We start from the raw sequence: 130,091 nt of genomic DNA on the forward strand, positions 1-130,091 counted from the left end.
ATATAACCCAGTGTCTTCCTCTTAGTCCTATACTCTTTCTACCACCAGGATGTTGGAGCCAACCAGAATTTCACAAGAGATTCCCAGCAATGCTCCCCATCCCTTCTTTCCTTCTTCATACATATACACTCACTCTGAAAAAGAAAGGGAGTGGTGGTGTCAGTGATGGTATGTGATAAGGAAAGAACTCTGGCCTCAGAAACAGTCTTGGTTTTTCATCTGGTTTTACTACGTATTTGTATTTCTGAGCTTTAGCGTCTTCATCTGCAAAGTGGGCATAAACTGTTACTAAATTATAATAAGCTGCCTTATAAGATTATTCTGAGGGTTAATAATAACCTATATAAAGTGCCTGGCATATAGTAGGTGCTCAATAAGTCATAGCTTTTATTAAATGCTTACAAAAATATATTAAAGTAACAACCTACATGCCATAAAAAACCTTTACTCTTTGAGGAATGCACAGTTGACAGTACTGACATTTTCATAATAAGTTAGTACTTTTATGTGTAAATGAAAGTTATACACCCTCCCACATACAGCCGTCTGTTAAAAAAAAAACCCATCTTTATTGAATGAACAACTGGCGAACATAAGCCAACTCCACACAAATCAATATTCTCTCTACCTCCCACTGTTTCACTTAGATGCTTAAAATAATTCTTACGTCTTTAGACAAAATCTGCTTACTTTTTTTCGTTTGTTTTTGTTTTAATATTTATTTATTTATTTGGCTGTGCCGGGTCTCAGTTGCGGCATGCCGGATCTTTAGTTGTGGCATGCGGGATCTTTTTTAGTTGTAGCATGCGAGCTCTTAGTTGTGGCATGCAGGATCTAGTTCCCTGACCAGGGATTGAATCCAGGCCGCCTGCATTGGGAGCACGGAGTCTTAACCACTGGACCACCAGGTTAAGTCCCAGAATCTGCTTACTTTCAAACTGCCTAAAATGAAACATGAACTAGAAACACTGTATTTTTAAAAGTACCATAGCCCCTGGAGTATGAGGCAATCCAAATGAGCGCACAGCTCTGTCTGCCACATCCTCTGCAAAAGTGATGGGACCCTGGGTGTGGTAATTAACCAAGGCTCATCCCCACTGATAAAAATAACTGTTTAATACTTCATAGTGAACAACAGGTTTTCATATACTATATAATTTTAAATGTTCTTAAGAAACTAAAAAGAAGATGCTATGCCCTCCCTATGGCAACAAAAGCAGGGTTAGGGAAGACTATCCAGACATATTGGCTCACTGGAGGACTAAATTTACATTACAGCTGTATTAGTTTGCTAGAGCTGCTGTAGTGATGTACCACAAAATGAGTGGCTTAGAACAACAGGAATTTATCGTCTCACAGTTCTGGAGGCCAGAAGTCTGAAATCAAAGTGTTGGCAGGGCCATTCTCCCTCTGAAGGCACTAGGGAAGGATCTGTTCCAGGCCACTCTCCTAGCTTCGAGTAGGTCCTTGGTTTGTGGCAGCATAACTCCAATCTTCACATGGCCTTCTCTCTGTGTGTGGGTCTGTGTTGCATCCAAATTTCCCCCTTTTTAAGATACCAGTCATTGGATTTGGTTCCCTAATGACCTCATGTTAATTTGATCATCTGCAAAGACCTTATTTCCAAATAAGGTCACATTCACAGGTACTAGGGCTTATGTGAATTTTAGAGGTACACAACTCAATCTATAACAACCACCTCAAAGGTGGTTGTAGTGAGCAGCAGATTCTAAAGAAGAGCATTTTATAGAGGGAAAAATAGAACATATAAAGGTTAAGAGACAGATTGTGAACTCTGTGAGGGCTGAGATATGTGTCTCTTTCTCCCTTGTATCTGCAGCACTTCGAACAGTGCCAGTTTCATTCAGTAAGTGATTGTTGAATGAATATAAGGTCATTGCATGTCTAAGGAATGGCATGGCCTTAAGTTCATTGTCCCCAGACAGGTAGGCAAAGGCCCTATTACGAAGAGCCCTGCAAACTACACTAAGTGTAAGAAACTAGGGCTGACATGTTGACGATATTAAGGAATTCCACGGATGCCTGGCACCCGCCCTGCCAGTTACTCCTCTTCCCGAGAGCACGTGCAAGGGTGCCACGCCTCGAGGGCCGCAAGAACAAGGGCGCCAGCTCTACACACTCCAAAGTAGAGTTGGGTTCTCCAGCTAAAGCTGGGTGGAAGCACATGGTTTGGGCTCCAAGTCTACGTGGAGCCTCCTACTTTGCTCTTTCCAACCTATCCTGCCCTCACTCCCCGCCCGGCTGCCCCGCCGACTCCTGGAAAACACTGGGCTACCTCCAGGGCTCCGTGAACCCCGCGGCAGGAATCCCGGAGCGCACTCCAGCCCCCGGCCCCGCCCTCCTTCCCACTGGAACGCAGCGAGAGCGCAAGCGCGCCTTCCACAGCAGAGCGCGCGCTCGCGAGCTCCCCGCATACCCGTGCTCATCCGGGTCTCGGTGAACCTCAGCCAATGGTGGACGTTCACGGCCCTCGAGGGCGGGGCTAAGCCTTCCCTCACATGGGGCCTCTGCTCACAGTGGGCGCTTCCAGGCAACACCAACCAGTCAGCCGAGAAAAGGGGCAGAGGCAGAATGTCTAGCGTCTGGGCGAGGATCGACGGTTTTGAGATGGAGCAGCTGTCGCCCCGTAGAAGCGACTGAAGTGCAAGCAGATTCCCCAGTCAGAGCCGCTGTAGTAAACACACTTCAGAAACGTGAGGTGCCGGTGGTCACGTGGGGAGTGCCCCCTCCAATGAGGAGCCGAGGGCGGGGCCGAGGCCGCTGACGCGGCGGTGGCGGCGGAGTCACCCGGCCAGCCTCGGGACCGGTCACCGGCCGCCAACCGTCTAGCGGCCTCGACCACCGCCTCCGTGCTCCGTCCTCACTCCTCTTTCCCGGGCCGAGAGGCAGCGTGGCCGACAGTGGCTGAATTCTCTCTCATACCTGTCGGCGGCTCGCCTCAGGCGGGCCGTCTGCTCCTCGGGGGCCGCCTCGGTGGGGCTAGGTTTCCGTGACGAACCTCCTGGGGCTGCCCGCGCCCGCTCGGGCCGTCGTGTCGGCTCGGTGTTGTGGAACTTGCTCACCCTCCGGCGGTCCGGGGCCCTCGAAGTTATGCATCTCGTCCAGGAGGTGGCGGCGGGTGCCGGCTCCTAAAGGCGTCACACCCGGACTCCGCTGACTGGGCAACCTCCATTCATCTTCCAGCTGCGCCGCCAGCGCCCTCTCCCTCTCCCTCTCCGGTCCCCTCCTCGGACTCATTTTTTCCTTCCCTCCCCTCTGCCGCCCTTTCCTCACTCCTTGGGTGGGGCGATTCTCCTGCGGCCGGAGGTGTCGGTTATGAGCCGGACCCCCCTGCCCTGAATTTCTCCGCGGAGGAGCTCGGCGGCGCCCCGCCACCCGCCGCGTCCCCGGGATGGGGGTGAATGCTGTGCACTGGTTCCGAAAGGGGCTTCGGCTTCACGACAACCCCGCCCTGAAGGAGTGTATTCAGGGCGCCGACACCATCCGCTGCGTCTACATCCTCGACCCCTGGTTCGCCGGCTCCTCCAATGTTGGCATCAACAGGTGGCGGTGAGTCAAAATCCCGTGGGAAATTGGTTTCGCTGTTAGATGAATCAAGACTTCACATGCGATCGGCCAGACCTGAGAATTTAGACCTGGCACCGGCTTGCCTATGCTGTTTTAATTACTGCAGGTGCTTTAAGTATTAAATAGAACGGATTTAATAGTCCTCTGGCCAGAGAGTGCTGTGCTGGCAGCCTGGAACACCTTGTCCTTAAGGTGTGAGTTGCGTGTCTCTGCGCTAATGGGAACTCTTCCCCTGGATTTATGGAATGCTTAGTGCTGGAGTTAAAGAAACACCCTTCCAGTTCTCAGTGGCCCGTGGGTTGATTTCCTTGGCCTCTTTGTGGCGTTTGAAGGGATTGCGGTTTTAAATGTTTACGTTTGTGTGTGTCTAGTTAACTCATAGTATGGAGAAAATCATTCATTCAGTAAAGTCGCCTCCAAATCCGGTTTTCTTCCACCATGAGGTTGCCACAGGCAAAGCAAGGGAAACATTTCTCTTTGCTCGGATCTCCCTCTCCACTCCTCCTTGTGGTTGACTAGACAAGCACAGTTTTTCTTTCTAGGCAATGTATAATCCTTCTAGGATTCAGAGCACTGGAAGAAATCTTAGAGAAGCTTTATGATCTTTTCCTGAAACGCCAGGCTAGAGGATTGTTAGGCCCCCTGGTGGAAATGAAACCGTTCTTTCAACAGATTATTGATCACCTACTGTATACCAGGCACTGCTTTAAACACTAGGGATACGGTAGTGAATGAAACAGATAGAACTTCTTGTCCTTTTCAAGCACGTGTCCCAGAAAGCATGTAGTATTTAGTGATGATAAAAGATTTGCAGAAATAGAGATAAAAGGGATGAAAAATACAAGGGGTTGGGGTTGGAGTAGCAGTTTAAAATACGGTGATAGGGAAAAACTCAGAGAAAGTGACAGTTGAGCAAGATGATGAAGCAAGTAATGGATTACAGATATCTAGGGAAAAGCATTCCAGGGAGAAGGAACAGTAAGAGAAAAGGGCCTGAGGTGGAAATATGCTTAACCTTTGGAAGGAACAGCAGAAGAAACCAATATGGCTGGAGCAGAATAAGTGAGAGGAAAAGTAGTAGATGAGGTCAGAGATGTAATAGGGCCAGACTGAGTAGAGCTTTATAGGCAGTTGTCACGATTTGGGCTTTTACTCACAGCAAAGTGGGAATAATTGTAGGATTATGAACAGAGAAGTGATGTGATTTGACGTTGAGTTTTAAAAAAAGTTCTCTGGCTGCGGTTCTGAGAACAGACTCAAATTGTGGGATGGAGGTGGACAAAAAGCAGTAAGACCAGTTAGGAGTCCATTGCCTTCATCCAGGTAAGATATGATAATGACTTGGATCATAGTAATTGTGGTGAACGTGGTGACAAGTAGTCAAGTGCTGAGTATATTTTGAAGGCCGGATTCACAGAATTTATTGACAGATTGCATATATGGCGTGAGAAAAAGAGAAGGAATTAGGAATGATTTCAAAATTTGACTTGAGAAACTAGAAGGATGGAACTGCTCTTTGCTAAGTGGTCAGTTGAAGAAGCCATTGAGAGGGTGATTTGAGTTTTCTTTTGAACTTGGTTAAGTTTGAAATGTTTATTACACATCCAGGTAGAGATAGCAGATAGGTAGTTGGATATATCTGGAGTTAAGGACAGAAATCCAGGCAGGAGGTATAAATTAGAGAGTCATCACTTTATAGGTAACTTTTAAAGCCATTTATTAATCCATTCAGTCATTGAACAGATATATAGCATGCATCTACTACATGTCAGACACTTTTAGGTGCAGGGCATTCAGTATAAACAAAATAGCTAAAAAATCCCTATCTTGTTGGAGCACATTCTGGTAGAGCCATGAGACTATATGAGAACATTAAGAAAATGACTGTAGATAGAAAAGAGAGGCAGTCCAAGAACTGAGCCTCGGGTGCTCAAATGTGTTGAAATTGTGGATCTGTGGAAGAACCAGCATAGGAGTTTGAGAAGGAACATCTAGGAAGATAAGAAAACCCAGAAGAGTATGGTGTCTTGGAAGCCAAGCAAAGAAGGAGAGAGAGTGTTTCAAAGAAAGTGTTTTACCTTTGTCAAGTTGCTGGTCAAGTGAGATGAGGACTGAAAATTAAAAATCATATTTAGCATTTTGAGATCATTCATAATCATGACTAAAGTGGTTTCAGTAGTGTCAGAGACAAAAGCCTTTTGGGAATGGCTTGAGAGAGGCTGAGAGAAGATGGGAGACAACTCATATAGATAGCTCTTTTAAGAAGTTTTCCTCTAGGGGGATCAGAGAAATGGTGTAGTTCCTGGAGGAGAACATGAAGTCAAGAGAGGATTTTTTTTTTTTTAAGATGGGAGAAATTACAGCATGTTTGTGTACTGATGGGAATGATATAGCAACTCTATATAAAATACTTTCCTTAGCAGAATTGGTGTCAAAGTTGATTCTGGAAAAAGATAATAAATGTTATATATTTTAATCTATTAATATCTTAACAATATAGTAATGATTCCCTCTTCATAAGATTGTTAGGAGGATTAAATTAGTTTAAAAATGTTAAATGCTTAAAATGTGAGTGGTAGTAGTAAGTGCTTATTTGCTATTTGCTCTTAAATTGGAAGTCCTAGGTAAATAATATCTAGTTAAATGCCTACAGTCAGTTTCTTCTAGAGTACTTTATAAATTTAGAAAATCTAGACTATAAAATTCTGTAGATTAGGGGTTATATATTGCTTTACTTTGTACATCCAACAACTCACATTGTTAAATAATGAGTGAAATAAAACTCGTAAGCATAATAGGAATACTCCCATATTTTCCTTTTTAAAAAAGATTTTTTTTAACTACTAAATATTGCCCTAGATGAGTAACAGATAAAGATGTAAATAATGAAGAGAGACAGACTGTTTTCTTCCACTGAAGTCTGTTATAAAAAGGAGGGACAGATTTTATTTAATTTGTTCTCATAGCACCAAATACAGTGCTTTTCATATAGTAGTAACTCAGTTACTGTTTGTTAATGAAATGACTTCCAGGAGTCAATAATTTTATGTTTAAACAACTTTATTAATTTACTCATTGACCATAGAATAAGGTGCAAATTCCTTAGCTTGGCATTCAGGCTGTCTTGTGGGTTTCTGTCTTCTTTCCTTTGTGCCATTTCCTTTAATCAACAGTGTTTCCTAGATTTTTGGATTTAACAGAAAAACAAATTTTTAAAAATTTATTTTGCCTAAGTAAGTTAACAGAATTACCTTTTGATGTTGCCATCATTTCATTTAAAGCAACTAGAGAAAGAAGAACAAACAAAACCCAAAGTTAGCAGAAGGGATGAAATCATAAAGATCAGAGCAGAAATAAATGAAATAGAGACTAAGAAAACAGTAGAAAAGATCAATGAAAGTAAAAGCTGGTTCTTTGAAAAGATAAACAAAATTAATGAACCTTTAGCCAGACTCATCAAGGAAAAAAAAGGGAGAGAGCCCAAATCAATAAAATTAGAAATGAAAAAGGAGAAGTTACAATGGACACCACAGAAATACAGAGGACCATAAGAGACTACTACAAGCAACTACATGCCAATAAAATGGACAACCTAGAAGAAATGAACAAATTCTTAGTAAGGTGCAATCTCCTAAGACTGAACCAGGAAGAAATAGAAAATATGAACAGACCAATTACAAGTACTGAAATTCAATCGGTGATTAAATAACTCCCAACAAACAAAAGTCCAGGACCAGATGGCTTCACAGGTGAATTCTACCAAACATTTAGAGAAGAGTTAACACCTGTCTTTCTGAAACTATTCCAAAAAACTGCAGAGGAAGGAACACTTCCAAACTCATTCTATGAGGCCACCATCACCCTAATACCAAAATCAGAAAAAGATACCACAAAAAAAAGGAAATTACAGGCCAATATCACTGATGAACATAGATGCAAAAGTCCTCAACAAAATACTAGCAAACTGAATCCAGTCATACATTAAAAAGATCATACACCATGATCAAGTGGGATTTATCCCAAGGATGCATAGATTTTTCAGTATCCACAAATCAATCAATATGATACACCACATCAACAAATTGAATAATAAAAGCCATATGATCATCTCTGTAGATGCAGAAAAAGCTTTTTTTTTTTTTTTTTTTTTATTTATGGCTGTGTTGGGTCTTCGTTTCTGTGCGAGGGCTTTCTCTAGTTGTGGCAAGTGGAGGCCACTCTTCATCGCGGTGCGCGGGCCTCTCACTATCGCGGCCTCTCTTGTTGCGGAGCACAGGCTGCAGACGCGCAGGCTCAGTAATTGTGGCTCACGGGCCCAGCCGCTCCGCGGCATGTGGGATCTTCCCAGACCAGGGGTCGAACCCGTGTCCCCTGCATTGGCAGACAGATTCTCAACCACTGCGCCACCAGGGAAGCCCAGAAAAAGCTTTTGATAAAATTCAACATCCATTTATGATAAAAACTCTCCAGAAAGTGGGCATAGAGGGAACATACCTCAACATACTAAAGGCCGTATATGACAAACCCACAGCTAACATAATCAATGGTGAAAAGCTGAAAACATTTCCTCTAAGATTAGGAACAAGTCAAGGATGTCCACTCTTGCCACTTTTATTCAACGTGGTTTTGGAAGTCCTAGCCACAGCGATCAGAGGAGAAAAAAGAAATAAAAGGGAGCCAAATTGGAGCAGAATAAGTAAAACTGTCACTGTTTGTGGATGACATGATACTATACATAGAAAATCTTGAAGATACCACCAGAAAAATACTAGAGCTTATCAATGAATTTGGTAAAGTTGCAGGATACAAAATTAATGCACAGAAATATGTTGCATTTCTATACAGTAACAAAGATCAGAAAGAGAAATTAAGGAAACAATTGAATTCACCATCACATCAAAAAGAATAAAATACCTAGGAATAAATTGACCTAAGGAGGCAAAAGACCTGTACTCCAAAAACTGTAAGGCCCTGATGAAAGAAATTGAAGATGACACAAACAGATGGAAAGATATACTGTGTTCTTGGATTGGAAGAATCAATATTGTCAAAATGACTCTACTACCCAAGTCACTCTACAGATCAAATTACCAATGGCATTTTTCACAGAACTAGAACAAAAAAATTTTTAAATTCGTATGGAAACATAAAAGACTGTGAATAGCCAAAGCAATCTTGAGAAAGAAAAATGGAGCTGGAGGAATCATGCTCCCTGACTTCAGACTATACCACAAAGCGACTAATCAAAACAGTATGGTACTGGCACAAAAACAGAAGTATAGATCAATGGAACAGGATAGAAAGCCCAGAAATAAACCCACACACCTATGGTCAATTACTCTACAATAAAGGAGGCAGTAATGTGCAATGGAGAAAAGACAGTCTCTTCAGTAACTGGTGCTGAGAAGACAGGACAGCTACATGTAAAAGAATGAAATTAGAACATTCTTTAACACCATACCCAAAAATAAACTCAAAATGCATGAAAGACCTAAATGTAAAATTGGATATTATAAAACTCTGAGAGGAAAACAAAGCAGAACACTCTTTGACATAAATCGCAGTAATATCTTTTTGGATGTGACTCCCAGAGTAATGGAAATAAAAACAAAAATAAACAAATGGGACCTAATTAAACTTAAAAGCTTTTGCACAGCAAAGGAAACCATAAACAAAACAAAAAGACAATCTACAGAATGGGAGAAAATATTTGCAAATGATGTGACTGACAGGGAATTTATCTCTAAAATATACAAACAGCTCATACAGCTCAATATCAAAAAAAAAACAACCCAATCAAAAAATGGGCAGAAGATCTAAATAGACATTTCTCCAAAGAAGGCATACAGATGGCCAAAAGGCACATGAAAAGATGCTCATCATTGCTAGTTATTAGATAAATGCAAATCAAAACTACAATGAGGTATCACCTCACACCAGTCAGAATGGCCATCATCAAAAATTCTACAAACAATAAAGGCCGGAGAGAGTGTGGAGAAAAGGGAACCCTCCTACACTATTGGTGGGAATGTAAATTGGTACAGCCACTATGGAGAACGTATGGAGGTTCCTCAAAAAACTAAAGATAGAGCTACCATATGATCCTGCAATCCCACTCCTGGACATATATCTGGAGAAAACCATAATTCGAAAAGATACATGCATCCCAGTGTCCGTAGCAGCACTATTTACAATAGCCAAGACCTGGAAACAACCTTTATGTCCATTGACAGATGAATGGATAAAGAAGATGTGACACACACACACACACACACACACACACACACACACACACAGGAATATTACTCAGCCATAAAAAGAATGAAATAATGACATTTGCAGCAACATGGGTGGGTGGACCTAGAGATTATCATGCTAAGTGAAGTAAGCCCGGCAAAGACAAATATCATATGATATCACTTATATGTGGAATCTAAAAAAAAAAATTATACAAATGAGCTTATATACAAAACAGAAATAGACCCACACACATAGAAAACAAACTTATGGTTACCAAAGGGGAAGGGGGGAGGATAAATTAGGAGTTTAGGATTAACATATATATACTACTATATATAAGATAGATAACCAACAAGGACCTACTATATGGCACAGAGAACTATACTCATTATTTTGTAATAACCTATAAGGGAAAAGAATCTGAAAAAGAACATATATACGTGTGTGTATATATACACAAACACACATATATATAGTTATAACTGAATCACTTTGCTGTATGCCTGAAACTAACACAACATTGTAAATCAACTATACTTCAATTTAAAAAAAAGGGTGCTCTGCTATTTACAATAGCCAAGACATGGAAACAATGTAAATTTCCATCAACAGATGAATGGACAAAGAAGATGTGGTACACACACACACACACACACACACACACACACACACTCTGGAATATTACTCAGCCATAAAAAAGAATGAAATAATGCCACTTGCAGCTACATGGATGGACCTAGAGGTTATCCTACAAAGCAAAGTAAGTCAGAAAGAGAAAGACAAATAACATATGATATCATTTGTATGTGGAAGCTAAAATATGATACAAATGAACTTATTTACAAGAGAGAAACAGACTCACAGACATAGAGAACAGACTTGTGGTTGCCAAGGTGGAGGGGGTTGCAGGAGAGGGTTGGATTGGGAGTTTGGGACTAGCAGGTACCAACTACTATATATAAAATAAAGAAGAAGGTCCTACTGTATAGCACAGGGAACAATATTGAATATCCTGTAATAAATCATAATGAAAAAAATATGAAAAATAATATATATGTAACTGAATCACTTTGCTGTGCACCAGAAACTAACACAACATTGTGAATCGAATATACTTCAGTTTTTTAAAAAGGGGTGCTTTAACATTAAAAAAAAGTTTGAAGCAACACAAATTGTTTTGTAACAATAAAAGACAGTTCTTTGATTTGAATAAATTAAGCTTTATGAAAATTCACTTTGCCCCATTTGATCTCAGACCAATGAAAACTTTATCGTGAATTTGTCATCTTGGATTTGAGTGATTTATAATATTTCAATTCCTTCCTTCACTTATTTCTTGTTGAAGTTATGTGACACAAAAACTGATATGTGAATGTCCATAGAGTTACTATTATTCATAATAACCAAAAGGTAGAAACAACCCAAATGTCCATCTGTTGATGAATGGCTAAACAAAATATGATATATCTGTACAATGGAATATTATTCAGTCATAAAAAGGGGTACTGATACATGCTACAACATGGATGGACATGAAAACATTATGCTAAGTGAAGAAGCCAGTCACAGTATCCCACATGCTTTTTGATTATATTTATATGAAATGTCCGCAACGGGTAAGTATGTAGAGATAGAAAGTAGATTACTGGCTTCTTCGGTCTGGTGGGGGAGGGGTTGTGGGAGTTGAGCTAAGGGGCATGGGGTTTCTTTTTGAGGTGATGAAAATGTTCTAGAAGGTGATGGTTGCACAACTTTGTGAATATACTAAAAACCATCGAATTGTACATGTTGAAAAATAAACAAAACCCCAGAACCCTACTCACCTCTTTAAGGCCCAGTCCAAATGACACCGTTTCCAATATACCTTTCTTTATCATCTTGTCTGGTTGATGAACAGTCTTGTGAGCTCTTATATCATTTTTTGATACTGCTTATATCATCCTTAGTAATTACTTCTTTCATTTGTAAATATTGATATAGTTCTCATATATTCATTTCTCCCCTGTTTAACAGATTACACCTCTTCTTCCTAAAGAGAAGATACCATTCATTTTTTTTTTTTTTAATTAATTAATTTATTTATTTTTGTCTGTATTGGGTCTTCGGTTCGTGCGAGGGCTTTCTCCAGTTGCGGCAAGCGGGGGCCACTCTTCATCGCGGTGCGGGGACCGCTCTTCATCGCGGTGCGCGGGCCTTTCTCCATCGCGGCCCCTCCCGTTGCGGGGCACAGGCTCCAGACGCGCAGGCTCAGCAATTGTGGCTCACGGGCCCAGCTGCTCCGTGGCATGTGGGATCTTCCCAGACCAGGGCTCGAACCCGTGTCCCCTGCATTAGCAGGCAGATTCTCAACCACTGCGCCACCAGGGAAGCCCGATACCATTCATTTAATCAGAGTTTATTTGGGGTTCATATTCATGGCAGGCACTATTCTTGGTACTGGGGATACAACAATAAATAAACAGAAAAAGTCCCTGCCTTGAGAAGCTTCTAGTATAGGAGGAAAAACAGACAATAAAACAAACATGTCAGGTGGTGGTAATTGTAATGGAGAGAAATAAAGCAGAATGTGAGAACAGAGACCTAAATGGAGGAGAAAAAAGCTATGGAAATATCTGGGGGAAGAGCCCTGTGTATTCTTCACAATGTCTAGCATCATGTCTTGTACAAAGTAGGCATTTGGTAATTATCTTTTAAATTTTATTTGTTAAGTCTAGGATTTGGGAGAGGGGCAGTTACTTCCCTTAACTTAGATGCTAACGTGTAACAAACTCATAATTTGGAAAAATAATTTTTAATGAACAGATTACTTTTGATATTTAAACTTAAACATGTTTATTACACAGTTGATGCTGTCACATGAGAGTCTCTTAATTTTCAGTAACCGGATCTATAAATGTATCCACATCCTTACTTATTCTTTCCTTCTACTGTATGACTTCAGTGAAAGAGATATTGCTTACACTATTCAAAACCAGTATCTTTTCTCCATTGTATATTCTTGCCTCCTTTGTTGTAAATCGATTGACCGTAAGTGTCTGGGTTTATTTCTGGGCTTTCTATTCTGTTCCATTGATCTGTGTGTCTGTTTTGTGCCAGTACCATATTGTGTTGATTACTATAGCTTTGTAGTATCATCTGAAGTCAGGAAGCATGATTCCTCTAGCTCTGTTCTTTCTCAAGATTTGGCTTTTCAGGGTCATTTGTGTTTCCACACAAATCTTAAAATTATTTGTTCTAGTTCTGTGAAAAATGCCATTGGTATTTTGATAGAGGTTGCATTGAATTTGTAGAGTGCCTTGGGTAGTATGGTCATTTTAACAGTATTGATTCTTCCAATCCAAGAACACAGTATATCTTTCCACCTGTTTGCGTCATCTTGAATTTCTTCCATCAGTATCTTATAGTTTTTGGAGTACAGGCCTTTTGCCTCCTTAGGTAGGTTTATTCCTAGGTATTTTATTCGTTTTGATGTGATGGTAAATTCCATTGTTTCTTTAATTTCTCTTTCTGATCTTTCTGTATTAGTGTATAGAAATGCAACAGATTTCTGTGTGTTAATTTTGTATCCTGCAACTTTACCAGATTCATTGATGAGCTCTAGTAGTTTTCTGGTGGTGTCTTTAGGATTTTCTAATTTGAAAAGATACATGCATCCCAATGTTCATAGCAGCATTGTTTACAATTGCCAAAATATGGAAGCAACCTAAGTGTCCATCAACAGCTGAATGGATAAAAATGGATAAAGAAGATGTGGTGTGTGGTGTATGTATATGTATGTGTATACACACACACACACACACACACACACACACACACAATGAAATACTATACAGCCATAAAAAAGAATGAAAATTTGCTGTTTCCAGCAACATGGAGAAACTTGGAGGGTATTATGTTAAGTGAAATAAGTCAGACAGAGAAAGACAAATACTGTATGATATCAGTTATATATGGAATCTAAAAAATACAACAAACTAGTGAATATAACAAAAAAGAAACAGACTCACAGACATAGAGAACAAACTAGTGGTAACCAGTGGGAAGGGGGAGAGGGATAATAGAGGGGTGGGGGAGTGGGTGGTAAAAACTGTTGGGTGTAAGATATGCTGCAAGGATGCATTGTACAACATGAAGAATATAGCCAATATTTTGTAATAATTGTAAATGGAGTGTAACCTTTAAAAATTGTATAAAGTAAAATAAAATAAATGCCTTTAAAAATCCCAGTATCTTCATCTGTACTCTATTTTATAAACTTTGTTAGCTTTATTGAGGTATAATTGACAAATTGAAATTGTATATATTTAAGCTGTAAGATAGATGTTTTGATATATGTATTCATTGTGAAGCTCATTTTTGATTATTCACTTGCACCTTTTCTTTAACGCCGTCCTCTTTTTAAGTTGCTTCCAATCAATATTTAAACATGCTTAAAACCAAATTCTATAAACAAACAACAACAAAAAACCAAACAGGAACAAAACCTACCCTTGACATTCCCCTCCTGAAACTATGTTTCTCAGTTCCTTTATAGCCACACTTCCTGAACAAGATGTCTAAATACTGACTGACTTCATTTCTTTATCTTCTACTCACCCTTGAACCCACTCCAAACTTGGTTTCACCGGCCCCCCCCTTCTCCACCAAAACTGTTTTCATCCAAAGGATACTTTAAAACTTTTCATTCCTGGACTTTTTACTGTTTGACACATTTGAGTACACCTTCCTCTTCTTCCCTCTGCTTTGGTTAGAGGACTCTCCTATGTTTGTTTTTCTGCCAGAGCTATTAGTGTTCCTTGACTTCTCTTTTTCTGTTCAACCCTTAAATGCCCCTTAAGTCTGTAATCTCCACCCTCTTTTCCTCATTCCTAGGTAATCTCTCTTCATAAAGTCAGTTACCAATCTATATGCCCAGAATTCACAAATTAGTATTTGCAGCCCAGATCTCTCACCTGACCCCCAGATATGTGTCCACTATATATAGATTCCCTCCATATTTGAATGTATTATATTACCTTAAACTCAATTTGTTCAAAACAGAGTTCATCTTTTCCCTTACCTCTTTCACAAAAACAAACAAAAAACTCCAAACTGACTTTTCTTGTGTTTCTTATCATAAATAATACTGCCATTTGCCCAGTTGCTCACAGAGTTTACATATTAGGTTGTTAATTGTGTATTCATTTATTCTACAAATAAATGTGTGTCCCTACTGTGTGCCAATCACTTTGCTAATTTCTGTGGGTAAAATGGTAGTCAACAGCTAAATTCTCTGTCCTCAGGGAGTTTACAATGTAGAGAGAGATTTATTCAGAATTAAGTAATCATGGAAGTACATTCTTCTATCTCCATTGCCACTTTAGCCCATACCACTATCCTTTTTGTGTAGATTTTTCGTAGTTTACAAATCATTGTTCCCCTTGCCTTCCTCTAATTCATCCTTTACACAACAACCAGAGTCATCTTTTAAAATTGTTAATCTGATCATGTCCTTTGCTATTTTAAAATCCTTCAATGACATTTATTTATCCTTACGTAAGGGTTCAAAAAGCCATAGCATGGTTTAAAATCTCTGTGTAATATGGTCTTCTGCTTCTTTTCCCAGCCTCCAGGGATTGCCTCACTGAGGCATTTGAACTAAACATTGAAGTATGAGATGGATCTTAATAAACAGAGAAAAAAGGGAAGGGGATTCCAGCCAGAGGGAAGAAAATTCCAGACTGAGGAAATAACGTGAGGGAAGGCACTGTATTCTGATACTGGCAAGGAGGTTGATGTAACCGAATCATATCATGCATAAAAAGATAGGCGGTGTTGTTTAGCACTCTTGGTTCAGTGCTTTAGATGGTTGCCTGACTAAGACGAGCTTAAGCAGAAAGACAGTTTATTGGCAAGTGTAATTGAACAATCCAAGGGAAATTGGCTTCAGACATGGGTTAATGCTAGGGCTCAGAAGGGCCAAATTCTCTTTGCATCTCCAAACTTCACTTATTCTGCACTGGGTTTTCAGACAGGCTGTCCTCTGGTGGTAAAATATAGCAATAACAATAGCAGGTATATAGTAAAAAGCATTTGCTTCTGACCCAGAAGTATCAGCGAAAGTCTGTGGCATTTCAGTGGCTCTGTTTGGGCCAATTCTGAACCAGTCATTATGAACCTGATTGTCTGAGCTGGAGTTGTTTGCCTCATGGGTGGAATCAGCTTGACTGGACCGAAGTAACTGAAGTAGAATAAGTAGGAAGTAGGTGGATGTCCTAAAACAACAGATGCCTATTATATAAGAACTTGGATCAGAAAGTGGGACCAAGTCAGAAAAACTTTGACCCCTGTTAGGGAACTATAACTTTGGCATCTGAGTGAATGATAGAGAAAAGAGACAATATAGCAGTGTGAAGCTTTATCAACAGTTCAGTTGAAAGATAATATAGACTTGAATTAGGGAAATGGCTGTGAGGAAGGGGAGGGACGCAAGAGAGTAATTGTAGAGGTGCGATGGATAGTTCAGGTGACTGTAAAAGGCAGTTACGTAGAGGAGGGTGAGGGAGAGAGTAAAATGTAAGATTCTCATGCTTTATGCCTCTTTGACAATTAGACATTAACTAAGTTAGGGATAGATCATATTTAGATGATGACAAGAGTGAGTTTAGTTTAGGTCATGATGAATATGAGGTGCTGCTAAGATATCAGCATGGGAAATGGAGAAAATAGAAGTTCAAGTTCGGGGAGTATAGACATTAGAGCTGTGGATATGGGAGTAATTCCTATAAATTTAATACGGGAAGCATGACTGATGATATTAGATAGAATAAGACCCATCAATACCTTGGAGAATACTGTATTTAAGATGAATAGGAAGTGGTGAAGGAGACTGAAGAGAATCAGTCAGAGAGAAAGGGAGTCAGGAAACCAAAGGTGGCAAGAATTTTCCTTCATTGTGCTAAAGAAGGCAGGTTAGGATGAGTTTTGACAGTTACGCAGGAAAAATTTGTCAAGGACTTGGAAATGGGCAGAAGAAATTGCTGCGTATCTGAATGCTGGGCATTGGACCCTCCAGAACCTAGAGGACCCTCCAGGAATTATATTATTTTGATTTAGAGATATATATTTTTGTCCTTGATTGACTAGACTGTTTTACAACTCTGCAAAAAGGCGGCAAACGTTTCGTTTTGGAGAACTGGTAACAGAACAGATGTTTCCTGCCTATACTAATGCAATTATTCCTGTTCATGCCATGCAAATGAATTTTATAGACTGGGCAATATAAATCTCTGAATGTCAGATTCTCATTTGAACCAGTTTTAACATCTTACTAGTTCCTTCATTCATTAATGAGTTAAATAAAATCTTTGCCATATATTCATTTCACATTTGTATGAGAGTCGTGATTTAACCATTTTATAAATTATACTTTAACTGTTACAAAGGCCTTTGGTAAACTTTGGGAAAGCAGCTTCAATGTAGTTGTAAGGACAGAAATCAGATTGTATAGGGTGTTACAGAAAGTGTGTGTGCGTGTGTGTGTGGCTGGTGTAGGGGAGGAGGGTGATGATTGAGGGAATGGTGAAGAGAGTTTTTATGGGAGAGGTAAGACATAAGCTGGATGTACAGGTTCTGGACAGGCTGAGGAAAAGTGAATTTTGGGTAGATCAACAGACTTGTAGTCCAGACAGGATGACAAATAGAAAATAAAATATATAGATAAGGTGAGGCCCGAATGTGTAGTCCTTTTAATGACAGCCTGAAGTGAGTTTAGAACATATGACTGTCCTAAAACCTAGATACTAATCCCTGCTTTCCTATTCAGTAGCAATTGGGCTGACTTTGGGTAAGTCACTCCTCCTTCATTTTATTCATTCAGTAAATGTTCATTAAGAGATTGTTATCTGCCAGGCACTTTGCAAGGCACAAAGATGAAGGTCATAGTTTCTGCCCATAAAGAAACTTTCACACCACTCAAGGACAAATAATTAGAATATAGGATGTTAAATAGGACTTCTGTAGGGGCTTCCCTGGTGGCGCAGTGTTTGAGAATCTGCCTGCCAATGCAGGGGACACAGGTTCGAGCCCTGGTCTGGGAAGATCCCACATGCCACGGAGCGACTAGGCCTGTGAGCCACAATTGCTGAGCCTGCGCGACTGGAGCCTGTGCTCCGCAACAAGAGAGGCCGCGACGGTGAGAGGCCCGTGCACCGCTATGAAGAGTGGCCCCCACTTGCCACAACTAGAGAAAGCCCTTGCACAGAAACAAAGATCCGACAGAGCCATAAATAAATAAATAAATAAATTAATTAATTTAAAAAAATAGGACTGAGACGAGCCCGCGCCCGCGCCGCTCAGAGCTTTTATTGTACTTGGAGGAATGAGAAAAGTCACTAAATGTGTGATTTAAAAAAATATCCGGAGGAGGGAGAGAAGATGGCGGAAGAGTAAGACGCGGATATCACATTCCTTCCCACAGATACAGTAGAAATACACCTACACGTGGAACTGCTCCTACAGAACACCCAGTGAACGCTGGCAGAAAACGTCCGACCTCCAAAAAGGCAAGAAACTCCCCCCGTACTTGGGTAGGGCAAAAGAAAAAAGAAATAACAGAGACAAAAGAATAGGGACGGCACCTGCACCAGTGGGAGGGAGCCGTGAAGGAGGAAAGGTTTCCACGCACTAGGAGCCCCTTCGCGGGCGGAGACTGCGGGGGGCGGAGGGGGGAAGCTTCAGAGCCACGGAGGAGAGCGCAGCCACAGAGGTGCGGAGGGCAAAGCGGAGAGGTTCCCGCACAGAGGCTCGGCGCCGAGCAGCACTCACCAGCCCGAGAGGCTTGTCTGCTTAGCCGCCGGGGCGGGCGGGGCTGGGAGCTGAGGCTCGGGCTTCGGTCGGATCGCAGGGAGAGGACTGGGGCTGGCAGCGTGAACACAGCCTGAAGGGGTTAGCGCACCACAGCTAGCCCGGAGGGAGTCCGGGGAAAAAGTCTGCAGCTGCCGAAGAGGCAAGAGACTTTTTCTTGCCTCTTTGATTCGCGGCGGGCAAGGAGAGGGGATTCAGAGCGCCGCCTAAACGAACTCCAGAGAAGGGCGCGAGCCGCGGCTATCAGCGCGGATCCCACAGCAACAGGGGCGCAGAGGGAAAATCGGAGAGACTCCCGCACAGAGGCTCGGCGCTGAGCGGCGCTCACCAGCCCGAGAGGCTTGTCTGCTCCCCCGCCGGGGCGGGCAGGGCTGGGAGCTGAGGCTCGGGCTGCGGTCGGATTGCAGGGAGAGGACTGGGGCTGGCGGCGTGAACACAGCCTGAAGGGGTTGGCGCACCACAGCTAGCCGGGAGGGAGACCGGGAAAAGGTCTGCCGCTGCCCAAGAGGCAAGAGACTTTTTCTTGCCTCCTTGTTGCGCTGCGCGCAAGGAGAGGGGATTCAGAGTGCCGCCTAAACGAGCTCCAGAGAAGGGCGCGAGCCACGGCGATCAGCGCGGACCCCAGAGACGGGCGTGAGACGCTGGGGCTGCTGCTGCCGCCTCCAAAAAGCCTGTGTGTGAGCACAGGTCACTCTCCACACCTCCCGTCCCGGGAGCCTGTGCAGCCCGCCACTGCCGGGGTCCCGGGATCCGGGGACAACATCCCCGGGAGAACGCACTGCGCGCCTCGAGCTGGTGCAACGTCACGCCGGCCTCGGCCGCCGCAGGCTCGCCCCGCCTCCTCCGTACCGCTCCCTCCCCGCGGCCTGGGTGAGCCAGAGCCCCCGAAGCAGCTGCTCCTTTAACCCCGTCCTGTCTGGGCGGGGAACAGACGCCCTCAGGCGACCTACACGCAGAGGCGGGTCCAAATCCAAAGCTGAACCCCAGGAGCTGTGCGAACAGGGAAGAGAAGGGGAAATCTCTCCCAGCAGCCTCAGAAGCAGCGGATTAAAGCTCCACAAACAACTGGATGTGCCTGCATCTGCTGAATACCTGAATAGACAACGAATCATCCCAAATTCAGGAGGTGGACTCTGGGAGCAGGAGATATTAGTTTTTCCCCTTTTCCTTTTTTTTGTGAGTGTATATGTATATGCTTCTGGGTGAGATTTTGTCTGTATAGCTTTGCTTTACAATAGCTTTATTTTACTTCACTATATTATAGCCTCTTTCTTTCTTTCTTTCTACTTTTTCTCCCTTTTACTCTGAGCCGTGTGGACGAAAGGCTCTTGGTGCTCCAGCCAGGCATCAGGGCCGTGCCTCTGAGGTGGGAGAGCCAACTTCAGAACACTGGTCCACAAGAGACCTCCCAGCTCCACGTAATACCAAACGGCAAAAATCTCCCAGAGATCTCCATCTCAACATCAAGACCCAGCTTCACTCAACGACCAGCAAGCTACAGTGCTGGACATCCTATGCCAAACAACTAGCTAGACAGGAACACAACCCCATCCATTGGCAGAGAGGCTGCCTAAAATCATAATAAGGCCACAGACACCACAAAATACACCACCAGACGTGGACGTGCCCACCAGAAAGACAAGATCTAGCCTCATCCACCAGAACTCAGGCACTAGTTCCCTCCACCAGGAAGCCTACACAACCCACTGAACCAACCTTAGCCGCTGGGGACAGATACCAAAAACAACGGGAACTACGAACCTGCAGCCTGTGAAAAGGAGACCCCAAACACAGTAAGATAGGCAAAATGAGACGACAGAAAAACACACAGCAGATGAAGGAGCAGGCTCAAAACACACTGGACTTAACAAATGAAGAGGAAATAGGTAGTCTACCTGAAAAAGAATTCAGAATAATGATAGTAAGGATGATCCAAAATCTTGGAAATAGAATAGACAAAATGCAAGAAACATTTAACAAGGATGTAGAAGAACTAAAGAGGAACCAAGCAATGATGAAAAACACAATAAATGAAATTAAAAATACTCTAGATGGGATCAATAGTAGAATAACTGAGGCAGAAGAAAGGATAAGTGACCTGGAAGATAAAATGGTGGAAATAACTACTACAGAGCAGGATAAAGAAAAAAGAATGAAAAGAACTGAGGACAGTCTCAGGGACCTCTGGGACAACATTAAACGTGCCAACATTCGAATTATAGGGGTACCAGAAGAAGAAGAGAAAAAGAAAGGGACTGAGAAAATTTTTGAAGAGATTATAGTTGAAAACTTCCCTAATATGGGAAAGGAAATAGTTAATCAAGTCCTGGAAGCACAGAGAGTCCCATACAGGATAAACCCAAGGAGGAACACGCCAAGACACATATTAATCAAACTGTCAAAAATTAAATATAAGGAAAACATATTAAAGGCAGCAAGGGAAAAAAAACAAATAACACACAAGGGAATCCCCATAAGGTTAACATCTGATCTCTCAGCAGAAACTTTGCAAGCCAGAAGGGAGTGGCAGGATATACTTAAAGTCATGAAGGAGAAAAACCTACAACCAAGATTACTCTACCCAGCAAGGATCTCATTCAGATTCGATGGAGAAATTAAAACCTTTACAGACAAGCAAAAGCTGAGAGAGTTCAGCACCACCAAACCAGCTTTACAACAAATGCTAAAGGAAATTCTCTAGGCAAGAAACACAAGAGAAGGAAAACACCTACAATAACAAACCCAATACATTTAAGAAAATGGGAATAGGAACATACATATCGATAATTACCTTGAATGTAAATGGATTAAATGCTCCCACCAAAAGACACAGGCTGGCTGAATGGATACAAAAACAAGACCCATATATATGCTGTCTACAAGAGACCCACTTCAGACCTAGGGACACATACAGACTGAAAGTGAGGGGATGGAAAAAGATATTCCATGCAAATGGAAATCAAAAGAAAGCTGGAGTAGCAATTCTCATATCAGACAAAATAGACTTTAAAATAAAGACTATTACAAGAGACAAAGAAGGACACTATATAATGATCAAGGGATCGATCCAAGAGGAAGGTATAACAATTGTAAATATTTATGCACCCAACATAGGAGCACCTCAATACATAAGGCAAATACTAACAGCCATGAAAGGGGAAATTGACAGCAACACAATCATAGTAGGGGACTTTAACACCCCACTTTCACCAATGGACAGATCATCCAAAATGAAAATAAATAAGGAAACACAAGCTTTAAATGATACATTAAACAATATGGACTTAATTGATATTTATAGGACATTCCACCCAAAAACAACAGAATACACATTTTTCTCAAGTGCTCATGGAACATTCTCCAGGATAGATCATATCTTGGGTCACAAATCAAGCCTTGGTAAATTTAAGAAAATTGAAATCGTATCAAGTATCTTTTCCGACCACAATGCTATGAGACTAGATATCAATTACAGGAAAAGATCTGTAAAAAATACAAACACATGGAGGCTACACAATACATTACTTAATAACGAAGTGATTACTGAAGAAATCAAAGGGGAAATCAAAAAATACCTAGAAACAAATGACAATGGAGACACGACGACCCAAAACCTATGGGACACAGCAAAAGCAGTGCTAAGAGGGAAGTTTATAGCAATACAAGCCTACCTCAAGAAACAGGAAACATCTCGAATAAACAACCTAACCTTGCACCTAAAGCAATTAGAGAAAGAAGAACAAAAAAACCCCAAAGCCAGCAGAAGGAAAGAAATTATAAAGATCAGGTCAGAAATAAATGAAAAAGAAATGAAGGAAACAATAGCAAAAATCAATGAAACTAAAAGCTGGTTCTTTGAGAAGATAAACAAAATTGATAAACCATTAGCCAGACTCATCAAGAGAAAAAGGGAGAAGACTCAGATCAATAGAATTAGAAATGAAAAAGGAGAAGTAACCACTGACACTGCAGAAATACAAAAGATCATGAGAGATTACTACAAGCAACTATATGCCAATAAAATGGACAACCTGGAAGAAATGGACAGATTCTTAGAAATGCACAAACTGCCGAGACTGAACCAGGAAGAAATAGAAAATATGAACAGACCAATCACAAGTACTGAAATTGAAACTGTGATTAAAAACCTTCCAACAAACAAAAGCCCAGGACCAGATGGCTTCACAGGCGAATTCTATCAAACATTTAGAGAAGAGCTAACACCTATCCTTCTCAAACTCTTCCAAAATATTGCAGAGGGAGGAACACTCCCAAACTCATTCTACGAGGCCACCATCACCCTGATACCAAAACCAGACAAAGATGTCACAAAGAAAGAAAACTACAGGCCAATATCACTGATGAACATAGATGCAAAAGTCCTCAACAAAATACTAGCAAACAGAATCCAACAGCACATTAAAAGGATCATACACCATGATCAAGTGGGGTTTATCCCAGGAATGCAAGGATTCTTCAATATACGCAAATCAATCAATGTGATACACCATATTAACAAATTGAAGGAGAAAAACCATATGATCATCTCAATAGATGCAGAGAAAGCTTTCGACAAAATTCAACACCCATTTATGATAAAAGCCCTGCAGAAAGTAGGCATAGAGGGAACTTTCCTCAACATAATAAAGGCCATATATGACAAACCCACAGCCAACATTGTCCTCAATGGTGAAAAACTGAAACCATTTCCACTAAGATCAGGAACAAGACAAGGTTGCCCACTCTCACCACTATTATTCAACATAGTTCTGGAAGTCCTAGCCACAGCAATCAGAGAAGACAAAGAAATAAAAGGAATCCAAATCGGAAAAGAAGAAGTAAAGCTGTCACTATTTGCAGATGACATGATACTATACATAGAGAATCCTAAAGATGCTACCAGAAAACTCCTAGAGCTAATCAATGAATTTGGTAAAGTAGCAGGATACAAAATTAATGCACAGAAATCTCTTGCATTTCTATACACTAATGACGAAAAATCTGAAAGTGAAATTAAGAAAACACTCCCATTTACCATTGCAACAAAAAGAATAAAATATCTAGGAATAAACCTACCTAAGGAGACAAAAGACCTGTATGCAGAAAATTATAAGACACTGATCAAAGAAATTAAAGATGATACAAATAGATGGAGAGATATACCATGTTCCTGGATTGGAAGAATCAACATTGTGAAAATGTCTCTACTACCCAAAGCAATCTACAGATTCAATGCAATCCCTATCAAACTACCACTGGCATTTTTCACAGAACTAGAACAAAAAATTTCACAATTTGTATGGAAACACAAAAGACCCCGAATAGCCAAAGCAATCTTGAGAACGAAAAATGGAGCTGGGGGAATCAGGCTCCCTGACTTCAGACTATATTACAAAGCTTCAGTAATCAAGACAGTTTGGTATTGGCACAAAAACAGAAATATAGATCAATGGAACAGGATAGAAAGCCCAGAGATAAACCCACACACATATGGTCAACTTATCTTTGATAAAGGAGGCAAGCATATACAGTGGAGAAAAGACAGCCTCTTCAATAAGTGGTGCTGGGAAAATTGGACAGGAACATGTAAAAGTATGAAATTAGAACACTCCCTGACACCATGCACAAAAATAAACTCAAAATGGATTAAAGACCTAAGTGTAAGGGCAGACACTATCAAACTCTTAGAGGAAAACATAGGCAGAACACTCTATGACATACATCACAGCAAGATTCTTTTTGACCCAGCTCCCAGAGAAATGGAAATAAGTACACAAATAAACAAATGGGACCTAATGAAACTGAAAAGCTTTTGCACAGCAAAGGAAACCATAAACAAGACCAAAAGACAACCCTCAGAATGGGAGAAAATATTTGCAAATGAAGCAACTGACAAAGGATTAATCTCCAAGATTTACAAGCAGCTCATGCAGCTCAATAACAAAAAAACGAACAACCCAATCCAAAAATGGGCAGAAGATCTAAATAGACATTTCTCCAAAGAAGATATACAGATGGCCTACAGACACATGAAAGAATGCTCAACATCATTAATCATTAGAGAAATGCAAATCAAAACTACAATGAGATATCATCTCACACCGGTCAGAATGGCCATCATCAAAAAATCTAGAAACAATAAATGCTGGAGAGGGTGTGGAGGAAAGGGAACACTCTTGCACTGTTGGTGGGAATGTAAATTGATACAGCCACTATGGAGAACAGTATGGAGGTTCCTTAAAAAACTACAAATAGAACTACCATACGACCCAGCAATCCCACTACTGGGCATATACCCTGAGAAAACCATAGGTCAAAAAGAGTCATGTACCAAAATGTTCATTGCAGCTCTATTTACAATAGCCAGGACATGGAAGCAACCTAAATGTCCATCGACAGATGAATGGATGAAGAAGATGTGGCACATATATACAATGGAATATTACTCAGCCATAAAAAGAAATGAAATGGAGGTATTTGTAATGAGGTGGATGGAGTTAGAGTCTGTCATACAGAGTGAAGTAAGTCAGAAAGAGAAAAACAAATACAGTATGCTAACACATATATATGGAATCTAAGGGAAAAAAAAAAAAGCCATGAAGAACCTAGTGGCAAGACGGGAATAAAGACACAGACCTACTAGAGAATGGACTTGAGGATATGGGGAGGGGGTGGGGTGAGATGTGACAGGGTAAGAGAGTGTCATGGACATATATACACTACCAAATGTAAAATAGATAGCTAGTGGGAAGCAGCCGCATAGCACAGGGAGATCAGCTCGGTGCTTTGTGACCACCTAGAGGGGTGGGATGGGGAGGGTGGGAGGGAGGGAGATGCAAGAGGGAAGAGAAATGGGAACATATTGTATATGTATAACAGATTCACTTTGTTATAAAGCAGATGCTAACACACTATTGTAAGGCAATTATACTTCAATAAAGATGTTTGAAAAAAAAAATAGGACTTATGTAGAAATATTCTGGAACTCCTCCTCTCTCAAACCAGTATCTCCCTCCCTCCCTCCTACTTCCTACACTTTCCCTCCCCGCAACTCACTCTCTCTCTCTCTTTCTCTCTCTCTCTCTCTCTCTCTCTCTCTCTCTGTCTCTGTTTCTCTCTCTCACACACACGCACACAACCACCTCTACTCCTAATCCCTCCTCCTCCCCCAGGGTTGTCTCTCTTCTGTGCTCCTAAGATTATCCTAATATGAAAAGGGAGATACTAAAAAAAAAGCCCTTTTATCTGATATCATTGGGACTAGCAGTTAGTTATTTGAAAAAGGCAAGTATAAAAAAATAACATATAAATGTACATTAATTTGACAGCTTTTGATGTAGGGTGGAATTCTAGGTCTCGATTCTCTGTCTCTCTTCTTTATCCACGTTTACTCCTTAGGTGATTTAATCTAGTCACATACTTGAATATACCTCATGCACTTCCTGCCCTGACCTCTATCTTGAGATACAGACCTAGGTATCCAGTATTTTTACTCAGATTCCAAATAAGCATCTTAAACTTAATTTTGCCTCCCTCTCCTCCACCTCCCACTGTTTCTCTATGTCACATATGGCAACATTCACCTCGTTGCTCTGCAAAAACCAAGGAACCATCTTTCCTTCATTGCTTTTTTTCCCTCACAACCCCATCTCTAGTCCTTCAGCAATTACTATTGCTTTTCTTTCAAAATAATTCCCATATTCATTCAAATCTCATATTTCCACTGCTATCATACTATCCAAGTCAACATTTCTTGCAGGACTACCGCAATAGCCTCCTAACTTCTCTACTTCCATTTTTATACCTTCCTTCCCAGTCTATTCCACGTGGAAGCCAGAGTAGTATTTTAAAAAACCTTAATCAAATCAGGTCATTCCTACGCTCAGAATCCTCCAGTGACTTCCGGGGTATTAGCATTTCTACTTCTCTACCCGAACATTATATTCCCTTATAACTTAACAGGGCTCATTCCTTCAGTATCTCTCCTTAGAGAGGCCTTTTCTGACCATCCTGTGTAATTGCCCCTACTCCTTCCCTACGTCTCCCACTTTTCACTTTCTTTCTCCTTGCCCTGTTTTATTTTTCATGGCATTTATTACTACCTGAAATCATTGATTGATTGATTGAATGACTGATTGATTGGTTGTTTTATTCCTTCACCAAATTACACAAGAGAGGGGTTGATTCATTATTGGTTCCTCAGTCCTGTAACACAGTTCTCAATGGTTGGTCTAGGGATGTTTTGGGTTCCCAAGACTCTTTCAGGGTATTTGTGAAGTCAAACTATTTTTGTAATAATACTAAGACATTATATGACTTTCTTACTGTCATTTTCTCATATCTGTACAGTTGAGTTTTCTAAAAGCTACATGGTAAGTGATGACACTATTGGCTATGATGGCTAATGGAATGTGTGCTGATGTATTCTTGTGTTTTAAAATTTTTTCAGTTTTAATTTCTCACATGAATGTTGGTTGATATTACCTATAAGACAAAGCTCTTTGGGGTTACTCAGTAATTTTTAAGAGTATAAAGGGTCCTAAAGCCAAAAAAGTTTGAGAACTGCTGCCTTAGAACAGCACCTGGCACAGGGTAGGTGTTCATTGTACACTTGTGGATTGAGTGTCTAAATGAATATTGTTCTGCTGAGTTTGCTAATGGAGTTTCATGTTGGCTTTCATGCATAAATTACACTCAGTATGATATTGCCTATCATTTTCTTTAAAGTTGTTTAAAACCTTAAAGACCCTTGTGAAGCAAAGCAGTACAGAATTCCTCTAGTACATTTTTTTCTTCTGATCTATTATAGCTATCTTATCCACAGGTAATTAGAAACTTTTTTGGTGATTTGCCGTTTATCAAGCCTTTTTGAAGCATTCAATTTAGTTTTCTTTTTACACTCATTCAGTCAGTTTATATAAAATGTAATTATGTGATTACAATAAGAAATTCAGCTGGCATGAACAGGTTTAAATAACACAATTGACTGTTGACATGCCTAGAAGTTTAACTGATTAGAACAATAATCAGATGTAACACAGAGCAATAGCTTGCTTTTCTTAAGCTGAATTTAGCCATGGCCATCAGTCAGTCAGTATGGCTTTGTATGTTTCACAGAAGTTATGGAGAGATTGTATGATGTCTGTATGGAAATAGCAAAAATAGTTATTAGTAATATAAAAGCTGTAACTTTTCTTTTTAACTTGATATTTTGAAATTAATTCTGACATTTTTATTTGGTTTGGAGTGCATATTTGTTTTAATTGGGATTGGGATTTGTTTTAATTGGGACTCTAATTGGCATTAGAGTTTCCTAGAGATGAAAGAAGGAAAAATGGAGTTTTAAAAATGGGATTCTATTGACTCTAGTTATTTTTGCCATTTTTATCTTATCCCAGCTCTCTCCCCTCAGTAGCAACAATAACAACAAACTAATATCTTAACATTTGTGGTTTTTTTCTAGTTTTGCTGTTTTAAGTGATATAAGCCAGCAGGAATTAAAAGGCTATAAATACAGTGACTTAATATTAAACTACTATGCTATAGTATGTATGTACTGGGCAATCTTTTTACTGTTATTAACATATGATGGGTGGTCAGATTCTAATTTGGGGGTTAAAATACCTTTTTTATTATAGGATTTAATGTTATTATTTTTTGTAGTGAGGGTCATAATTTTGGATGATATAATGGGAATAGAAAGGAAAGATTGAATGAAAGGGAAATACTAAAAAGGATTTGGCAACATATATGAGAGATTTTAGAAAAAGAAACAACGATGATTCTAAGTTTTGAGATCCCAGAAAGGGAGCTATAAAGTCAGAAGGAGCTAGTTCAGGAGTTAGGATGATAAGCTTGTTTCAAGGTGTACTGTAGTTAAGGAAACAGTAGGATACCAGGTACAGGTACAATTGGTTAACAGGGACTGAAGCTGGGAAGGGAAGTTGGGACTAGATGTATATATATAATTGGAAATAATCCTTTGTGAGGTGATAATTCAAAATAGAAAATTATGAAAATACTAAAAGAGGGACATAAGAGAAAACAAAAAGGAATGACAGTCTTTATGATTTTTGAAAAAATATACACGTTAAAATCTTTGTACTCAAAATTTTTGGTTTATAGCAGTAATGATAAGCTTCAAAGGGCCTTTCCCACCCAAAGATGATATATTTATCTGTATGCTTTTCTAATACATTTATATTTTCATTTAAACATAAAAATATCTACTATTATATTGACACTGAGGTTGAACTCTAACTTCTTTTTCCCCAATTGAAGGTCATTTCCCCCAAATGGTGTTCAGATGCTCCAACAGTATTTATTGAATAATATCCCCACTGAAGTGATATCTTAACCATATACTAAATTTTTTAATATTTTGAGGTCTGTTTCTAGGCTATTTAATTTTCAAAATATGAATTTTTTTCTGATGAAAAATAAATTGTAAATAATTCAAACAATATGAAGAAAGTATCTGGTAATAGTTTAAAAGTGCAAAAATATGAATGCATATGTATATTAATATGAAGCATATTTATACATAAACTTTGGTGTCTCTATTCAAAAATGTAAATGATTCATTGAATATTACTTTGGGAGCTAATTTTGTTAGGTTTTGATAATGGGATCATGTTAGCCTTGTAAAATACCTTATATCCTTTTTATACTCCCTAACATTATAAAAAAGATGAATTCTCTGTTCCATAAGGGTTTGCTAGAATTCACCCATAAAAGTCTTTTGGGTTGGGGTCTTTTGGGAGTAGGCAGATTCTTTTTGTAGGTATCTCAGGGTACTTGTGCAGTCCACACACTGTACTGCCAACATCAAAAACCTTGCTAAAGGGATGAATTTTAGCTTCCATTTTAGTAGTTTATGACTCTGTAATCTACTTTTCCTATGGACCGTTTATTGGATTTAGAGTCCATACCTGACCCAAACTGTTCCAGTTTGGAATTTGGAAGTTTGGAAAAGGGATACACAAACTCTAGTTGGTTGATACTGTGCCTTGACACTGAGCAGTCATAAAAAGCTAGATATCTTAGCATAGAAAGGTGATTGTAGAAAGAGAAAAACAAGACCATTTATTTCCAAAAAGGAGCAGGTATCCTGGGTTCCTAACATTCCAGAATCCTTAGACTTGACTGTATTTCCTGAGCATAGGTTACATGAGATACTCCAGTATTCTTCCAATTTTCTTTTTTTGTTTTTTTTGCTTGACTTAGTTTCTTTTTGGTCACTTTGATAATTGAATTTGATAATAATTCATATTTTCTTAAAATGTCTACCACTTAATCTAATCACATTTTCATATGTATTGCCAAAGTTGTATACTATATTCTTTTATTTTAATAACCACAATTGCTGTTATGGTCCCTTTCTTACATTACTAATAGGTATTTGTATAGTTTTCTTTTTTTATTTTTTAGTGAGACTTGACAGATGCTTTTCTGTTCTATTGATCTTTTGAAAGCATAGCTTTCACAGAAGGAAAAAAGAATATTGCCAAGAGTTACCTCCACAAAATGCATCGACTCAGATAGTTGGGTTCTACCAAACTTTTAAGAACATGCAGCTTCAGTGCTATAAAAAGCACTGTTCTGTAGTATGGTAAAAGAAGAGGGAACTATAGTCCAGTATTATTTAGGAATAAAATGTACAAATTTATCAAATGGAATACAAAATCATATTTTAGAAGTATACTCTATTGCATATAGAAAATGCAAGGATAATTCAGTATTGGACATATATTAATATAAATCTCTATATTTAAAGAACAAAGAAAAATCATAAGATCATCTTCATAGATGCTGAAAAGACTTTTGATAAAGTTCAACATCCATTCTGAATAAAAACTAGCGCTAAACCAGTAATATAAGGCTGCCTCCTTAATACAGTTATATTAAAAAAATCAGCTCAAAAGCCAGCATCATGCTTAATGAGTAAATTTTGGAAGAATTTCTGTAGAATTGAGAATAAGATACAAATGCTTGTTACCATCACTATTACTATCATTGTGCTAGAGGTACTAACCAGTGAAGTCTAAAAGGCGTAACAATGGAAAAGAAGGTAAAATTATTGTTTTTAGATGATATGATTGTACATCTGAAATGTCCAGGAGAATCAACTGAAAGTGTTATAAATAATAAAAGAATTTAGTAATGTGGCTGGACACTATTTTTCTTAACCTTGGGTGCAGAGAGTTAAACTGATGTTTAGGTCAAGACACATTGTTGTCATGGGTGTATATAAAATCTCTTGCTTGATTTCTTTCTTTCTTTAGTCTCCTTTGTATCTATCTATTTGAATTTCCTTTCCCTCATAAAGAAATGTCTTAATGTTTGTTTATGTTATATTATTTTTCATAAAATAATTATATAGTATGTTATTACCTATATTATAGTATATTTGTTTATCTTTTTGTAACTGTATATTCTTGAAAAAAGGATATTATTGTTTTCTGTACATTTATTTTTTAAGTTATGTAAAAGTCATAGAGTAGTAAATCTTATTCTGCTACTTTCTGTCACTAGGCGCTAAAATTTTAAGATTTACTCATGTTGGTACTTCTAATCCATTGCCTCTAATAGCTGCATAATACTTTTGTGGGACATTTACCTCATTTTACCTACCTGTTATCTTAGTGATAGCTACTTCCAATTTCCTGACATCACAAATTATGTTGCAGTGAACATCCTGTACATGACTCTGTGTAAGGATTTCTTTGGAACATGTATAAAAATGAATAGAATTGCTGAGTCATAAGATAACCCTGTACTTGGTTTGACTAAGAAATGCCAGGTTGCTATCCCCAATAGCCTAACTAGTCTATATTCCCACAAGCAATGAGTATTCGTATATTCATATATACCAACATTTAAAAGTTATCCAGGTTTCTAAATTTTACCAATCTAATAAGTGTAAAGTAATGTCTGGTTGTTTTGTACTTTTCTGATTATAATAGGTTTGAACATTTCTTGTTACATTGGCTTTAGAGGCTTTTTTCCTTCTATAAATTGCCTTTTAATAGTCTTGCTCATTTTTCTATTGATGTTTCAACTGTCTTTTAAAATTTTATTTGTAGGAGTCTTAAAATAAATATATATTAAAAAATACCAACAATGACTAACAAGCACGTAAAAGGATATTCAACATTGTTAGTCATTAGGGAAATGCAAAGCAAAACCACAGTGTAATACTACTTTACACCCACTAGGATAGTTATCATAAAAATTCTTTTAAAGGAAAATAAGTACTGGTGAGGATGTGGATAAATCTGAACCCTCATACATTGCTGGTTGAAAGTGTAAAATGTAAAATGATGTAGCCATTGTGGAAAACAGTTTGGTAGTTCCACAAAAAGTTGTAAACAGAATTGTTTGTGGCTGTGTTATGGGTCATACCATATGACCCAGCAATTCCACTCTAAGAATTCCAAAAGAATTAAAAACAGGTATTGAAGCAAAAATTTGTACATGAGTGTCCATAGCAGCTCTGTGAACAATCACCAAAATGTCTTATCAACTGATGAATGGATAAAATGTAGTATATCCATACAATTGAATGGTTATTCAGTGATAAAAAGGAATGAGGTACTACAACATGGATGAATGTCCAAAACATTATGCTAAGTGAAAGAAGCCAGACACAAAAGATCACATATTATATGATTTCATTTATGTGCAGTATCCAGAATAGGTAAATCCATAGAGACAGAAAGCAAATTAGTGGTAGCCAGGGATAGGGGAAGGGAGAAATGGAGAATGATTGCTTAATGGGTACAATGTTTCCATTTGGGGTGATGAAAATTCTTTGGAACTAGAAAAAAGATAATGATTATGCAACATTATGAATTGAAGTAAATGCCACTAAATTGTGCACTTTAAAATGGTTAAAATTATGTGATGTGAATTTTACCCCACAAAATTACAAATAGCTGTCTTTCATATTAGGGATTGGCAAACTTTTTGTGTAAGGGCCAGGTGATAAATATTTTAGACCGTACAACTTTTGTCACAGCTACCCAAATCTCCTGTTGTAGCATGAAAGCTGCCATAGACAATTTGTAAACAAATGAACATGTCGTGTTCTAATAAAACTTTATTTACAAAGCAGGCAATGAGCTGGATTGGCCCACGGGCCATACTTTGCTGACCCTCTGTTACATATAAACAACCAGTTAGAAAGTATCATAGGAAGAAAAATCCTTTTTATAACAGCAACAAAGAGAGATGACAATACCCAGTGATAACTTGAATTCAGATACAAAGAGATTGGTGATTGGATCTTATTCTATGCCTAAACTCTTGTTCTCAAATAAGGGAGGAGGGAGGTGTGAAATAGCTAGGAAATTAACTGCTTCATGATCCATGAGACTTCCTCAGTTGAGAAGGTTCTTTCAAGATTGAACAAAGAATATAGTTTTAAGCTTTCCAATGAGAAGAGGCAGAAAACCTATAATATCAGTTATCAGTCATTTGTAAGGTTTCAGCCTACATACAGACTCTTGCTCATTTTCCTCTTCCTCTTTTCTAAACTTTTCCAACATCTCCCTTCCCCAGTCAGCCTGCAGTCTGGTATCCTGCTGCGTAGATTCTCTTCCTTTTCTCCTAGAAAGGCCTCAGGAAAGTAATCTGTGTGTCTCAGTGGTTTAAAATATAAAAAACAAAACTATAAAACTTGTACAAGAAAACTTGGGAGGAATTTTTAAAATACTCTTGAAGTACAGGGTATGTCTTTCTAACATGCAATTTAGAAACTAAAAAGAAAAGATTGGTAAATTCAGTTAGATAATCATAGAGAAGTTGTGCATGCCAATATAATCATAAAGTCTGAAGACAGCATGTATAGGGGAACAAGTCAATATGTATGATAAAAGTCTGGTTTCCTTAATATATTAAGGCCTCCTATGTATAAGTTAACTATGCATTAGTGTAGATTGTACCTTGGGTCAGCAGATTAAAGGGCTAGATGGTAAATGTTTTAGTCTTTGTGACCCACACAGATAGTCACTGTCTTTTTTTTTTTTCTTTTTAGAGAAGAATTTTTTTTTCTTAATTAATTAATTTTTTTTGGCTGTGTTGGGTCTTCGTTTCTGTGCGAGGGCTTTCTCTAGTTGCGGCAAGTGGGGGCCACTCTTCATCGTGGTGCGCGGGCCTCTCACTATCGTGGCCTCTCTTGTTGCGGAGCACAGGCTCCAGACGTGCAGGCTCAGTAGTTGTGGCTCACGGGCCTAGTTGCTCCGCAGCATGTGGGATCTTCCCAGACCAGGGCTCGAACCCATGTCCCCTGCATTAGCAGGCAGATTCTCAACCACTGCACCACCAGGGAAGCCCCTAGTCTCTGTCTTATATTCTTCTTCTTTCTTCTTCTTTTTTTAAATATAACCCTTTAAAAATGTAAAAGCCATTGTTAGCTTGTGAGCCAATATAAAAACAGGCCATGGGTCAGATTTGTCCCATGGGCCATAGTTTGCTGACCCTTATTTTAGACAGTTCCTTCTTTCTTTTTGTTGAGCATTTTTTTTTCTTTTTGCCTTGTGTGATGTTGTTAATGTTGCGATTCCTGCTTTCTCTTTGTTTTGACTTGTCTGCTCTATCTTTGCTTTTATTTTTTGTATGACTCTTATAAACAGTATGTACCTGAGTATTCTTAACCTTATTTGAATTTTTAATCTTCAATAGCGAGATATGATCCATTCACATTTGACAGATTCAGTTCCCTATTTCAGAGACATTTTCTTCTAACATAGTTTTGAATACTTTTTCTATTCCATGTGTTGTGTTCACTACTTGAAGTTTACTAATTAAGTTGGATTGGCTTTGACTTTCCTATCTTTATGGTTTCAATCATTTCATTGTTTTTCTCTCCAATTGTTGTAGTCTACATGTCATCTCCTACAATTCCTACATGTTATAGTCATTTGGTTATACTGTGTGGATTCTGCCCTTTTCTATTTCTAATATAATTCTGTAATGGGGGCCTCTTATTAGTTTTTATTCTTCTTACGTAGCTCTGTAATCTTTTTATCTCATTTTTCTATTTTATCATTTTTGTCTCCAAGCATTTGGTAAATTGATTTTATGTTCTTTTTAAGTTCATCTGAAGGTGCAGATCTTTTTGGCAGATTTTTCTGCTTTTTTCTTGTGTTCTGTTTTCTTCTGTACTGGATTTTATGGGTTTTTTGCCTGCTGTGGAATTATTTTTGTCTTTTATTTGCATTAATATTGCGATGTTATTTCTTTTCATCTTATTCATGCATAATGTGGGAATGGTATTTTACTTTTTAAAAAATTTAAATTAACATGTAGTAAAATTCACTTTTTTTGGTATACAGCTCTGAGTTTTAATGCACAGAACATTACAACCACCACCGAAATCAAGATACAGAATGGTTCCATCATTCCAGAAAAATTCCCTCATTCTACCCCTTTGTATTCACACCCCGCCCCCCCCCTTTAGCCCCCTGGCAACCACTGATCTATTTTGTATTTTCTAGAATGTCATAGCATGTTGCCTTTTGAATTTGGCTTCTTTTACTTAGCATCATGCATTTGATATTCATCCATGTCATTGTAGGTAGCAGTAGTTCATTTCTTTTCATCGCTGAGTAATATTCCATTGTATGGATGTTCTATGATTTGTTTATCCATTCCCCAGTTCAACAAATATTTGGATTGTTTCCAGCTTTTGGCAATTAGATAAAGCCACTGTGTAGAAAAGAGTTAACATAACAGACCTGAGATTGCTATCCCTGGAAAGCCTGTTTGCAAGGTTGGCTCTTGGCTATTGTCTGGAACTCGGATTTCAAGAGTGTTCCCACCATTCTCTAACTGATAAGCGTGGTTTATGTGCCTAAACTGTTTATGCTAAATACCTTCATTCCTTCTGGAAGTATGGAATTTTGGTACATACTATAAGCTATGGTGACTGTATGACCAGCCCCCAATAAAACCTTGTACTCGTAGGCTCAGGGAAGTTTCACTGGTAGATAGTACTTCATATACACTGTCGTAATTCATTGCTGGAAGGATTAAGTGCATCCTGCTGGGAGAGGACTCTTGGAAGCTTTCATCAGGTTTCCAATTTTACCCCATGTGCCTTCTTCCTTTGCTTGTTTTGCTTTGTTTCCTTTCTCTGTATTAAATCTTATTTGTAAGTATGACTATATGCTGAGTCCCATGAGTTCTTCAAGTAAATCACTGAACCTAGGCATTGTCATGGGGACCTCCCACATAACCACTATAAACATTCACACACAGGTTTTCTTGTGATTGTGGTTTTCATTTTGCTTGAGCATATTTCTAGGGGTGAGATTGCTGGGTCTTATGGTAAGTATATGTTTTAGCTTTATTAAAAACTGCCAAATTGTTTTTATACCATTTGCAAATGCAAATTGTACCATTTTGCATTTCCACTGCCAATGCATCAGAGTTTGAGTTGCTCCTCATCCTTGTCAGCATTTGGTATTATCAGGTTTGTTTTTTTAAATTTTCATTCTAATAAGATGTAATGGCATCTCATTGTGGTTTCAGTTTGCATTTTTATGTACTTCTCATATCTGTATCATCTTCAGTGACATGTGTGTTCTAATCTTTTGCTTATTTTTTATTAGGTTGTTTTTTGTTGTTGAGTTTTAAGAGCTCTTTACATATTCTGGGTACAAGTTGTCAGATGTGTGATAAATGATTTGCAAATATTTTCTCCCAGTCAGTAGCTTGTCTTTTCATTCTCTTAACAGTGTCTTTCAAAGAATAATTTAAAAATTTTTTAACAAAATTCTGTTTATTAATTTTTTTTTGGTATGGATTGTAGTTTTAGTGCCTAATCCAAAGTTACAAAGATTTCTCTGGTTTTTTCTTCTAAAACTTTCATAGTTTTACATTTTATATTTAGGTCTTTGATTTGTTTTTAGTTAATTTTTGTGTGAGGTGGTGGTATGTGTCAAGGTTCATTTTGTTGCATATGGATCTCAGGTGGTTCCAGCACCATTTGTTGGTAAGACTATCCTTTCTCCATTGAATTGCTTTTACATCTTTGTCAAAATTCAGTGTGTATGTGTGTACTCATATATAAATTAATTTATTTGTGGTCTCTGTCTTCTGTTCCATTGATGTATGTATCTGTCCTTTCATGAAAAACCATACTGTCTTGAAATCAGGTAGTGTGAATTCTCCAAATCTTTTCTTTTTCAAAAAAATTTTTTGTCTATTCTTGTTCCTTTACTTTTCCATGTGAATTTTACAATTAATTTGTCAATATTTACAAAAAATCCTGCTGGGATTTTGACTGAAATTGTACTGAACCTATAGCTCAGTTTGTATAAAACTGACATCTTAACGATATTGAGTCTTTCAATCCATGAACATAGTATATCTCTCCATCTATTTAGGTCTTTTTTTTTTTTTCATGTGTTTTGTAGTTTCAGCATGCAGAGCCTGGGAACTGTTTTGAAGCCGTCTGTTTTGTTATAGTATGTGTGTGTTCTCCCTAACTCCTTTCCTATCTATCGAGACCTTTTCAGTTTTTCCCTGGAAACTATACTTGGAGCTAAACATTGCATTTAATCTACTTCTCTTTACGTGGTGGCATTGGGGTGTGTGTGTGTGTGTGTGTGTGTGTGTGTGTGCTTTGATTAGACTACAGCTTTTGCTTTAGAGCTGAACTCTGCTCTGTGTTAACTTGTGTTAGAGTTCTATACTAGTGTTCTTTCCATCTAGATTAGGAAATACCCTTTTCTCATGGGGGCATACTCTCAGGTTTTGAATTGTGAATCTTCCTCAATTTGGGGCCCTAGAGCTATGTTTTCAACATTTAAAGTCTGCCATGGTTGTTCTCCAGGGGTATTTGTATCTCCCCAGGCAAAAAATGATAAGGGTTCCTGTGGGTTTGGGCTCCAGTATTGATAGTTGCTGAAAATGGGAGTGGGGAGTTAGAGAGGAGCAGTTCACTCTGATTTTATTGTAGGTTTACAGAATCTTAATTTTTTTCTCTTTTACTTCTAGTTTGCTAAGACTTTGTTGATAGAAGTAAATAGCTCTAAGTAGTTATGACCATTGAGTTTTTCCTTTTGGCTTTTCTCCTAACGTAGAGGGACCAAAATGGCAATCCCTGTTAATTCCTCCCTCTTCTGCAGAAATTCTGCAGTCCTGCAGTGGTTATATGGGTTTCTAGTCTCAGTAGTTGTGTGCATTTCTTTATAACACTGATCATCACACTTCTTTATACGCTGATGCCAATAAAATGTTATTTTTGTGACTGCCAGTGGCTTATTTATTAAGTAGTGAATCTTAATGACATGTTACAGTTTCTTGGTGGGGCAAAAATAGTGATTTTTAATGTTGAGGATAAGATAAAAGGATTTCTATAGACTGAATTGCAGTACAAATGGCTTAATAGTCGAGTTTGACTCTTTCCTAGCACTTGATGATTTTGTTCATTTGTTTAGAGAAAGAAATTAATGACATACTAGTGGGTATATTAACAGAAAATGTGTATGTTTGTGTATAGCAATAGAATTTGAAGATATACTTTTAAGTCCAAATGCAGGTAAAAAGTAGATTAGCAATCCATTTGTCACTGTTTCCCCAATTCAAGCATTTAGCTGTCAGCTTTTCTGGGGGTGCATTGATTTAGTTTCTGAGTTCTTAAAGTATTCATGTCCCATTTTTGGTTATGAAATCAATTTTGCAGGTTGTAATGGACATTAAAAATAATGATATAGAATTAGAACTATCAGAGGGTACTATGTTATAAGGGTAAGCCATTTTATGAAACTTTCAGTTATACACATAAACACATACATGATTAGTTGTTCTCAATCATATTTCTTGCTATGGATCACTATCAAAAAAGTCACTGATTTAGTCTATTTGTCAGATGGAGAAATAGGTCCAGTGAGATTAAACCACTTGCCCCAGGCCATGTCTATGCCAATAGTGTCTTAATATAAAGCATGATTATTACATTCAAAATCCTTTTTTGTATAATTGAAAATAATGATGAAATTGTCAACAGATATATGAGTACAGATATATGAGTACAGAAACTCACAGAGTTTCATATTAGAGTCCTTGCTCCAGGTTAACATTAACTAATTCAACAGTTCCCTATTGAATACAATTCATAGTTAAAAATATTATCAAACTGTTCAGAATTTTCAATATTGTCCACAAAAAGCATCATTAACTTTGTCATATATCCATCAGTCTAATAGTCCTGTCAGAAAGTGAAAAGAGATTGTTATCTTGCTGTTAACTTACCAGCAATTCTGTTTTTGTTTTTAGAACAAGTGTTGTTTTCTAAGTGCTTCTAAACTTTATGTTTAGTAACCCTTTCTATTATTTTCCAGGGGTGAATAATTAAACTTACTAGCTTATAGTTTTTGAATCTTCCCTACACATACACACCTGTTAAAAAAAAAAAAAACAGACTTATTTTCTCATCTGCCGTCCTCTGACTCTTCTCAGTTTGAGCTTGTTCATTATTCTTGCCAAGATTCATCTCTTGGACTTCTGTTCTCTCTTTAGGTTTGTACATCCCTATTTAAAGTTTGTTGTTAGGGTAGATATATTTACCAGGGGCTAGTGGAATAGGACATTCTGTATTCTCTGTCATCTATTAATATTATATTATTATCCTGAGTATAGACTTGAATTCTCTCTGTTAATTTTCTTGGCTTGAGCATGATTTTTAAAAGGGTTGTGTTGTCATATCTAGCATTTAAAACAAAAACAAACAAAAACTTCAGCCTTAACATTGCAGACATTTTTTTTAAAGGTTTTTGTTTATTTTTTCAATTTTACTTGATTATACACCAGTCTTCTCACTTTTGAAATTTGGGCTTATGAGAAAACTCCTTTAGAGAGAGAGAGAGACATTCTTTTATCCCCTCCACCCCCAACTTAGTTTTTTTTCTCATTGCACTCATTCATAATAGGGTAGTTAGGACTTTATCATTTTTAATTCCTATGCTATATTGCTTCTTGATTTGCCAACCCATCATGTAACAATTGTCGTTTATGCCTGTTATGTAATAGGTACTTTGTAAATCTTTCTACTTGGCATTTTTTGTTCTTTCTTTATACCATTTTCAATCTTGTCCAGTTAGTTCAGATTTTACGGTCTTATCTACAATACTTTTTAGATTATAGTGCTTATATAACTATTTCCCTTGCTATATTATAAATACTTGGAAAGCCCCTAATTCAGTGATTCTAAATATGTATCTGAGTTAGAACAGGAAACTCATACTAGGAAAGATCAGTGGTTTGTGTATTATTTTAGAGTTGGAACTAGAACCCAAATCTTCTGATTATTAAATATTATTCTCCCTAAGATAGGAGTAACTTGGTATCCATGTGGGAAAAAAAATCTGAATCCCTACCTTGTTCCATAACACAAAAAACCAATTGGAGATCCAGATGAGTAAGGTGAATCAGTAATGCTCTTAAAGAATAAAATGTAGGAGAGAATCTCCATGAGCTTAGAGGAGGCAAAGATTTCTTAACCAGGTTGCACATTCTTGTGTACATGTGCCTGCGCGTGTGCGCGCACGCACACACACAAGCATTAACTGTAAGGGAAAATATGATAAATTGGAATTCTTTTAAATTAAGAACTTCTACTCATCAAAAATGGCAATAAGATAGTAAAAAGGCAAGCCAGTGAGATGCCAGTGGGTGAAGATATTTGAAACACATATGACTGACAAGGGAGTTGTATCAGGAATGTATAAAGAACTAAAAGTCAGTAATAAAAATATAGATAACTCAATTTAAAAATGGGCAAGAATTTGAATAGGCATTTCACAAAAGAAGTTATCCAAATAGCCTTCAGACATGGTAAAAATTGCCCAAACCACGTTAAATATTTGGAAAATATAAGTTAAAACCACAGTGGAACACTGCTACATACCTTCTGGATTGATTGGCTAAAATTAAAAGATCTATCAGTACAAAGAACTGCTGAAGATATGGAACAGCTGGAACTTTCATACACTGCTATTAGGAATGTGAACTGTTAACACTTTGGGAAACTCTAGGTCTCTGTGTTGAATGTTACATTACCAGTAACCCACCCCTTTCACTCCTAAGTATATACTCAATAGAAATCTATGAACATGTGTAGATGAGCTCACTTTATATTCATAGCAACATTATTTGTAGAAATAATCCCAAAATTTGGGAATCCCAGTTGTTCTCAAACTAGTAACAACCCAATATTCACTAACAGTAAAATGGATAAATTGTGTTATATATTTATATATAAAAAAGGAACTGCAGCTATACGCAGTGACATGGATAAAACCCAAAAATATGTTTAATGAAAGGAATCAGAAAAATATATATATATATATATACCACATAGATTCCATGAACTAAAGTTTAAAAACAGGCCAAACTGATTTTTGGAATTAGAAATCAAGAGAGTAAGTTTCCTTTGTGATTTGGGAAGGCATAGAAGGGGAGTTTTTAGAATGTTGGTTATGTTCTGTTCACAACACAAAAGTGATTAATCAAGGATGTTTGCTTCATTGTATTGTATACTTAACTATATTTCAATTTTAAAAGCTAAAAGAAGCAGTATGGGGGGGATAAACAATGGAATTCATTGAAGAAAGATTGGAAAGAATGGAAAATTATTTTTTTAAGAGTCAAGGTGAGACCTTCTAAATCCATTCATCCATTCATCCAAAAGCAACAGTTGCTTAAAATTTGGCACATTTTCATTCATTGTTAATATTTTTTCTTTGCTATGTTTATCTTTATCAAAGTTAAATATTTTTATAGTTTAAAGTATCAAAAAATGCTAAGGCTCCTTAGAAAAAGCACAACATGGTCCCTGTTGTCCCTTCTCCAATCATCCTCTTCCCTACTCCCACAAACCACCCATTGGAATTTTTATTGGAATTGCATTGTATTAAATCTACATACAAATTAGGAGGAATTGGTATCTTTACTCCATTGCGTCTTCCAATCCATTTTATAGTATATTTCTTCATTTACCTTGGCAATAGCTAAAATTGTACTGAAAGACATTTTTCTCCATAAAAAGCTTTTGCAGTTTTGTTACATTTATTCCTAGATTCTTCATGTTTTCTTTTTTTTTTTTTTTTTTAATTAATTAATTAATTTATTTATATTATTTTTGGCTGTGTTGGGTGTTTGGTGCTGTGTGCGGGGTTTCTCTAGTTGCAGCGAGCCGGGGCTACTCTTTGTTGCAGTGCGCGGGCTTCCCATTGTCGTGGCTTCTCTTGTTGCGGAGCACGGACTCTAGGCACGCAGGCTTCAGTAGCTGTGGCACGTGGGCTCAGTAGTTGTGGCTTGCGGGCTCTAGAGCGCAGGCTCAGTAGTTGTGGCACATGGGCTTAGCTGGTCCACAGCATGTGGGATCTTCCCAGGCCAGGGCTCGAACCCGTGTCCCTTGCATTGGCAGGCGGATTCCTAACCACTGCGCCACCAGGGAAGCCCTCTTCATGTTTTCTAATGCTATTTGACACAGTATCTTTAAAAAATAAATTTGTTTGTTAGGAGAATATAGAGATGATTTATATCCATTAATGTTTAATTCTTATTTACCTATAGAGTCTCTCAAATTTTCTATGTATACATATCATCTGAATAATGGTAATTTTGTTTCTTCCCTTCCAATCACTGTACTTTTTATTTATTTGGTATTTGTTTGTTTAGCTGATTGTTGTTTGTTTGTCTTACTGCACTAGTTAGGACCTCTAAGAAGTACTGAATAGAAGTGGTCATAGTAGGTTTCCTTGTCTTGTTCCACTGTTTAAAGGGAATCTTTTAATATTTCTCCATTGAGTATGCTTTTTGCTTAGATTTTTCATTAGTAGCTTTTCATCAGGGTAAACAAGTTAAGGAAAATTATTTCTAGTTTTCTAAGAGTATTTTCATATATGTGGTTAAATTTAATCAAGTGCCATAAATATAATATATTCTATGACTTTTAAAGTGAAAAAAAAGATAAGAAGATAATATACTTAATTTTTCAAAGCCTGAAGTAGATTCATACCTTTTGCTTTACCTCCTGCATAGTACAGGGAGTCTAGAATCTCATTTACTCCCTTCCATACTTAAACGTTTGCTCTGTGTTTTAATTCTGTCCTTTTAAAAAAATTCTATTAGGCATTATTACATAATTATTTTGTAAAGTCAGAGTTCATTTATATTTACCAATATATTTACTACTTTCTTTTCTCCTTGTTTTTCTTGCATACTAGACAATCATCTGAAATCACTTTACTTCTGTCTGAAACATCATTTAGAATTTCCTTTAGTGAGATCTTTTAGAGACAGAACTTTTCATCTTTTATCATAGTATGTCTATATGTTTATCTCAATTCTTGAAAGATATTTTCATGGATATAGAATTTTAGATTGCTGTGTTTTGGGTTGTTTTTTGTTTTTCCAGCTTATTGAAAATATACTACTGTCTTCTAGTTTCCACTGTTGCTCCTTTGAAGGTAATCTGTAGTCTACCCCTACCCTCGAGCTGCTTTGAGGATTTTTCTCATTGTCTTTGAAAATTATTGGTGGGAAATTCCTGAGGGTTCCTTTCTTCGGAGAGAATTTGAACTTAATTCTTAGTGGCATTAGAGTCATTGCCATTTGAGGGACACTTTTAACTTTTTGGTCTGAAGTTTCTCAGACTATCCTGATGATTTGAATTTGGGCTGCAAATCTGCCCCAGGGCTGGTCAGTGCTTACAACTTAACAGATTCATTTCTTTTTGTTTATTTTCTTCCCTCCTTTTCTGCTGAATGCGAAGGCAACCTCACCACAATGCAGTGTGAAAGATTTTGTATCTGGTTTACTCATTTCCTAAGAATTTGTGTAGTGTTTTGGCATATTGACTTAATATTTTTGGGTATCTTCTTTTAGACTTTCCGTCTTGGACTGATCCTAGGCTTTGTCTTCCGTTTGCCTTGCATCATTAGGTGATCAAAACCGCTCTTCAGATGCTTTGGGATTAGCAAATGCTCTTAGGGTAAAAGCTGATTATGTGTTCTACTTAGCTTTCAGTTTGTTAATTTTTATTGTCTTGTCAGCTCTTAGCTGCTTTAAGAAGATGTGTTTTTATATATATATTAACCAATATTTTTATTTGTTTTTAATGGGAATGTTGATCTAAATAATTAGGCCATTACTTGAAATTGAAACCCACTTATTTTTGTGTGTGTGACCCAAATGTATGTAGCATCTGTACTTATTTTGCCCTTTTCATTCTTGATATTGCTTATTTGTGTCTTCTCCCTTTTTGTTGTGATGAATTGATCAGAGGTTGATTAATTTTATCATCTTCAGAGAACCAACTTTTGTCCTTACTGATCGTCTTTCTCTATTGTAGATTTGTTTTCAATTTTATTAATGGCTCCTGTTACTTTTATTTCTTCCTTCTGATATCTTTTTCTTACTCTAACTTCTTGAGATGCATACTTAGGCTAATAATATTTAGCCTTTTTTCCCTAATAAAAGCATTTAGGTGTGTAAATATACCTTTAGTATTATTTATTTATAATATTTATATATTTCAAGCCTGTAAAGTTTTTCTAATTATCTTTTTAGTATTAATTTTTAGCTTAAATACACCAAGGTCAGAGAATATGCTCTGCATTGTTTAATTCTATGAAATTTGTTTAGACTTTTTTAATGTCCCAGTATATTGTCAGTTTTTTAAAAAAGTTCCATGTTCATACTATTCTTCCAGCAGTAGTCTACTACTGTGATTGCATGGAGTAATTTTTTTTCCTCATTCGGTCAAAGTTGCTAATGTGTTGTCCAAATCTTCTGTAATCATTTTTGGTCTGCTTGTTTATCTCAGTTATTATCAGAAGAGTATTAAAATCTCCCCGAATTTACTTATTTATGTATTTTTATTTTTAAATTTTTTTTAATTGGGGTATAGTTGTTTTACAATGTTGTGTTAGTTTCTACTGTACAGTGAAGTAGAGTTCCCTGTGCTATACAGCAGGTTCTCATTAGTTAACTATTTTATACATATTAGTGTATATATGTTAGTACCAGTCTCCCAATTCATCCCACCCCTCCCTTTCCCCCCTTGGTGTCCATACATTTGTTCTCTACATCTGTGTCTCTATTTCTGCCTTGCAAACCGGTTCATCTGTACCATTTTTTTAGATTCCACAAATATGCATTACTATATGATATTTGTTTTTCTCTTTCTGACTTACTTCACTCCATGACAGTGTAGAGACGTGGATGGACAAGGTCCATCCACGTCTCTACAAATTACCCAATTTTGTTCCTTTTTATGGCTAAGTAATATTCCACTGTATATATGTACCACATCTTCTTTATCCATTCGTCTGTCAATGGACATTTAGGTTGCTTCCATGACCTGGCTATTGTAAATAGTGTTGCAACGAACATTGGGGTGCATGTGTCTTTTTGAATTATGGTTTTCTCTGGGTATATGCCCAGTAGTGGGATTGCTGGGTCATATGGTAATTCTATTTTTAGTTTTTTAAGGAACCTCCATACTGTTCTCCATAGTGGCTGTATCAATTTACATTCCCACCAACAGTGCAAGAGTGTTCCCCTTTCTCCACACCCTCTCCAGCATTCATTGTTTGTAGATTTTCTGATGATGCCCATTCTAACTGGTGTGAGGTGATACCTCATTGTAGTTTCGAAAATCTCCCCCAGTTTAATCATGCTTCTCTCTGAAGTTCTGTCACTTTTTACTTTATACATTGTGAGATTATTATAGTAGATATATGTCCTCCTGATTAATCAATGCTTTTAGTTTTTATCATTATGAAGTATGATGGGTGTATGTGTAAAATTTATATATATATATATATATATATATATATATATATATATATATCAAATATATTTTCCTGGTGAATTGAAGTGTTATCATGAATGGTGTGCCAAGTATTTTTCCTTAAAGTTCATTATTTGATAATTGATACGGCTACGGCAGCTTTCTTTGATATTTTTATGGTGAACTTTAGGTATCCTTTTGTTTCAGTTTTTCCGGAAACTTTGTTTTAGATGTCTCTTGTAAACAGCATATATTTGGTTTTTTGGTTAATTGGTCTGACAGTTTGTATTTTTTTAATTGAAGCCTATTTACATTTGTTATAATTGCCTATGTGTTTGGATTTATGTCTACCATCTTATTTTGTGTTTACTTTTTGTTCTGCCTGTTTTATTTTTTTATCTTTGCTTCTTTTAAATTTAATTAATTGTTTTAAATTTTATTCTTTTCTTTGTACAAGCTTGGGAATTATACATTATTTTAACTATTCTTCTAGCATTTACTCTAGAAATTACTGCAACTATACTGATCAATGTCTAAAGTTAATCAATGACTTTGTCTATATATTGGATCATACCTTAAAACACTTAAACTTTTAAGCTCCAGTTAGTTTTCCTCCTGACTTATATATTCTAATTCTGTCTGGTTTTTGTTTGTTTATTTGCTTTTAAAAAAGCCAAAATGCATTATTTTTATTGTTTTATAGAACTAGTGTTTATTTACCTACATATTTACTACCTTCTGTGTTCTTTATTCTTCCTAGCATCTCAAATATTACACTTGGAATCACTTTTCTTTTATCTCAGATATATCTTTTAGAATTATCTATAGTGCTAGTGGCAAACTCTCTCAAGTTTTGTTTGAATACTGTATTTCTGTCCTTACACTGGGTACAGAATTCTAGATTGACAGTATTTTTTTCTCAGCATATTGGAGATAATAGTTATAATCAGCCACCATTCCCACTGTTGCTTTTTTGAGGGTAATATGTTGTTCCTTTTTGTCTAATTTTAAATCTTCTCTTTCTGTGATATATTCTTCAGTTTTTCAATGATGAATGTAGGTGTGAGTTTCTTTACTTTATTTATTCCTCTTGGATTTGTAAGGCTCTTTGAACCTGAGAGTTCGTATCTTTCATCAGTTCTGAAAATTTTTCAGCTGTTACCTTTTCAAATATTGCCCTTACTTCATCTTCCTTTCTCCTTTTGGAACTCTATTTGTACATGTGTTAGATATTTTCACTGTGTTCTTAAGGTCTTCTCCATATTTTTCACTTCTTTGTCTCTCAGTATTTCATTTTATAAAATTTCTTTTTGTCAGCTTTACATTTCATAAGATCTCTTTTTAACTGCATCATTGTGTTTTATTTCAATTCATTTTTAATAGAAGTTTTCTTTGGTTCCTTTTCAAACATGCCATTTCTTACTCCCTAAACTTTTTGTCTTGTTTTTGTTTTTTGCTTGTTTGCCTGCTTTTATTTATACTTTTTTACTTTAAACATATTAATTAAATTATATTGTATCTGCTTTCAAAACGTATCCAAACTCAGACCATGTTTCATACCTCCATATTAACTACCTTGGCCCAAGACACTACATAGAATATTGCAATAGTTTCCTTTTAGACTTTGCTGGTTCTGCCTTTCCTCCCATTTAACCTATTATGATTCTTTGTGACCATAAGATCAGTCTTCTAGTGACTTACTTCTCAGAGTAAAAGACAACATCCTTAAAATAGTTTATAAGATACTATGTGAACAGGAACTTGACAACTTGCTAGCCTAATCTCTTACCACTCTGCCTTTCACTCTGTGTGCTGCAGTCATACTGGCCTTTTGAGTATTCTTTTTACAATATTAGGCATATTCCCCATCTGGACTGTACATTTGCTATTCCTTCTGCACAGAATGTTCTTCTACCAGCATGGCTTGCTCCCTCACTTTCCTTCAGGTCTCTGCACAAATGTTTCATTATCACTGAGGATTTACCTGACAGTCTTATATAAAATAGCAATCTCCATTCTTTTATTCCCTACAATCCCTATTACCCCTTGAACCTTGTATTATTCACTTATTATCATTTGACTGATTTCTTTTTTGTTTCTTTATTATTCTGTCACCATCCCTCCCCCACTAGAATGTAAGCTATAGAGTAATAAGAATGTCTTTTTTAAAAAATGTCACAGCTATGTCCCTAATATCTAGTACAGTCCCTGGTGCCTAGTAGATTCTCAATAAATACTTGTTGAATAAATAAATGATTATATAGCATTGTTCAAGCCACTGTCAATATGGTGAGTAGGTACCATCATTTTGGGAAAGTCACAAATCATATTACATTAGAATACTGTGGTTCACCTTCTATGACTTTCTAGATTTCTTCTTCTTTTATTGTTATTGTTATTTTTGGTGTACTTATTTGGTTACTAATGGGGAAAGCTTTTGGCAAACGAGATAATTGTGTTTAATTTAGGTCATGGATCAGAAAAATAAGTATAATTTTCAGCATTTTTTAATATTTTCAGAAAAGAAATTTTTTAGGCTATCTGACTATAAAAACCCATTATATATAGCTCTCTAAAACAGTTTGCTGTTTACAAATGTTTAACAGATTTTATTTAATTCCATGTAAGTCCCGTAGAGCCCCAAAATAAATCTCCTACCTGATTTTTCCTGTCCTTTTGAGGTTACAATGCAGTGCTCTCTAAAAATAGACAAAGATTAGTAGGAGGCCTAGATTACAAATACTTCAATGCGATTTTTGAAATGAGGACAGCATAAGTTACATATACTTGTACTAGTGTAATTCAATTCCAGAAGGTATATGATACTTGTATTAAAGATCATCTTACATTGCTAACACAAAGTGAAATGCTGTGCTATTAAAAGACCCGTATCAAACATCATCTTTGTGAAACTTTATGACCCTCTCTTGACAGATTTAACTCCTCCCTGTTTTCTTAGTACCATAAACTTTGATCATACAGTTTAATAAGAAATATAATAGTTTATTTTTATACCTTATTTTCATTAAATTTGGGAGGCCTTCAGGATGGGAGTTTTGTGTTTTTGTAACCCAAGAAAATGCCCAAATGTTGATTTAAAGAACAAATGAATGAAAATGCTTCAGATATACTTTTCTATATTTTGTCACTGGTTATTAATATTAAAAAATTATAAAAATGGTGTGGACCATACCACCAGTGGACCATAAAGATAGTAAAAGTTAATACACACCTAAATATGATTTTTTACCTAAGTAAAATAATGTACTTCACACAATTAGTTCATTAAGTACACTTCTGTTGTTGCTCTTTTTTCCTCTACTTAGATTATGTTTTGTCATATAATTATGTAATATCTGTATGGTCAGGGAACATTTTTTATTTTCTGATGGGCAAACACATGCAATTGGAATTTGTTTGTGGTCCGTGACAGGTCCAGACACTCTTGTTTGGAATTTAAGAAATGTCTCTTTCTCTCTCTTTCTCTGTCATTGGGAACTGCATGACACAATAGACCAGTTGAATTTAATTGATATCTACATGACATTACATCCAAAAAGAAACCCAGAATACACATTCTTTTCAAGCACTCATGGAATGGTCTCTAGGATAGGCAACATACTAGGTCACAAAACAAGCCTCAGCAAATTAAAAGGATAGAAATTATTTCAAGCATCTTTTCTGACCACAGTTGTATGAAACTAGAAATCAATGACAGAAAGAAAAACAGGAAAAGAATTAACACATGGAGACTAAACAACATGCTACTAAAAAAAACCAATGGGTCAACAATATGATCAAAGAAGAAATTAGAAAATACCTTAAGACAAATGAAAATGAAAACACAGCCTTACAAAATCTATGGTATACAACAAAAGCTGTTTTAAGAAGGAAGTTCATAGTGATACAGACCTTCCTCAAGAAACAAGAAAAATCTCAAACAACCTAACCTACCACCTAAAATTATTAGAAAAAGAACAAACAAAACCCAAAGGCAGCAGAAGGAAGGAAATAATAAAGATCAGAGAGGAAACAAATACAATAGACATAAAAATAGAAAATAGCAATAAAATCAAGAGCTGTTTTTTTGAAAAGATAAACAAAGTTGACAACCTCTAACCATGCTCACCAAGAAGAAAAGAGACTCAAATAAACAAAATAAGAAATAAAAGAGGAGAAATAACAACAGATACCACAGAAATACAAAAAAATCATAAGAGAGTACTATGAAAAGTTATATGCCAACAAATTGGATAACCTAGACGAAATGGAGAAGCTTCTAGAAACATACAACCTGCCAAAACTGAGTCAAGAAGAAATAGATGAGTTGAACAGACGATCACTAGAAGTGAAATAGAATCTGTAATTTTAAAAACTCCCTCCAAATCAAAGTTAAGGTCCAGACAGCTTCACTGGGGAATTCTACCAAACATACAAAGAAGAACTTATACCTATCCTGCTCAAATTATTACAAAAAGTTGAAGAGGAGGGAACACTCCCAAATTCATTCTATGAAGCCACCATCACCCTGATACCAAAACCAGACAAAGACACTACAAAAAAAAGAAAATCACAGGCCAATGTCCTTCATGAACATAGATGGGAAAATCCTCAACAAAATATTAGCAAACCAAATCCAACAATACATACATACCATCATCAAGCTGGATTCATTCCAGAGTCACAAGGATGGCACAGCATACCCAAATCAATCAATGTGATACACCACATTAACAAAAGGAAACACAAAAACCACGTGAGCATTTTAATAGGTGCAGAAAAAGCATTAGACCAAGTTCAATGTCCATTTATGATAAAAATTCTCACCAAAGTGGGTATAGAAGGAACATACTTCAACATAATAAAAGACATTTATGACACGTCCACAGCTAACGTAATTCTCAATGGTGGAAAACTGAAAGACTTCCCACTGAATTCAGGAATAAGACGAGGATGCCCACCCTCACCACTTTTATTCCACATAGTATTGGAAGTCCTAGCCACAGCAGTCAAACAAGAAAAAGATATAAAAGATATCCAGATTGGAAGGGAAGAGGTAAAACTGTCAGTATTTGCAGATGGCATGATATTCTATACAGAGAACCCTAAAGTCTCCACACAAAAACTATTAGAACTAATAAATGAATTCAGCAAGATAGCAATATATAATATTAATATACAGAAGTCCATTGTATTTTTTACACTAACAATGAAATATCAGAAAAAGAATGTAGAAAGAATCCTGTTTAAAATAACATTAAAAAAATAAAATACCTAGAAGTAAACCTAACCAAGGAGGTGAAAGACCTATACGCTGAAAACAATAAAACATTGATAAAGGAAATTGAAGATGATTCAAAGAAATGGAAAGATATCCCATGCTCTTGAAAGGATTAATATTGTTAAAATGGCCATACAATCCAAAGCAATCTATGGATTTAATGCAATCCCTATGAAAATACCCATGACATTTTTCATAGAACTAGAACAAATGATTCTAGAATTTTTATGGAATCACAGATGGCCTAGAATTGCCAAAGCAATCCTGAGGAAAAAGAACAAAGCTGGAGGCATAACCCTCCCAGACTTCAGACTATACTACAAAGCGACAGTAATCAAACAACATGGTTTTGGCACAAAAACAGATATATGGATCAATGGGACAGAATAGAGAGCCCAGAAATAAACCCACACACCTACAGTCAATTAATCTATGACAAAGGAGGCAAGAATATACAGTGGAGACAAGACAGTCTCTTCAGTAAGTGGTGTTGGGAAGGCCAGACAGCTCCATGTAAATCAATGAAATTAGAACACTTCCTCATACCATACACAAAAATAAGCTCAAAATGGCTTAAAGACCTAACTATATGATATGACACCATAAAACTCCTAGAAGAGAATGTAGGCAAAACATTCTCTGACATAACTCATAACAATATTTTCTTAGATCAGTCTCCCAAGACAAAAGAAATAAAACAAACAAACAAAAAAACACATGGGGCCGAATCAAACGTAAAAGCTTTTGCACCGCACAGGAAACCATCAACAAAATGAGAAGACAAACTATGGACTGGGAGGAAATATTTGCAAATGATGTGACTGACGAGGGGTTAATATTCAAAATATACAAATAGCTCATACAACTCAATATTGAAAAAACAAACAATGTAATCAGAAAGTGGGTAGAAGACCTGAATAGAAATTGTTCTGAAGAAGACATACAGATGGCCAACAGGTACATGAAAAGATGCTCAACATCACTAATTATTAGAGAAATGCAAATCAAAACCACAATGAGGTGTTACCTCACACAGGGCAGAATGGCTATCTTCAAAATCTCTACAAGTAATAAATGCTGGAGAAGGTGTGGAGAAAGGGGAACCCTCCTACACTGTTGGTGGGAATGCAAATTGGTGCAGCCACTATGGACAACAGTATGGAGGTTACTTAAAAAGCTAAAAATAGAGCTACCATATAATACAACAATCCCACTCCTGGACATACATCCAGAAAAGACAAAAACTCTAATTCAAAAATATATGTGCACCCCAGTGTTCATAGCCAACATGGTTTACAATAGCCAAGACATGGAAACAACTGAAGTGCCCATTAACAGACAACTGGTTTAAGAAGATGTGATATACATATACATACGTATGTATATGTATATGTATACATACAGATGTATATGTATACATCTGTATGTATATGTATACACACACACACACAATGGAATATTTACTCAGTCATAAAAAAAGAATGAAGTTTTGTCATTTGGACCTAGAGAGTATTATACTTAGTGAACTAATTCAGACAGACAGATATTATATGGTATCACTTATATTTGGGATCTAAAAAATAATACAAATGAATACAAAACAGAAACAGACTCACAGACATAGAAAACAAATTTATGGTTACCAAAGGGAAAAGGGAGGGGGGGAGGGATAAATTAGGAATATGGCAGTTAACAGATACAGACTACTATACATAAACTAGATAAGCAACAAGGATTTACTATATAGCACATGGGATTATGTTCAATATCTTGTAATAACCTAAATGGAAAATAATCTAGGAAAAAAATATATCTGAATCACTTTGCTATATACCTAAAACTAACGCAATATTGTAAAACAACTATACTTTAATTTTAAAAAAGAGAGATTTCAGAAGGATTCCAGGCCATGGCTAGTAGATCCTCCCAGCTAGACTAAAGAGCTGAAAAAATCTTAAGGCTGTTGTCCCATAGAACTTTAACATCCTGCCCAAATTGGAGAGAGGCCTGTCTAGAGAAGAATTGAGGGTGTGACCTCTCTTGAATGGAGAGGACTAAAGTCAGACTCATAGGAAATTCATTGTTTTAAAGAGAGTTCTCCTGGTGGAAGCACCACAGTGTGAACTGAGATGGCTCTAGTTACACAAAGACTTCTGGGGGCCCAACTTTCTTTGAGTAGGAACAGAGTGAGAAAGCCAATCAGCTGCCAACAAGGGCCATTTCTCATAGAAATGCAAAGACCCCTCCAAGGGCAGAGCTCTGAAGAACAAAGGACTGCAGTCTATTCTACTTAGTAAAGCACACTTTCTTGACTTTTCTCTTCCCTGTCTCCTCACTGTGCTCCCTGAGATGACCGTCAAGTAAATTTCCCATTTTCAAGTTCTTGTCTCAGGGTCTGATTTTGGAAAATCAGGCGATGATGCCAGACATCCTTATTTTGTCCTCGACTATACTGGAAACTCTACTAGTGTTTTCCCACTAAGTATGATGCTGGATAACTCTGGAGAGAAGGGTTGAGTGACCCAAGACCTGGCAAGAAGACACATGTATAGGGAGAAGCTGAGGAGGATGAGGAGTCCCAAGAATAAGATAGATTTGGGGGCCAGCAGAGGGTCATGGCCAGTGAGAAAGTTGGGGTAGGGAATAGTACTAGTGCTTTAGGGTAGAGATGTCTAATATTTAACTTTTGTTACCTGTCTTGTAGTGTCATTTCCTACCACTACCCTAAACTTTCAATAAGAGCCTGCTGTCCATTAAAAAAAACGATGGTGAAAGATAGGTATGAAGTATCCAACTATTTTTTTATCACTGTTTTTATTATAGATTAGTTGTTGAATTCCATCAAGTTCCTTTTATGAACATCGTGACTCATCCACTCTTCTCCAGAATGATCATTATGAGTAAAGCTACTGTGAACATTTTTGTATATGTCTCCCATTAAACATGTCCACACATTTTGGGGGGATATATACATAGGAGTGGCATTGCTGGGTCATAAGGTGGGCATTTCTTCACTGTTAGTAGACACTGCCAGTTTTCCCAAGTGGTTATATCATTCACATTCACACCAGCAGTGCATGGGAGTCTGAGATTACCTATGTTGTTGTCAACACTTGTTATTGTTAGTCTTTTTATTTTCAGTCATTCTGATAGATGTGAAGTGTTATTTCATTATAGCTTTAATTTTCACTTCGTGATTACCAAAGAAGTTGAGCATTTTTTCATGTGGTTAGTAATCATTGGATACTCGTTTGGGGAAGTGCCTGTTCAGCTCCCATGTCCGTTTTTCCATTGTGTTAATATTTTTCTCACTGATTTATAAATTTTCGTTAAATACATTTTTAAAACAACTTAAATATGGTGGTTAAGATGGGCTGAAGTAAAAGCATGGGAAAAGATATATACCATGCAAAGGCTAACAGAAAGCTGGTATCGCTTTAGTAATATCAGATAAAGTTTAAAGCAAGAAGCATAATTGTTAGAGATAAAGAAGGATGTTTCACAGTCATTAAAATGGACAGTCCTCCAGAAAGATATAGCAATTCTAAATTTGTAAGTGTAAAACATAGCCTCAAAATACAGAAAGCCAAAGCTGATAGAACTAAAAGGAGAAATAGACAAATTCAAAGTCACAGAGAAATATTAATACACTTCTTTCAGTAACTAATGGAACAAGCAGACCACATATCAGTAGTGTTATAAAGGATTGGAACAATATGATTAACAACTTTGACTTAATTCACATATGTAGAGCATTTTATCCAACACCTATAGTGTACATATTCTTTTCAAGGGCACATTGAAAGATTAACAAAATTAATTGTATCCTGGGTCATAAAGCAAGTATCATATTTCACAACATTGAAGTAATAGAGAATATGTTCTCTAATCACAAGGAAATAGGCTCAGAATTAATAACAAAAAGATAATTAGAAAAGCCCCAAATACTGATAGTTAAGCAATATTCTTATAAATAATAAAGAAGAAATCACAGTGGAAATTTTTAAATATTTTGGACTAAATGGTAATGATAATGACATACCAAAATTTGTGGAATACAGCTAAAGACATTTATGGCCCTAAAAGCATCAAGTTGAAAAGAAGGAAGACTGAAAAATCTGAAACATAAGCATTCTTTTCCAAGAAGTTGAAAAAAAAACCAGAAAAACTAAACTGCAAGAAAGTGAAAGGAAGGAAATAATAAATATGAACAAAAATTAAAACTGAAACAAACAAAATTAAAATTAAAACCTCTTGAAACAAACAGAATAAAACAAACAAAATCCCCAAAGCTCTTTGTCCTGTATTCTCCCATTTCAGTAAATAGAAATTTTATCCTATCATATGCTCTGTATTTGGAGTCAACCTTGACTGCTCTCTTTCTCTCATACCTCGCATTTGTGAGGTGATCCTATAGATGGGGGGTCCCCAACTCCCAGTCCGCTGACCAGTACGGGTCCGTGGCCTGTTAGGAACTGGGCCGCACAGCAGGCAGTGAGTGGCGAGCGAGCATGCTGTTCCCCATTGCTCGCATTACCGCCTGAATCATCCTCCACCAACCCCCATGGAAAAACTGTCTTCCACGAAACTGGTCCCTGGTGCCATGAAGGTTGGGGAGCGCTGCTATAGGTTATACCTTAAAAATATATCCAGAATCCAGTCACTTCTCATTCCCTTCGTTGATTACAGCCTGACCTAAGCTATCATTATCTCTTACCTGCATAACTGCTGTAATTTCTTAATTGATCTCTGTATTCCCTCTCTTAGCCCAGTTCTTCATATGATAGTCAGAATTACCCTGTAAAACCTTCATGTCACTCTTGCTCTCTTATCTTTACAGTCCCTTTCCATTTCTCTTGGCATAAAAGCCAAAGAAAGCGCTTACAATGGCCAAGGAGACCCTGAATAATTTGCTCACCTCGTCTTATTTTTTGCCTTCTTCCTGTCCCTCTCTGAGCTACAACCATAGTGGCCATCTTGCTGTTCTTCAGACATGCTGTTGAATCTCTAGGCTGTCGCACTTGCTGTTCCTTTCCCCAAATATCCACTTGGCTTACCTCACTTCAGAACCCTGCTAAGAATCACCTTATTAATGAAATCTTCTCAATCAGCCCATAAAACAGCAATCCCCTTCCCCCATACTTGGCACTCCCTACTTTTTTTCTGTAATATATGCCTGGCACCTAGTAGACACTCAAGTGTTTATTTGTTAAATGACTAAATTCATGGATGGAACTATTCAAGTGGTTACTACCGGAAGTGATGTGAAAGTAATATTTATGTAGGAAAAACTTCCCAAACCTGTTAATTTCAGGATGCAATGCTCTGATTCTTCTGTTTTTTTGTTTTATCTTGAAATAAGTTTAGGCTTACAGAAGAGTTGCAAAAATAATACAGAGAGAGGGCTTCCCTGGTGGCGCAGTGGTTAAGAATCCACCTGCCAATGCAGGGGACATGGGTTCGATCCCTGGTCAGGGAAAATCCCACATGCCACAGAGTAACTAAGCCCATGCACCACAACTACTGAGCCTGCACTCTAGAGCCTGCGAGCCAGAGCTACTGAGCCTGCGCACCACAACTACTGAGCCCACGTGCCACAACCACTGAAGCCCACGTGCACAGAGCCTGTGCTCCACAACAAGAGAAGCCACCGCCGTGAGAAGCCCGTGCACCGCAACGAAGAGTAGCCCCTGCTCGCTGCAACTAGAGAAAGCCTGCATGCAGCAATGGAGACCCAACACAGCCAAAAAATAAAAAATAAATAATAATAATAATAATAATACAGAGTTACCGTATACCCTTCAACCAGCATCTCTTAATGTTAATACCTTATATAATCATAATACAATTATCAAAAGTAAGAAATTAGCATTGGTACAATGCTGTTAACGAAAGTACAGACTTTATTTGAATTTCACCGATTTTTCCACTAGTATTTTTTCTGTCCCAGAGTCCAGTCTAGAATTCCCTATTGCATTTAGTCATCATGTCTCCTTAATTTCTTCTGGCTGGTAACAATATCTCAGTCTTTCCTTATCTTTCAAGACCTTAAGACTTTTAAAAGTACTAGTCAGGCATTTTGTAGGATCTCCCTCAACTTGGACTTATCTAATGTTTTCTCATGATTAGATCAAGGTTTTGCGTTTTTGAAAGGTACCACAGAAGTGATATGGCTTTGTCGTATCAGGGGAGACATGGTATCAGTGTGTCTTATTACTGGTGATATTACCTTTGATCATGTGGTTAAAATAGTGTCTTCTGGGTTTCTCCACTGTAAAATTACTATTTTTTTCCTTTGTAATTAATAAATATTTTGGAAGAGATATTTTGATAAATATTTTGATAAATTTTCTTTTTCTCCTGATACTTTCAGATATTAATTTTAGTATTCATCAGTGGATCTTGCTTGAAGCAATTATTATGTGCCATTCCAATCATGATTTTTTCATTCCTTCTATATTTATTAGTTGGAATTCTTCTGTAATGAAGACTTGTTCCTTCTCCCCCCATTTATTTATTCAATAATTTATTTATAAAAATGTGGGTTTGTGAGTATTTGTTTTATTCTTTGGGTTATAATCTATTACTGTTACTGTTTATTTTGTTTAAATTGGTCCAGCTTTGACATCCATCTTATTTTTAGACATGCACCCATCTTATTTCTCTTGAGCATTTCCTTACTTTCTGGCACCATGAGATGCTCCAGCTCATCTTGTATTTTTCTTGCTCTGCCCTGAAATCAGCCACTGCTCTGTGGAATCCTGGTTCTTCTAATTGGAGAAGGATATTTAGAAACCAAGATCTGGATACTTGTTTCATCTTTTATAGCCTTTTTTTGTGTCCTGGCACTCTTTTTTTTCTTCTTCTTTTTTCATAGTCCTACCACCATGAAAACCTCTGAAAAACTTGACTTATATCCAGAGGAAAGTTAACATTATTAGAAGAGAATTTTCTGGTAGGAATATCAGAAAACCAATATATGTAACTCTGTCATTTGCTTTTGTACATGTGTTGAACAGATTTTATTTAGTTCTATTTTAATCCTCTAAAGCCTAGAAGTAGATTTTAAATATGATTTTTGGCCTATCCTCATAGTGTTACAATGTAATCGTTTCTAAAAATACACATGGGATAGTAAAAGTCTTAGATTTCAAGTACTTTGTGATTTGGGGATTAGGGAGGCATAAATTACATAGCCTTATACTAGTGTAAATTAACCTCAGAAGTTAAAATATATTTCAAGTAAAGACTAACTCAAATTGTTATCCCAAAGTGCTGTGATAGATACTAAAGATCCAGATCAGTCATACCTGTAAAATTTTAGAGCTCTTCCTCAGCATAATTGCCTTCCTTTTACATGGCCTTTAACAACAGGGATTTCAATAATACAATATATTAATTACTAGAATAATAAATTTGCACATCTTATTCTCATTGAACTTGGAGGCTCCAAGGACTGGAATTCTGGATGTATTTATTTATTTATTGTTTATTTTTATTTTTGGCTGAGTTGGGTCTTCGTTGCTGCGTGTGGGCTCTCTCTAGTTGCAGCGAACGGGGGCCACTCTTCTTTGCAGTGCACGGGCCTCTCATTGCAGTGCCCTCTCCTGCTGCGGAGCACGGGCTCCAGGCGTGCGGGCTTCAGCAGTTGTGGTTCACGGGCTCAGTAGTTGCGGCTTGCAGGCTGCAGAGCGCAGGCCCAGCAGTTGTGGCTCATGGGCCTAGTTACTCCGCGGCATGTGGGATCTTCCCGGACTAGGGCTCGAACCCATGTCCCCTGCATTGGCAGGCGGATTCTCAACCACTGCGCCACCAGGGAAGCCCTGGATTTATTTTTTTGTGTCCTATGTAGATGCCCAGATGTTGGTTTATGAATGAAAGAATGTACCTCAGAATATGTGACTCTACATTTTATTAGATTACTAATAATTAATTCTCAAATATCTCTAAAGAGAGTAAAAGTTAATGTGAATCTAAATGAGTCTGTTTACCAAATAAGAAGTGATAGGATAGTACTTCGGGTTCATTTAGTTTCATTTATGTTTCTCTGTCTAAGCATAGAACAAGTTCTGTATGTAGTTATATAACATCTGTAAAGATGAGACGTTTCTTATTTTCAACTATGAAATTAATGGGATGTGTCTGAGGTCCATGACTGGTTCATAACTCACTTATTAATAATTAAGTAAAATTGACCCCTTTTTGTTATTGAGAATTGCATCAGACTTAGAATTCTGAAATTTCAGTTTGATTTCCATGTTATCTTCTTCTCTGCCTTTTTTTTTTGACCCTTTACCATCTCACCCCCTACTCTATCCTTCTTTGTTCATTCTTGCTTCTCTGTCCCATCAGTCTTTGCTTCTCTGTCCCATATAAGACATATAAGAGTATATGTCCCATATACTCTTGCTTCTTTCTATCATGTGTCCTTACTTCTCTCATGTGTTACTGCATCTTTATCCCCTCTCCCTCCCTTCCTTCCATCAGTCATTCTTTCCATATTTCCTTCTAGGAGTACACATATCTAGCCTCTGCTTCCGTATATCCAGACCTCATTCCATCCTTCCTTTTCTTATTCCTTCTCTCTCTCCAGCCTTCTTTCTGTCCTGTCATTCCTTCTGTTCATTCAAAGCGAAGGTCCTTTCTTCCATCAGTTCTTCTTTTCTTTTATCTAGTCTAATGACTACCATATATGTACTGATGAATTCCAATTTTATATCTTCCACCCACACACTTCTACCTTGGACTCCAGATTTAACAATCCCACTTCCTGTGCTATATTACCTCTTGAATTCCTACCCAGATACCAACTGCTCTTATCATTTTCACTATTACCACTGTTATTCATGCCACCATCATCTCTCCTCTAGAGCAGTATAGTAGCCTCCTAAGTGGTCTTCCTATTTCTGCCCTTTGCCTGATAACTCATTTTCTACCCAGCAGTCCAAGTGATTATTTTAAAAGTTAAGTCATGTCATGTCCCAGTCTCTGCTCAAAACCTTTCAAAGGATTCCTATCTTTTTATATTATTATTGAGGTATTGGTTTAGAAGTTTCATATGTAAATTATAATTTAATTTATGTGTACACTGCAGCATGCTTACCACTAATACAGTCACCATACAGTTAACCCCCTTTACCTATTTTGTGCTTCCATCCTCTCTGGTAACCACCAATCTTATTTTTCACAGATGAAAATAGAGATCTTATTTTATTCTTTTTTCCCCAGCTTTATTGAGATATAATTGACATGTAACTAGTCTTTTTCTGAAGGAGAGAAATTTCAAATAGGACTGTTAGACTACTGAAAAGCATTACACATAGATCTGGGAAAGTATGCTTTTGAACACGTTAGACATTTTATTTAGTTATGTGTAAATCCTTTAAAGCCTAGAAGTACATCTTATACTTGATTTTGGCCTAACCTGGTAGAGTCACAATGCTGTGGTTTCTAAAATTAGACAAGGAGTAAGAGTTCTAGATTATACATAGCTTTGTGTGATTTTTGAGATCAGAGAGGCTTAAGTTACATAGATTGTATTAGTGTAAATCGATTCCAGAGATTGAGTGATCTTGGCCCTTTTAAACTCTATTATTAATTCTAATAATTTTCTGTGTATTCCTTTTTTTATATGTTGATAGTGTCAATACCCATATCATCTGTAAATAATCATGTTTTTGTTTCTTCTTTTCCCATCCTTATACCCTTTATCTCTTGATCTTCTCATTACTACACTTGTTGGTCCTACTAGTACCAGGTTGAATAGAAGCAGTGGCAGGCATCCTTGTCTTCTTCCCAATCCTAAAAGAAGTACTTTCAACATTTTACCATTAAATATGATGTTTTCTGTACTTTTTGTGAATGCCCTTTTTCACATTAAGGCGGTTATCTTCTAGTCCTGGTTTGTTGAGGCTAAAAGGAAATTGAATTTTAATAGCTACTCTTTCTGCATCTGTTCAGTTGGTCATGTGAAATTTCTTTATTCTATGAATGAGGTGAATACACTAACCAGTTTTTAAACATTAAACTAATCAACTTTCTGTGGATAAGCCCAACTTGATCATGATGTATATTTTTTAATGTATTGTTGTATTTGGCTTGCTAATATGGTATGCTTGTGAGTGAGATTAGTTTGTAATTTTCCTTTTGTACTGTCCTTGTCTGATTTTGGTATCAAGGTAAATCTCACCTCATAAAGTGAGTTAAGGAGTGTTCCTTTTTTGTCTATCCTCTGTATGAGGTTAGAATCCTCTGTAAAATTAAAACTGTCTATTTCATGAATGTTTGGTAGAATTCATCTATACAGCTGACTGGCTCTTGTGTTTTCCATATAAGATTTTTAACCACGAATTCAGTTTCTTTAGTAGCTATGAGACCGTTCATGTTCTTTTTTTGCTCTTGAGTCAGTTTTGGTAAGTTTTAAATTTCTTCTTGAGTCAGTTTTGGTAAGGAATTTATCCATTTTATCAAAGTTTTCAAATTTATTTGCATAAAATTGTTCATACTGCCTTATTTGCCATTTAATCCCTGCAATATCTGAGATTATATCATCTTTTTTATTCTTAATATTGCTTATTTTGTCTGCTCTCAATTTTTCCCTTAATTTACCTTGTCAGAGTTTTACAGTATTGTTTCTTCAAGTAATAAACTTTGGCTTTGTTGTTTCTATTATGTATTTGTGTTCTCTTTTCACTAATTCCTGCTCTTGATCATTTCCTTCTTTCTTTTTCTTCTTTAGAACATAGAGACCAATAGGTGAACAATAGAACAATAAACACCTTTATTACTTGAGCTAAGATAGGAGGGAGGAGGATTTGTTTGCCTTTCCGGGCCTTGATTTTCCTCAGCTAGAACTCCAGCTCCTTGCACTCTAGCACATAGCCATCTGCTTCACCACACTGGCCTGGTTTTGAAACAATGCATGCGAGGAGCTTGCCCTGCTGGAACTGCTCCTCCAGAAGACTGCTGATTTTGGCATTCTTTTTCCTTTCATCATATTTCTTCTGAATTTTCTTTGATCGTTTTTTGTTTAAAATCCCTTCCACCTCGAAGTCAGCTTGGCTCCCTTCTTGCGGCCCCAGGGCAGTGCGTAGTGGGACTCCTACCACTGTCAGAATAGTGTGCTGTCAGTGAGCACGATGCAGTTCTTCACCAGGGTCTTGGTACTGACCAGTTCATTGTTGGAGGCACTGTAAACAATGATGAGCCTCGTTTTGCACGTACAACACTCCAAGCCTCAGGGGAAGTTCCCCACATCCAGCCTCAAGGTACGGTATTTGTTGCCTCCCTGCATGTGGAATGTGTGTATGAGGCAGGGTCAATCTTAGTGTTGGCAGCGGGGATTCCCAGCTCATACTTCTGCTTCTTGTGGTAGGTCTTTCTCTCGTTCCTAGTCTTGTGGCGCTTGTGCCAGTTGTTCCGAGATATGCCTATTGCTCAGTGCTGGCTGGAAAGAGATAATTTTCTTCTTTATATTTTTTTTAAGATTTATTCTGCTGTTTTCCTAACTCAATTTCAAGTCTTTTTTTCTAATGTAAGCATTTAAGCCTATATATTTTCTTCTAATACCTCTTTTTTGTTGTTTTTCATTCTGCGCATTTTAGATATATTTTTTTCATTATCATTCAGTTTTAGGTATTTACTAAAATCCATTGTGATGTTCTTTGATAAATTGTTTGGAGAAGTGTTTTTTAATTTCAAAATGTATGATAGATACCAATTCCTTTCAATCTGTTGATTAGTATTATGACCTAGTACAGGGTCAATTTTCATGAGTATTCCATGTATACTTGAATAAATGTTCTCTACTTATTGGATATAATGTTCTCTGACTGCTTTATATCTTATGTCTTTGTTTTTGGTTTTGTGTAGTTTCAATATGGTGTATCTAGATGTGGATCCTTTCTCTGTCTCTGTCTCATCTCTCCCTCTCTGTATCTCTGCTTATTTTTATCTGTTCTTTATTTCTGTTTTTATTTCCCCTCCTCTCCATCCCACCACCCAACTGTATCCCCATGTTCCTCTCTTTCTTACCCTGCTTGAGATTCATGAGCTTCTTGAATTGATATCTTTCAGTGGTTCTGGAAAATTCTCAGGTCTCTTATTCTGCAGCTCAGATTAAGTTTGTTTCCTTGTGGATTTTATGATTGATTGATTGATTTTTGGTGGAACTTTTTCTGTAGAAATTGAAGCATGGGTTGAAGTTGAGAATCCAGAGAGGATTTATAATTTCTTTTAACAATTATCTCAGATCACAACCAACCTGGGACCACGTTAATGCAATGATATGCTTGAGATGTTTGGTACCATTTAAATTCCATGAATTTGCATTGAGATTATGCATGGGGGGGATGCACAGGAATTTTTTAATAAAATAAATAATTTTAGATTTATAGAAAATGTGCAGATATAATACAGAGAGTTCCTGATTACTCTATACCCAGTTTCCCCCAATATTAACATCTTACATTACCACCGTATTTTTGTCAAAACTAAGAAATCATAGCACTAGCTAAATTCCAGACTGTATTCAGATTTCCACTAATGTTCTTTTTCTGTTCCAGGATTTCATCCACATTACCACATTGCATTTAGTCATGTGTCCTTAGTCTCCTCTGTCTTGTGACAGTTCCTCAGGCTTCCCTTGTTTTTTATGACCTTTTGGATTTAGAGTACTGGTCATGTATCTTGTAGAATAGTCCTCAATTTAGTTTTGTCTGATGTTTCTCTCATCTTTAGAGTGGGGTTATGGGTTTTGTGGAAAATATCACAAAGGTGAAGTGTTCTTCTCATCACATCATACCAAGATGTACATGATACATGACTGACTTATCACTGATGATGTTTGCTCTGATACATGGTTGCAGTACTGTTTGCCAGTTTTCTCCACTGTGAAATTACTATGTTTAACCTTTCCATTCAGGAATGGGAGATTTTATTTTCTTTCAGCCCAGACTGAGTAGAGACAGGCAAGTTTCCTTCCTGTCCTATTAAGATTTATGTCTTATTTACATTTGAACTGTGGATGGAGCTCTTTAAAGCCCAGGTTTTATATTGAGGGTCTATTATTAGTTTCCTCAGTTGGATGGGCCTTGGGCTTTATCTCCTGTCCTCCTCAACCTGGATTATGTTTAAGCTTTCCAGGACTCTGTAGAAATCCTCAAGGCTAAAGCTGACCTTACCACTCTGCTTAACCTCTTATGATTCCTTACTTTTGGGGCAGTCCAGTGAATTATGTTTAAAAGTTTTCTTTTGTTGTTTTTTGTTAACTTTTTGTTAGTTATTTCCACTAGGGTATCTTAATCCAATGTACTGTCAGCAACAGAAGTTAGTAGGTTTCTTTTGACATTGATTTTGAATATTTTTAAAAACGTTAACACTTGTGTTGGGGGGAAATACAGCTTAGACTTAGAAAGTATGTTACTTGTAGTCATTCTCCCAATTCCTCACTCCCCCCACCCAAACACACACAGTTCTTATGAGTTTCTTAATTTAAAGATACTGTTTTCTCTGCTGTGATTGATCTTTCCTACTTGATCCTCATGATCAACACCTGTTGATTCCAAACTCTGCTCAAGTGTTTTCTTCCTCATGCCTTCTCCTGTCTCCTTTCCCCTGCCCCCACACACAGAGTTTGATTTCATCTGTGCTGCCATAATATACCCTTCATTAAGAAATATGAATACATATATATATCAATGTTGGTTTGAATATTATGGTAGATGTTATTATTGTTCACCATTATTCACCTGCAGGAAATTTATGCTTCTGCCTTCTTGAAGTTTGGCTTGCCCATGTAACCTGCTTTAACCAATTAAATGTGAGCAGAAATGCCTTGCCTGATCTGCAGTAGATACATAGCATGAGTGAGAAATAAACTTTAGTTATTTTAAGACACTGAGCTTTGAGAGTTGTTTGTTACCTCAGTGTAACCTAACATGTTCTGTCTTAATTGACACACATGCTCAATCCCCCATCTTGAAGGCAAAAGCTGTATTTTAGTCGTCTTTATGTCCTCAGCTGCCAGCCTAATTTTCTTAAAACATTTTAGATTATTACATATCCTTCAGGAAAGTAACATTATATAGTGCAAAGAGCATGGGTTTAGAGTCAGACACATCAAAATTAAAAAATTTTTTCCTTGATTGCTTAGCTGAGTTACTTTGGAAGATGTCCTTGAGTTTTAGATTCATTTTTAAAATGAGATACCTTATTAAAGTTGTTGGGAATATAGTATATGTAAAGTACCTAGTACAGTAGACATTCTTTCCCTCTCACATTTCTTACTTCTCCATTGACTTTTTTTTTTTTTAATTAATTAATTTATTTATGGCTGTGTTAGGTCTTCATCTCTGTGCGAGGGCCCTCCCCAGCCGCGGCAAGCGGAGGCCACTCTTCATCGCGGTGCGCAGGCCCCTCACCATCGCGGCCCCTCCCGCTGCAGAGCACAGGCTCCAGACGCGCAAGCTCAGCAGCTGTGGCTCACGGGCCCAGCCGCTCCGCGGCACGCGGGATCCCCCCAGACCAGGGCTCGAACCCGTGTCCCCTGCATTGGCAGGCAGATGCTCAACCACTGCGCCACCAGGGAAGCCCTCCATTGACTATTGAATCAAGTCTTTAAAAGTCCCTTTCTCCTGCTTTCATTAATTTATTTATTTGATTAGTCATTAGATAAATATTTTTTGAACTGCTACTATATGTCAGGCATTGTCTAGTTACTGGGAAGTGGTGAACAAGGCCTAGTCCCAGTCTTTAAGGTGGTTACAGTCCTATGGCCAATAATTCTCCCTTCCTGTCTTCAGCTATCAAACAAAGTTATATTAATACTGCAAGTCCTCTCTCTACCATCACCTTGAAAATTTTGCCTAAATTTCTCCACATCTCAAAAAAAAAGAAAAAAATCCAGAACTGATTGTTCCCTCCTGATTGTTCAAAGCAAATTACTGGTATTCATATGTGTCTCTTATAATATATATTGCATTCTGCCATAACAGGTTCTGTTATATTCGTATATATCATGTACATTTTCAAGTTTCTTTTCTAAATTTTAAGCTCCTTGAGTGTTGGAATTTCATATCATTTATATTGTATTCCTCAAATCAAGAATATTATGTGGATAATGAATAATGTCATTCGTTAGAAGGTGTTTTAGGAATTTATGGGGGCATTTTTGGTAGTCACAGTGATTGGAGGGTCCTAGTGGAATTAATGAGGAGAGACTGAGGATGGAAAACTTCTTGCAGTGCTCAGGACGGTCTCTCAAAATAAATAGTTGTCCTGAGTCCCAGATAACTTTCACATATTCTACTAGATGTTTCATGAAACACCTAGTAAGTGAAAAACTTATTCATGATTTTCAAAATCTAGAGCCTAAATCCCTTTTTATGTGTAAACACTAGGTATTTTTTACACAATTTTAATATACATTGAGTGTTCCTGAAATATATTGATCACTGATGTGAATCAAGGGAAGATTGAACTTTGTCCAGACGTCTACTAAATCTTGCTCAACATTACAGGAAACCAAAGGCAGTAACACTCATGGTATTTGAGTCACCAATAATACAACTGTATCATTCTGTTTTTGTAGCTGTTGAATTTAAAATGATTCTGTATGTAGGTGTAGGCATCCAACTAATTCATTGTCTTTTTGTTTCATACCCAGATTATTTACTTATGGTAAGTAAATGTTGCTTCTTTTTAAAATATAAATGACTTTCCTTAAACTTCTCTCATATATTACATTGGAGCATTATATTAATGCTTTAAAATTGTATATAAAGATATGTTATCTATGAATTTCATTTCAGAATTTAAAATAAAGCAGTGAAAAATATTTGTTATAAAAAGTGACATTGTGTCATGGTTTAGAACCACTGATTTATGAACCATTAGAGCCTGGAAAAATATAAAATTTGCTTTTAAAATACATATTTAATCCTATTCAACATTAAACTGTTCTCTTCAGGGAAAGTGTATATCACAAATATTCTGATAATTTGAATAATGTTAGTTAAGAGCACTAAAAATTTGTTACAAACCAGAAAAAAAGCATATGTAAACTATATTCAATTTATAAAGAGACAAATTGCTATTTATAATTTTTGAACTTCTAATGAAACACCAATGACTGCTTAATGACTGAGACTCTCCATTTTTTCCTTTATTATAGTTAGTATATCCAGAACTTTTATTTTAAAAAATTTAACTCTGTTGTTTCACAAGGAGGAAGGGTAGAAGAGAAGATATTTTGCATGTGATTTAATGATCTTAATTTATAGTCTGTAAATCAGTTCTCTAGGGTCAGCAATGAATTGTTTTGATTTAGATATTCTAAGTGTAGTTTTCATTGTTGAGCATGTGATAAGATATATTTTATAAACTCAAGTGCAGAACCAGATGGCTTTATTCTGGTATGATACGTGTTAATTCATAATGCCTTGTTTTTAGCAGGAATGGGATTATGTTGTATCTTACTGTTGCCTTTTTTAGACTATTTTATAGACAGAACTAGAAATTCTAGTTATATAAAGCTGTACTAGCACAGGCTGGAAAGTAGGTCATTGTTATGGGGAGTATACCAAACTGCCCACTGGTTGCTATAGCAATGACCTACTTTAAGAAACTATTTCTGTTGATTCATGTTGAAATCATCTTTTGGAACCAGCATAAAGAAACTCACCGCATGTAATTTTTCCTAATAGCAGTAAGGTAGTGATCGCTGGAGGTAAAAAAAAAAAATCCTTAAAATATTTAAAGTGAAGAAATATATTTTCTCACCTAACACCTCTTCAATTTATTTTGAAGTGCTGCAATTAGTATTGTAATTAAATAGTACCAGAACTATTCTTCTGTGTAGGCAATACAATTATGCAGAGGGATGTAGTGAGTTTTACTACCCTTTGGCCTATTTAAAAATCAACCCGTTACGTGTAGTTAATAGCATTATTAACTGAGCCTTCAAATGGGTATGGTTTCAAGAAAACAGTAAACATGCCAAATTGGATAAGGTCTGAAAATAAGTTCCTATTAAAATTGTACCTTATGGGGAGTTCCCTGGTGGCCTAGTGGTTAGGATTCTGGGCTTTCACTGCCGTGGCCCTGGTCAGTCCCTGGTTGGGGAACTGAGATCCCGCAACCTGCACGGTGGGGTCAAAAAAAAAAATGTACCTTATGTAATTTCAATGTATTGTATTAAATCATTCCATTCAATATTGGATTCCTGTTCTTAGGTACATGCATTCGTAATATATAAAGGTTGAAATTGGTGTGTTCTCTGAAACACATTGGATCTGAACTCTGGCAGAACTCACTCTCTTCCCAGTTGAGGGTAAAGGATGAAAAGTTAGACTATATAGTACCCTTTGAAGTAACATTTTTCCTTCAGCACTAAAAAGAAATCTTACCTGTCAATGAGTTGATATTTTGAACTTGGTGTATTGGAGATTTTATGGTATTATCAAGGAAGAATTATATGCTTAGAGATTAGTTGATTCAGGGTCTTAATTGCACTGTATCTTGTTGTATATATATTCATATTCACATTTGCCTTGCCTTGTGGGAAAGATTTTCATCAAACCTTTGTTCAAAGTCACATTCAGAGAAAGTTAAGAGTTCAAGATGATTATGTATATAGATGTAGGCATTAACTAATTCATTATCTTCTGTTGTCATGCCCCGGTACTTACATATAGAAATACATGTTACTTCTTTCAAAACTATAAATTTTTCCCAAGGGGGAATAATTATAACTTCTGCTGAATGAATATCTACCAAGTACTAGTTATTTTATGCTCTTTCTATCCTTTCAGCAGATGTTCAAGACAACTCTATAGGTTATTTTCTACTATTTCTGATCTTTTCAACAAATTGTGTAAGGCACATGATGAGATTTGTTTGCCAAATGTAGAATCCAAAACACAGGTAAAGAAAACTGTGTAGTTAGGAGTGAGACACAGATACTTAATTTGAAATCCTTCAGGAGGAGAAGGTGATCTATATATGATAGCTATCATATAACGTACAATCTGAAAGTTTCTCTAGGATGAGGTTATATCCTTTGAGGGTTTAGGGGATGGAGAAATTACTTTCAGGTGGAAGACTGAAGATTAGTAGAATATGAACTTAAAGAGATGGGAATTGGGAAAGGTACTCCAGGCCAAGGGAAAGAGCATGGAGCAAATTCCAGGAGATTGAATGTGTGGGGAAAAGAGAAGTAGTTTGGTTTGGCGGGAGGGAAAGAGGAATGGTAGGAAATGAACCCTGGAACCCTAAGTTAGTCAAACAAAATAATTTGTTCTTTATTCTATAAAGAATGAAGTTTTGAAGACCTTTTTACAGGAAAGTGTGCCTCAGGAAGATTTCATATTGTGTATAAAATGGATAAGAGTGGAGAGAGATTGTTGGTAGACAGAGCCATTTTAAGGCATTGCAGCAAATAATACTAGCAAGAGATAACAAGGGATAGAATTATTGTAGCAAGAATAGAAGTGATAGGAAGGAGAAGACTAAAAAAATAATAGATAACAGTTATATAATCATGCTTACTATGGGTCAGGCACTGTTCTAAGAGCTTCACATATGTTATTTAATTCTCACAACAATAGTGTGATATGGGCCCTGTTACTACTCCAATTTAACAGATGAGGAAATTAGAACTTTTCAGGATTGACTGAGGGATAGTAACTTGTTGCTATCAATTGTTAAATTATGGGACATCTATGCAGTGGAATACTATGAAACCATGAAAATTGATGCCATAGAAGTATGTCTGTTGCTTTGAAAATATGTTCACTATGTGTTAAACCAGGTTTACAGTAAATATAATATTTCTGTTTTGTTCTACTTTGAATGAATATGCTAATTGTCAATTTTATAACTTTTATGACATTTGAAAAAAGTGTATGTTTCTCTCTTCTTTACCCCCACCCCAAACTCCCTCTCCCCAAGGGTAGCTATTATTAATAGCTTGGAGAGTATCCTTCCAGTTAACAAGTAGATATATGCAAAGTAAATTTTACTTTATCAAAATAATATATGCAATAGTTTTAAAAGTCACAGTGCAAAAAGCCTTATAACAAAGGACAGCATCACCGATATGTTCTCCTCCACCCTGCTCTTTTTCTTTTCTTCACAAGTCTTTTCTGAAATACCTATTTGAGTCCACTGTATCTCTGCAATCTTTATGTGAAATTATAGTGATATAAACAATAACATCCATGGAAGAAAAACACCATCAATAACATCTATGGGAGAAAAACATCATACCGCAATACAACTTCTGTTCCTTTGTTTTATGAAGTGCCAAAACAAAATTAACTTTTTGGTTGCAAAACTTTTTCCATTGCTTCAGTCCACGTCATTCTGTACAATGTTTGTTTGGTTCATAGAGTATTTATTGAAAAGCATTAAGAATGCTTATTCAGCTTGTGAACAAGAAAGGGAAAAATAAAGGGCTAATTATTAACTAATCCAGGCTTACTTGTTCATTTTATAAATGAATCAGATCCTTTTTTTTTCGTTTCCCATCTTGTTGTCTATCATTGACCTGCTTGTACTACATAAAAACTTTTCTAACAAAAAAGTAGAATATGGTGAATTCTTGCTACTTACTACCAGCTCTGGTAGAGAAGATACTGAAACTAATACTACAAAAGAGATTTGAGGATTATCTCTGCCTTGGATTATCCTTCCAGGACATTTTAGTTTTGTACTGTTAAAACTTAAAAATTGCTAGTTCACTCAACTTCTTAATTTTTGATCTGAATACTACAGGCTCTAAAAATTCTTTTGCCAAGCAAATACAGAAAACTAGATGCTTGCCAATAAACAGTTGTCACCGAGCATGATAAGTTATTCGTAGTTATGGATAATTTTACAAAACTTAGATACTTTTATATTGCTCTAACAACAAACAACAACAATATTCTCCCCAAAGTATTTGCACATTGGCAGTGGTGGGTTGGGATGGTGATTGGGTATTAGGGAGGTAACTCCAAACCAAGACAGAAAGGGGATGTGGTGAAATATAAATGTGAGTATATATTTGTTTAAGGACAACTGTGAGACTTCCTAAGGTGAAATGGTGGGATGTCTTTAACATCCTCGTGAGTATAGCACTGTGACTTCCCAAGCCCGTAGAGATGATGATTCCTAAAGGAATTCCTTTAGGAATTCCTAAAGGAATATCAAACTTGACTAGGTATACTGATGTCACTAATAACTACAGTTGTAGAAAATTAACAAGACTTTCTTGGTGAAATTATGGGATCAGAATGGGCAAAGACAACAAAATGATCTATTCTGAATAATCTTCTAGAAAAATGCTGTCCAGTAGAACTTTCTGCAATGATGGAAGTGTTCTTCACCTGTGCTGTCCAATATGGTAGCTACTAGGCACACATATAGCTCTTGAGAGGCCTTGAAATGTGGTAAGTGTGACTGAAGAACTGAATTTTTAATTTTAATTAATTTAAATGGCTACACGTGCCTAGTGGCTACCATATTGGACAATGCAGTTCTGAAATATGCCTTTCCATTCATTTTAACCACTCCTTCTGACAAGTAAGACACAATCATTATTCTGAAAGAGCATATGGCCTGTAGAAAAGGCAGATAGATATTTAAGATGAAAAACAAAGAAGAAGCAGAGTAGAGAGGAAATAAGATATATCCAGCTGAGAGGACCAGAATCTAGATGAAATATTAGAGAAAAGTAACATGAGGCAAACAATGAGGTTGAACCTTCCAGGGGTGATATCTCTTTTGGATTTGCTCTTGTGGACTGCTCCATTTCTTCCCAATGGAAGATGCAAAGTAAGCAGTCTTCTGCCTCTGCCCCAGAATTTCCCCAGATATTATGCATAAGACTTACTGATAATTATTTCATTGAAAAAAGATCTGTAGCCCCACCTGCATCATGAAACCTTTTTTGAAAAAATTAATCTGGCATTCTCTACACTCAGAGAGTTAATGCCACATAATTTAACATCTATTTATTATCAAATTCTTTTTCTTTAATTATATTAGAAATTTGAAAATGGGCATTACACTTTCTCTCTCGTATGTAGATAATTACGATTGCTCAGACTGATTAAATAGGATGTTACCTTTTTTTCCAGTAGAAAATGTTCTAGATTTTACAAGGTGGCTTTCCTATATGAACTTGAATTTATTTCACCAAGTTTCAACAATGAGATCAATTCATTTAATTACTTTATTTCTTTTTTAAAATATTTATTTATTTATGCCTGCGTTGGGTCATAGTTGTGGCACGCGGGCTTCTCTCTAGTTGTGGCGCTTGGGCTCCAGAGCACGTGGGCTCTGTAGTTGCAGCGCGTGGGCTCCAGGGTGCTTGGGCTCCATAGTTGCGGCACGCGGGCTTTCTAGTTGTGGCACACAGGCTCAGTAGTTGAAGTGTGCGGGCTTAGTTGCCCCACAGCATGTGGGATCTTAGTTCCCCGACCAGGGATCGAGCCTGCATCCCCTGCATTGGAAGGCAGATTCTTAACTACTGGACCACCAGGGAAGTCCCTACTTTATTTCTTTATATGATTTTTATGTTTACAAATTAAACTTTGCTAACAGTCACTCGTATTTAATGAAAGTTAGCAATTTAATTTAGGAACTTTATTAAAAAATACTGAGAAATTTGTGCTGTAATTAAAAAAAAATTATAAGTATGATTTCTGGAAACTAATTTCTATATAAGCTGGAAATAATAAGATAAGAGGTAAAAAAGGTGATGGGGTGGCATTTCAAATTTTAGAATAACATGATTTTACATTACTTTATATCATCTAAATATATATTTTGAAGAATTTAAATAATATTTTCCTCTCTCTAGATTTTTGCTTCAATGTCTTGAAGACCTTGATGCCAATCTGCGAAAATTAAACTCTCGTCTGTTTGTGATTCGTGGACAACCAGCAGATGTGTTTCCCAGGCTTTTCAAGGTTATTGGAAAAATCTTTGCATAAAATAATAATCTCTTGTCAGAGAAGACACGTATTTGGGGTAAAGTATGGGAAATATAAGTGCTTTTAAATAAAATATTGTGGATATTTTCTCTATTTAATAAAAATGTTACACAGTGTAAAATCAGACAGTGAAAAAAATGATTTACAATGAAAAGTTTCTTTCTTCTACCTTAAACTGACAGTTCCCCTCTCAGAAGCAACAACTACTACCAGTTTGTGTATTCATTAGAAATATTCTTTGCACAAATAAGAATGCATATGTGTATGTGTTTATATACACATATTTGTGTTTGTGTGAATGTTAACCATCCCCCCTTTTTAAAACCAAGGTGAGAACATGCTATGTTATACCATTCTATGCCGTGCTTTATTCACATAACCATATATTTTGGAGATTGTTCCATGTTACTTTCTCAGTCTTTTAAATGGCTTCATAGTACTGCATTGTGTAGATATGCTGTAATTTCTTTTTTTAAAAATTAAAGTATAGTTAACTTACAATATCATATTAGTTTCAGGTGTACAACATAGTGATACAATATTTTTATAGATTACACACCATGCAAAGTTATTATAAAATATTAACTATATTCCCTGAGCTGTATATTATATCCCTGTGACTTATTTATTTTATAACTGGTAGTTTATACCTCTTAATCCCCTTCACCGGTTTCACCCCTACCCCTACCCAACTCCCCTCTGGTATCCACTAATTTGTTCCTTTTTGGTTTTTTGTTTTTTTTTTAAATAAATTTATTAATTAATTAATTTATTTATTTGGCTGCTTTGGGTTTTCGTTGCTATGCCCGGGCTTTCTCTAGTTGCAGTGAGCAGGGGCTACTCTTTGTTGCAGTGTACAGGCTCCTCATTGTGGTGGCTTCTCTTGCTGCAGAGCATGGGCTCTAGAGTGCATGCTCAGTAGTCGTGGCGCACGGGCTTAGTTGCTCCACAGCATGTGGGATCTTCCTGGACCAGGGATCGAACCAGTGTCCCCTGCATTGGCAGGCGGATTCTTAACCACTGCGCCACCAGGGAAGTCCCCACTAATTTGTTCTTTATATCTGGTGAGCCTATGTCTGTTTTGTTATATTTGTTTGCTTGTTTTTTAGATTCCACATATAAGTGAAAACATAACAGTATTTGTCTTTCTCTGTCTGACTTATTTTCACTTAATCATAATGCCCTCAAGGGCCATCCACATTGTCACAAATAGCAAGATTTCATTCTTTTTTATGGCTGAGTAATCTTTCAGTGTGTGTGTGTGTGTGTGTGTGTGTGTGTGTGTGTACATCTTTATCCAGTCATCTGTTGGAGGGCACTTAGGTTGCTTCCATATATTGGATATTGTAAATAATGCTGATATGAACATTGGGGTACATATATCTTTTTGATTTAGTGTTTTTGTTTTCTTCAGATAAATACCTAGGAGTGGAATTGCTGGATCATATTACCATATTATCTGTGTTCTATTTTTAATTTTTTGAGGGTATAATTTCTTTCACTAGCGTTCTATTGAACATTTAGTTATTTTTCCACAGGCCTTTTGCTAATACAAGTAATGCTGTCAGTGAACATCCTTGTTCACAAAAAACAAATCTTTGCTCACATGTGCCAGTACATTTGTGGGACAATTCTTATAAGACTTTCTGAGTCAAAGGGCTGTGACAATTGACATGCTACAAATCTGGAATATTTTTAACTTGGTAGAATCTTAAAAATCTCCTAATCTTATTCCTCCTCCTTTTTTCCAAATGACAAAATTAGTCCTAGAGAGATTAAGTGAGCTGACCTAGGTCATAAAACTAGCTCATGGAAGTGTTCAGACCAGAAACTGAGTTTTCTGGCTTTGTTAATTTATCCCTTCCTATTTACTACCATTAGTATTCCTAATGTATATCTGTTCTTTTCTTGCAGCTGTTTGATTCATCAAATTTTTATAATAGCATTGTTTCCGCTTCTAATATACAAGAGAACAGTTCCTTTTCCTGAATGAAGTATCCGCAGTGCTGGGAATCAAACCAACACTACCTAGCCTTTTTTTCATCAGTGTGAAAGAACCTTTTAATGTTTATAGAGTTTGGCTAATACAACAGTTGTAGCTAGTAAAAATTTATTTTATAAAAGTTTTCTTACTACTGTAGCTACTTACAGTCAGAATTTAACCTAGGTACATGGAAGAGCTCTGAGAAGAAAGGATATCAGAAACAATGGTAATAGTTTATCAGCATCTCACAAGTATAAAAGTATATGTGAATCACTGCTCAACCCTATCTAAATCCATGTGTTATAAGTAAAATGAATCTTAAGAGGATTTTAAGTACCTTTAAAATAACAAAACATTTACCTGCTTTAAAAAAAATGGTTTAACTCAGCAAGTCTTTTGTGTTCTTTATTTTGAGCTTTCTTCTGCCTGAAATAGAATATTATTGGATCAAACTATCTTCCGTATATGATGTCCTGTCTTGTTACTTTGGCAGAGAGGCAATGGTTTCTGCAAGGGCCATAAAATACAGATACGTGAATATACTTTAATATACCTAGAGTGCTTATTATTGTATTCTGATACAGTAGTCTATATAAAATGTCATTTATGAAAACTTTCAGATTTATTTAATATGTCTGAACCATAGAGGGAGTTAATTCCTCTTTTTATTGTATTGATATTTTTATTTTTACTTTTTGTTTAGAGGTACTATATGCATGTGTTTCCAAAAAAGAGCCCAAGAGTATGTACAATAAAAAGCAGGTCTCCTTCTCACCCCTAACCTTTACACCCCCAGTTTCTCTGAGGAAGAAGATTCTTTTGTCAGTAACTAGCTGACTCATTTACATTACTGTCTCTGGTTTTATTATTCTAGTACAGCAGATAGAGAGAACTTTAATAGGTAAGTAATCCAGCTTCCCACATTGGAGGTAGAACTGGTTTAGACCTGATAACAGTGCCTTTAGTTTACTGGGGTGGAAATAGTGATTTCAGTACTGACGTCTCCTCTAGTGTGCACCTTCTTTCTATAGCATTCACTCATTTTATTCTGTTTATACTAAGTAGATTTAGGAATGGGGCCAGAGCATTTTTATAAACACATTTTTACACACACCTATGTTGGATAAACTTGTTTTTTCTTACCTTTTTTCTACTTAGAATTTTTCTCAGTTAAATTCTAACTTAATATAAGCTGACAAGATGGCTTTTTTTTTTTTCTTTTCATGTTCTACTGAAGAAATGATAAACTTAGCAGACACTAGCCTAGGCAAAACTTGAATGACAGTATTAATCATAGGTATCTTATATAAATTATTATTATTATGCAGTTAAATCTTATATCTTCTACATTTGGTGCCAGAGTGATAAGCTACCAAGACCACACATATTCTAGGGCCTGCAGAAACTTTTTATGAAGAGTTTGAAGTATTGGTTTAAAACATTCTCATTATATCCAAGAAACAGAGACATGTGTCTGAAATCTTTATAGATGGACACACTGAAGCATAATAAAATGTTTTGTTCAAAATCACAGAATAAATCAAAGAAGAACATATAAAACCACTAACATTTCACATGCATAAATTTATATTATGCTTTTTGAGTCATTTTTTTTTTATAAATTTATTTGTTTATTTATTTATTGGCCGAGTTGGGTCTTCGTTGCTGCACGAGGGCTTTCTTTAGTTGCGGCAAGCGGGGGCTACTCTTCTTTGCGGTGCGCGGGCTTCTCATTGCAGTGGCTTCTCTTGTTGCGGAGCATGGGCTCTAGGCCCACGGACTTCAGTAGTTGTGGCACGTGGGCTTCAGTAGTTGTGGCTCGCGGGCTCTAGAGCACAGGCTCCGTAGTTGTGGCACACGGGCCTAGTTGCTACGCGGCATGTGGGATCTTCCCCGACCAGGACTTGAACCCGTGTCCCCAGCATTGGCAGGCAGATTCTTAACCACTGTGCCACCAGGGAAGTCCCTTTTTGAGTCATTTTGGATTCTTGCTTTATTATTTCATGGTACATGCTCATTTGAATAAGATAATTCATTCAACAGATATTGATTGAGTGCCTGCTATGTACATGGCAGTGTTCAAGGTGCTGGGGATATACTGGTGAACCAAACAGAAAAAGTTCCTACCTTCATGGCACTTACACTATATTGGGAAGCAGACCAATAATAAAGTAAATATGCAATGTCAGGTGGTGATAGGTGCTAAAATAAAATGTGGGATAGAAAGTCCCAAGGTAAGGGAAGGATAGTTACTTTATATGGAATCATGGAAGGCCTCACTGATAAGGTAACCTTTGAGCAAATATATGAAGAGATTGAGCCATGCAGATATCTGGGGTGTGATATATTGAATCCACAAAATTTTGCAGCTTGTTCATCAAAAGGTAGAGTTTATTTTCTCACTCCCTTAAATCTGGGTTGGCCTTATATCTTGTATTCACTAAGTGCCAAAGGAGATACCGAGTTTCAAATCCTAGGCCTCAAGCGACCTTGCAGCTTCTACCTTTGCCCACTTGGAACGCTCCTTGTACCATGTAAGGACTGGGCTAGAATGTCACGTTATGGGAGACCACGTGTAGAGAGAGTGGGCCAACCAACAGCCAGCACCAAGGTCTGAAATGTGTGAGAGAGGTCATTTAGATGCTCTGGCACCGGCCAAGCTGCCAGCCGATTGCAAGCTTGTGAGTGAGCCCAGGTGAGACCAACAGAAGAACCATCTAGTTAACTGACAGACTTGGAGAGTTAATCAGTTGTTTTAAGCTGCTAAGCTACTGCAACTTGGGGAAAGAGTGCCACAGGCAGAGGGAACAGTAATTACAAAGGCCCTGATGTGGAAGTGTGCCATGACTTGTTTAGGAGCAGCAAGGAAGGAGGCCGGTGTGCTCTAGCCAAAGCACAGTGAGTGAAAATAAGAGATAGGGTCAGAGAGGTTGCAGGAGCCAGATCACAGGGCTTTACCATGTTAAGGACTTTGGGTTTTACTCTGAGTGAAATGGGATGCCATGGGAGATTTCTGAGTAGGGGAGTGACATGATTTCACTTACATTTAAAAGAATCACTTTGACTGTAGAGAATAGATATTGGAGAATGGAAATGCTGTAAAGACTTAAGAAGAAAGATCAATTAGGAGGCCATGGCAGTTATTTGGAAACAAGATGATGGTGACTAGGACTAGAGTAGCAGTAAGGGTGTTGAGAAGTCGTAGGATTTTGGTATATTTTTTGAATAGAGGCTATAGGGTTTGTTTATATGTGGTATTGAGAGTCAAGGATGACTCCTAGGTTTTTAGCCTGGGCAAATGACACAGTGGGTTGCCATTTAGTGAGATGAGGAAGACTATAGGAGGAACAAGTTTAGGGAAAAATCAGGAGTTCACCTTTTTTAACATTTTAAGTTTGAGACGCCTTTTAGACATCTGAATGTATTTGTTGAGTGGGATTCAAGTCCAGAGCTCAGGGGAGAAGTCTGTACTAAATTTAGGAACCTTAAACATATAAATTGTGTTTAAAACCCTGAGACTAGATCTATGGAGTAAAGGAAGGGGTAATGGATGGATGCGTGGAAATTTTTAGAGCTTTACCTTCTTTATGTTTGGGTTATTTTGTGAGATAACTTTTTTTAATGTAATTATACTATTTCAAATGCTTTCTCCCAGGAAGTTTGTTATTTATAACTTTGTTTTATAAAAATTTTATGTTTCTTAATTATTTTCACAATATTACTTGTGACTGTTTAAGAACTGCACATCCATTTAGTGGTTCATATTATGCCTTCTGAATGGTTAAACAAATAATTGTGATACACAAAAACAGATATGAATCTTAGTGCCTAAAATTGCAAAGTGAATATTCACTCATTTCACATGAAAATATTTTAATACTACATGCAATCTTATTGTTATATTTACTGTTGAAATTCAAAGATTAACCGTGTGTTGCTTAAAATAAAACCGGGCTAAAGAGTAGATAGGGACTTCCACCTCTGGTTAAGATGTAGAAAGTTGCAGTAGACCAACATTCCTGTCTTAACAATGTGAAGAAAGTAAATATGCCACAATATCATAGGTTTTTTGTTTGTTTGTTTTTAACCTATTAGAGAGTTGATGACACAAAGAAACCTAAATAAACCAAATTGCATAAAGGGATGAGACTTTCATGGGAAAGAAGAGACCCATGGCTACATCCCTGGAATCACAGCAGGAAGAGAAGGGATTCTACCATAGTTGAGAGAGAAGAGAAACCAGTTGAAATTTTACCAAGCTTTTTGCGGTCATATGTGGGCTGACATGGCAGATTAGAATTTCAAGAAGTCCTAGTCACAGAGTAAGTTTACACCCACTCTCCAGTTCTTTCTAACAGTGCCTTCGTGGAGTACCAGTGGCAGTGTGCCAAAGGCTGGGGCGAGCGAAAAGAGTTGAGAGGGTTCCCTCATTGAAGTGCACTGGGCATTCACTTAGTGCAAAGTAGCAGTTCACTGAAGCTGGAGACAGGACATCAGGGTAGAAAGATGCCTCCAGAGGTGTAGAAAATTAGGGGACAGGGCTGGAAAACAAAGAGAAGTCCTTAGCAACCATAAAGCTGATGGGTAGACAGCAAAGCGGAGAGAGATGTCCTATAGTTTGTAAAGCTAGTGACTGGGCTGTAAAGCAGAGAGAGACATCTGGAGTCTTGTTAGTACTCACATCTCAAGCCCTGTTGAAGAAAAATCTGAATCCTGCCCTCAAAATATTTGAAGCCAGTGGTGAATGAAATTTAATTAAAGCAACAACAAAGCCCAGACCCAGCTCAATTACTGACTCCAGCAATTCAACTTCTATCAGAGCAAAGACTATGCACTTTTCTAGAGATAAATGTTGTTTATTCCATTTCTAGTCTTTTATAACATTGTCTGTTGTATGATCACAAATTATGAGACATATGAAGAAGCAGGAATATGTAACTTGCAATCAAGTAAAAGAAAAACCATCAGTAGAACCAGTCCCACAGTTGATGCAGATGTTGGGATTAGAATAAAGAAAGGACTTTACAATAATTATGCCGTAGATAGTAGAGAATCTAGTCAACAGGTGAAAAACTATGTGAAGAGATGGTAATTTTAGTACAAAAATGGAAAGTATTAAAAAGAACCAAATGAAACTCCTAGAACTGAAACATGCAATATCAAAAATGAAAATTCATTAATTGGGTTTATCCAGATTGAACAGAGCAGAACAAAAGATCAGTGAAGTTGAAGACAGTCAGTATCCCAACTGAAGCACAAAGAGGAAGATTTTTTTAAAAAGGGAATAGAGTGTCTGAGACTTGTGGAACAACAGTAAATGGCCTAACATATCCATAATTGTAGACCTAGAAAAAAGAGGGAGAGAGAGATTGGGACAGAAAAAAAATATTTGAAGAGATAATTGAGTTTCCAAAATTGATGGACGATATCAACCTACAGTGCCAAGAAGCTCAACAAACCCCAAACAGCATAAACATAAAGGAAACCACACCTTGCCACATCATAATCAATTAACTGAAAACCAAAGATAGAAAATTTTATAAGCAGCCAGAAGAGAAAGGACATATTCAGGGAATCACACTAAGAGTGTTTGATGGTTTCTTATTAAAAAAAAAAAAAGAGTCCAGAAGACAATGGAAAGGCATTTTTAAAAAGCTAGAAATAGCAAAAATATTCATTTTTTAAAAAGAGAAGGCACAATGAAGGCATTTTCAGGCAGACAAATGCAGAGAGAATTTATTTCCATCAGATCTATACTATAAGAAATATTAAAAGGGGACTTCCCTGGTGGCACAGTGGTTAAGAATCTGCCTGCCAATGCAGGGGACATGGGTTCAATCCCTGGTCTGGGAAGATCCCACATGCCTCGGAGCAACTAACCCCTTGTGCCTCAATGACTGAGCCTGCACTCTAGAGCCTGCGAGCCACAACTACAGAGCCCACATGCCACAACTACTGAAGTCCACGCTCCACAATTACTGAAGCCCGTGCACCTAGAGCCTGTGCTCCACAACAAGAGAAGCCACTGCAATGAGAAGCCCACGCACTGCAGCAAAAAGTAGCCCCCCCTTGCCACAACTAGAGAAAGCCCGTGCGCAGCAACGAAGACCCAATGCAGCCAAAAATAAATAAATAAATAAATAAATCTATTTTAAAAAGAAATATTAAAGGAAGTTCTGCTAGGTAAAAGAAAATAATTCTAGGCTAAAGACAGGATCTTCAAAGAAAGAAGGAAGAGCACTAAAAATATGGGTAAATATAAAAGACCACTTTTTTTTTAGTTATGTATAAATATATCCTATTTTAAAAAGACCATTGACAGATTAAAACCAACTAATATTGATAAATTGTAGGGAATAATATGAATATAGTGGGGCTTGAAACATATATAGAAATAAAACCTGTAACAAGATCACACAAGGTAGGAAGAAGGTAAATAGAAATATGTGTAAATTCTTACATTATTCAATTGTAATATATTATTTGAAGGTAGACTGTGATAACAATACATATTGTGATCTAAAATAACCCAAAGAGCTATTTCTAAAAAGTTAATAGAGGAATTTTAAATGGAATACTAAAAATATTACTCATTCAAATGAAGGCAGGTAGGGGGCACAGAGGAGTAAAAGAAGAGATGGGCAAATGGAAAACTTACCAACATGATAAAATTAAACACAACTATATCAATAATTATATTAAATATAAATGGTCTTTTTTAAACTCTCCATTTAAAAGACAGTTTATCAGACTACATAAAAAAACAAGCAAGAACCAACTATATGCTGATTAGAAGAGACACTTTAAATATGAAGAAACATAGTTTGAAATAAAAGAGACTGAAAAAGACGTACTTTGTAAGCAGTAAGATAAAGAAGTAGAATTCAAGACAAAATTACCACAGATGAAGAGTAAAGTCTCACATCAAAAATATATAACCTGGACTTCCCTGGTGGCACAGTAGTTAAGAATCCGCCTGGCAAGGCAGGGGACATGGGTTCCATCCCTGGTCCGGGAAGATCCCACATGCTGCGGAGCAACTAAGCCCATGTGCCACAACTACTGAGCCTGCACTCTAGAGCCCGTGAGCCACAACTACTGAGCCTGCATGCCACGACTACTGAAGCCCACATGCCTAGAGCCTGTGTTCCACAACAAGAGAAGCCACCGCAATGAGAAGCCCACACACCACAACGAAGAGTAGTCCCCGCTCTCCACAACTAGAGAAAGCATGCGTGCAGCAACGAAGACCCAATGCAGCCAAAAAGAAAGAAAGAAGGAAAGAAATGTATTAAAAGAAAAAGTATAGCCATCATGAATATGTATTATCTACTAATAGCATAAAAACACATGAATCTCAAACTGATAAAACTAAAGGGAGAAATAGATAAATTCACAATCATAGTTGATTTTTACATCTCTCATTTATTGATAGAATATACAAAAACTAATAAAGATATGGATGATATGAATAACACTATGAAATCAATTTGTTGTAACTGATATTTGTAGAACACTACACCCAAGAACTAGAGGATACACATTATTTTCTTGTGCATATGAAACATTCACCAAGATAGACCATATGTTCAGTCGCAAAACAGTTATCAACAAATTTCAAGACTGAAATCTTACAGAATAATATTCTCTGACTTCAGTAGAATTAAAATGAATAGCAAAAATGTGTTCTTTTCAAGAAGTTTGATTGAATTACTGTATACATTTACTGTCCTATGTGACAGTTTTATCATTGTTAGAGATTTCAGTAATTAAAATGGGAAACAGAAGCTTAGGTTATTTTCCTTATCAAAACTATGTTCCTTGGAGCCACAATATTATGATGGTTTTCGTGCTCTTGTACATTGGATGTCTTAAGCTGAGTGTAGTTGAGGGGATCCTTTCTAATTACAGGAAGGTACTTCTTTCCTTCAGCACTGTGATCTGACCTGTGACAAATCTGTACTATACACTATGTAAATGGCTAACAAGTGAATTGCAAACCAACTGAATGTACAAATCTTAGTGCTGGTGCTGAAATCTCTTCAGAATAGTCATCATGATCTCAAAGTTTGTTTCAAAATTTGCAGGCATCAAGTGTCAATCAAAACTGAAGATGTAACAGTAATGAATGTTGAATTCTCATGCTTTAGGTGTACTTCCTTATTAGAGTTTTTGGTTCTCTGCTAGTTTTACCATACTGTTTCATTTAAATTTCCTACAGGCTAACTTCATTTGTGTGATTGAAATAAAATCGCAGTATATAAAAAATAAATAAATAAATAAAAATTAAAATAAAATGAATAGCAAGAGAATAGCAAATCTTTGTAACTGAATGATAATGGAAATACGGTATATCATACATACCGTATTTGAATACGGTATATCAAAATTTATGAGATTCAGCTACAGCAGTGCTTAGAGGAAACTTAATAGCTTTCAATACTCTATTAGAAAAGAATCAAAGAACTAAGTTTCTACCTTAAAAAATAGAGAAAGAACAAATTAAACCAATAGTAGAAGAAAGGAGATAATAAAGAGAGGAATGGAAATCAATGAAACTGAAAGCAGACAAACAATAGAGAAAATAAATGTGGAATAGACAATTTCTTGTCTCTCAGCTCCAAATCCACCCTTCTTTGCCCTGCTTTGTGATACTGAAGCTGGATGCTGTAAACTTTTCTCCTTTGCTGGCTGGCTTGATTTTAGGTTTTGTCAATAGAAATTGCTGTTGGTTCTTTGTAAGGTCATAGCAGGAGAGAAGGGGCTTTCTTTTTGGTATCTTTATAATTTTTTTCCTAGCACCTTAGCTAGCAAATGAGCATGTGGGAGGACCAGTAGCACTTACCTCAGTAGCCCTCACCTCAGTAGCCCTCCTGGACAAGCTCCAGCTCATTCACACCCTCTGGCAAATGTCTCTGCCATGCAGTGGACCGATTCTACAGATCAGCTCCAGTCAGCCCATACCCTGCAGGAAGTTTCTCAGCCACCCACTGGGCTGTTCCTAGGAACCAGCTCTGGCCCTAGCCCCCTGGCAGGTTTCTTCCCTACAGGGAAGGTTGTTCTTGAGGCAGCACACCCCATACAATGAGGTGTGAATCTCAGCAGCAGGGAAGAAAGGGAACTTTCTTAATTCATTGCTTAATTATTTTCCCTCCATTTAGAGGTGGTAGCTGCTTTTGGACACCTTAGAACAATACTATCCAACAGAAGCTACATGTGTAATTTAAAATTTTCTAATAGCCACCTTTAAAAAAGAAAAATGTGAAGTTAATTTTTTAGATGTGTTTTATTTAACACAGTATGTCTAGAATATTATCTTTTCAATATAAAATCATTACAAAACTATTAAACTATTTTAACCTTTTTTTATATGAAGTCTTTGAAATCCACTGTATATTTTATGCTTATAACACATCTCCATTCCAACTAGCCACATTTCAAGCGCTCAGAAGCCACTTCAATGGCAAGTGGTTATCTACCATATTGGACAGTATATAGCCTTAACTCCTCTTCTTTTACTTGCGGACAGTTCTTCAAGTTAAATTTTCCCTGTTCAAATTACTAATGTGGTTTCTGTCTACTGACTGAACTCATTGATTCAGAGTTCAGTTTTCTTTTGAAAAGATTAATAAAATTGATAAACTCCTAGCAATACTGATCAGGGCCAGAAAGGGAGAAAACACAAATTACCTTAAGAATAAAAAAAGGGGACATCACTAGAGAGTCTCTAAACTTTAAAAACATAATAAAGAATATTGTAAACATCATAATACCAATATATTGTACAACTAAGATGAAATGAAAAATATTCTTGAAAAGTGCAACTTACTAAAATTCTCAGAAGAAAGAGAAAGAAAAACTGAATAGTCCTCTCTCAAAGAAATTGCATTTGTAATAAAAAAAACCTTCCAATAAGTAAAACTCCATTTCCCAGATGGCTTTACTTGTGAATTCTACCACATATTTAAGAAAGAAATAATACCAGTCTTATGACACTCTTTCAGAAAACAGAGGATAATATTGGGGTCACTGAACTTTTTTATGAGGCCAGCATAACTCATACCAAAACCTGATGAAGAACTTTTAAGAAAGAAAAAAAAAGTATAGCCAAGTGTCCCCCATAACACACACTTAGATATCCTTAATATATTAACAAATAGAATTTAGCCATATTTTAAAATAATACTACATCATGATCAGTGGGGTTTATTTCAAGAATTCAAAGTTGGTTCAACATTGTAAAATAATAAATTAACATAATCTATCCTATTAATAGAGTAAAGGACAGGGTATTATGGTTGTCTCAGTAGATGAAGAAAAATCATTTGACAGAAGTCAACACCCATTTATAATTTTTAAAAACATTATGCAAACTAGGAATAGAAAATTGATAAATATCAGTTTGGTAAAGATTGTCCACAAAAAGCATAGCTAACTTCATACTTAATTGTGAAACACTGAATGCTTTACACCTAAGATAGGGAACAAAGCAAGGATATTCACTTTCACCACTTACTGAAAGTCTTAGCCAGTGTAATTAAAAGTAGATAATTAACTTACCAGCTCTTCCTCACCCCCATATCCTCTATCATAGCATCCTATTTTTTTTCTAATAGTTATTATATATTTAATTATTTATTTACCTCTGTAAGTTCCTCAGTAAGTTCCAGGAGGGAGGAACCTAGCATAGGAACTGGCCTATACTAAGAATTATAATAAATACTTGGAATATGAATGAAAACTCTTTTTTGTGTGTGCTTTATTTTTTTTTACTATATCATTATTGGAGTATAATTGCTTCACAATACTGTGTTAGTTTCTGTTGCACGACAAAGCAAATCAGCCATATGCATACACATGTCCCCATATCCCCTCCCTTTTGAGCCTCCCTCCCATCCTCCCTATCCCACCTCTCTAGGTCATCCCAAAGCACTGAGCTGATCTCCCTGTGCTATGCTGCTGCTTCCCACCAGCCAACTATTTTACATTTGGTAGTGTATATATGTCGATGGTACTCTCACTTCGCCCCAGCTTCGCCCTCCCACCCCATGTCCTCAAGTCCATTTTCTGTGTCTACCTCTTTATTCCTGCCCTGCAACTAGGTTCATCAGTACCATTTTTTTTTAGATTCCATATATATGTGTTAGCATACAGTATTTGTTTTTGTCTTTCTGACTTCACTCTGCATGACAGTCTCTAAGTCTATCCACCTCACTACAAATAACTCAATTTCATTTCTTTTTATGGCTGAGTAATATTCCATTGTATATATGTGCCACATCTTCTTTATCCATTCATTTGTCGATGGACATATAGGTTGGTTCCATGTCCTGGCTATTGTAAATAGTGCTGCAATAAACATTGTGGTACATGTCTCTTTTTGAATTATGGTTTACTCAGGGTGTATGCCCAGTAGTGGGATTGCTGGGTCATATGGTAGTTCTGTTTTTAGTTTTTTAAGGAACCTCCGTACTGTTTTCCATAGTGGTTGTATCAGTTTACATTCCCACCAACAGTGTGGGAGGGTTCCCTTTTCACCACACCCTTTCCAGCATTTATTGTTTCTAGATTTTTTGATAATGGCCATTCTGACTGGCATGAGGTGATACCTCATTGTAGTTTTGATTTGCATTTCTCTAATAATTAGTGATGTTGGGCATCTTTTCATGTGCCTCTTGGCCACCTGTATGTCTTCCATGGTGAAATGTCTGTTTAGGTCTTCTGCCCATTTTTTAACTGGATTGTATGTTTTTTTGATATTGAGCTGCATGAGCTGTTTGTATATTTTGGAGATTAATCCTTTGTCTGTTGTTTCACTTGCAAATATTTTCTCACATACTGAGGGTTGTCTTTTTGTCTTGTTTATGTTTCCTTTGCTTGCAAAAGCTTTTAAGTTTAATTAAGTCCCATTTGTTTATTTTTGTTTTTATTTCCCTTATTCTAGGAGGTAGGTCAAAAAAGATCTTGCAGTGGCTTATGTCAAAGAGTGTTTTTCCTATGTTTTTCTCCAAGAGTTTTATAGTGTCTGGTCTGACATTTAAGTCTTTAATCCATTTGGAGTTTATTTTTGTGTATAGTGTTAGGGAGTGTTCTAATTTCATTCTTTTACATGTAGCTATCCAGTTTTCTGAGCACCACTTATTGAAGAGGCTGTCTTTTCTCTTTGTCGTAAATTAGGTGCCCATATGTGCGTGGGTTTATCTCTGGGCATTCTATCTTGTACCATGGATCTATATTTCTGTTTTTGTACCAGTACCATACTGTCTTGATTACTGTAGCTTTGTGGTATAGTTTGAAGTCAGGGAGCCTGATTCCTCCAACTCCGTTTTTCTTTCTCAAGATTGCTTTGGCTATTCGAGGTCTTTTGTGTTTCCATACTAATTGTAAGATTTTTTGTTCTGATACTGTGAAGAACGCCATTGGTAGTTTGATAGGGATTGCATTGAATCTGTAAATTGCTTTGGGTAGTATAGTCATTTTCACAATATTGATTCTTCCAATCCAAGAACATGGTATATTTCTCCATCTGTTTATGTTATCTTTGATTTCTTTCATCAGTGTTTTATAGTTTTCTGAGTACAAGTCTTTCGCCTCCTCAGGCAGGTTTATTCCTAGATATTTTATTCTTTTTGTTGCAGTGGTAAATGGGAGTGTTTCCTTAATTTCTCTTTCAGATTTTTCATTGTTGGTGTATAGGAATGCCAGAGATTTCTGTGCGTTAATTTTGTATCCTGCAGCCTTACCAAATTCACTGATTAGTTCTGGTAGTTTTCTGGTGGCATCTTTAGCGTTTTCTAGGTACAGTATCATGTCATTGGTAAACAGTGGCAGTTTTACTTCTTCTTTTCCAATTTGTATTCCTTTTATTTCTTTTTCTTCTCTGATTGCTGTGACTAGGACTTCCAAAACTATGTTGAATAAGAGTGATGGGAGTAGACATCCTTGTCTTGTTCCTGATCTTAGTGGTAATGGTTTCAGTTTTTCACCATTGAATATGATGCTTACTGTGGGTTTGTCATGTATGGCCTTTACTATGTTGAGGTAGGTTCCCTCTATGCCCATTTTCTGGAGAGTTTTTATCATAAATGGGTGTTGAATTTTGTCAAAAGCTTTTTCTGCATCTATTGAGATGACCATATGGTTTTTATTCCTTAATTTGTTAATGTGGTGTATCACATTGATTGATTTGTGTATATTGAAGAATCCTTGCATCCCTGGGATAAATCCCACTTGATCATGGTGTATCATCCTTTTAATGTATGATTGGATTCAGTTTGCTGGTATTTTGTTGAGGATTTTTGCATCTATGTTCATCAGTGACATTGGTCTATAATTTTCTTTTTTTGTGATACCTTTTTCTGGTTTTGGTATCAGGGTGATGGTGGCTTCGTAGAATGAATTTGGGAGTGTTTCTCCCTCTGAAATTTTTTGGAAGAGTTTGAGAAGGATTGGTGTTAGCTTTTCTCTAAATGTTTGATAGAATTCGCCTGTGAAGCCATCTGGTCCTGGACTTTTGTTTGTTGGAAGATTTTTAATTACGGTTTCAATTTCATTGCTTGTGATAGGTCTGTTTATATTTTCTAATTCTTCCTGGTTCAGTCTTGGAAAATTGTACCTTTCCAAGAATTTGTCCATTTCTTCATGGTTGTCCATTTTATTGGCATATAGTTGTGGCAGAGTCTCTTATAATCCTTTGTATTTCTGCAGTGTCAGTTGTGATTTCTCCTTTTTCATTTCTTTTTTTTTAAATTTATTTATTTTATTTATTTATTACTTTTGGCTGTGTTGGGTCTTTGTTGCTGTGCATGGGCTTTCTCTAGTTGTGGCGAATGTGTGCTACTCTTTGTTGTGGTGTGTGGGCTTCTCATTGCGGTGGCTTCTCTTGTTGTGGAGCACGGGCTCTAGAGCGCAGACTCAGTAGTTGTGGCGCACAGGCTTAGTTGCTCCGCGGCATGTGGGATTTTCCCAGACCAGGACTCAAACCTGTGTCTCCTGCATTGGCAGGCAGATTCTTAACCACTGCGCCACCAGGGAAGCCCCTCCTTTTTCATTTCTAGTTTTATTGATTTATGTCCTCTCCCTTTTTTTCTTGATGAGTCTGGCTAAGGGTTTATCAATTTTGTTTATCTTCTCAAAGAACCAGCTTTTAGTTTTATTGATCTTTGCTATTGTTTTCTTTGTTTCTATTTCATTGTTTTCTGCTCTGATCATTATGATTTCTTTCCTTCTACTGACGTTGGGTTTTCTTTGTTTTTCTTTCTCTAGTTGTTTTAAGTGTAGGGTTAGATTGTTTGTTTGAGATTTTTCTTGTTTCTTGAGGTGAGATTGTATTGCTATAAACTTCCCTCTTAGAACTGCTTTTGCTGCATCCCATAGGTTTCAGGTCCTCGTGTTTTTGTTATCATTTGTTTCTATGTATTTTTTTATTTCTTCTTTGATTTCTTCAGTGATCTCTTGGTTATTTAGTAGCGCACTGTTTAGCCTCCATGTATTTGTGTTTTTTACAGTTTTTTTCCTGTAATTGATTTCCAATCTCATAGCATTGTGGTCAGAAAAGATGCATGATGTGATTTCAGTTTTCCTAAATTTTCCAAGGCTTAATTTGTGACCCAAGATGTGATCTATTCTGGAGAAGTTCCATATGCACTTGAGAAGAAAGTATATTCTGCCACTTTTGGGTGGAGTGTTCTATAAATATCAGTTAGATATATCTGGTCTATTGTATCATTTAAAGCTTGTGTTTCTTTATGTATTTTCTGTTTGGATGATCTGTCCATTGGTGTAAGTGGGGTGTTAAAGTCCCCTGCTGTTATTGTGTTACTGTCGAATTCTCCTTTCAGGCTTGTTAACATTTGCCTTATGTATTGAGGTGCTGCTGTGTTGGAGCATAAACATTTATAATTGTTATATCTTCTTCTTGGATTGATCCTTTGATCATTATGTAGTGTCCCTCCTTACCTCTTGTAACAGTCTCTATTTTTTCTGATACGAGTATTGCTACCCAGCTTTCTTGATTTCCATTTGCATGGAATATCTTTTTCCATCCCTTCACTTTCAGCCTGTATGTGTCCCTAGGTCTGAAGTGAGCCTCTTTTAGACAGCATATATATGGGTCTTGTTTTTGTATCTATTCAGCCAGTCTCTGTCTTTTGGTTGGGGCATTTAGTACATTTACGTTCAAGGTTATGATCGATATGTATGTTCCTATTACCATTTTCTTAATTGTTTTGGGTTTGTTTTTGTGGGTCTTTTTCTTCTCTTGTGTTTCCCGCCTAGAGAAGTTTCTTTAGCATTTCTTGTAAAGCTGGTTTGGTGGTGCTGAATTCTCTTAGCTTTTGCTTCTCTGAAAAGCTTTTGACTTCTCCATCGAATCTGAATGAGAGCCTTGCCAGGTAGAGTAATCTTGGTTGTAGGTTTTTCTCTTCCATCACTTTAAGTATATCCTGCCACTCCCTTCTGGCCTGCAGAGTTTCTGCTGAAAAATCAGCTGACAACCTTATAGGGATTCCTTTGTATGTTAGTTTTTGTTTTTCCCTTGCTGCTTTTAATATTTTTTCTTTGAATTTAATTTTTGTTAGTTTGATTAATATGTGTCTTGGTGTGTTTTTCCTACGGTTTATCCTGTATGGGACTCTCTGTGCTTCCTGGACTTGGGTGACTATTTCCTTTCCCATGTTAGGGAAGTTTTCAACTATAATCTCTTCAGATATTTTCTCAGAGCATTTCTTTTTCTCTTCTTCTTCTGGGACCCCTATGATTCGAATGTTGGTTCATTTAGTGTTGTCCCAGAGGCCTCTGAGATTGTCTTCAATTCTTTTCATTCTTTTTTGTTTATTCTGCTCCTCGGCAGTTATTTCCACCATTTTGTCTTCCAGCACACTTATTCGTTCTTCTGCCTCAGTTATTCTGCTATTGATTCCTTCTAGTGTATTTTTCATTTCAGTTATTGTGTTGTTCATCTCTGTTTGTTTGTTCTTTTGTTCTTCTAGATCTTTGTTAAACTTTTCTTGTATTTTCTCAATCTGTGCCTCCTTTCTATTTCCGAGATTCTGGATCATCTTTACTATCATTACTCTGAATTCTTTTTTAGGTAGATTGCCTATTTCCTCTTCATTTATTTGGTCTTGTAGGTTTTTACCTTGCTCCTTCATCTGTGACATATTTTTTTGCCATCTCATTTTTTTTTTTTTTTATGAGTGGGATTGTGTTCCTTTCTTACTGGTTGTTTGGCCTGAGGCTTCCAACACTGGAGTTTGTAGGCTATTGTGTAGAGCTGGGTCTTGGTGCTGAGATGAGGAACTCCGTGAGACCTCACTCAGATGAATATTCCCTGGGGTCTGAGATTCTCTGTTAGTCCAGTGGTTCGGACTCGGAGCTCCCACCACAGGAGCTTCAGCCTGTCTCCGGGCTCATGAACCAAGATCCCGCAAGCCTCCTGGGGCAGCAAAAAAATTTAGAAATAACAAATAACAAAGTAAAAAATAAAATTAGACTAGGAAACTAAGAGATATTTTAGGAAGAATATAAAAATAAAAATATAGATGAATCAACAACCGGAAGGTACATCAGTACCACAATAGTAAAAAAGAGGAGGAGGGAAAAGAAAAAAAAAATGGGGGGGGGGAGGCCTTGGCTCTGGAGGGCGGGGCCTAAGCAAGGGCGAGGTTTGGATGGTGGGCTGGGCCAATGCTCAGGACCCACAGGGCTGGAAAAGGCCGTAGGGGGTGGAGCTTAGGCTCAAGGAACAGAAGGGGCCCAGGCGTGCCCCCAACCCCTGGTCTCAGAGGGCAGGGGAACCTCACCTGGGAGCCCAGCAGGCTTCCTGGGCTCGAGTGGGTGAGGCAAATGCCCTCCTCTCCTCTCCTGCTCCTCTGGTCTGGGAGGGCCCCCGCCGCCTGCCTCTTCTGATCTCCCCGGCCTCCCTCCTATGCCCCCAAGGACCTGCACAGCCTGGAGGGGGCTTTGGAGGGCAGGGGACTGGCCTGGGAGCTCAGCAGGGTCCCCGGGCCTGAGTGGGTGGAGCAATCACCCTCCGCTTCTCTCCCGCTCCTCCCAGAGGGCCCCTCCCGCCTGCCTCTCCTGATCTCTCTGGCCTCCCTCCTATGCCCCTAAGGACCCATGCGGTCTGGAGGGGGCTTTGGAGGGCAGAGGATTGGCCTGGGAGCTCAGCAGTTTCCCTGGCCCGAGTGGGCAGGGCTATTGCCCTCTGCTCCTCTCCCGCTCCTCCTGCCCGCCTCTCCTGATCTCCCTGGCCTCAGGGGTGCCAATCCAGTCTGAGCTCCACTTCTCCTCCCCCCTCAGTCCCCCTGCATCCTACCGGTTCACTTTGGGGTTCCTCCCATCTCTTTTGGCATCAGAGTCCACCACCAGCAGCTGGCAGGCACCGTAGTTGTGGGGAGATGCTAACTCCTCGTCTTCCCACACTGCCATCTTGACTCTGCCCTGAATACTTTTAATGTGTGGGGAACCTTCTCTTCCCTAGCTTTTTTCCCTAGCTTTTTTCTGGAGAGATGTTCACTAATTTATCCCCAGGGAAGAAGTAAATGATCTCATTGGTGAGTTAATAGAAGGAGTTAGGTGAGTATCACTCATATCATACCTTTTTGCCTATTCAGTTGCAGAGAACACTTATCCTAGTCCCTTCCTCCATGTAATAAATTTTATAGGGGCAGCCCACACTGCAAGGAAGGTGCTGCTTATCATTGGGTAGCTAAATCTGTTTAATTCAGGGGTAACAAATTAGCAAGCTTATCTGTCCTTAAACATAATATGTTTTCTCCAATTCAACTTCACTAGTAATGTGGTCTATATATATATATATTATGTATACATATATATATATTTAAATTGAAGTATAGTTGATTTACAATATTATGTTAATTTCTGCTATACAGCAAAGAGATTCAGTTATACATATATACATTCTTTTTTATATATTATTTTCCATTATGGTTTATCATAGGATATTAAATATAGTTCTCTGTGCTATACAGTAGGACCTTGTTGTTCATCCATTCTATGTATAATAGCTTACTTCTGCTAACTCCAACCTCCTACTCCATCCTTCCCCCCAACCTCCTCCCCCTTGGCAACCACAAGTCTGTTCTCTATGTCCATGAGTCTGTTTCTGTTGCATAGGTTCATTTGTGTCATATTTTAGATTCCATGTAAAAGAGATATCATGTGATATTTGTCTTTCTCTTTCTGACTTACTTTACTTAGTATGATATTCTCTTGTTGCATCCATGTTGCTGCAAATGGCATTATTTCATTCTTTTTTATGGCTGAGTAGTATTCTGTTGTATATATGTACCACATCTTCTTTATCCATTCATTTGTCAGTGGACATTAGGTTGTTTCCATGTCTTGGCTATTGTGAATAGTGCTGCTGTGAACATGGGGTGCATGTATCTTTTTTTAATTAGAGTTTTGTCTGGATGTATGCCCAAGAGTGCTACTGCTGGATCATATGGTAATTCTATTTTTAGTTTTCTGAGGAAACCTCCATGCTGTTTTCCATAGTGGCTGTACCAACTTACATTCCCACCAACAGTATAGGAGGATTCCCTTTTCTCCATATCCTCTCCAGCATTTGCAGACTTTTTAATGATGGCCATCTGACCATCAGAATCAGTGTGAAGTGATACCTCATTGTAGTTTAGATTTGTATTTCTCTAATTATTAGCGATGTTGAGCATCTTTTCATGTGCCTATTGGCCATTTGTATTTCTTCTTTGGAGGAATGTCTATTTAGGTCTGCTGCCCATTTTTTAATTGGGTTGTTTGGTTTTTTTTCTGTTGAGTTGTATGAGCTGTTTGTATTCAGCCCTTGTCGGTTGCATTATTTGCAAATATTTTCTCCCACTCTGTAGGTTATCTTTTCATTCTGTTTATGGTTTCCTTTGCTGTGCAAAAGCTTGTAAGTTTCATTAGGTCCCATTTGTTTATTTTTATTTTTATTTCAGTTGCCCTGGGAGACTGTGTGATCTATATTTTTACCTTTAGTTTTCTGACTTATATTCCCTTCCTTTTCAAAAAGGGAAAAGGGGAGGGAGTGTTATTGACTTGTTCTAAATTCCAGCATTTACTAACTAAAAACTAAATATTTGTCAAAAAAATCATAGAATTAAATTACAAACTATTTAGGAAAAAAAGTGACCCAGGTGATAGAGAAGGTTTGCTATCATTAAACTATAAGGAGCTCTTACAAATCCTTAAGAGAAAAATTAACTGTGATAGAAACCCAAGAAAACATAAGCTGCAACTCACAAAGTAAGAAATATACAAATGGCTAGTAATAATGACAGCTATTATTCACTGAGGACTTACTATGTACTATGTCCTAAACAATTTACATGCATTGACTCATTTAATCTTTCAGCAACTTGGTAATGTGTTATTTTTTTCCATTTTACCGTGACAAACACTTATATATAGTGTTTGTTATATGCTAGGTAGAGTTGGAGCTTTTCACTTTTTTCCAGCCTATGTCGTTATAATAGAAAAAATAATTGTTAAAATTTATGTATGTTTTTGCCCCTTTCTCTTATTTTAGGAATGGAACATTACTAAACTTTCAATTGAATATGATTCTGAGCCCTTTGGAAAGGAACGAGATGCAGCTATTAAGAAACTGGCTACTGAAGCCGGAGTAGAAGTAATTGTACGAATTTCACATACATTATATGACCTAGACAAGTAAGTTTTTTTAATGGTAAAATACATATAACATAATATTTTTCATCTTAACCATTTTTAAGTGTACATTTCAGTGGTTTTAAGTACATGGAAAATGTACTGTGGGAATGTACTGTGGGACTAGTTTATAAAGTGGAAATAAAAACATACATAATAGAGTTGTGGGAGAATTAAGTGACTATGTGTCAAACCTTTAGCATTTTATTTAACCTCTGTGATTTTTGTTTACCCAGTGACAGATACCAAAATTACAGACATAAGTACATAAGATAAACATACTCAGAATTTCAATTTCAAAACTATTAAAAGCATCACACAATTATCTTTGACTATTCTAATTCAGCCTACTAACTTGCCTTTCTGGGCTTTTAGCAATGTTAATTTTATAGTTTATATGACATACATAGCCACAAACTGCCTTGATATATTTTACATGATTGTCATAAGTTATTTTATTTTATGTGTGTATATCTAGTCTCTCTGGATTTTAAGTCCATATGCAAATTTTATGTAATATTACATAGTCTTCTGAACAATGGTATAATATCTTATTTCTCAAAGTATATTTCCTGAACTATCAGTTTTTGGTGATGCTTTGTCCAACAAAGATTCCATGGTCAAGTTTAAATTTATAAAGTTTTATATGCTGTAAGATTTGAAGGTTCATAAGATTTGTTAACATTAACCTTTAGCATACTGTCATCCTTACAAGTGCTGAAATCTCACAATTTATGTACCTTTTAAATTATTTTACTTTTTTATTTTCACATTTTGTCAAGTTAATAAAGCTAATTCTGTAAGTAACATGACAGCTAGTTAATTTTATTCCAAGTGTATCAAAAAATTGTGGTTTGATTTAGTCAAGGGTCTTACTTGATATTAAGCCAGAAGTCATATATCCTTCGATAATAAACTTGCCTTCTAGTTTACCAGATTTCTTAACTTTAGAGAGCTGATAGCAAGGAGGCAAAACAAGATAAGAGCAATTGCTTTAAGTGGGAAACTCAGTGTTGTGCATAAAATTGGAATGTTTGTTAGATTGAGTGTGAGTATTTACCACATATAATCCGTCATATAAAAATGTAACATATAGAAAGCATTTTTTCTAAGATTTTTGTTTTGCCTCTGTTATGTAATTAGCAGTGTCCTCAGTAGTATCATTGTAGTATCATTATAGTGGACAAATTTCATTATGACCCTATGTATAAACTCGAAGTATTACACCAAAGCAAAATTACTAAAAGCAGAGAGCATAGTTTTTATGGTGGTTACTTTCTGTATGTACAATTGATACATAATTATATGTGATATAATGAAAACTGTACTATATTTGGATTAAGAAAACCTTGGTTTGCTATTTATTAGTTATGTGACCTTGACTAGTTTATTAAATTCTCTTGAGGCTTGAGTTGCTGATGCATAAAACGATGGAGTTGGATTTTACCAATAATTTTTTATTAAGGCTAAATGCTAGTAAGCAAATGGCCATAGTGAAAAAGAATAATTGGTATTTCCAAATTGTGTCTAATTCAGACTACCATTGGTAAGGCTTATCTTTCCTTTTAGCATTACTTAATTGAGAAATTAGTGATCAGAATTAAATATAAAATATATACATAAGATACGTATGCTGACATTTAACAAAAACATGAGCACGATGTTAAATAGCAAGTGATTATCACTACAGTAGTATAGAATCCTAATTAATGAGACTTACTGATTGCTCCTTGGTATAACATTGGCCTGGTTTAGTTTTTATTGATGATTAAGAGATTCTTTGAGCTGTGTTGTGGTATGTTTTTATATTTCCATATATATTATTTTTTTGTTTTTGCCTTTAGGCTTATTTAGCCACTTGTTTTTTCCACTCATAGGTGCTTAATTCCCTTTGTCTTAAAAGTTTTGATATTTGCACACAGTATATTTTTGATACCTAGCAGATGTCTATAAAATGAAGAGAATGATTTTTAGATTTGTTAATTATTTTAACAAGTTTCTTGGCCCTATAAGAAGCTAACATTCTCCTAGAAGTCTTAAGTGATTCATTTAATTTTCTGATTTTAAGCCTTTTGAGTTTATCAATCAAAATATATTTTCCTTTTTTTAATACTAACAGCATTTTACTAACTTTTGTAATAGGATCATAGAACTAAATGGTGGACAACCACCTCTTACTTATAAAAGATTCCAGACTCTCATCAGCAAAATGGAACCACTAGAGATACCAGTAGAGACAATTACTTCAGAAGTGATAGAAAAGTGCACAACTCCTCTGTCTGATGACCATGATGAGAAATATGGAGTCCCTTCACTGGAAGAACTAGGTAGGTGTAAACGGTAATACATGTGGAGCTTAAGAGTTAATAAACCATTCAGAAAAATCCCACTTCTAATTTGACATGTAAAGTATTTTGCGCTAAAAGGAAAAGAAAGGAGAAAAAAGAAAAGAAACTCTTAAACTAAGAAGTGATAAATCTGTGCATTATTTATATGTTCTATAAATATGTGGTCTATCTGTTATCACCTTAAGATGTACATCTTAAAGAACAGAGACCATGTTATATATCATCTATTTTTGAGGACCTATCCAGGGCTGTCATTTCATTTTTACGCTACTGTCAAATTTGTTTTCTTTTCTTTTCTTTTCTTTTCTTTTTAGGTTTTGATACAGATGGCTTATCTTCTGCAGTGTGGCCAGGCGGAGAAACTGAAGCACTTACACGTTTGGAAAGGCATTTGGAAAGAAAAGTATGATAATACAGATGATGTTTATATTGTCAAACTGGCATTTTAAAAATAATTTCACTCTTTTTTAAAAACAAAAAAATAGACTGTTGAAAAAGAAGGATTGAGAGAAATAGTTAAAATAGCACAAACCTAATTGTTTGAAAATTAACAACTATCTCTTCATTTAAATACCCTTCTTCCTCCTCTTCTGATTATTTCCTCTTTAGCTACTATCAATACTACCCCTTCTATTCTTTCTTTGTAAGCTGGTATCTGATGACTATAACTTTGAAGCTAGGATAGAGTTCTTCTGTTTCATATTTTTCTCAGTGTGAGAGAGACAGATTGAAGGTGCTCTCAGCCTTGTGTTAGGAATTTACTGCATGAGGATGGCTAAAACAAAAGAATGATCACTTTTATCTTTCTTGTTTTTTATTAAAATCTGTCATTTGTGGCTAGAAAAATGATATTTTATTTTCCGGACACTATGTAACTTTTTAAAAAATCTCAACTTTAAACAATCTTTTAAAATGGAAAAGGCAATTAGTTAGCATAATTTTCTCTGTGTGTTTTCAGGCTTGGGTAGCAAACTTTGAAAGACCTCGAATGAATGCGAATTCCCTGCTCGCTAGCCCTACTGGACTCAGTCCTTATCTCCGATTTGGTTGTTTGTCATGTCGACTATTTTACTTCAAACTGACAGATCTCTACAAAAAGGTATTATCTGGAACTGGAGCTTATTTTTCAAAATACTTTTTTTTTTAAATTGCTGATAATACTTCTTTGCCTTTTAATCTTAGGTAAAAAAGAACAGTTCCCCTCCCCTTTCCCTTTATGGGCAACTGTTATGGCGTGAATTTTTCTATACAGCAGCAACAAATAATCCACGCTTTGACAAAATGGAAGGAAATCCCATCTGTGTTCAGATTCCTTGGGATAAGAATCCTGAGGCTTTAGCGAAATGGGCAGAAGGACGGACAGGCTTTCCATGGATTGATGCCATCATGACACAGCTTCGTCAGGAGGGTTGGATCCATCATTTAGCCAGACATGCAGTTGCTTGCTTCCTGACACGAGGTGACCTGTGGATTAGTTGGGAAGAAGGAATGAAGGTAAGTGTTCTTCCAACTAATGTAGTATGGCCTTATTTTGAAGAACTCTATACCTTTATAAAACAGTTCCTAAAAATTGTCTACTATGTAGATTCATTTATAGTCTAATTTTTTCAATAGAAAAGCATTTAATTCTTATCATACAGACACACTTTTGGGGAGCAGAATGGCATAATCAGATAGGAGAACTGGTGAAAACTGGTTCAGTTAACCTGAAGTCATTTCAATGGCTAAATCAGCCTAGCCATCAAGGGAGCTATAAGATTTAATACTCCAGACTTATTGGGTCGATATATATTTATAGGTGATCATTTCTGTCACATAAAGGATTCATCTGAGTTCTTAGAAATAGCAAATTTGTTTTATAAATTTTAAGCTATAAATCATTTCATCTCACTTCAACACCATTGCTTTTTAGTCATAATTATATTATGTAATGTGAAGCATACAACATTTTGTGACATCTTGTGGTTATATATAATAGGACTTAAATATGTTTTACCTTCCTGCCTATATCATAAATTTCCCCTATCCAAAGACCATTTCTGATCCTATGTTTTTTTACATCTCCGGTATTTCCTAGTACAAAGTTGTGCATGAGGTAGATGTACAGCACACAATGAATTTATAAAAAATAATTTATTTTAATTCTATTTCCCTTTTGGATCAAGGAATCCCAAATTTAAACTGTATAATACTAATGAATTTTTAAAGGTCATTTGTATTTGATTGCTCCCATTATGTAGGCCAATGTACTAAGCTTCTAAGTTTTTGTTGGTGGTTTATTTGGTAGCATTTTTGCATTCTTGAAAGTGTTTACTGCTTTTTTTTCCATTTTTTTAATCTTCTCATATCCCATCTTATCCTTTTAAATTGGTGACTTTAATAACTTTTACTCTCCCCTCTTCCAATAACAGTGCAAAGATTAGAACAGTAAATTCTATTCAGAAATCTATATATTACTAATATGTTTCTTTCCCTGAAATAACTCATTATAGACTAGAACACAGACAAGGAAGCTAACTTTGGAATGTTTAATTTTACAGTTCTGTGCTAGATTTTCTTGCCTTGACTTTTGATTTGCAGAGACCTAGAAAAATGCTTGCTTTGAGAATTATGTGTGTGCAAACTAATTGATTACTGTTACTTCCGAAGGTATTTGAAGAATTATTGCTTGATGCAGATTGGAGCATAAATGCTGGAAGTTGGATGTGGCTGTCTTGTAGTTCCTTTTTCCAACAGTTTTTTCACTGCTATTGCCCTGTTGGTTTTGGTAGGAGAACAGATCCCAATGGAGACTATATCAGGTAAATCAAGAAGGATTATTATTCGGTTTGGAATAGCTAATCTAGGAAGAACTTTTCATGTTTAAGCAACGCTTAAGGTATTCCCCACTCATGATGGGCAGCAGAGATGAGGAGAAGGGTAACAAATCATTTAAATGGTATTGATTTGATTTTGGTCATTCATAGCTAATAAATAGTTTGTTATAATTTGCTTATAGTTCATTTTATTAATAATTTTTCTTCCTTCTCCCAAAAGACGTTATTTGCCTGTCCTAAGAGGCTTCCCTGCAAAATATATCTATGATCCCTGGAATGCACCAGAAGGTATTCAAAAGGTAGCCAAATGTTTGATAGGAGTTAATTATCCTAAACCAATGGTGAACCATGCTGAGGCGAGCCGTTTGAATATTGAGAGGATGAAACAGATCTATCAGCAGCTTTCACGATATAGAGGACTAGGTATGTCAGTAAATGCCTTTGATTTGTTTCTTTGGCAGCTGTTTATGTACCCATCCTTGAACTTGATCTTGATCATAACTTAATAGGAAATTTTTTCCCTTTAGGTCTTCTTGCATCAGTGCCATCTAATCCTAATGGGAATGGAGGCCTCATGGGGTATTCTCCTGGAGAAAATATCCCAGGTTGTAGCAGCAGTGGAAGTAAGTGAAAAGGAAATTTCTGCTCTTAGTAACATAAAGAGATTAATAATAAATATATTGTTTATTGTACCTCACTATAATATGTTTTTTAAAATCTATCTTTAAATTGTGTAATAGGTTCCTTGTACACATGCATACGTGCACATATACATACACACATACCCTCACTCCATTAGTGACATTTTAGAGATAGAAACATCATTATACATAGTGGAATTTGGGTCAAGGTAAAGATCTTCTTGCAAACTGAATGAGGTTAGCAATTTTTAAGGATAAAATGAAACTGAAATGTTATATTTTCAGAATGGTCATTATTTTTTACTCCCTTTAAGTATATGTCAGCTATAAGGTAATTAGTTAAGAAGGTCAGAGGCCCTGTGAACGTAGCCAAAAGGTTTATCACACACATGCATAGGGCCTCTAGTCCTTTTGCGCATGAGTTTTTTCTTACAAAGCCTGGTCTATAATGGTTTTCTTTGTGATATATATAGTTAGTTGCCACATATATTCTTAATATGTGTCAAGAAGTCAGTATGTATTGGAAATTTGAATCATATCAATTTTCAAAAGTTCTAACCAAAAATAGCATGAAGCTAATTAATTTGATTAAAAACAAGGCTGAATGGCTGGACTTATTACTTTCTGTTTGGTCGTGTAAGGGGATAAAAACATCCATATTCTAAATTCTAAAACATCATTTTGTGGTTTGGAAATAAGGTTATTTTGGTATTTCAGTTATAGGTAGTAAAATAAATAATTCTGCATGGTTACTAAAAGGAAAAAAAAAACCAAGGCTGCATTAGAGGAATGCTTATTTTTTAAAAAAAAAAGAAGTCAGCTATTCAAAATTTGATATTAAGAATAACACCTTTAACAAATTGCACCTTTCTGAATTCAGAAATATTTTGCATGCTTTTGAGAGCATCAACAATTAGCTTAAGGAGAAAGGAACGAAAGCACTCATATCTTGACTGCCTACTTTGTGCCTCAGTATGAGGGTATTTTGGCCACATACTCACAATAACCTTGAGAGGTGGTAGTAGGCTTCTCATTTTATGATTGGGAAAATTAGCCTAGAAGAGTTAGGTAACTTAACCAAGATCCCACAGTTAGTAAGCAGTTGAGCTAAGATTCAGATCCAAGTCTAACTAGTCCTAAAGTTCATACTCTTTCCTGTATCACTGGGTCTCCCCTGCAAATGTAATGCCAAATGTAGTGTTCATAGACAAAATATTTTATTACTGGAATGTGTTTCACCTGCATTCAAATTGTTGCTAATGATGGCAGTGTACTTCAAAAATGTTCTCAGAGTCTCCTACAATTTGAAGTAAACTTTAACAAGGTAGCATTTCAAAAGTTCTATCAGATTTCTTATGCAGTTCACAGACTGCCTCTTTTGCCCACACATGAGTTTGAGGGACAGAAGTTCTGTAAAGCACTAAGATAACAGGCAGGTGGCAGAGGGTGGAAAGCAACAGACTCCAGTTGCCTAGCTAATGGACAATGATGGTACATACTGTTTCTTAGTCCAGTCAAATCTGTATTTATCTGCAAAACTAATCATGTTAGCAAGTTAAATTGGAATAATTTTGCTTCACAAATTTATAAACATGATGTTTTGTGATAGGATTAATAAATCTTGAAAGTAGTCTAATCATGTAAATATTTGCCTATAACACACTTTGTAGCTAGGTGCTTTGAGGCCTTCAAAAGACATAGAAGACATAAAAGCTACATAGAGCTTAGAGTCTAAATGGGGGTGTGGAAGGGGGAAAAAAAACAACTGAAAAAAGTGATAAATTGTAAGACGCTGCCTCCTCATGCAATAGGAAAAAAGGGAGTTGAAGGAACTAGGAAACTTTTCTTAGAAGATGGTGGGGGACTTCCCTGGTGGCACAGTGGTTAAGAACCTGCCTGCCAATGCAGGGAACATGGGTTCAAGCCCTGGTCAGGGAAGATCCCACACGCTGTGGAGCAACTAAGCTGGTGCGCCACAACTACTGAGCCTGTGCTCTGGAGCCCGCGAGCCACAACTACTGAGCCCGTGTGCCACAACTACAGAAGCCCATGTGCCTAGAGCCCGTGCTCCGCAACAAGAGAAGCCACCGCAATGAGAAGCCCATGGACCACAACGAAGAGTAGCCCCCACTTGCCACAGCTAGAGAAAGCCCGCACACAGCAACAAAGACCCAACGCAGACAAAAATAAATCAATAAAAAATTTTTTAAAAAAAGAAAAGAAGATGGTGGGGTGGGTAGCATTTAAGTAGGCAGATGAAGGAGAGAGCATTGTAGACCTGAAAATGGGAGTGCTTATGGCAAGATCCTTAGGATACTATGCTGTTAAGAATTTCTCCCCTCAGGTTTCTGTTCCATTTGAAAGGACTTACATGGGGACTTCCCTGGTGGCACAGTGGTTAAGAATCTGTCTGCCAATGCAGGGGACATGGGTTCAATCCCTGGTCCAGGAAGATCCCACATACCACAGAGCAGCCAAGCCCGCACGCCACAACTACTGAAGCCCGCGTGCCCTAGAGCCCGCATGCTGCAACTACTGAGTCCACGTGCTGCAACTACAGAAGCCGGCACACCTAGAGCCAGCGCTCCACAACAAGAGAAGCCACCGCAACGAGGAGCCCACACACCGCAGCAAAGAGTAACCCCTGCTCACCGCAACTAGAGAAAGCCTGTGCGCAGCAATGAAGACCCAACGCAGCCAAAAAATAAATAAAAAGTTTTTAAAAAATGCTAGAAAGGACTTATACTTCGGAAGCGTATCCCTTAATGCCCCATACTTACCCTATTCGTAGGCTTTTATTTGCAATGTCTTAAAGGCATTTCAAAGGGCAAGGTTATTTATGATTTAAGTTTTTTAATGACTGTGCAAAAATTCTTTATCTCTGCAACAGAAACTGCATTTTCGTCCTCTCATTTTTGTAGACTTTTTGTGCTCAGGAAAGGAATAAACTAACATACATAGATGTCTTGAGGTATTTTTGTTCTTATAATAAAGCAGACTACTAAAATTTTTTCTATTATAAAATACCTGTTCAGCATTATTAGTCATTGGGGAAATGCAAATTAAAGCTACTAAGAGATAGGACTTCACACCCACTTAGGGTGACCAGTTATCACTGATTGCCTGGCATTGAGGAGTTTCTTGGGACACAGGACTTTCCATGCTAACACTTGAAGAGTCCCAAACTGGGATGAGTTGGTCACCCTATAACCACTAGAGTGGTTGAAATAAAAAAGACAGTAACAAGTGTGTGAAGGATGTGAAGAAACTGGAACCCTCATACATTGCTGAGAGGTAGGGTGTAAAACAGTGAAGCCATTTTGGGAAGCAGTTTGGCAGTTTCTTAAAAGCTAAACATAAATTTAACATACAACCCAGAAATTCCATTCCTAAGTATCTATCCAAAAGAAGTGAAAATATATGTCTACACAGAGACTTATATGTGAATGTTTATAATAGATTTATTCATGATAGTCAAAATGGAGTATATCCATACAATGGAATATTAATTCATAAAAAGGAACAAAATGCTGATATATGCTACAACATGGATAAATCTCAAAAATACTATGTTAAGTTAAAGAAGCCAGACACAGAAGACCACATGCTGCATGGTTCCACTTATATGAACTACTGAGAAAAGTCATGTTTTTAAAAGAGAGAGTAGATTAGTGCCTACCTTAGGCTTATAGGTGGGAATGGAGAATGAAAGCAAATGGACATGAGAGATCTTTTGGAGGTGATGAAAATGTTCTAAGACTGGATTATGCTGGTGATTACACAACTCTGTAAATTAACTAAAAATTATTGAATCGTACCCTTAAAACAGTTGAATTTTATGGTATATAAATTATTCCTCAAAACTGCTTTAAAAAATTATTCACTATAGACAGTTTAGAAAATTCAGAAAAATAGAAAATAACAATAAAAATCAAATAAATACAATAATTGAAAAATGTATTTGTTGAAGTTTTTTAATTGTAAAATATGCACAACATAAAATTTAGCATTTTAACCATTTTAAATGTACAATTCATTGGAATTAAGTACCTTCACATTATTCTGTGAAGTTTTCAGTAGAGTTGTGCAAAGATGCATGATGACAAGTATCACTATTAGGGGAAGCCCTGATGATAGTAAGACCAGTAGCAGCACCATTCAGCGGTGAATTTGCCACAGTCCAGAGTCTGACCTTCAACCTTACAAGTCTAAAGCCTGAACGTTTGCTATAATTAGTGGTGACCATTCTGTGAATGACAGACTAGAAATTTTAAAATCATATAATTAAAATATCAACAGGAACATTAGTTTATTAGCTAATGGTGGAAATATTCCTTTCCAGAAGTCCTCAACCTTGATCAGGGCATTCACTTTCCCAATTTTGAGTACCCGAAAAGCTGAATTCTTTATCCAGAGAAATGTGATAAGTATGAAGTTACACTAAAAATAAGTAGATTGTCTTGTTCGGGCCATCATGCAACCACTCCTAGGGGTATGATCCTCATATTTTTCCATAATGTTTTCTCTAGAATCTACTTTTCTGTGCTAACCCATTCTCCTATATCATTTTTTTCTTTTTAGGAGAATTGATGCAATTGCACAGGCTAGGTAACTGCTCCATTGTTTAACTCTCATCTGGCAGGCCCTTATTCCCTTACTGTATCTCCAAGGACATATGTTTTAGATAGGTGCTGAGGGAGGAGGAGGTGAAGGAAGGATGTATATCTCACTGATGCCCTGTGTTTTGACTTCATGATCAAGTGTCTAATTGTCATCCAGTAAAGAAGTGTTTTTTAGAAAATGATTATCAGTGATTTTGCTTTTGAACAGTCAACATTTCTATGACCCTAAATTTAAGAACAAGTTAAGTTTTCCTGATTTGGGTATGATTTTTGGTTCATATGAAGGGTTGTGGATTAATCCTAAAACGCACAATACAAATACTAAAAATTAGATTTGTAATCGTAATACATACAACTTGAAATTCATTTTAAGTAATTTTACTATGTTTAAAATACTAACAGGTTGCACTCCAGGGAGTGGTATTTTACATTATGCTCATGGAGATAGTCAGCAAACTCACCTATTAAAGCAAGGTAAGAATGTAGCATTTGAGCATACTCTTCTTCTCACCTTTCTTATCTTAAACATACATTTTTTAAAAATGTGTAGGAAGAAGCTCCACGTGCACTGGTCTCAGCAGTGGGAAACGTCCTAGTCAGGAAGAGGACACACAGAGTATCGGTCCTAAAGTCCAGAGACAGAGCACTAATTAGGTAAATATTTTAGAGCTTTATTTCTTGCTTTAGTGGAGTGTATAATCAACATAAATTAATATAATTTCCAAAATGGAGCTAATCTCTATTTTCAAACCAGAGAATCTGAGGCATAAATTTTTCAGTGATTGTTACAAAATCAGTTAATTCTTAGACAATAGAAATGTATCTGTCCTGGACAAAGTGCTGTACTCAGTTTTATGGTCATCTGAACTGATGATCTTCAAATTTGAAAAGCTTATGATGTCATGCTCAGGTTTTTCCTCGGAAAAAGCCATCCTTTTCATTTCTTTCCTGTGTGACCAGGAGTCTAAAACAAAGTGACTTTTTATTTTAGTGATATTAATGTAATCCCTTTATGAAATTTTCCGCAAATCTTCTCTTGTGTTTATAAATTTCTTTTAACTATTGTGATACTTCTAAAATCTAAATTATTTCCAGTTTGGGAATAGTTTAAGTTTTTTTTAAATGTTGGCCCTTTTTAGAAGTGTCAGAAAGCCATGCCTGTATTCAGTTCAACTGGTTATGGGATACCATTTTGTGATTTAAATTTATATGAAAAGTATTCATATAGTGCATTTGCCAGTTTTTAAAGACTTGTTTCTTCAGTTATCTTGAACTGTTTACATTTTTAAAATCATTGTTATTTTTTAATGCCAATATAATTAGTCTGTAAATTTCTTGAAGATCAGTAAACACTCATCAGATTTTTGTCATTCCTTGCAATCAAGCTTTACCCAGTTTTTTTTTTTCCCTTAAATCACAGAAAACATTCAGAAGGAATACCGTTGCAGCAGAAATTGGTGGGCAGTTCAATACTTTTTCAGTTAAATTATTTTAAAATGTTCTTCATTAATGGAAAACAGTTACATATTGAAATGCATTATTTCTAATAACATTTCTGTAGTTTTTAACTTTTTAATGAATTTGACATAGGACAAATGGTAATTTGTATATAAAGAACTTGGTAAAAGAATTTGCTTAATGTAAATATAAATAGTCACAATTAGTATAGACCCATCAATATATTTTTGATAATCTTTCATGTATGGTAAAAATTAAAGTGGCAAACTGATATTCTGATATAAAAATCAAAGTTTTGAGAGTCAATGTGAGAATATAGGATTTTAGACTTTCTTAAAAGACTGTTAAAATTTTAAGACAGAATTTTTCTTGACATCATTATTTGGTCTAACTTTGAACTCTTTGACAATGATGTTTCAGAAAACGTGTAATCAAAATTGGTAGTTATAGCCTCCATTAACATAGACAATATATATTTTAAAGCTTCATGTATGCCTGTTTTCACCCAAAGTTGTGGATATCATGGTATCATGTGTTAAGTTCTTCTTGTCTCCCTTTCTTTGTTCAGTTACAGCTAAAGTGACTTTGTTATTAAAGTATATGCATATATGGAATCCTGTGTACTTAGTGGTTGCTTTTTTTTTTTTTTCTTTTTAAAAATTTTTTGTTTGTTTTAGGTAAGGGGGAGAGCACTGGTATGTGAGATGTGATCACAAATTAGAAACAGATTCTGTAAACTACATGTCACCATTCTGAATGAAGAAACAGCTAATATATATTTAGTAAAATACTTTTCAAAATTATTCCAAGTAAGAATACTATCTTCCAAATACTTCGTACTTTTAAAAATAAAGTTATCTGTAAGAAAGATTTAAAACCAAAGAAAGTTTTTTCAAGTAATTGGGCTTATAACTCTGAGTTAGTCAGTATGGGGTAGCAGTTAAGAGTGTGGGCCCTGTAGTCAAAGGCCTGGCTCTGTCACTCATTAGCTTTGAGATTATTAACCTTTTGTGCCTTCTTTTTTCTCTTCTATAAAAAGTGAGGATGAGAGTAGTTTCTGCTTCATAGTACATATGAAATGCTCATAACAGCGCCTGGCATGTGGTAGGATGCTCAGTAAATATTAGCTACAGGATTGCCGTTCTGTGTAGCTCCCTGAAATGTGCAGTGCATAGTCTACATAACTGCCTGCTGCAGCTCTGGTTAGCTGCCATTATTGTTATCATTATTATTATCCCTTTACTGTTCTCCAGTAGGCCAGTTCTTACCATTTGGAATTATAACCATTGGCTTTTGTTTTCCCATCTTTATTAGTGATAAGATGTTCAGTGTGGTAATTGTATTTAAAGGTAACTCAAGATAAATTTGAGTCAGAAATCCAGAAACAATCATTTTTATTTTTAGATGAGACACATTTTAAAAAGTATCCTGGATAATGAATTAATACTGATCAATAAATTCATTACTGAGAAAGAAAAAACTGCCTTATCTTCTTTCATCACTGTTAATAAGGAGTAATATTTTGTTTTTCACACCTGTACTTTATTTCCTGCTCTTTGGACCTGATTGTACTATACAGAATTGAGAAATTCATTGACTTGGAATTTACCATCACCATTTGGGGAATAAAAGATGCAGTTTTAATATGAATAAATCAGTATTTTAGTAAAAGAACACTATTTCAACATAGGCACTGATATTTTACTTTTAAATGTAGAAGGATTTTAATATGTTTGGGGGGGTGGGGTGGGGAACGCTTTTTTCAGTTTGGTCTAAATTGCGACTAAAACAAAAAAATCACCAAAAGGGAAAGAGAGGTATCAATCAATGTGCTCCAGCTGAGCAAATGCACTATGTTTGAATACAGTGCTGTCCCCCTAACTGGAAGGGTTAGTGTTCTAAAAACCCTACAGCGGGTGGTTGAGGGATTTTAAGACATTTTGTTCATTCAGCAGATACTGTGCTTAGCAACTTGGAAAAACTGAATTGAGGGAACTACGTTTTTAAGTTTTTCACATTCACTTAAAACAGTAAATTTGGGATATAAAAGACTGATAGCAATATTACTTTTAACCATGTCTTACGTACTAGAAACTTCAGGATCTTCCCACAATTTCAAACATATGTTTGTAATTTTCTTGTAGGTAATATGCCTAATACTAGGTTCTTTAAACCCCTGTTTCTCCATCCAAGTGTTTTTCTGATTGTATGGTTCTAGAAATGAACTCTAAACATTTAGGATGGAAAAAACTTTGGGTAGCATTTATTTAAGACAACTGGCATAGCTAAGTTGGTCAATTTCAAGTGTGATTACAATGCACAGGGTTATATGTATTGTCATTCCTCATACAGTTATGTGGAGCCCTGATACAAGCTGCTAGCACCTTAATGCACATCTCTGCTCCCTCCCTCCTGACCAGTGACTGCAGCGTGCAGTTCTAAGGCCCTAGTTTACATTCCTTAACGGCCCTAGTTTACATTCCTTAACGTCCTTCTCTTTTCTGTGTCCTACTTTAATTCCCTTTTCCTAGATGCAGGTGACACACTTTGGGTAGTCTGGACCCCAGATCCTTGTATTTCAGGAAGAAGAGTGCGGTAAAGCCATGAATAATGGGGCTTTTGTATACGGGTAACTCAGAGGGAGAAGGGTTACTGGACAAACACTCCCCTACCTCACATACATTAGCCACCCAGTTAATTCTAGAATATCCTGGAGATCAAAGTTGACCTAGAGACAAGGAGCCAGGATTCTTGCTGCTACTCTGTGGAATTAAAGTGCAACTTGTCAGTCCCTCTAAACAAAGCCATTGAGCATAAACTGGGTAATAAGTCTAGACTCAAAGATTTGGTTAGCATTTCCTGAGTCCCTACCATATGCCAAGCACTGTTCATAGGAAAATTAATTCATCAGTATCCACAAGGAGTTCACTCCACAAGGAGAGAGGGCCATCTTGAAGAATTACAGTGCTGCATGTTAAGGCTGTGTTAGAACTGTGCACAGTATACTATGAAATACGCAAAGTGAGGGGCCTATAGGCTGGGAAAATCACAGCTTTCCTGACCCCCAACTCCACACCCAGCATAGGACAGCTAGGCCAGTCAGGGCACCCTGTCCTTGGAAACATTTAACTCTAGTTGCGATTAATCATGTCATTGGTTGTTAATGTCTTTGTCCTCCACTAGAATGTAAACCTCATCAGGATAGGGAATGTACTTTATTCCCCCTTGTCTTGTGCAACGCTGTTTTGTCATTGCAGCTTCACATGCTTGACACTTAACAGGCATGCCATAAATATGTGTATGGATAAATATGAGAATAAATGGGACAGACATTGAGCCTGGCTTTAAGGAGAAATTTGTTAGTCTATGAGGTTGGCATCACAGGTAATAATTAGAATGTAAAGCACCTAGCAGTTTATCAGGAAAGGTGAGTATTTGGGTGAAAGAGGCAGGAGGGAGGCTGTTAAAGACGCATCAGACACTGTAGCTGACTGCTGGATTGGGGGGGGCGGGTAGAGGGGGAAGGAAAGCTAGATATGTACTAGAGAAGTTTCGGGATTTTTTAAACTACGTTTCTTTTGTAACTTAGTTCTTTACCTGTCGACTAATTTTGGGAATTCTGAATGGCTACAGCGTAAAGATATAGCGGTTTGAGTTATTTCTACCCTTTTTTTCTCCCAGGCTAGTGACACTCCCCAAGGGACAAAAGGACTGAAGCTCCAAGTTCTCTAAAATACTGGGAGGGAAAGGGTGAGAACATGCCGGAGGCAACAGTTGCCGGCCAGAGGCGCTGTTCCCCGCACAGCTGACCCGCACACTGGCCCAACTCCGCAGCTCCCCTCCGCTCCGCCGGGCCCCGCCCCGCCGCGCTGCGTCAGGAGGGTCACGTAGCCTGCGCCCCGCGTCCTGATTGGCTGCGTTGGGGGCTCTAGGGCGTGTCTGTGGGTTCCGCGGGCCGGAGCTGCTGAGGGGAATTGGTGGGCGGCTTGGCACCCTGGCCCCTGTTCCCAGGCCTCGGGAGGACGCCAGGCCGCGGGGAGCCTCGGCCTGGGGAGGGAAGGAGGACGGAGCCAGAGACCCGGAACTCGCGCCTTGTGCAGAGTGGACGCCAACCGGTGAGTCGCCCCGGTCCTGCGCCCCTGGGGGTGATCGTACCCGGCCGCACAGCGGCCGAGAGGCTGGAGTCGGGAGCTGCCCACCTTGAAGCCAGACTTCCCGCCAGCTGCTCAGCTCCGCCTGGCTGGCTCGGGCGCTGGGTGGACGCTGGGGCGCCGCCGGTCGGAAGTTTCTCTGGATAAGCGCAGGCCCCACATGATGGATGTGCGGCTTTCGATCGCTCCCCAATATCCTCTGCCTTGGGCTCTCGTTTTTCCTTTCTTACAAACATTGGGGTTAATTTGAAACTGTCAGCAGGTCGTACATGTTATATAAGTAGAAGTTAACTGAATTACTGGTGTTCGTCGAGGGGACCGTGTTATGAAAACTGCATATTACAGAAATGGGTTTCACTCCTCAAAAACGCTTAAGAAACATGAAGTATCAGAAAATAAACCACGTTGTGATTTAGAAAACATTTACCTGGATCATTGCTATGTGCAGAGCTTGGGGCTAAGAGCAGGACTCAGCTAAGCTGTTGGGTTTGAATCCAAGGTCTGCCCTTTATTAGCTGACCAACCTTGGGCTACTTTACGTGCATCTGTTAACTCATCTTTAAAATGGGTTGCTGTGATGGTTTAATGAGTTTCTGAATGCTTTGTGATTTACGGTATTAATTTAACCTTCACAATTACCCAGGATGTAATCTTCACGAACACCTAGTGATGCCATTTTCCTGGTGCTTAAACTGAGGCACAGAGAGGTGAAGTGACTTCCTCAAGTCACAGCACAACTAATGACCAGGAATTAAGCCCAGGCAGCCCACAGCTTTACCCACTACATTAAGTTGTAGTGAACTTGGTTTGTCATCGAGTTTCAGTTGACAGATACTGATTTTGTTTCTGTGGACCAAGTTCTTTGCTGGGTACAGGGGATAAAGTAGAAGAGCATGCAGACCCTGCTTTCCAGGTGCTTGCAATCTGGTGCAGGTTGTTCATAGTTAGACTAAAGGGTGCTCATGAATCCTGCTAAAGTCTTTTGCAAAATGTGAGTATGGGTCCTTTTTTGGGAAAGAGAGGGAGTGTGGCTCACACCGTGTTCTCTGGTGGGTCTGTGATTCAAAGGTATGAAGAAACATTTTAGCAGAAAAGCTAGTGTCTAGCATAATGCCTGACACACAGAATGAGCCAAACAAACAAAAACCAAAAAACTGGTTGAATGAATGAAGAACTTACAGGAGTATAAGTGCCACAGTAGGGTCAAGAGCAGGGTGCTGTGGAAGAGCACACATGAAAGTCACCTGCCCAGGAATGCCTCCTAGAGTCAGCAGTGCCAGCCAGGTGAAACGTAGAGAAGCAATTCATTGGAACATGGCAGTAAACCGTCTCTGCCCTCATGCAGGGTGAGACAGAAACCACACATGAACAGCTGCAGCTGTGACAAGTGGCACATAGGAACAGTCCATGGTGACAAGAGAGCCTGTCAGGGGGACAGGAAGCCTCATCTATTCATGAAGGGCAGGGAACTTTCCCTGAGAAAGTGACACTTAGACCTAGGAGTTAGGAGCATTGCAGGCATGGGGAGTAACCCTCAGTCTTCAGAGACCCTGTGATGGGAACAGGTAAAGCACCAGGGGCAGAAAGGAAGCTGGTGCAGCTGGTGTAGGCAGAGGGGGACAGGAGATTTGGGTGGTGACAAAGCCTAAGACAAAGAGGCCTTGCAGGCCATGGTAAGGCTTTTTTACTTTATGTCTTTATCCTAAAGTGCCATCGAAAAGTTTATTGCAGGGAGGTGACAAGATCACATTTTGAGAAGAAGCTGGAAAGAAGCCCGAGTGGATTAAGAAGCCCCGGATGAGGACAGGATCTCTGGGGAGAAACTCTAAGGTAAGAAGAGGAGAGGGCCTAGAACCAAGCCTTGAAGATGAGCCTGCAGAGGAGACAACTAAAGGACAGTCAGGAGTGTAGGAAGGAAGGAGGAGAACCAGGGGAGTGGGAGGTTTTGGAAGTCAGGTTTGAGTATTTCACAGGGAAGGTGGTCACCTGTGCTGAAAACTGCTGGTGTCAAAAGAGGGAGGAACTAAAACTACTCATTGGCTTTAATCACATGGAAGTTGTCTTTATGGGAAGTTATATAAATAGGAAGAGAGGAAATGGAAAGAAAGAAGGAGCTGCAAGAATTAACCTGAGGGGAAGAGAAAAACGGGATTTTAGTTGGAGGGGCAGAGAGAGAAAGAGCCACTGAGGTGAAGGGTGGGAACCTCAGAGAGGAGGATGCAGCTGAAGGAGTGAATACATGAGAAAGAAGGGCTCTAGACACTTCAGGCCAGAGAGGCTGGGATCAGCACAGGAGCAGGAATTACCCTGGATGATGAAAGATGTCATTGTAGGGAAAGGGAGATAGCAGAAGGTTTATGTTTGGTGTGATGAATTGCATTCCTTTCTTTGTACAAGATAGAGGCAAGGATATTGGTTGAGAGTGAAGGAGAGAATGGGTGTCAGGGGAAGCTGGAGGTCTGAGTTGAGAAGATTTGACATAGTTGTTGGGGGATGTGAAAGAGTGAGTTGACCAGAGATTGTTTTAGGATGCTCTGGCAGAGGCAGCCAAGTATGCAGCAAAGGCCGGAAATTAGCCACCTGGCTTATTCAGGGAATTGCAAAAATAGTAGGGGAGTGAGGACGGAGGCTAGCTAGAAACAGAAACTACATTTAATACAGTATAACAAAGGAGGCATCACAAATCATGGGGAAGGAAAGGATTGTTCAGACATGGTGCTTAGAGATAGCTAAGCTATTGATAAAATCTATTTACATTCTTAGCTCACAATCAGAAATTTCAAATGAATTAAAGGAGCTAGCTTTTAAAATTCAAACAAAGGTCAGGCGCCTTCAACGTGGCAGAGGAGTAAGACGTGGAGATCACTTTCCTCCCCACAAATACATCAAAACTACATCTACATGTGGAACAACTCCTACAGAACACCTACTGAATGCTGGCAGAAGACCTCAGACTTCCCAAAAGGCAAGAAACTCCCCACGTACCTGGGTAGGGCAAAAGAAAAAAGGAAAAACAGAGACAAAAGAACAGGGACGGGACCTGCACCTCGGGGAGGGAGCTGTGAAGGAGGAAAAGTTTCCACACACTAGGAAACCCCTTCACTGGTGGAGACGGGGGGTGGGCACGGGGGGAGCTTCAGAGCCACAGAGGAGAGCGCAGCAATAGGGGTGCAGAGGGCAAAGCGGAGAGATTCCCGCACAGAGGATCGGTGCCGACTCTCACCAGCCTGAGAGGCTTGTCCGCTCACCCACCGGGCCGGGCGGGGTCTGGGAGCTGAGGCTCAAGCTTTGGAGTTCAGATCCCAGGGAGAGGACTGGGGTTGGCTGCGTGAACACAGCCTGAAGGGGGCTAGTGTGCCACAGCTAGCTGGCAGGGAGTCTGGGAAAAAGTCTGGAACTGCCTAAGAGGCAAGAGACCATTGTTTTGGGGTGCGTGAAGAGAGGGGATTCAGAGCACCACCTAAATGAGCTCCAGAGACAGGTGTGAGCTGTGGCTATCAGCGCGGACCCCAGAGACGGGCATGAGATGCTAAGGCTGCTGCTGCAGCCACCAAGAAGCCTGTGTGCAAGCACAGCTCACTATCCGCACCTCCCTTCCTGGGAGCCTGTGCAGCCCACCACTGCCAGGGTCCCGTGATCCAGGGACAACTTCCCTGGGAGAACACACGGCGCGCCTCAGGCTGTTGCAATGTCACACCGGCCTCTGCCGCTGCAGGCTCGCTCCACGTTCCATACCCCTCCCTCCCCCCCCCAGCCTGAGTGAGCCAGAGCCCCCTAATCAGCTGCTCCTTTAACCCCGTCCTGAGTGAAGAACAGATGCCCTCAGGCGACCTACACACAGAGGTGGGGCCAAATCCAAAGCTGAACCCCAGGAGCTGTGCGAACAAAGAAGAGAAAGGGAAATCTCTCCCAGCAGCCTCAGGAGCAGCGGATTAAATCTCAAGTGCTCATGGAACATTCTCCAGGATAGATCATATCTTGGGTCACAAATCAAGCACTGGTAAATTTTAGAAAATTGAAATCGCATTAAGTATCATTTCCGACCACAACGCTGAGACTAGATATCAATTACAGGAAAAAATCTGTAAAAGATATAAACACATGGGAGGCTAAATAATATACTACTAAATAATGAAGAGATCACTGAAGAAATCAAAGAGGACATCAAAAAATACCTAGAAATAAATGACAATGAAAACACGATGACCCAAAACCTGTGGGACGCAGCAAAAGCAGTTCTAAGAGGGAAGTTTATAGCAATACAATCCTACCTCAAGAAACAAGAAATGGGACTTCCCTGGTGGCGCAGAGGTTAAGAATCCGCCTGCCAATCCAGGGGACACAGGTTTGAGCCCTGGTTCGGGAAGACCCCACATGCTGTGGAGCAACTAAGCCTGTGCGCCACAACTACTAAGCCTGTGCTCTAGAGCCCGCAAGCTAAAACTACTGAATCCCGCGCGCCTGGAGTCCATGCTTCATGACCAGAGAAGCCACCGCAATGAGAAGCCCGCACACCACAATGAAGAGTAGCCCCCGCCTGCCACACTAGAAAAAGCCCGCACGCAGCAACGAAGACCCAAAGCAGCCAAAAATAAAGAAATAAGAAACATCTCAAATAAACAACCTAACCTTACACCTAAAGCAATTAGAGAAAGAAGAACAAAAAAACCCCCAAAGTTAGCAGAAGGAAAGAAATCCTAAAGATCAGATCAGAAATAAATGAAAAATAAATGAAGGAAACGATAGCAAAGATCAGTAAAACTAAAAGCTGGTTCTTTGAGAAGATAAACAAAATTGATAAACCATTAGCCAGACTCATCAAGAAAAAAAGGGAGAAGACTCAAATCAACAGAATTAGAAATGAAAAAGGAGAAGTAACAACTGACAATGCAGAAATACAAAGGATCATGAGAGATTACTACAAGCAACTATATGCCAATAAAATGGACAACCTGGAAGAAATGGACACATTCTTAGAAAAGCACAGCCTTCCGAGACTGAACCAGGAAGAAATAGAAAATATAAACAGACCTATCACAAGCACTGAAATTGAAACTGTGATTTAAAATCTTCCAGCAGACAAAAGCCTGGGACCAGATGGCTTCACAGGTGAAGTCTATCAAACATTTAGAGAAGAGCTGACACCTATCCTTCTCCAACTCTTCCAAAATACAGCAGAGGGAGGAACACTCCCAAACTCATTCTACGAGGCCACCATTACCCTGATACCAAAAGCAGACAAAGGTGTCACAAAAAAAAGAAAACTACAGGCCAATATCACTGATGAACGTAGATGCAAAAGTCCTCAACAAAGTACCAGCAAACAGAATCCAACAGCACATTAAAAGGATCATACACCATGATCAAGTGGGGTTTATCCCAGGAATGCAACGATTCTTCAATATATGCAAATCAGTCATATTAACAAATTGAAGGAGAAAAGCCATATGATCATCTCAATAGATGCAGAAGAAGTTTTCGACAAAATTCAACACCCATTTTTTGATAAAAACCCTCCAGAAAGTACGCATATAGGGAACTTACCTCAACATAATAAAGGCCATTTATGACAAACCCACAGCCAACATCATTCTCAATGGTGAAAAACTGAAACCATTTCCACTAATATCAGGAACAAGACAGGGTTGCCCACTCTTACCACTATTATTCAACATAGTTTTGGAAGTTTTAGGCACAGCAGTCAGAGAAGAAAAAGAAGTAAAAGGAATCCAAATCGGAAAGGAAGAAGTAAAACTGTCACATATACACACTACCAAATGTAAAATAGCTAGCTAGTGGGAAGCAGCTGCATAGCACAGGGAGATCAGCCTGGTGCTTTTTGTCCACCTAGAGGGGTGGGATAGGGAGGGTGGGAGGGAGATGCCAGAGGGAGGAGATATGGGGATGTATGTATAGGTATAGCTGATTCACTTTGTTATACAGCAGAAACTAACACACCATTGTAAAGCAATTATACTCTAATAAAGATGTTAAAAAAAAAAAAAACGGGGCTTCCCTGGTGGCGCAGTGGTTGAGAATCTGCCTGCCAATGCAGGGGACACGGGTTTGAGCACTGGTCTGGGAAGATCCCACATGCCACATAGCAACTACGCCCGTGAGCCACAACTACTGAGCCTGCATGTCTGGAGCCTGTGCTCCGCAACAAGAGAGGCCGCGACAGTGAAAGGCCTGCGCACCGCGATGAAGAGTGGCCCCCGCTTGCCGCAACTAGAGAAAGCCCTCGCACAAAAACGAAGACCCAACACAGCCAAAAATAAATAAATTAATTAATTAATTTAAAAAAAACAGGGACTGAAAAATAAATAAAATTCAAACAAAAATATAGAAGGAAATAGGGATGAATTTTTATCTTCTCATCTGATGCATAAAAGCAGTAGGAATCCTAAAGGAAAGGGAAACTTCCCTAATCCTTTGACCAATTAAAATTAACCGATTTGTCCTGACACATGCTACACAATGTATGAAGCTTGAAGACGTTATGCTAAGTGAAATAAGCCATGGTCACCATTCCACAGCTAACATGATTTTCTGTGGCTTCACTAGGGCAGTCACATGGCATTCCTCATTTTACCTGGCTGAGACTTACTTTAATTCTAGATTTATAAAAAAGTTTTTCACATAATTCTCATAAAAAAGCATACATTTATTCATTCATTTTAGAGAAAACAAATTCACTGACTTATTTTGATAAGTTATTTAGCAAAAAAATATTTACTCTAAAATATAAAATTAGAGTTGACACCCCTCCTTAAAAAGTATTTGCTTCAGCTAAACATCAGCTTGAAAATGTAAAATGTTAAAACAAAAAAATGGGTGTGTGTAAATAGTGTATGTGTCCTAAACCTAAACGTATCAGAGTTGAAAGGGAATGTGTGTCAAAATAACATTTGAGGTTTGTGAATCTTTGAACTCCTTGTGGTTTTGCTACTGGTCTATAAAATGGAGCTAACTACTGCACGAGGTTGTTGCAAAGCTCAAACAGACAATGTATTTATAAAGTTTAAGATGTGAAGCAGTGTATTAGTTACTTCATCAATTATTTAAGAGGCTGTATTTAATATACTCCACATGAGTTGTCTAATTTAAGTCCATTTTATTTCCATGCTTACTACTTACAGCTCAAATTTGTGTTTGTATTCTAAAAGTCAACACCCTTTATGTTAAAAACCTGTATTTTCTTTCATATAGGTATGATGAGTACCTTCTGAGTCTCAGGATGGTGGGAATTAGCCAGTGGATTGCAGGCATGTTGTGGAAGTTGCTGATGAGATCCCAGCCCTGCAGGCTCTGTTCTTTCAGAAAGATGCTATCAGCTCCAAAATACACACCTTTTCTAGCATCCTTCACCTATACAACTGATAATCAGTCAAATAGAGAAAATAAAAAGACAGTAGAAAAGCTCTATAAATTGTCAGTTGACATCAGGAAAATTCAAAGATTAAAAGGATGGGTACTTCTGGAGGATGAAACCTATGTTGAAGAAATTGCAAATATTTTACAACAGGTAGGTGCCGATGAGACTGCTGTAGCCAGGATCTTGGAACACTACCCAGAAGCAATTATCTGCAGTCCACCTGCTGTTAACACCCAGAGAGAACTCTGGCAGTCAGTTTGCAAGAACGAGAAAGAGTTAGTTAAGTTAATAGAACAGTTTCCAGAATCTTTCTTTACTGTTAAAGACCAGGAAAACCAGAAGCTGAATGTTCAATTCTTTCAAGAGTTGGGACTCAAAAATGTGGTCATTAGTAGATTTTTGACAACTGCGTCTAATATTTTTCACACTCCTGTTGAGAAGAATAAGCAAATGATAAAGGTTCTTCAAGAGAGTTATCTAAATTTAGGTGGCTCTGAGGTCAACATGAAAGTTTGGCTACTAAAATTATTAAGCCAAAACCCATTTATTTTGTTAAATTCTTCTGCATCTATAAAGGAAACACTAGAATTTCTTCAGGAGCAGGGTTTTACAAACTTTGAAATTCTCCAACTTCTCTCCAAACTCAAAGGATTTCTGTTTCAGCTTTGCCCAAGAAGTATACAGAACAGTATGTCCTTCTCTAAAAATGCTTTTAAATGTACTGATCATGACCTGAAGCAATTAGTTTTGAAATGTCCTGCCCTTTTATATTATTCTGTTCCAGTTTTGGAAGAGAGAATTCAGGGATTATTGAAAGAAGGAATTTCCATAGCTCAGATAAGAGAGACGCCAAAGGTTCTTGAATTAACGCCACAAATAGTACAGTACAGGGTAAGGAAACTGAATTCCTTAGGCTATAGAATAAAGGATGGATATCTAGCAAATCTAAATGGAACAAAAAAAGAGTTTGAGGCTAACTTTGGTAAAATTCAGGCCAAAAAAGGAAGGCCATTATTTAATCCTGTGGCACCATTAAATGTTGAAGAGTGACTTGCTGACTGATGTTGCTTCTTTCTATCAGTGCCGAGTAAAACCGAGTAGCAAAAACTTAAGTGATTCAGGCATATTGTGGGCACCAGTAATTTTAAGAACCTACTTAGCTTCTGAGTTGTGTTTAAATGACCTCTAAGTAGAAAATCTCTCACTCAATTGCTGTACTTAAAAATATAAATTACATTTATTTTAAATAAAGTTTGTAATTTTGACCTTGAGCTATTTCAAAAAACTATTAAATGGTCTATCAGTGTGATATTTTATAAGTGAGTAATTTCTAAGAAACTGACGAGTGCACTCCATTCAAAGTATGGATACATTTTTACTCATATAGCACATTTCACTTGGGATGCAGACCCAGCCTTCTTTCTCACCACCAGCTCTGAAACATCACTCTACTATGGTGTGAATTCTGTAGCTTAGTGTTTAGTGAAACATAGCAAACTTCTAATACATTTTTGTGGAGAAAGTTGATTTCATCTCCAGGTTGGAATAAGGGAATATCTTTGAGAACCAAGTATTGCCCATCAAAAGGAATAATTAGAGCTTATTTGTGTGGTCAGTTTATTTAAAATTGACTGTTTTATCTCATGAAACACTTTTATATGCATTTATTACCTTCCCCTTTTTACAGATGAGGAAACAAGCTTAAGAGAGCCATCCAGCTGCCACATGCCAGAGCCCAGATTTACTAAGATCTCTCTTCTGTTCAAACCTTGTGAACAGAAAAAGGATTGCTTATGAGTTGGCATAAGAAAAGTCACCCCTACCTGATATGCTAAAAGAGTACCAACTACAAATTTAGGGATTTTTATGAAAACATCTCTGTAAAATTCCTTAAATTTGAAATGATCTTATTTGTATAAACTTTCTGAAAATCCAGGTCTGACTGTAAAATATGAAAGGTAAAGTGTGTCATGGTTGGTACTGATTTTAGTTACGTTCCAAGTTTCTATTTCTAAACTTTGTTCCAAGATAAATATTATGCAAATATAGACTGGCTCACTTTCAGCTGTGGAGTTTGAACTCTGTAACAAATACACAAACAATTGACTCTTGACACTCAAACATCTGCGCTATGGCCTTAAGTCATGAAAAAATTATGGAAAACGCAGGCCACGTCTTCACTCTATTCCTTCATTCAGCAAATGCAGGTAATCCTCACTCTCCCAATCTGTTCAGTTCCTTAGGAAAGCGAAAGGTATCTCTGTGCAGCACCTACTAAGTGCTGGGCACGTTGTGCTTTACAACTCTTAAGAGCTGAGTACCACTGTTTATTGTTCTAACAGATGAGGACATTCAGGCACAGAGAGGGTAAGTCACTTACTCAAAGTCACACAGAAATGTCTGTTCAAGAGAAAGCATGGCAGCCAGTATAGTCGGGGCAGAGTTAAGTGATGGGAAGAGTGACACAAGATGAGCATCACAGGTCCACCTAAGGAACAGGATCTCATTCTAAATGTGATGGGAAACCCTTTGGCAGATTTTAGTTTATGCTTGCTGTCCTGACGAAATTATCAGCAGTGCTTTCACCCTCAAAAGTATCTCAGTTTGGAATACATTATACATTATATGGTCACCTTGGTAGTTCTATGTTAGATGTCAATTTTGAGATGCCTACAAGAATCAGAGCAGAGATTTCAAATAGAAAAATGGTGAAGTCTGGAGTAGTGAGAAATCAGGACTGGAGATACAGATAATCAGGGATCATCTACATATCTATGGTATTTAAAGCTACAGCTCTGGGTGAGACTGCCAGAAAGAGGATAGATTTGGAGTAGTGGCTGACCAAGCCTAGAAAGGATTGACCAGAGTAAGTCTGCCAAGAAAAGAGGGCATTTTCAATAATATTGAATACGATGGGGAGGTCAACTAAGATAAGGAGAAGTGACTAGTGGATCTGACTAAAGGGAAATCATTGGTTGGCCCTATCAAGAGTGATTCTGGGGGATTCCCTGGTGGTGCACTGGTTAAGAATCCGCCTGCCAATGCAGGGGCACAGGTTTGAGTCCTGGTCCAGGAAGATCCCACATGCTGTGGAGCAACTAAGCCCATGTGCCACAACTACTGAGCCTGCCATGAGCTCATGAGCCACAACTACTGGAGCCCACGCACCTAGAGCCCATGCTCTGCAACAAAAGAAGCCACCGCAATGAGAAGCCCATGTACTGCAACAAAAGAGTAGCCCCCGCTCACCGCAACCAGAGAAAGCCCACGCACAACAACAAAGACCCAATGCAGCCAAAAATAAATAATTTTTTTAAAAAAGAGTAATTCTGGTGGAATGAGAAAAGTAAGAAGGCAGCTGGAGTGGGTTGAAAGAACAGGAGGTGAGGGCTTCCCTGGTGGTGCAGTGGTTAAGAATCCGCCTGCCAATGCAGGAGACATGGGTCAGAGCCCTGGTCCAGGAAGATCCCACATGCTGCGGGGGAACTAAGCCCGTGTGCCACAACTACTGAGCCTGCGCTCTAGAGCCTACAAGCCACAACTACTGAGCCAATACGTCGCAACTGAAGCCCGCGTGCCTAGAGCCCACGCTCTGCAAGCAGAGAAGCCACCACAATGAAACCTGCGCACTGCAACGAAGAGTAGCCCCCGCTCGCTGCAACCAGAGAAAGCCCGCACATATCAACAAAGACCCAACGCAGCCAAAATAAATAAATAAATAATTTAAAAACAGAGAGATGAGGAAGAGTCAGGGACTATATAGTTTTTCAAGAAGTTTTGCTGCAAAAGGAAGCAGAAAAATGGAGATTGAGATTAATTTTTCTTTAAAGAAAGGAAATAGTGGAACATGTTTATATGCCGATGGGTATGACCCAAGGAAAGAGAGATGGATGAGACGGAAAATTAATCTTCAGGGTTAATATCCTTGAGGAAGTGAAGGTGGACTAAGGATAAGAGCAGAGATACCAGTCCTGGTCCACAGAGCATGGGAACAGATGCAGGCAGGTCGATAGAGTGTGCATTGTGAGAGGCAGGAGTCTTGCTGTCTGGTTGCCTCTTTTTAAAGAGAGATTTAGAATGGGAGGAGGGGAGTGTAGCAGGAGAGATGGAAAGAGGAGGTATGAAATAGTCATTTTGAGGAGTAGGAAAGTAAACAAACATGAAGGTATATAAGAAAGCTTAGCAGAGTTGAGTGGCCATGTGTGCTCTGTGGCCATTACTTTAAGAAGAGCTTTGTCAGTACAGCAGCAAACGAGGCAGTTATGGTTACAGAAATGCATTTGTAGCTTACTCTAACTTGAAAAGTTGTTTACACTAAAAAAAAATCCACATTCATGGTCAAACATGCAGTATACCGACCTGTCCTTTAGACCAAATCCTAGTCCGTTATCTTTTAGCCCTTGAACCTCTGCCTTTTTCTATTCTTGCATTCTTACTCAGATCTTCCTACAAATAAAATTTTAGATTTTCAAAATCAACAACGTAACAGGGGGAGATATCCTTACATAAAACACTAGAGTCAAATTTCATTTCCTCTGAAAAAATGGCTATAACAAAATACATGATTTCCTTTAAACAGTTTATGTATAAATTCATTTCTGTGGCAACATGTAATTAGCTGTCAAAGTAAATATGATCACCCAGAAGACTTCCAGTGAGCTCAAATCAGACAGCCTGGTAGATCAAGCATACAGGCAGCACTAATGCCAGCAGCGGAATGAAGGACTAGCTACTGAGTAGTCCCCTTTGCTTCTGGACATAAGATGGAGAGGTTCTGACTTACACGAATTCAAAAGTGTTATGGGAAATTCAACTACAAACACTGGAACTGTGCTTGCTCCATATTTGTAAAAAGGGAATAAAGATACTTTTCCTCATAAGGTCCTCATACTAATTAAATCAGAGAATTTATGGACAGTGCCTGGTAGGTAAGTAGATGCCCAGTAAATATCAATTTTCTTCCTTCCTCCAACTGGTTCCCATCCCTTTGAGTCACTTCTGGCCAGTAAGAGGTCTAAGTTGGTTCCACAGCTGCCTAGGACAGAGGGAAGTGTGCTCCCTACTTTATAATTCCTCCGTCAGTTCCCAAATTTTGGACTGCAAAAGAATCACCTGCAGAGGTTGTTAAAGTGCAGTCTTGGATCCCACCCTGCAGAGATCAGCAAGTTGCAGTCAAACCCAGAAATCTGTATTTTTAATCTTTATTAGAGTTGTTTAAAATATATTTGTATTTCATTGTTGTGTTGGCATCAAAATTCATATTTGGAGATGTTCTGTCATGTTTGTGCATTAGTATCAAAAAATTTAAAAACTGGCTACAGTACTTTCTGAATTGCTATATAACTAAAATTTTAAGACTACCCTGTTTAAAAATTTCATTTCCTTAGATCTTTATGAAACAGTTCATCTTTTGCAGATCATAGTGCTTTATTAAAGATTCATGTCTTCTTTTCCCATTCCTTTAATACAAAAAAATTTATTCAATCATCAGTTATTTTCATCTGACATTTCACTAAGTACAGGATTAATAACGTCAACATTATTAGATCAGTCATTCAAGTGGGTCACACAAGTTTATCCTCATTGTGCCGAATACCCACTCAAAAGATAAGCTGAATAAGAGATGCCTCCAGGTGTATACAACAACAACCTTAGCTTCTTGAAGTGAACTAGTACTGTTTAACAGGTCAAATTGCTAGTCTACGAAATAAACTGAAGAAGACTCAAGTGTATAGTTTTACATATCATCAAATGGCAAGTTCATTTCAACAAGAACGTCTACAACTAACTTCATTTGTACAAGTTCTCTGCTATCGTTGCAAAGCCTCTCCTGAACAAAGTTATAATTTAAAATTTAAAACAAACTTGATGAGATAAAATGTACCAGGTGGCTTTTCTGTAGCAGAAATTAATTACAACCATTTTTCCTCAAGCAATTTTAAAGACAAGCAAAGTTGAAAATAAATATTCAAGCATACAGTAAACTAAAGTCTATATTTAGAAATTCAGGTACAAAGCACAGCAGAGCCGATGAAGATAAGAAGATAATTTAGAAATACAAACTAGCAATGAAGCAATAATTTCTTTCAAATAGCAGGAAACAAATTCTTCAATACCATTACTTAGATCATTATTTAGTGTTCATCCATTAATTTTGGTTTTTGTTTTTTAAATCCCCTTTGCTAATTATGACATTTGACCAGATATACCAACAGATATACCTTTAATCATACTGGATGAAATAAACAACAATTTAATTTTTGATTAATTTAACTCCCTAATGACTTTCCAGTTTTGTATATGGTAGAAAGGTTCAAGAACCTTTGTGGATTTACTTCAATCCCTGCTGGTATCTATGAAAGCTTTTAAAAGCTAAGTTTTGTTCTTACCCATTTGTTGACCCACATTATTAATGTACAACTCTTAGTGGGCTGCAAACACACACTTAAGCTTTGGGTGTTGAAGTGATCTAAGTTCTCAGGAATGCTATTTTGACTTACTCCAGAGCATCACCTCCTTTCTTCCCCTTGCTCATTAAAAAAAACAACAACAAAAAAGTCTACAGAATGGTGGCAAATTTCCAAACTTAAGTGAAGGAAAATTAAGATTTTTCAGGCTGGGATTAAACCCTTAGTTAAGAGAAATGCCACTTTTAAAATTTTTATGAAACTGAACATGAAACGAAAAACAAAAAGATGAATTCCAGCTAAGTCATATTCTTTTAGAATGAATGAGACATGATGAGACGTTAATGAGACACAACACACTTACCATCCGCAACCAAAAAATTCAATTTCCCGCCTGAAGTTGACTTGGAAAATGGTACAAAGTTTACAGCTGCTTTAAAGGAGTGTAAGATGACATTTTAAAAGCCTGTCAAACACAGAAAGCACTTACATATATTTCACATTCAAGGCTAATCTATGGAGCCCATTCCGTTCAATTTAAGAGTCAGCCCCCACACATCTGTGGCTGCTTTCACTGTGTTTTTTGAAAGCGGTACTGCTAGTAATTTAAGCCATCCTGGAGACAAAATAGGTGTGAAGAATTTTTTATATCTTGGATGCTTTAGGTAATTCTTCAGAACTTAAAATGATTTATGTTTTCCTCCTTAATATGAAACTCTTTTATTAACATAGCTTCTGACCAGCAAAGAAATGTTCCTTAGGCACTGTGAGGTTTATTAATGATGGAGCATGAACCCAGGTTGAAGTGTACAATTTGGTTATAACTACTGACAGTTATCAAACACTATCCTATCTGCTGAGAGCAAGAAATGCCTTTACGCCACTAATCCTGAGATTCTTGAGGGAAAACTAATTTCACAAACAACTTTTGAAAGAATCCATGTATAATAATAATCCTAAGAACTGCACATATTCAGGGTATTAGAAAAGATGTTTTCTTTTGTAAGGCATCAATGATTAAATTAATATAATGCATACCTAACAAAAGATGGTTAATATTCATAAAACCGTGAACCTTTTTAAACTTCTCTAGTTCCTGCTACTTTTACCATCTTGAATAAGAAAAGAATGCCTCTTCGTCTAATCAACTATGGTTATTAAAAAAACTAAGACATCTGAAACTATTAGGCACATCAAAGGTACGTTTATGTAGGTCAAGGTTCCCTTCTTAAGGGGCACATGAGTTACCTGGCACATTATACATATGGAACTGTAAAGATCATCCACTAAATTCAACGTTCACATTTTTAGATAATTGAAAGACTTATGTAGTAAATATTCAAATATACCTTATCTTCAGTTACAACTGAATAAGTGTAACATTTTACCAGATAAAAAGCTGGAATTTAAGTATGAGAAACCTTCATACACTGTGCTAGTATTGGTCTCTTCTTTTTAGACAAAAGCCAGTCAGTCATCAATACTTTCAACACAGCAGTTAGAAGATAAACGTCCAAAACAGGTGACTTGGTTGTAGTCCGTAATTTAGCAATTCAATGCCACTGGCATCATAATGCTGTGGAGAGCAAGTGTATCTCCGTATTTTAGTCAGATTTGTCTTTCTTCTTTCCTGTTAAGGGCACTTTGTTTACAACAGCAGAGCCAACAGCTGTAACACCTCCAGCCACAGCAGACACGCCCCCTTTCACCAGCCCTATTCCCATGGAAGGCACAGTTGTAACAGCTGTTTTGGTCACCTCCAGACTCTTTCCACCAATCCAAGCCACACCACCAATGGTGGCACCAACGGCTCCCTTTGTAACACTGAAGATACCCCCAGTCACACGGGACAGCATGCCTGGTTGCTGCTGTGGGTGATCTTTCATTGAACCTGATAAGAGAAAATATCATAAGACAGTCAAATGTAAGTCTTTGTAAGAACAGTACAAATCACTGAGTAACCTTCCTAACAATCAGCAGATTGTATTGAAAAGGTCAACCACATAAATACATATCTGATCAAGACATCAAGAGCTCTTCCCTCAAGGGTATAGTTGTACATGTTTTTAAAACATCTTGGTCCAATGCTAAGTCTTAGTATCTATGAGAAGAAATGCTTTAGAGACTAGACAACTTTCATAAAATAGAAGACTATTTTAAATGTCTCCTTGATTTACAGTTTTATTGCTGTTAATAAAAAAATCTTTATTTTATATCCTAAAAGGAGCATGAAAAAATAAAAATATAAATATATTTAGCCCTTATTTCCTTGATAGAATTCAATCAGTCATTACTGAAACAACCTTCATTTAAAGCACTGGTTCTCGGGCTTCCCTGGTGGCGCAGTGGTTGAGAGTCTGCCTGCCAATGCAGGGGACACGGGTTCGAGCCCTGGTCTGGGAAGATCCCACGTGCCGTGGGGCGACTAGGCCCGTGAGCCACAACTGCTGAGCCTGCGCGTCTGGAGCCTGTGCTCCGCAACAAGAGAGGCCGCGATAGTGAGAGGCCCGCGCACCGTGATGAAGAGTGGCCCCCACTTGTGCCGCAAGTAGAGAAAGCCCTCGCACAGAAACGAAGACCCAACACAGCCATAAATAAATAAATAAATAAAATTTAAAATAAATAAATAAATAAATAAGTAAAGCACTGGTTCTCAAGGTATGGTCTGGAACCCTTGAGTATCCCCAGGACCATTTCGGGGTAAAAACTGCTTTCATAATAATATTAACATGTCATTTGTCTTTCACTTTCATTCTGTCACCAGTCTAAAACAGAATTTTCCAGAAGCTAAATGATGGGCAGTAACACAACAGACTAAACACAGAAGACTAAACTGTGAGAATCTAGCTCTCTTCTATTAATCCAAATATTAAAGAGATTTGCAAAAATTTTAAAACAATGTCGGGAATTCTCCGGTGGTCCAGTGGTTAGGACTCCGCACTTTCACTGCCAAGGGTCTGGATTTGATCCCTGATCGGGGAACTAAGATCCCACAAGCCGCACGGTGTGGCCACAAACAAATCACCCTGCTCACAATTTTTTTTTTGTTTTGAAAAATAGTTTCATATTTTTCAAAAAATATGTTAATATGTAATGGGCCTACTGAGTTCTTTTCATAATAAAATACTTAATTTCTGTTTTTATTGTTAATACGGCAAATACCAACAAAGACATAAGCTCTTTGGAATCCTCAATTTTTTTTAAAGTAGAAAGCATCCTGAGACCAAATAATTTGAGAACCACTAACTTAAATATGTTTGGGTTTCTATTCTATGTGCTCCTTAATAATGTATTTAAAGAGCTAATATTATATGTAAAAATAGGAAAATTATTCATCACTTAAAATCTTGTTACCTAATCTTTTTTGTAACATGGAGAGACCAGAGCTATGGTTAATACTTCCACTGCCTCAGTAATTTTTATAAAAGAGAGTATGTGATTTAAGTATCTAGTTTGTAAAAACTCTTCATATACTCCCAGAAAAGGTAACATCAATATGAGAAATTCATTTATTGTCACAAGTCTTTTCTCTTTGGTTTCTTTGTTTGTTTAATAGAGGCACTCAAACTGGCATGTAACCCCAAACTCCAGCATAAAATGACTAGCAGGAAGATTTCATAAAACTTGCTTCTGCCAGCCTCAAACACACACAGACCTTTTCTCCTTCATAATCTAATGACTCAGGCAGTGACAACACATGAGCAATAGTGTTTTTATTTTTTTTAATTTCATGAAAAAATACTTGGTAACTATACAGTTCAGGCTATAACCACTAAAAAGGTATAAGCTCACACAAGAAAGGTAAATTCTTGGGTACATAAGTTCAACTAAGACACCCAAAGCTACTATAACCTAGCAGAATGTGGTTATCAGAGAAGATAACATTGGAAAACCAACAATATTTGAAAGAGAAAAAAAATCTGAAAATTGAGTTTCTTTAAATACACAGACGCAAATTTACCTTGAGTAAGATTTTCTTTTCACTGTTTGGAGATTTTACATCCTTTCACAAGGAAGAAAGTCTCATTGATTAGCCAAAATAGCTCACTGATGAAAATATAGCAATGGCTAAATTTATAAAACCAACTGTTTAATTGAAACTGAGTAATAAGCATAGTTACCCCCCCCCAAAAAAAGCATAGTTAATATAAAATTTTAAAATAGCTGAAATAAAAGACTTAAGACATAGATAAGCATTTGAATATATTAATTATAAAATTATGATGGAAAGGATTACGTAAGTGGTCATTCTTTTGTAATCAAGGTTAGTAACACTAGGAAAAGGGAGGAAAATCTTAATTTGAGGATAAAACAGATAACTACCTCATGCTGAATACCTCATTAGTATTATCCTGCTATGCCAAATTTGGTGTACATGCATTTAATGAAGACAATTTTTCTTAGTGAAATCAGATAAATACTAATGCTGTTGATCTCATAATTACAGTGTACTCTTTTTTTTAAATTACAGTGTACTCTTAATTACCACCATATAAATTATCCACTTTGCAGACTACTTTTAACAGGTTGCCAATATAAAGGCATCCCTGAGGCTGTTCTCTTCCTGAACAATCATGCTCCTGGACAGCCTTTATCTCTTTCCTGACTTCTTTCTCATAAGTCCTTCCTAACTTTCTCATTGAGCCCTAACTTTTCTTTTCAAAACTCTAGACTTCTAGTCCTAAAAAATAAAGAGAGAAAGTAAAGAAAACAGCTAGTCTGTTTCTGTACATAGTGAGGACATGCATGTGTGCATTTAGTGTTTCCAAAGATTTTTGAAGTAAAGGTAAGAATAAAATGATTCCTGGGCTTCCCTGGTGGTGCAGTGGTTGAGAATCTGCCTGCCAATGCAGGGGACACGGGTTCGAGCCCTGGTCTGGAAAGATCCCACATGCCGCGGAGCAACTAGGCCCGTGAGCCACAATTACTGAGCCTGTGCGTCTGGAGCCTGTGCTCCACAACAAGAGAGGCCGCGATAATGAGAGGCCCTTGCACCGCGATGAAGAGTGGCTCCCACTTGCCTCAACTAGAGAAAGCCTCACACAGAAACGAAGACCCAACACAGCCAAAAATAAATAAATAAATAAATAAATAAACCCAAGAGTTTAAAAAAAAAAAAGATTCCTGATGTCACAATTTTCACACTAAAAAATAAAGCAGACTCTAAAACCATGTATTAAAAAAGGAAGAGTTACCCATTATAATGTAATGAATAATAGGAGTTTAACAACAAATCTCAAGTGCCTCTTGAAGTGAGTTTTTGTATGCATGACATAACCTAGTCCATCCTTCCTCTGCACCTCACCCAGCTCTTTACAAATGAAAGGATACTCGTGAAATGGTCTTAAAAGAATAAAAGAGTAGCAGAAAAATATTGATAGACCTTATATAAAAGTTAAATTGTGTCCCCATTTACCAATAATCTATGCTTTCTTACTAAAAGCTAAAAATGTTTAAGTATTTTTGGAACACATTTACTGACAAGGAAAACAGGTTATGTTACTTTAAAGTTAATGAAAACAATCAGAAGTTTAATTCACTAGGATTTTTTTCATTCTTAGTATTACAGATGCATACTTACCTTCTGGTGGTTCATCACTAAGGTATGATGGGATTTCTTGTTGATTTTTATCTGTCTGATTCATGATCTCCTAAAAAAACACACACATTTCATTTTAATTTCAACATCTGAGACTACCTCTTTTTATATGCTTGATCAAGACTTAATCAACTTTATTCAGATAAACAACATTCTACTTTTTTTTTTTTTATTTTGGCTGAGCCGCACAACCAGGGATTGAACCTGGGCCACAGTAGTGAAAGTGCAGGATCCTAATTACTAGACCACCAGCAAA

At 37.4% G+C, this 130,091-nt stretch overlaps 3 protein-coding genes and 1 pseudogene across 9 annotated transcripts in view; 2 read left to right on the plus strand and 2 right to left on the minus strand.

The window, feature by feature from the left end:
- The first annotated feature begins 2,759 nt into the window (after window positions 1-2,759).
- On the plus strand, window positions 2,760-106,917 carry CRY1 (cryptochrome circadian regulator 1). Of its 5 annotated transcripts, none has more exons than XM_057557248.1 (13): window positions 2,760-3,570; window positions 72,607-72,715; window positions 94,279-94,421; window positions 96,561-96,745; window positions 97,081-97,169; window positions 97,725-97,865; window positions 97,949-98,260; window positions 99,416-99,567; window positions 99,803-100,005; window positions 100,110-100,205; window positions 105,248-105,319; window positions 105,400-105,499; window positions 106,266-106,917. In XM_057557248.1, exons 1-13 carry the CDS (start codon window positions 3,413-3,415, stop codon window positions 106,390-106,392), a joined length of 1,887 nt encoding a protein of 628 aa, XP_057413231.1. In that variant the 5' UTR covers window positions 2,760-3,412; the 3' UTR covers window positions 106,393-106,917. The 5 variants fall into 5 exon arrangements, with proteins under 5 accessions (XP_057413231.1, XP_057413229.1, XP_007165788.1 ...); XM_007165725.2 differs by having other exon boundaries at window positions 2,765-3,570; window positions 105,396-105,499; XM_057557247.1 differs by having other exon boundaries at window positions 3,434-3,570; window positions 72,607-72,776; window positions 105,396-105,499.
- Window positions 61,472-62,811, minus strand: LOC102998001 (40S ribosomal protein S8-like; annotated as a pseudogene).
- Window positions 106,918-109,973: 3,056 nt separating the features above from the next.
- MTERF2 (mitochondrial transcription termination factor 2) lies at window positions 109,974-119,183 on the plus strand. 3 transcript variants are annotated; one of them, XM_007165727.2, is made up of 3 exons: window positions 109,974-110,418; window positions 112,163-112,284; window positions 117,664-119,183. In XM_007165727.2, the coding sequence occupies exon 3, from the start codon at window positions 117,692-117,694 to the stop codon at window positions 118,877-118,879; it is 1,188 nt and encodes a 395-aa protein (XP_007165789.1). In that variant the 5' UTR covers window positions 109,974-110,418; window positions 112,163-112,284; window positions 117,664-117,691; the 3' UTR covers window positions 118,880-119,183. The 3 variants fall into 3 exon arrangements, with proteins under 3 accessions (XP_007165789.1, XP_007165790.1, XP_057413467.1); XM_007165728.2 differs by having other exon boundaries at window positions 112,176-112,284; XM_057557484.1 differs by having other exon boundaries at window positions 112,186-112,284.
- A 4,621-nt stretch (window positions 119,184-123,804) lies between these two features.
- Window positions 123,805-130,091, minus strand: part of TMEM263 (transmembrane protein 263) — a 16,688-nt gene continuing 10,401 nt past the window's right edge. The window contains exons 2-3 of the mRNA XM_007165729.2: window positions 129,818-129,887; window positions 123,805-126,127 (exon numbers count right to left, since the gene is read on the minus strand). Coding sequence (XP_007165791.1) covers window positions 125,841-126,127; window positions 129,818-129,881 — 351 coding nt within the window. The 5' untranslated portion in view covers window positions 129,882-129,887 and the 3' untranslated portion in view covers window positions 123,805-125,840. The remainder of the gene's footprint in view (window positions 126,128-129,817; window positions 129,888-130,091) is intronic.

This window comes from Balaenoptera acutorostrata, chromosome 11 (genome assembly GCF_949987535.1).
Source record: "Balaenoptera acutorostrata chromosome 11, mBalAcu1.1, whole genome shotgun sequence".
NCBI classification, from domain to species: Eukaryota; Metazoa; Chordata; class Mammalia; order Artiodactyla; family Balaenopteridae; genus Balaenoptera; species Balaenoptera acutorostrata.

Bases quoted from the DNA above. Each gene is read 5' to 3' on its own strand.
- CRY1 (XM_057557248.1), top strand. From the start codon at position 3,413: ATGGGGGTGAATGCTGTGCACTGGTTCCGAAAGGGGCTTCGGCTTCAC. The intron at 99,568-99,802 runs GTAAATCAAGAA...TTCTCCCAAAAG, and splicing joins CCCAATGGAGACTATATCAG to ACGTTATTTGCCTGTCCTAA. The intron at 100,006-100,109 runs GTATGTCAGTAA...TTTTCCCTTTAG, and splicing joins TTCACGATATAGAGGACTAG to GTCTTCTTGCATCAGTGCCA.
- MTERF2 (XM_007165727.2), top strand. From the start codon at position 117,692: ATGGTGGGAATTAGCCAGTGGATTGCAGGCATGTTGTGGAAGTTGCTG.